Source organism: Oncorhynchus clarkii, chromosome 23 (genome assembly GCF_045791955.1).
Source record: "Oncorhynchus clarkii lewisi isolate Uvic-CL-2024 chromosome 23, UVic_Ocla_1.0, whole genome shotgun sequence".
Classification (NCBI taxonomy): domain Eukaryota; kingdom Metazoa; phylum Chordata; class Actinopteri; order Salmoniformes; family Salmonidae; genus Oncorhynchus; species Oncorhynchus clarkii.
In genome coordinates this window covers 33,302,803-33,446,981 of record NC_092169.1, presented here as the reverse complement: position 1 = coordinate 33,446,981, position 144,179 = coordinate 33,302,803, and the positions used below count along the sequence as shown (strand labels likewise).

Sequence of the window (144,179 nt, the reverse complement as noted above, 5' to 3'; positions counted from 1 at the left end):
TTCAAACCCCGATAATCAATACACAGTCGAAGAGTGCCATCCTTCTTGCTCACAAAAAAAAATCCTGCTCCCAGAGGTCCGAATGAGACCTGCAGCTAGAGACTCCTTGATGTAGGTCTCCAAGGCCTCACGTTCAGGTCGAGAGATACTGTATAACCGTCCCTTGGGAAAGGCAGCTCCAGGAAACAGATTAATCGCACAGTCATAAGGTCGGTGGGGAGGAAGGGACAGAGCCTTCTGTTTACTGAATACTTCACCCAACTCGTGATATGTTTCTGGAACCAGAGACAAATCAGGAGGAGCAGAGTCACTGACCTGACTGGAAACGGCAGGAGAACAGGCAGTCCTAAGGCAGTTAGCATGACAATCAATGCTCCAACTAGTTACCTTACCTGTCACCCAATCAAACGAGGGGTTGTGTTCCTTCAGCCAGGGGTAACCAAGAACCAGAGGAACATGGGGCGAGGACAGAATGAAGAAGGAGATAAACTCTGAATGATTCCCCGACAACAACATCTTAACCGGTTCAGTCCTCATAGTGATCCGTGCCAGACTACTGCCGTTCAGAGTGGTTGCTTCAATGGCTTCTGGCAATTGCTCCTTGGAAAGCCCCAGCTGTTCCACCAAGTCGGCATCAATAAAGCTGCCATCGGCACCTGAATCGATAAAAGCGTTCATCTCTAAGCTCTGATCCTTATTCATAAGGGTCGCAGGAAAACGGGGTCTGACAGGATCTTTGAGAGGTTGAAACTGGCTCGCTAAAATTCCTCCCAAAACTAGCGAGCCGGGCAGTTTAACGGGCGCTGTGGACAAGCGGAGATGTAATGTCCCGAGCTACCACAGTAGAAACAGCTGTTGGTCTCACGTCTACGTTGGCGCTCCTCCTTAGTTAGCCCGTGTCGCCCCACTTGCATTGGTTCAGGATCTGGTGGCAAGACCCCTCCACTAATCCCGTGTGGGAATAACGATCAATACGTTCTGGTTCACTTCCTGAACCGAATGGTCACCGAGTTGCTGATTGATTGGATGGGCCCCACTGCTTCTCCCTCCTTCTCTCTCGGACTCTATTATCTACCCGAATAGATAAAGTGACCAAGCTGCCTAGGTCACTAGGCTCTGGATAGGATATCAGCTCGTCCTTGAGTTGCTCCGACAACCCCTGGTAAAAAAATGCTTGTAGTGACTCTTCATTCCAACCACTCTCCACAGACAATGTCCTGAACTCGATCATAAAGTCTGCCACACTGTGAGCTCCTTGGCGAAGAGTGAACAAACGTTTAGCTGCGTCCTTACCTCGGACTGGATGGTCAAAAAGCTTTCTCATCTCTCCCGTGAACTCCTGGTATGAAGCCATGCAGGTCTCCTGTCGTTCCCAAACGGCTGAAGCCCATTCCAGAGCTCTTCCACGCAGCAGTTCAATAACAAAGGCTATCCTAGCCTTGTCAGTGGCTTAAGAATGGGGCTGCAGATCAAACACTAACCCACACTGCATAAGAAACGAACGGCATCTTCCCAAATCCCCTTCATATTTATCAGGCGTCGGTACCTTGGGTTCACGGAAGGAAACCGCACCAGACACGGCAGGTGAGATGGGTGAAACAGATGGTGAATGAATCGCCGGCAAACTGAGCTGATCCTGGATTTGTGTCAAGCTAGCAGATAAGTTCTGGATTGAACCCGCTATCTCCTGTAGCGTCGTCTTGTGTTGTCCCAATGTCTTCCCCTGCTGGGTAATGGCATGGCAAACGGAGTCCAGGTCCGCTGGGTTCATCCTTGGCCGGATCGTTCTGTCACGTTCTTTCAAAATCGAACCCAGAAGCAGACCAGGACAAGGAGAGTAGGAAGAAGGTGAGTATTTATTTATAAGTGAATGTGAATGGGTAGATATATCCAGGTGGCGTAGCGGGCAGCAGTGGTGAGTTGATGGGAGTAAATAGGTGGATCCAATGGGGTAGCGGAATCCTCCGACGACCAGGTGGGAATGGGGTAAATGATCCGGGTGAGTAACTGAAGACAGAACAAACGGAGGTAAGTTTAAGGCAAGCAATACGTAAAAAAACAACAAAACAAATTCTATCCAACTTGAGGCTGATACTATGGCACAACATACTGTTCATGGCTAACGATCCGGCAGGGAATGGATGTCAGGTCCGGGCTTATGAAGAGGAGAGATGATGATCAGGACCAGGTGTGCAGATAGCTGATGGGATACAGGTGCGGGTAATCAGAACTCCCAACTGGCTACATTGCCCGGCAACCAGACAGGGTGCGTTCCAGGAAGCCGGAAAAAACACTCCAGGACAGAACACAGGCAAAAAACAGACTCAGGAAACGGGATTCGTGACAATTTCACCTTTATCACCTAACAATGCAGATTCCTTGTAAAAAAATAAATAAAAATAAACGCTCAGCCGCACTCACAATGATGCCTATTTTCTCAGGATTTCCTCTTCAGTTGCGTTGTGCAGTTGATAACAAATGCAATAAACGCTACAAAGTCCACCTTCTTAACATGCAACATATCAGGATCCCTTTGGTGACAAGGGAAATTATCTGGTGTCTCTACTCCTACTACCATTATTTCTTCAAGTTCACTCCTTTCTTCCACTCTTCTCACCGCCTCCTGTTAGGAGACATTCAGGACAGCCCTTAATCTGGCCACCTCCGTCTCCTTCACCCTAACAGGACACTTCAGAAATGCAGGTGCATGTTCACCACCACAATTGCAGCATTTAGGCTCAGCTGGCATATGATACCTCTCCCGTCTACATACACTTGATGCATGATTAAATATTTTGGGCACGAAGGCTCTCACAGGGTATCTCATAAAACCCAAATAGGGTTTTGGATGGGGTGGGCTTCCTCACTCCATCCACCATGCGGGTCAGTCGGTGTGCCCCAACCACTTGATCCAATTCTTCACATACTGTATATCCTTTGCTTTTACTTCTAACGCCACCCCAGAGATAACCCCCTTGATAGGCCCCAAAGATCCCCACAAGACACATTCCAATCCGATATCTTCTTGAGGCTCAGAGCTTGTCTTTCTTTTCCAAAGATACACAAAAAAACATAATACACCCACTTCTCATTGCTCTCATCTAACACATCTACAATTTTAATAGGGACTTCAAACAAATCTCCCAGGTAACAACATAGATCCAAAACCCTTACTCCCTCCAAATAAGACTCAGAACTAGGCTTGGATTTAATAGATTCCACTACCACTTTACTTCTCTTATTCCCTTTTGTGTTCTCCACTGGGATGCAATTCTTCTCACACTCATCTTCACTCGACACGCCATCTGATTCAAACATCCACTCCGCCATTTTGTCCAACCTCGCCTGAAGGACACCGTTGTCGCCCCTGCCTCTTCTTCTGTGGGGTTAATCGGTGGTTGGCATCCAACGTTATGGTGCATTACCGCCCCCCTGCAGTTCTGGAGCACTCGTCTCCCACTTGTGTACCAATATGGTGTAATTGCAGACCGCAATTTGGAACGTTTCTTGATGTGTGCATTCCTTGATATCAGGAAAGAGCCATTATTGGTACCTGTCATTGGTCAGTCCATTGATACCTGCCATTGGTCAGTTCCGGTGTTATGAGACTGATGGTTTCTAAACACAGATTATTTGTTTACATAGCAGGTTAGGATAACTATCATGGCAGGTTAGTATAATTAATGTGGCATGTTAAGTGAATTAGTGTGACAGGTTAGGAGAATGAGGTTAAGGTTGGGAAAGGGTTAGGGTTGGTCTTAGCTACAATGCTACAGTTGTCAACAACTGTTGTAGACAACTGTTGTCCCCGACGCCAAAGAAACGACCACGGACCAATGGTGAGCGTCAATGGGTGTAGCTTGACATCAAGAAACGGCCATATCAGAAAACGAATTGTGGTCTGCAAATACACCCTTCTCCTGTGTACTGGAGTCCTAGATAAAAAATGGACTGATAGAAGTATAAAGAGGCATTCCTGCAGATACAAGCATTCCCACTTGCAGGACCACCCCAAATAGAGAGAAATAGTAAAGGCATATTTTGTAGGCACTAACTCTGCCATGGTTCATTGGACACAGCCTATGGGGAAATTCGTTTTTGTAGGGGTTTTGGATAAATGCCGAAAATAAGGTCTGTGGGAAACACAGGCTTAAGAGATCTAATTTGTTATGTTCTATGAGATAATCTTCATCAGCTAACATCACTCTGTGAATTTTTAACCATTATGTAATAAAAAATGCACATAAAGCACATGAAGGCTTCATAATTCAGAAAGGTCATGTTAACTGACTGATGTTACCTCGTAGAACAACAAAATGTATAAAATCTCCTAAGCCTGTGGTATCCCTAAACCCTATTCTTTCCCCATTCATTTCCCCCATAGGTTTTACACATTTCTGATTTAAGACTACAAGCAGGCGAACTCTATAGAGTGACGTTAGCTGATGAAGATTACTGTATCTCATAGAACAAAACTTATAAGATCTCCTAAGCCTATGTTTACCACATACCTTATTTTCAGCATTTATCCAAAATTGTGGAAGGCATTATGGGTCAAATGTATTTAAAACCCTCATTTCCTGGGGTATACTGTAATCATTAGTTCTATCAGTTTTGCAATGAAACCTAAAAGTGTCTTTTGGACATATTCAGGTAGGTCCCTCCCCATTTCATTACCTTTTCTTCCATTTAAGAAACGTTTTGCAACAGCTCTATCAGCGTAATGAATACATCCCTGTTGTGGCCAGACATGGAAGGTTGGGCTATACTTTAATACTGCTCATGTTGCTATATGTTATTTTTTCAGCAGGATTGAATGTTTTGGAACGTTCAAATAGAAATAGGCTAAGTAGATCAAACATGCCTCTCTGACATGTAGAATAAGGAATCACATCGCCTATATTCATGGAATTTCTATCTGCAAGCTTCAAAAACGTTTGTCACCTGAACATGGCCCTGCTTTATGTCAGTGCTCTGACTTATGTTGCTATTAGTCCTGTTAAATATTTTGTAAATATTTTAAGTATGTTTAGTGCCTATTTATTCTCTTCTTACAGTAAATAAGTCACATATATCTAAAATCTCTATTCTAAATCATGTGACAATAATAACAACAGCATTTAATAGTCCAAGAAGGTGAGAAGTCAGGCATTTTCACCCTTTAAACAAGTAATTTAGCTAAAGAGAACAAAGACATTCAACTGTGTGTTTCTCTGTGTAACATGTGAGTGTCCCAGCTATCTAGCTGTTTGTTTCTCAGTTTAACAGGTGAGTGCCCCAGCTATTTAGCTATTAATTTGTGTAGGGCCACCTGCTTTAATTGGTCTTAATCTGTAGTGAACAGCTTTGATCTCGGTGACAGGTTGACTGCATTAGCATGAGTGTGCTAGCTAATCCTTTGCTTAACCAGCGGTCTGTCCAATGATAACATGTCAGCAGAGGGATAAGCCTTGATCACACCAACCAGGTCTCTAAGCTTCTTTCTGAGAGAAGAAGGAAGGAAGGAAGGAAGGAAGGAAGGAAGGAAGGAAGGACGGAAGGAAGGAAGGGATTGATGTGCCTTGATGTTTTGGGGTATGTACGGCTTCAAACACAGATGGAGGTGTAGGAGAGGGTAAGCGCTATTCCTGAGGTTCTGGGCCCATATTCACTAAATGCTGATCTAGGATCAGTTTAGCCTTTTAAATCATAATGGATAATGAAGATGATGGACCTGGTCCTAGATCAGCACTCCTACTCGGGGACACTGTGTGCATATGAGCCCTGATATGCCGTACTAACAACGTAGACCTACAGTAGTTGGGATTGATGGACGTTGGGTGCCATTTGGGATGCAGCCTCAACATGATGGAAATAAAATCTTCATTATCTGGCCATTTGGGATGTGGACACACTTCACCACATGTCTAAACAATGACTTTATCTCTGTAGCGTCATCTGATTAGGAAATGGAGAAGGTTGCCTCCTAAATGGCACCCTGTATACTTTTGACCAGGGCCCACAGTGCACTGTAAGGGGAATAGTGTGCCATTTGGAACATAACCTAAGTGTTTGTTGAAGTTCTGTTATGAACTTTGGTTGAACTGCCATGAATTATGATAACAATCTCTGTGGAGAACAATGTCTGCTTTCAGTGAAAAGAGAGAGAAAATAGCATCTTGTGTGCATCTCAAATGATCATATCTCAACGCTTGTCGATTTACTTTCACAAGGTTGTCATGTTGTCTTATTTTCAAAATGTCTGTGGCTCAGAACTTTTGTTCATAGTGTTTTTGATTAATTTAATTGAATTTATAATAATTGTACACAAGTTAAAAAATAAACATTTATTTTGCTACATTTCTAGGAGTCATTTATCATAAATGTCACTTTGCTTAGCGGCTTTCTAACCTTTATCAGGTTTTGACTTAGCTTTACAATGCTGCACATTGTGTTATGGATGAATTTGGATGAATAAATTCAACCTCTTGATTTTTAGATATAACTCTAGTGGCAGTATTGGCTTGGGGAAAAACTACTAAAGAGTGAAGAAAACCCACAAAAAGGTTAAAGGGCCCAAACAGTCATTTTGATTCCCATGTAAAATAGCCTTTTGAGTGACTAAAACATCACCCTCAATATTTTTCTGGATACAAATGCTCAAAATCTTAGATATTTTTTTCTTCTCTCATATCTAACTACCAGGAAGTCTGAAAAGAGACTGAGTGGTCTGGGAGCTAGTAGGTTGAGATGGCGGGGAGCTCAACTTGACTGACATTCTTTGAAAATGCTTATGCCAAGCAACATGGACACAGTGTTGTAGTGAGATTATCTCAAGTAAATTTCTGATACACACAGCGACTCAAACAACATTGAAATTGCATGCAATGTCCAATCCTGTCATACATCACATCATGGTTTCACAAATTATTTGCTTATCGAACTGTTTGGTTATTGTAACAGCATCAATATATAAATGTTGCCTATACAATTTAGCTAGCTAGCCCAAATGGAATTGTCTGCACTGTTTATCAAGTTAGTTCATCTTAGACAATTTTAGTTGAAACTTTGCAGGGTGAGGTCTAAGTACGTTACATATATGCAGTATATTGACTGTCAGAAAATGTTCACATATCATGACTATCAATAATGTCAAGAAGTTTGTACAAATATCCTGTTTGGCATGTCTCTTGATGTAATAACATGACAACTGCATCAGTGTTTTGGGCAACCCTTCCCCTGCTTTTGTTCCATTCTGACTGAAGACTTAGCTAGCCAGTAACTAGCTAATACCAGACACAGATGAAAGCAGAAACCTATAATTATATTTACCTCAGATGAATGGGGAAACCCATAGAGAATGATAGAGGCCTCTAGCGGCCAAAAGGCTGTATTATCATAGGTAGTGTCATTGAGGGCTTCCACCATTTTAATGTTGTCACCTGGGTGGAACATGCAACTTCATTGGCTCATCCCTCCTGGTGACCATGTTGGAGTCATTTCTGAACAGGTCATCAGGAGGATCAGCCAATCTTGTAGAAGAAAATGTACTACTTCAAAATGTAGAAGTAGTCCATGCTGTCACAGATGCTATAATGGCACAAATACAAAGACGAGTCCTCTAGTCCTCTATCTCTTTGGGGAAAACTCTAATTATGTTTGCAGTCACGCAGTCAAATTTTGGCACCAGTAGAACAGCTACCTATCTATGTAAACCACACACCTCTACGAACACACCTTCTGCGATGTTGGTTACAAGGCGGTACTTTTTAAAATTAGGCAAGAGAATAAGACGTTACCATTGGTGTATTAAAATGAGGCTTTTTGTGATGTCACAAAAATCCCTTAATAATCCTGTCTCCATCCCGCCTCCTGAATCCAAGTGTTTGGCATGGGGGGGGGGACCAGTAATTTTATGATCAAACTTGATTTAGAAGCAAAAGTCAATTTTCATACTTTTGTAGTCCTACTTTGATCTGGTTTCATCCAAATTTCATCACATTTCATGAAAATTATACATGTATAATCTACAATCAGTTCTGATACTTTAGCATGGGCCTCTGTTGTATATGCCTGTACACTGAGTATACAAAACATTAGGAAACTCTTCCTAATAGTGAGTTGCACCCCCCCTTCTGCCCTCAGAACAGCCTCAATTTGTTAGGGCATAGACACTACAAGGTGTCAAAAGCATTCCACAGGGATGCTGGCCCATGTTGACTCCAATGCTTCCCACAGTTGTGTCAAGTTGGCCTTTGGGTGGTGGACCATTCTTGATACACACGAGAAACTGTTGAGCAAGAAAAACCCAGCAGCATTGCAGTTCTTGACACACACAAACCAGTGTGCCTGGCTCTTACTACCATACCCTGTTCAAAGGCACTTAAGTATTTTGTCTTGCCCGTTCACCATCTGAATGGCACACATACACAATCCATGTCTCAATTGTCTCAAGGATTAAAAATACTTCTTTAACCTGTCTCCTCCCCTTTATCTATACTGATTGAAGTGGATTTAACATCAATAAGGGACGATAGCTTTCATCTGGATTCACCTGGTTAGTCTATGTCATGGAAAGTGCAGGTGTTCTTAATGTTTCTATGTCAGTTCATATAATAGTATTATTTGAGTGTGTCGTGGTGACATGAGGGTTAACAGTCCCAGTTATTACAGTAATGTCTATGTTTAGTTGTTACAGAATTCTTTGAGAAATCTAAGCCATTACTTTAGAAGTAACTTTCCACCGCTAATAACATAATTGCATTAAACTGAAACACTGCCCTCAAATCTTCCCTTCACGATAAATTCTCATATCACATGAAGTAATTGAGAAAGAGCTGCATACTGAGTGATACAAATTACCCTAATGATGGTATATTACACCACAGTTGTAAGGTTTGGCCAGTAGAGACATAATCTTCTGCGTGTTAGAAGATAATATATGTCCCAAATGGAACCCTATTCCCTACACAGTGCACTACTTTCAACCAGAGCCCATAGGGTGCTGGTCAAAAGTAGTGCACTATTTAGGGTGCCATTTGGGATGCACACCATATCTAACGTGTCAAAGTGTCTGAGGCCAAGGATGCAGAGAGAGAATTAATAGCCGTCTGCCTCCATCCAAGGTCCTTTAGCAGTAAATTCAAGCAGAATCTACCTCTGATCTCAGCAGCGGTATGCGCCATGCCAAAACAGCCAGGCTTTGACAGATAGTCTTGCTGCTGTAATAACTTAAGCATGTTCCCTTTCTCAAACGAGGCCATGCTTCCCTACCATGCCACACCACAAAATGGGAGCAAGGATTTGTTGAATTCTTTTCATTTCCCTCCATGAATATATCACAGTGTACAGTTTCCTCTTATTTTTGGCAGGTCTCTGTTGAAATAATATGTATAATTTCATAACACCGACTTTCTGGCTGTGGCTGTAGTGCTTTGGTTTAGCCACTACTGTCATACACACGTTGAAGGAAATAAGAAGTGTATGTTTTGGGGATTTTGAATAAGTGGTGCAGTATATTGTTAAGCGTAAATGTATAACACATGGGTTTGACTATGTGCATTAGAAGAGCTAACTTGGGCCTCCCGGGTGGTGCAGTGGTTAAGGGCGCTGTACTGCAGCGCCAGCTGTGCCATCAGAAACTCTGGGTTCGCGCCCAGGCTCTGTCGTAACCGGCCGCGACCGGGAGGTCCGTGGGGTGACGCACAATTGGGTTAGGGAGGGCTTGGCCGGTAGGGATGTCCTTGTCTCATCGTGCACCAGCGACTCCTGTGGCGGGCCGGGCGCAGTGCGCGCTAACCAAGGTTGCCAGGTGCACGGTGTTTTTCCTCCGACACATTGGTGCGGCTGGCTTCCGGGTTGGATGCACGCTGTGTTAAGAAGCAGTGCGGCTTGGTTCGTCTCTCCCGAGCCTGTACAGGAGTTGTAGCGATGAGACAAGATAGTAGCCACTAAAAACAATTGGATACCACGAAATTGGGGAGAAAAAGGGGGTAAAATTCAAAAAAATATATAATAATAATAACAAAATGTAGACTCAAAGCAGTTACGAGCTTGGCTAATCCTTTGGACACACACACACGCACACAGCGCCTCTATCTTTGAACCCAGGCCAGGAAGAGATCTCACTGGCCCTTTCTTATTCTCTCCCAGGTAGAGAGAGATAGAGCTACGTCCTGGTCAAAAGTATGGCACTATACAGGGTGTCATTTGGGACACAGCCTGTGCCCTGCTGTTCCCCTTCCCTAGGACAGAGAGTCCCCTTCTCTGTGGTGGTTTGTGTTCTCTGGACCGTCAAAAGGCCTGGCAACTCAGCTTGTGACTGTCCAATTTTTTTTAAAACTATGTCTCAAATGGCACCCTGTTCCCTATATAGCACACTACTTTTGACCAGAGTCCTACAGGCTCTGTTCAAAAGTAGCGTACTATAAAGGGAAAATGGTGCCATTTGGTACACAACCTTACTCTAGGCTTCCACATCAAACAAACACTAACTCTGCCTCTCCTTTGCCAGCAAACCCCATTGGAAAGTTTAAAACCGCAGAGTGTTGCATGGGCTTATTTATTTATTTTCCACATATACAAATGTGTCAGCCATTTCTTCTGCAGACATTTGCTCATTACTGTAAGTAATTTATGGGCCTAGGTTGTATTTCAAGGGTCGCTTTGACGTTAGACTACACCTGGTTCTACCCAGTGTTTCTGGATCAAGTTGATTCAGGCGGCTTCAGATGAATAACAAGGATAGACAAGTTAATGAAAGATCCTTACAGCGTACTCTTCAGTTCAGGCAGCTAGCACACAGCACACAACGTATGGATGGGCATGTCAGAGAGGCGGGGGAAAGAACTTTCCCTGCTATGTGTGTACTGTGTACTGTGTGTCTCAGAAAGCATGCTACTGCAGCGGCTTCAACACGGTTACTAATTCATTCATCCTGCCTTGAAATAGTGAAACATAGACATTCAAGAGTGGATGCTATGTGAAAATGTTAATAACCTTTTAGAGGAGCTTTGGGTCAGTATAGCATTTTTTGGAATTTACTCTCCGGGCCATCATTCATCCCCCTGTCTGTCTGTCATATACAGAGAGCAGAGCGGGGCCTTGATCAGCAGAGAGAGAGAGCCCCTGTTGGCCCCTAGATGACCTGGACTCACTCAGTCAGACCAGCTGTGGTTCAGATGCCTTTCTCAGCGACTGACCTGGGTTCAAATACAATTTCAAATCATTAAAATACTTTGAACCTGCCTAGATTGCCAAAAATTATGGGGTTACAGTTTTGGAACATTTATATTGGTTCATTTTATGCTAGGCAAGCTCAATCAAGCACAGATAAAAGTATTTGAAATTATTTCTAATAATATTTGAAACCAGGTCTGCTCTGTGACGGGTACATTCACATTACTGTAATAACTGGGACTGTTAACTCTTACAAACTTGATTAATCACTTTTATTTTCTGTTTATTGTCTATTTAAAAGCCTTCTGTTTTTGTCTTGGTGTACTCAATGTACCTTTCAGATTCATATCTAAAAAACAATTGTTGAGTCTTGTAAGGTTCTCTTTAGTTCTTGTCACACAATAGGCCTACATTTGAGCAATTCATCACCAGTTTCCAACCACACAGACACACACACATATACACACAGAAAGAGAGAGAGAAACCGACACACACACTCGGTTTTGTCGCTGCCACCTACACAAACACCTACCCTACAGACAACTTTGATCAAGTGATATAACTGTTTAATGTGGAGATACATTTTATTCCCTCCTAAAGGGTCTCATGGCAGTTGATCCTCCTTTACCTCTCCAATACACTGTAAGGCATGTTTAACTCAAATACTTCTAGTAAGTTGAACTCAAAGTCAATGTAAAGTCATTATTAATTAAAATGTTTGTGGTACTGACTCAAACAGACTTAAACACAACATGTAAAGTGCTGGTCCCATGTTTCATGAGCTGAAATAAAAGATCCCAGAAATGTTCCATAAGGCACAAAAAATCTTATTTCTCTCAAATCTAATGTTAATTTCTGTACCAAAAGCCACCTCCAATGGCGTTTTAGAGAATTTGGCAGTACATCCAACCAGCCTCACAACTACAGACCACATGTCTGCCCAGCCCAGGACCTCTACATCCGGTTTCAACACCTGCGGGGGAGTCAGAGGGGGAGTGGGTAGTGCTGAGGAGTATTTCTGTCTGTAATAAAGGGAAAAACTCATTCTGATTGGCTGGGCCTGGTTCCCCAATGGGGCGGCCTGGCTCCCCAATGGTGGGCCTATGCCTTCCCAGGCCCACCCATGGCTATGCCCCTGCCCAGTCATGTGAAATCCATAGATTAAGGCCTAATTTATTTATTTAAATTGACTAATTTCCTTATATGGACTGTAACTCAGCAAAATCTTTGAAATTGTTGCATGTTGCGTCAACTATTTTATAAAAAAAATTTAAAATCCCAGCATGCTCCACTGCAGATAGATTTAAAAAAAATAGTTTTTAATATCTGTGTTTTTGCATATACATTGATTGATTGATCTTATTCATTTTATGCTACACAACAGTGGAGGCTTCTGAGGGGAGGAATGCTCATAATAATGGCTGGAATGGCGCAAATGGAATGGCATCAAACACATGAAAACATGTTTGATGTATTTGATACCATTCCACCTATTCCGCTGCAGCCATTACCACGAGCCCGTCTTCCCCAATTACGGTCCCACTACTTTTGACCAAGGCCCATATTCCCACTATACAGAGAATACGGTGCCATTTGAGACGTAGCCTATGTGTGTAGATAGCAACTCTGGTGAGTAGAAGATCTCATCTTCTTCTGTAGCATCTGTGTCCTATCTGAATAATTAGCATGACTCCCATGCAGATGGTCACAGGATGCGACCACCAACCGACCACCTTTTATCGACCTGTTCCCATCAATCTACCAGTAAATAGCTCCTTTGACACCCTCCCTGCATTCTCATTTCCAAGGGGCCTCACATGACTGATGCCGCCATCTTGGAAATAACAGGAGGGGAATGGGGGTTTGAGAGGCGAGTACAATACACGGCCAAATGTTTTTCTTTCAACCGTCCCAAACCACTCAATGCCGCAAACAGGCTTCATCACAAATGGCACTATATTTCCTATTTAGTGCACTACTTTTAAACAGGGTTCATAGGTCAAAGGTAGTGCACTATGTTATATTTTAGGAATAAGGTTCCATTTTGGGCTCAACCATAGACATACATCCTTAGATCCTGCTAGAACTTTTTACAAATTTCTGGCAGTACCATCCGTGAGTCATGAGTTACTCCTCTTGATATCATTCCTTTGAAATCTTAATGTCCAAATGCCTGCCCTTCTCCGTGGCCTCCCGTGCTACAGCTAAATCAGATTTATAACTACTGTCAAAGGCAGGCATGACATGTCAATTAATCATCCCTTCATGAGTTTACATAGCCGGCATCTGGACTGCTGATCTGGCCCTAACAAGCATAGAGATCTGCGAGCTGTCTTTTAAAGTCGATGTGTTTCGTGGCTGCAGATGAATTACCTCTGTCATAGATATACACTATATCAAATCAAATCAAATTGTATTTGTCACATTCACATGGTTAGCAGATGTTAATGCGAGTGTAGCGAAATGCTTGTGCTTCTAGTTCCGACAATGCAATAATAACCAACGAGTAATCTAACCTAACAATTCCACAACTACTACCTTACACACACAAGTGTAAAGGGATAAAGAATAGGTATATAAAGATATATGAATGAGTGATGGTACAGAACGGCATAGGCAAGATGCAGTAGATGGTATTGAGCACAGTATATACATATGAGATGAGTAATGTAGGGTATGTAAACATATAGTGGCATAGTTTAAAGTGGCTAGTGATACATGTATTACATAAAGATGGCAAGATGCAGTAGATGATATAGAGTACAGTATATACATATACATATGAGATGAGTAATGTAGGGTATGTAAACATTAAGTGGCATTGTTTAAAGTGGCTAGTGATACATTTTTTTTACATCAATGTACATCAATTTCCATTATTAAAGTGGCTGGAGTTGAGTCAGTATGTTGGCAGCATCCACTATGTTGGTGGTGGCTGTTTAACAGTCTGATGGCCTTGAGATATAAGCTGTTTTTCAGTCTCTCGGTCCCTTCTTTGATGCACCTGTACTGACCTCGCCTTCTGGATGATAGCGGGGTGAACAGGCAGTGGCTCGGGTGGTTGTTACGGTGATACAGCCCGACAGGATGCTATCGATTGTGCATCTGTAGAAGTTTGTGAGTGCTTTTGGTGACAAGCCGAATTTCTTCAGCCTCCTGAGGTTGAAGAGGCGCTGCTGTGCCTTCTTCACAACGCTGTCTGTGTGGGTGGACCATTTCAGTTTGTCAGTGATGTGTACGTAGGAACCCAGGGTCTCGAGCTTGATGACGAGTTTGGAGGGTACTATGGTGTTAAATGCTGAGCTGTAGTTGATGAACAGCATTCTCACATAGGTATTCCTCTTGTCTAGATGGGTTAGGGCAGTGTGCAGTGTGGTTGCGATTGCGTCGTCTGTGGACCTATTGGGGCGGTAAGCAAATTGGAGTGGGTCTAGGGTGTCAGGTAGGGTGGAGGTGATATGGTCCTTGACTAGTCTCTCAAAGCACTTCATGATGACGGAAGTGAGTGCTACGGGGCGGTAGTCGTTTAGCTCAGTTACCTTAGCTTTCTTCAGAACAGGAACAATGGTGACCCTCTTGAAGCATGTGGGAACAGCAGACTGGGATTAGGAATGATTGAATAAACACACCAGCCAGCTGGTCTGTGCATGCTCTGAGGACGGGGTTGGGGATGGGGTTAACCCCCTTGCGAGGGTTAACACGTTTAAATGTTTTACTCACGTCGGCTGCAGTGAAGAAGAGTCCGGTTTTGGTAGCGTTGTGTCAGTGGCACTGTATTGTCCTCAAAGCGAGCAAAAAAGTTATTTAGTCTGTCTGGGAGTAAGACAAAAGTATGTGGACACCCCTTCAAAGTAATGGATTCGGCGGATTCGGATTCTGCTATTTCAGCCACAGGTGTTTAAAATCGAGCACAAACCCATGCAATTTCCACAGCCCAACATTGGCAGTAGAATGGCCTTACTGAAGAGCCCAGTGACTTTCAACGTGGCACCGTCATAGAATGCCACATTTCCAACAAGTCAGTTCATCAAATATCTGCCCTGCTAGAGCTGCCCCGGTCAACTGTAAGTGCTGTTAATGTGAAGTGGAAATGTCTAGGAGCAACAAGACTCATTCATGAAGTGGTATGCCACACAAGCTCACAGAACTGGACCGCTGAGTGCTGAATCAAATCAAATAAAAATCAAATCAAATGTTATTAGTCACACGTGCCAAATACAACAGGTATACCTTACAGTGAAATGCTTACTTACAAGCCCCTAAATGACAATGCAGTTTAAAAAATATGAATAAGAATAAGAAATGAGAGGAACAAGTAATTAAGGAGCAGCAATAAAATAACAATAGCGAGAATAAATACAGGGGGTACCGAGTCAATGTGCGGGGGCACCAGTTAGTCGAGGTAATTGAGGTAATATGTACATGGAGGTAGAGTATTAAAGTGACTATGCATAGATAATAACAGAGAGTAGCAATGGCGTAAAAGAGGGGGTGGGGGGGGTAGTCTGGGCAGTAATTTGATTAAATGTTCAGGAGTCTTATGGCTTGGGGGAAGAATATGTTTAGAAGCCTCTTTGACCTCGACTTCGTGCTCCAGTACCACTTGCTGTGTGGTAGCAGAGAGAACAGTCTATGACTAGGGTGGCTAGAGTCTTTGACCATTTTTAGGTCCTTCCTCTGACACCGCCTGGTACAGAGGTCCTGGATGGCATTAAGCTTGGCCCCAGGAAGATACTGAGTCGTACGCACTGTAGTGCCTTGCAATCGGAGGTCGAGCAGTTTCCATATCCGGCATTGATGAAACCAGTCAGCTGCTCTCGATTGTGCAGCTGTAGAACCTTTTGAGGATCTGAGGACCCATGCCAAATCTTTTCAGTCTCCTGAGGGGGAATATATTTTGTTGTGCCCTCTTCACGACTGTCTTGGTGTGCTTGGACCATGTTAGTTTGTTTGGGATGTGGACACTAAGGAACTTGAAGCTCTCAACCTGCTCCACTACAGCCCCGTCGATGAGAATGGGGCCCTGCTCGGTCCTCCTATTCCTGTCGTCCACAATTGGCTCCTTTGTCTTGATCACGTTGAGGGAGAGGTTGTTGTCCTAGCACCACAAAGCCAGGTCTCTGACCTCCTCCCTATAGACTCTCTTGTCGTTGTTGGTGATAAGGCCTACCACTGTTGTGTCTTCCGCAAACTTATTGATGGTATTGGAGTCGTGTCTGTCCATGCAGTCATGAGTGAACAGGGAGTACAGGAGGAGACTGAGCACGTACCCCTGAGGGGCCCCCGTTGTGAGGATTAGCGTGGCGGATGTGTTGTTACCAACCCTTACCACCTGGGGGCGGCCCGTCAGGAAGTCCAGGATCCAGTTGCAGAGGGAGGTGTTTCGTCCCAGGATCCTTAGCTTATTGATGAGCTTTGAGGGCACTATGGTGTTGAACGCTGAGCTGTAGTCAATGAATAACATTCTCACATAGGTGTTCCTTTTGTCCAGGTGGGAAAGGTGTGGAGTGCAATAGAGATTGCATCATCTGTGCATCTGTTAGGGCGGTATTGGAGTGGGTCTAGGGTTTCTGGGTTAATTGTGTTGATGTGAGCCATGACCAGCCTTTCAAAGCTCTTCATGGCTACAGATGTGAGTGCTACGGGTTGGTAGTCATTTAGGCAGGTTACCTTAATGTTCTTGGGCATAGGGACTATGGTGGTCTGCTAGAAACATGTTGGTATTACAGACTCGGACAGGGAGAGGTTGAAAATGTCAGTGAAGACACTTGCCAGTTGGTCAGCGCATGCTAGGAGTACATGTCCTGGTAATCCGACGGGCCGCGCGACCTTGTGAATGTTGACCTGTTTAAAGGTCTTACTCGCATCGGCCGAGGTGAGCGTGATCACACAGTCGTCCGTAACAGCTGGTGCTCTCATGCATGTTTCAGTGTTATTTGCCTCGAAACGAGCATAGAAGTAGTTTAGCTAGTCTGGTAGGCTCATGTCACTGGGCAGCTCTCGGCTGTGCTTCCCTTGGTAGTCTGTAATGGTTTGCAAGCCCTGCCGCATTCGACGAGCATCGGAGCCGGTGTAGTACGATTTGATCTTAGTCCTGTATTAACGCTTTGCCTTTTTGATGGTTCGTCGGAGGGCAGGGCTATAAGCTTCTGTTTTAGAGTCCCGCTCCTTGAAAGCGCCACCTTTAACTCAGTGCGAATGTTGCCTGTAATCTATGACTTCTGGTTGGGGTATGTACGTAAGGTCACTGTGGGGACAATGTCATCGATGCAGGAATTTTATGAAGCCAATGACTGATGTGGTGTACTCCTCAATGCCATCGGAAGAATCCTGGAACATATTCCAGTCTGTGCTAGCAAAACAATCCTGTAGCTTAGCATCTTTTTCATCTGTGTCAGGACCCGGTTACAAACTCGGGTCTCCGGTGTTAGAAACAGTCACTTAGTAAACTGAGCCACTAATAGTCGGCAGAACCCAGAAGATGAGGCAGACACAGCAGTACTAGAGACGGTGATTTAATAAAGAAAAAAGGAAAAGATCTTCAGGCAAAAATATAAATCCACAACGTCAAAAGTAATTCCAAGAGAAAAAATGTATATCCTCCAAGACAAGGAAAATCCAAAGTGGTAAGAACAGCAGGGAAAAACAAACCTCAAAAGAATACCTCAAATTCACAGCATGGCTGGGGCTGGGTGCTAACATACAAACACAGAGCAAAGAACTGAGGAAAACTAAGGGTTTAAATACAATCAAGGGAAACGAGGCACAGGTGCAAATAATAACTGGGAACAAGGGAAAACAAAAGGGTCAAAAAGCACAATGGGGGCATCTAGTGACCAAAACTGGAACAACCCTGGCCAAATCCTGAGAATCTGATAACTTTTTTATTGACCGACTCACTGGTGCTTCCTGCTTTAATTTTTGCTTGTAATCAGGAATCAGGAGGATAGAATTGTGGTCAGATTTGCCAAATGGATGGCGAGGGAGCGCTTTGTACATGTCTCTGTGTGTGGAGTAAAGGTGGTCTTGAGTTTTTTCCCCTCTGGTTGCACATTTAACATGCTAATAGAAATTTGGTTAAATGGATTTAAGTTTCCCTGCATTAAAGTCCCTGGTCACTATGAGTGCGGCCTCTGGATGAGCGTTTTCCTGTTTGCTTATGGCGGAATACAGCTCATTGAGTGCGGTCTTAGTGCCAGCATCGGCCCGTGGTGGTATGTAGACAGCTACGAAAAATACAGATACACTCTTGGGTAGATAGTGTGATCTACAGCTTATCATGAAATACCTCAAGCGAGCAAAACCTTAAGACTTCCTTAGATATCGTTCACCAGCTGTTGTTTACAAATATACATAGATCGTCACCCCTTGTCTTACCAGATGCTGCTATTCTATCCTGCCGATACAGCGTATAACCAGCCAGCTGTATGTTTATAATGTCATTGTTCATCCACAACTCCGCGAAGCATAAGATATTACAGTTTTGAATGTCCGTTGGTAGTTTAATCTTCCTCGTAGGTCGTCGATTTTATTTTCCAAGATTGCATGTTAGCTAGTAGATTGGAAGGTAGTGGGGGTTTATACGATCGCCTACGAATTATCAGAAGGCAGCCCGACCGCCGTCCTCTTTTTCTCTGTCTTCTCTTCACGCAAATTACGGGGATTTGGGGCTCATTAAAGGGAAAAAAAGCTTCTGCCAGTTCGTGGTGAGTAATCGCTGTTCTAATGTCCAGAAGTTATTTTTGGTCATAAGAGATGGTAGCAACAACATTATGTACAGAATAAAATAAAATAAATGTTACAAACAATGCAACAAAAAAAGTTGGTTAGAAGCATGTAAAACGTCAGCCATCTTCTCCGGCACCAGTATGCGCGTAGTGTGTTAGAATTGCCTGTCCTCGGTTGCTACACTCACTACTGAGTTTCAAACTGTCTCTGAAAGCAACTTCAACACAATAACTGTTTATCGGGAGCTTCATGAAATGGGTTTCTATGGCCAAGCAGCCACACACAAGCCTAAGATCACCATGCACAATGCCAAGCGTTGGCTGGAGTGGTGTAAAACTTGCCTCCATTGGACTCTGGAGCAGTGGAAACTTGTTCTCTGGAGTGATGAATTACGCTTCAACATCTGGTAGTCCGACGGACAAATTTGGTTTTGGAGAACGCTACCTGTCCCAGTGCCAACTGTAAAGTTTGGTGGATGAATAATGGTCTGGGTTGTTTTTCCTGGTTTGGGCTAGGCCCCTTAGTTCCAGTGAAGGGAAATAACGCTACAGCATACAATGACATTACAGATGATTCTGTGCTTCCAACTTTGTGGCAAAAGTTTGGGGAAGGCCCTTTCCTTTTGTATCACGGCATTGCCCCCGTGCACAAAACAAGCTCCATACAGAAATGGTTTGTCAAGATCAGTGTGGAAGAACTTGACTGGCCTGCACAGAACCCTGACATCAACCCCATTGATCACTTTTGAGATGTATTGGAACGCCAACGTCGAGCAAGACCTAATTGGCCAACATCAGTGTCCGACTTCACTAATGCTCTTGTGGCTGAATGGAAACAAGTCACTGCAGCAATGTTCCAACCTCTAGTGGAATACCTTCCCAGAAGAATGGGGGCCGTAACAAAGGGGGGACCAACTCCATATTAATGAAAGTATAACATATACAGTGCCTTGCGAAAGTATTCGGCCCCCTTGAACTTTGCGACCTTTTGCCACATTTCAAGCTTCAAACATAAATATATAAAACTGTATTTTTTTGTGAAGAATCAACAACAAGTGGGACACAAAGTGGAACGACATTTATTGGATATTTCAAACTTTTTTAACAAATCAAAAACTGAAAAATTGGGCGTGCAAAATTATTCAGCCCCTTTACTTTCAGTGCAGCAAACTCTCTCCAGAAGTTCAGTGAGGATCTCTGAATGATCCAATGTTGACCTAAATGACTAATGATGATAAATACAATCCACCTGTGTGTAATCAAGTCTCCGTATAAATGCACCTGCACTGTGATAGTCTCAGAGGTCTGTTAAAAGCGCAGAGAGCATCATGAAGAACAAGGAACACACCAGGCAGGTCCGAGATACTGTTGTGAAGAAGTTTAAAGCCAGATTTGGATACAAAAAGATTTCCCAAGCTTTAAACATCCCAAAGAGCACTGTGCAAGCGATAATATTGAAATGGAAGGAGTATCAGACCACTGCAAATCTACCAAGACCTGGCCGTCCCTCTAAACTTTCAGCTCATACAAGGAGAAGACTGATCAGAGATGCAGCCAAGAGGCCCATGACCACTCTGGATGAACTGCAGAGATCTACAGCTGAGGTGGGAGACTCTGTCCATAGGACAACAATCAGTCGTATATTGCACAAATCTGGCCTTTATGGAAGAGTGGCAAGAAGAAAGCCATTTCTTAAAGATATCCATAAAAAGTGTTGTTTAAAGTTTGCCACAAGCCACCTGGGAGACACACCAAACATGTGGAAGAAGGTGCTCTGGTCAGATGAAACCAAAATTGAACTTTTTGGCAACAATGCAAAACGTTATGTTTGGCGTAAAAGCAACACAGCTCATCACCCTGAACACACCATCCCCACTGTCAAACATGGTGGTGGCAGCATCATGGTTTGGGCCTGCTTTTCTTCAGCAGGGACAGGGAAGATGGTTCAAATTGATGGGAAGATGGATGGAGCCAAATACAGGACCATTCTGGAAGAAAGCCTGATGGAGTCTGCAAAAGACCTGAGACTGGGACGGAGATTTGTCTTCCAACAAGACAATGATCCAAAACATAAAGCAAAATCTACAATGGAATGGTTCAAAAATAAACATATCCAGGTGTTAGAATGGCCAAGTCAAAGTCCAGACCTGAATCCAATCGAGAATCTGTGGAAAGAACTGAAAACTACTGTTCACAAATGCTCTCCATCCAACCTCACTGAGCTCGAGCTGTTTTGCAAGGAGGAATGGGAAAAAATGTCAGTCTCTCGATGTGCAAAACTGATAGAGACATACCCCAAGCGACTTACAGCTGTAATCGCAGCAAAAGGTGGCGCTACAAAGTATTAACTTAAGGGGGCTGAATAATTTTGCACGCCCAATTTTTCAGTTTTTGATTTGTTAAAAAAGTTTGAAATATCCAATAAATGTCGTTCCACTTCATGATTGTGTCCCACTTGTTGTTGATTCTTCACAAAAAAATACAGTTTTATATCTTTATGTTTGAAGCCTGAAATGTGGCAAAAGGTCGCAAAGTTCAAGGGGGCCGAATACTTTCGCAAGGCACTGTATTTTATACTGCATGATGTCCAGTGTTTCCTATTCAATAAAACTGTATGAATGAGGCTTGAAATGACTTAAACTCAGCAAAAAAAGCAACGTCCCTTTTTCAGGACCCTGTCTTTCAAAGATAATTTGTAAAAATCCAAATAACTTCACAGATCTTCATTGTAAAGGGTTTTAACACTGTTTCCCATGCTTGTTCAATGAACCATAAACAATGAATGAACATGCACCTGTGGAACGGTCGTTAAGACACTAACAGCTTACAGTAGGCAATTAAGGTCACAGTTATGAAAACGTAGGACACTAAAAAGGCCTTTCTACTGACTCTGAAAAATACCAAAAGAAAGATGCCCAGGGTCCCTGCTCATCTGCGTGAACGTACCTTAGGCATGCTGCAAGGAGGCATGAGGACTGCAGATGTGACCAGGAAAATAAATTGCAATGGCCATACTGTGAGACAGCGCTACAGGGAGACAGGATGGACAGCTGATCGTCCTCACAGTGGCCGACAACGTGTAACAACACCTGCACAAGATTGGTACATCCGAACATCACGATCTAGAAGAAAAAGAAACGCACACCTATTTAGACGAGGTGCTGGCTAGCAGAGTAGAAAACTTGAAAATAAAAGAGAGCCGCACACTCTAGGAGCTCAGATGCAAAAATCCAACTACCAACGTCTCGACAGCCAAGCTGTCCTCATCAGGGTATAAATCCGAACATCACACCTGCGGGACAGGTACAGGAAGGCAACAACTGCCCGAGTTACACCAGGAATGCACAATCCCTCCATCAGTGCTCAGATTGTCCGCAATAGGCTGAGTGAAGCTGGAATGAGGGCTTGTAGGCCTGTTGTAAGGCAGGCAATAATGTCGCCTATGGGTACAAACCCACCGTCGCTGGACCAGACAGGACGGCAAAAAGTGCTCTTTTCTGACGAGTCGCGGTTTTGTCTCACCAGGGGTGATGGTCAGATTCGCGTTTGGAGGTGGAGGGTCTGTTGTGGTCTGGGGCGGTGTGTGGGGCGGTGTGACCTGGCCAAGATAAAGCGTAGCAATTCGACAATTACAACAACACAGAGTTAATAAACAACACATGGAATAAACAAAACATACAGTCAATAATACAGTAGAACAAAAGAAAACAAGTCTATATACAGTGATGGCAAATGAGGTAAGTTAAGGAAATAAATAGGCCATGGTGGCGAAGTAATTACAATATAGCAATTAAACACTGGAATGGTAGATCGGCAGAAGATGAATGTGCAGGTAGAGATACTGGGGTGCAAAGGAGCAAAATAAATAAATAAATACCAGTATGGGGATGAGGTAGGTAGATAGATGGGCTGTTTACAGATAGGCTAAGTACAGGTGCAGTGATTTGTAAAATGCTCTGACAGCTTAAAGCTAGTGAGGGAGATGTGAGTCTCCAGCTTCAGAGATTTTTGCAATTCGTTCCAGTCATGGGCAGCAGAGAACTGGAAGGAAAGAAGACCAAAGGAGGAATTGGCTTTGGGGGTGACCAGTGAGATATACCTGCTGGAGCGCGTGCTACGAGTGGGTGCTGCTATGGTGACCAGTGAGCTGAGATAAGGCGGGGCTTTACCTAGCAGAAACTTGTAGATAACCTGTAGCCAGTGGGTTTGGCGACGAGTATGAAGCGAAGGCCAACCAACGAGAGCGTACAGGTCGCAATGGTGGGTAGTGTATGGAGCTTTGGTGACAAAACAGATGGCACTGTGATAGACTGCATCCAGTTTGTTGAGTAGAGTGTTGGAGGCTATTTTATAGATGACGAAGTCGAGGATGGTCAGTTTTACGAGGGTATGTTTGGCGGCATGAGTAAAGAATGCTTTGTTGCGATATAGGAAGCTAATTCTAGATTTAATTTTGGATTGGAGATGCTTAATGTGAGTCTGGAAGGAGAGTTTACAGTCTAACCAGACACCCAGGTATTTGTACAAAAAGATTTCCCAAGCTTTAAACATCCCAAGGAGCACTGTGCAAGCAATAATATTGAAATGGAAGGAGTTGTCCACGCATTCTAAGTCAGAGCCGTCCAGAGTAGTGATGCTGGACGGGCGAGCAGGTGCGGCAGCGATCGATTGAAAAGCATGCATTTAGTTTTACTTGCGTTTAAGAGCAGCTGGAGGCCACGGAAGGAGAGTTCTATGGCATTGAAGCTCGTCTGGAGGTTAGTTAACACAGTGTCCAAGGAGGGGCCAGAAGTATACAGAATGGTGTCGTCTGCGTAGAGGTGGATCAGAGAATCACCAGCAGCAAGAGCAACATCATTGATGTATACATAAAAGAGAGTCGGCCCGAGAATTGAACCCTGTGGCACACCCATAGAGACTGTCAGAGGTCTATGGTGTCTCAAAATGGACAAACAGTACTATTGCAGCTTCTTTCTCATTTTTCAAGCAAAGGTATTTTATGGGAATATGCAAAGAGCACAATCATTCGGTTCTTGGCTAGGCACCAGTCAAACTGAAGCATGCTGAGGGATTAAGAGGTTTTTATAGGGCTCTAGTGAAAAGTACTGCACTGCATCGGGAATAGGGTGCCATTTGGGATGTAGAGGAAGTCTTGTACTGTACTAACTGTCAGCCCAAGACCTCCACATCTGGCTTCTTCACCTGCGGGATCATATGAGACCCAGCCATCCGGACAACTGATGAAACTGTGGGTTTGAACAACCAAAGAATTTCTGCACAAACTGTCAGAAACTGTTTCAGGGAAGCTCATCTGGGTGTTCGTAGCCCTCAACAGGATCTTGACCTGACTGCAGTTCGGCGTTGCAACCGACTTCAGTGGGCAAATGCTCACCTTCGATGGCCACTGGCATGCTGGAGAAGTGTGCTCTTCACAGATAAATCCCGGTTTCAACTTTACTGGGCAGATGGCAGACAGCGTCGTGTGGGCGAGCGGTTTGCTGAATGTGAACAGAGTGCCCCATGGTGGCGGTGTGGTTATGGTATGGGCAGGCATAAACTACGGACAACGAGCACAATTGCATTTTATCTTTGGCAAATTGAATACAAAGAGATACCATGACGAGATCCTGAGGCCCATAGTCGTGTCATTCATCCACTGCCATCACCTCATGTTTCATCATGATAAAGCACTGAAAATGTCCCAGTTCTTCCATGGCCTGCATACTCATCAGACATGTCACTCATTGAGCATGTTTGGGATGCTCTGTATAAATGTGTACGACAGAGTGTTCCAGTTCCCGCCAATATCCAGCAACTTCGCACAGCCTTTGAAGAGGAGTGGGATAACATTCCACAGGCTACAATCAACAGCCTGATCAATTATATGCGAAGGAGATGTGTCGCGCCGCATGGGGCAAATCATGGTCACACCAGATACTGACTGGTTTTCTGATCCACCCCCCTACAATTTTTTTAAGGTATCTGTGACCAACAGATTCATATCTGTATTCCCAGTCATGTGAAATCCATAGATTAGGGCCTAATACATTTATTTCAATTAATTTATTTCCTTAAATAAACTGTAAACCTTCAAAATTGTTGCATGTTGTGTTTATATTTTTGTTTAGGGTAGATGACGCATTCTCATTATGGGTGAGACTACTTTGTTAATATTTGTGGCTCACTGCATACACTTCTACTAAATAATATGTTCTAAATAGTATGTAGTATACACATCGTGCAGTTTTGGTAAATAGTAGGCAAGACAGACTTCAGACACGGCCACTGTATAACCTCAAAACATGGTTAAATGTTGAAAGACAAGACCACCAGGACTTCCAGTGCCACAGCCCCACCCCCTCACTAACCTCCTGCCTCATCCCCATCCCATCACATGAATCCCAGCTGTCCAGCCAACCAGGCTGTACTCTCCTCTGCCTTCTGGTTGGAAGTCATGCTCCTGGTTGGAGGTCATGCTCCTTCTCTGTCTCCTGGTTGGAGGTCATGCTCCTCCTCTGCCTCCTGGTTGGAAGTCAGGCTCCTCTGTCTCCTAGTTGGAGGTCACGCTCCTCCTCTGCCGCTAGGTTGGAGGTCATACTCCTCATCTGCCTCCTGGTTGGAGGTCATGCTCCTCCTCTGTCTCCTGGTTGGAGGTCATGCTCCTCTTCTCCCTCCTGGTTGGAAGTCAGGCTCCTCCTCTGTCTCCTGGTTGGAGGTCATGCTCCTCCTCTGCCTCCATATTGGAGGTCATGCTCATGATGTGGCAAGTTACAGTTTGCTTTTTGAAAGTTCTAAATCTTGAAAACTTGATTCATCATTGTGGGACTGAAAAAAAAGATCAAAAGATTGTTTTTGAGTGGATTATTCCTTTAAGGGACTTGCAGATGGGGAACAGTTCCCCCACACTAGATTTATTTTAATCTACTGTCTTGTGTAGTTGACTGTGCTAAATTAGCTAACTAGCTCTCCTGACTAACACAGAGGTCCAATACCAGGCAATGGCATTTTGATTTCTTTCCTTATATTTTTTATTTGAATAATAAAACCACCAACAGTCTTCCTCATTGATGATGTGGGGGCTCAACTTTAAAGGGGCAATCCGTAATTGAAACAATAATAAACACATTTTCCCTGCCCATATTTTAGTAAATAGCTGAGGGATTATTAGGGCTGGAGAAATTGAACCATTCTCAGATTCATAGACAGAGCAATGGATGAAAGGACTGACCATCCATGATATTAAAATAATATGTTTTGAGGATATGCAGTATAGTGTTTGTTTACTTGTACTTTGTTTACAAAAAATGGAGTAAACGTATATTTTGTTTCTGATGTGGTACGACAGTTGAACTAAACTCATGAGGCATTTGTAAGTAATATTAATTAAGAATCAATGGGTATATATAATTAATTTATTAGTCTAAAAATGTATATAGCAACTTGCCAACACCAAATGCCAGAATTGAACTTGTATGTAGCACCACCAGCTCCTCCTCCTAGGGATCACCTACCTAACCTCTGCCAATGGCTCTCACTCTTCACTCTCTCTTTGTGTGTGTGTTTGTGTATGAGAGAGGGAGGCCCCAGAGAAAGGCTAGCTAGGCCCCCAGATAAAGCAACTACTACATTGTACATTTTTGTCATTTAGCAGACACTCTTATCCACTTATAATCCACTTACAATCAGTGACGACGGCACCTTAAAACACTTACTCAATCATTATTTTAGACATAAATGTATGTACAGTAACTTAGAGAATACAACTCCATAGTTTGTGTTCCATTTCCAGAGGCAACCCCAAATGGCCGTGGTAAGCTGTAATTCCATGAGGATCTTCCTTTTGTATAAGCTATTAAAGAGAGGTTAAAGGAACACTCAAAGTGAAGATAACCAATGGAAATATAATGCATTGTACTTTCCTTGCAGACTACCTGGTAATAAGGACACAGAAGTCTGACTGAAGAAAATGTAAAGGTAGTATAGGTGTACATTAGACAAATTATCAGAGTCGTGTGTATTAGACAAATTATCAGAGTCGTGTGTATAGGTGGCAGGGAAGTCAGGTGCAGGAGAATCAAACTTAATGAAATGGAGTCGTTTAATGACTGTAAACAAAACCTAACTCCAAAACTAGGACCCGTCGCGCACCAATACAACAACATGAAATCTGGAAAAATAAACTATCTCTGATAAAGACATGAGGGGAAACAGAGGGTTAAATACACAACAGGTAATGAATGGGATTGAAACCAGGTGTGTAGTAAGACAAGCCAAAACCAATGGAAAATGAAAAATGGATCAATGATGGCTAGAAGACCGGTGACGTCGAGCGCCGAGCACCGCCCGAACAAGGAGAGGCTTCGACTTCGGCAGAAGTCGTGACACAAATGCAGTAGGGTCACTGAGAAGCCAACTGATATAAAAGTCCAGAGGTATCTTGCCTTGTATCCTGATCCTTTTTACGATCCCCTTTAAATTAAACATTCTTTCCCATTTCCGTACACATACTGACACGCAATATGAACATTTGTGTTATTGTAATGTTATTGTTTCAATAAGTTAATCTCACTGTCTCCTGCTGCCATGCTGGGTTGTCTGTCTCTTATCTTCCATTTTGTTTCCATATTGTCCACTTGTTTCAATATTTATAGGGCTTGCTCGTATGAATCTGCTGATTTAATAGATTCTTTGCATTTGTTGTCAATACTGTCCACATAAACCACATTCCACACTCCAGATTGTTGGAAGCATAGTCTACTATTAAATCATGCTAAATATCAGTGACCCAAATTTCCCCATCATTCTGTTCTCACTCTCTCAACACACTTCCAATGACAGAACAGGAGACTGAGGAGGTGGAGAAGGGATTCAATTTTTATCCATCATGTTAAGTATTAAGTAATCTAGAAACCCAGAAACAAATATGGTATGTGTGTGCTGCTCAGCTAACATTTATGTTAAGACAGAAGAGTCATCCAGGTATGACCATGGTTTCTAACCAAATGGCACCCTATTCCCTACATAGTGCATTACTTTTAACCAGAGCCCTAATGGACCTGGTCAAAAGTAGTACATTATATAGGGAAGTGGGTGCCATTTTGGATGTAGACATGTCTCTCACCAGGAACCAGGAGATAGTGCCAGCATCTGAAAGCTGGTCTTAGCGCCATCCTACACTTCACTTCACAGGTCACTAACTGACATCACCCATGTAACCATAAACACATCACCAAATAAATACTGAAAATAAATTCCCATAATGAAAAGTGTTGTGTCTTTGGCTATGCCGGATTAAGTGATATGACATGCTATTCTATAAAATCATTTCTCTGTAATTAATATTACCTGATTAAGCTAATCAGGTAGATAATTAACTAGAAAGTTGGGGCACCATGAAATAATGCTGTTATCTTCCGAATAAACTCTTAAAGACCTAGTAATCTTTTACATCAATAGCAGTCAATATTTAATCGTCACCTTATTTAGTCTCATCTGAAAGTTGTAAATTCTTGGTTATCTTCCCAAACCCTGGCTAACAATTTGAATCAGCAATACAAATTTTGGTTTAATTATTTATTTACCAAATACCTAACTAATCACACAGAATTACATATACACAGAATGGATCATACATTGATTACAAATTATGTCATAAAGAAAACGTCCCTGGTGGACGGAGCCGACATGACAGCTGGCTACACAAAGAGAGGGGGCTTGGGTTTGAGTGAAAGAGCAGGAAGACTGGGGAACAAAGGGAGAAGCTATGCTATCGTAAATACAGTATCTTATGCATTCTAAATTACCATCCATTTGAAAAAGGAGAATGCAATAAATATTTACTCTGAGCTGCGCTTCGGTAGATGGGAGGCCGGGTGGTCCAGCATGGATCTCTGGTCCTCTGAAGAATATCTGGTGGTAGAATGGATACTTGGTAGTACCGTCATCGTGTGGTAGGACAGATACTCTGTCCGTCCTCTCTTAGCCCACGTCTACAGTTGCTGCGCTGACGTGGCGGCTAGGAGGTATCACTTCTTTGGTGAATAAGAGTTCAAAGTTCATACCAAGTTGCCATACTTTAAGCTCATGCTATATTCTGGCTGGTATAGTCGAAATGCATCATTCCGGGGTGTAGGTAGTCACCTTCACATTGAAATTTGATGCTAATTTCGTTCGGTTCTCTAAGGTTGGCTTAGTTCTGTAGGTGGTCTTTGTCCTTTCAACATGGGGACCTCAAGTCCACACGTCCTTGGAACAGCTTATTATCTGAGCCCTTTTAACGTAGGACTGTCGCTCTAACGTCCTCAGAACAGAAAGTTACATTTTCATCAAGGGCTTTATATAGTGGTAGGAGAGAGGGCATGTTTCATAGTTTGCAACCAATGTCTCTTCACATGGGCGGGGCCACTGAGTCAGCAGAGCTTTAACCTTATGAAAACCCAATTCTCTCATTTGGAAGCTAAAATAAAATTTAAGATTTTCACACATTGTTTCATATTTGAATATTTAAATTGCACAACCATTTTTGTGAATCTGATAACTAGAATGTGTAGACTTTCCAATATACAGTTTATGTCATCCTATCATCAGTAATAATGTCTCAGATGCCAACTGATCTGGCATCATATTCATTAACAACCAACACATATTTTCAACTGGTTGGATTACTGAAATATGGTTCCTTTCCCCCCACCTTTTGATGTTCCCAGACTCTCTATGTTTAACAAAGGCTTTTCAAGAGTCCTGCTGTAGTCAAGAGAGAGGAACGGGAGAAAGGTATTTATGGGGGGTCATAAACCTCACCCACAGGCCAACATCATGACAAATGCAACAATTTAACTGGGTGTTTAAGTATTCAATCATGTACGGGCACCATATTCTAGAGAGAATTATAAAGCATTAAGTGTTAAAACATTGCTTTATGAAACCAAACATGAAGTCTTGAGTTTATGGTAAATAAATGGGTTCTCTGTAAAAAGCCCTTGAGAAAACTAACAATGCTTTCTTTCCAATCTTCTGCGTAGGAAATTAGGAACACTAATTGGAAAAGTGTCCATTTTGTCTAGCAAATCTCCATGGGAAAGATGTGATCTTTTCCCAAACGTACTTATAAACCACACACGAAGCAGAATGGATGTCAAAGAACCATGATAATTAACCAAGATAATTAAGCTATTGGTCTGTTCAAACCATGAAACCGTGAAAACAGCATGGCATGGCATTATAACATTTTGGGCCCGATGAGCCATGGTCAAAAGTTAGTGCTTTATATAGGGAATAGGATGCCATTTGGTATGATACCTGTGTGTGGTGGTGAGGGGTTTGGGACAGTTAAAAGAAAAGCATTTGGCCATGTGTTAAGTGAAAGCTATGAAGCAGCCTTTATTGTGATTATTAAAGTGGTCCCATTGAACTGTGCGTTAAACTGACAGACACCCCATTGGATTACAGTGAGCTATTCATCAACTACAGATTTTCTCAGAGAGATGGTTGTCATGTTAAGTCCTGCACTGCTTTAAAATTGCCTAAAATACTGTAGTGCACAACCCAGTCCTAAGCCTACAGTATCTGTCAATGTAGATGTAAAAGTTCTAATATATCACTAGTTACCTTGTTTTTCTACATGGTAAAATGACAGTTGGACAAACACTGTGCAATAATAATTCAGGGTTCAAATATACATGAAAGTTTATACGTTTGGCAATGGCCTGTATCTGAAATGGCACCATATTCCCTATATAGTGCACTACTTTTGACAGAGCCCTAAGCTAGCCCCTGACTGTCTCCAGTCCTCTGTCTGCTGTCACTTCTCATTTCCAGATAGACTGCTCTCTCCTACTGCCTCCTACGCCAATAATAGCTCATCAAAAACAACATTTGGTCAAAAGTGGCACCCTATTCCCTTTATAGTGCAAAAGTAGTACACTAAATAGTGAATAAGGTGCCACTTCAGACGCATGCTACATCTCTACTTGGTACTGGAATAGAGGCAGCAGCATCCCCGATGGCCCATGTCTGTGCCACTCATTTGCCAATTAATTAAAGGGGTCCTCCTCATTCTGACACTTGCGAAAAGAAACGGTCAAAAATGGTGATGAATCTGAGATGACAGATGAGTAAACTAGGCACTGCATTGCAATAAACCATAATGTGCTTTAGATATTAATATCAACTGACACCACTGACAGGTCACACGAGGTTCAATTTCATTTGTCACTCTATCCCAGATGATCTTGCTTTGTGTGAGTCCCAAATAGCTCCCTATTTAGTGCACTATTTTTGACCAGGCCCGATAGGACTGTGGGAAAAGTAGTGCACTATATAGGGAATATGGTTCCATTTGGGACTAAGCCTTATTTAATTTGTCACTCTATCCCAGACGATCTTACTTTGTCTTTTTGTTCTCTTTCCATCAGGGAAGTAACATCTCACATCCCAGAGGGACATTTAAAGCACTTTCATTTAAAATGCAAGATGGCATACGTGATATTTTCATTAAAATGCTAAATGCTTGCCATTACAGATGGATACAGGTAGTATACTATTATCTACTCAATACAGAATGAAATGAGCAGTATGTTGTCAAGTGCATCACTCTCTCACGATGGTAAAATTACTTTAAGAATGTACTGATGAAAGGAATGACGATCCGCTTTATAAACACAGAAATAACCACCAATCAAGGTATCTGACAAGTCAGGTCCCAGTCTGTTTGATCTGTCATTGTCACGCCAAACAATAACCATCAGAGTTAGAAAGACAGCTGTAACAGTGCTGGGTCCAGGCTAGTATTTGTTCCCAAAGGAAAAATCCCAAAACAGCTGCACCTTGCTGCAAGGCAGCGTCCAACCCTGCCTTCCAGTTTTTGCCATCATAAATGCCTTTTATGCCTGGATGCCTGCCTGCCTGCCTGCTATCCTGTCCCCCACCGCGTGACACTAAGTCCTGATTGAAGCGCCCCTCCTGGTTATCCTTAATCCGGTCTGTGAAATGTGACAAGATCATTCTTCAGGACTCCTTTAGGCTGAATAATCTGCCTATCACCGACAGTCATCCCAACCTGCACCACTCCTTCCACTGTCATAACATGCTACCTGCTACCTTTCCAGCCCGGCTCAACTCTCATAAATTAAATCTTAAATGAGTAAATAAATATGGGATCAGCAAACTAACAAACCATGCTTTACTCAATGAATTCAGCATGTGAACTGTACTTGTGAACTGTACGGTAATATTGAATTACATTTGAATTACATTTGAAAATACATGGAATTACACATTTCAAAAGCAAGATGTTATTATTGGTGTCTTTGTGATCATTCCATGTAGTGTTGTTATTAAACTTATTATCAAATAATAGGAAATGCACCTAAAACTTGCCGATAAGGTTCCTTCAGTCCTTCAGAGTGAAGTATCACACGCCATGGTGCCATGCCATCCATGCTTTGATGTCTAGAACTGAAGTCTTGATTCCATTTCATTTATCTTCTGTAAGACTATTAGGAGATCGGTCTTAAATGCGTCTTCCTGAAGTTTCCACAAAGTTCTAAGGGCAGTAATATGGCAGCTGTCAAATTGTGATGCACCAGCCGTACCACACATTCGTTCCAGTCCTAACAAGGAGGGGAGGTGAAGTCAGATCCAGTCAGATCCGTTCTATACCATGACTGCAGCTTGCCAAGTTCTTCCTCGTATACCTGGTGGCAAGAAGTGGACGACCGACAGACCGACACCATAATCTCCCCTCGAGGCTGTACTTCCGTCCAACCCACCCCAAGGCTCTTCCGACCACAGCTTTAGTTAATTGATGAGACACCATGAAAAATACCCTTCACCGAAATGTTCTAGGTTTTCACCTCAACTTTTCTAACTCTGTTTCAGTCATGTCATACTGACTACACCTCATCTCATGTTGTTTCACTTCTGAAAGGCATCATGAGAGACATCATGATATTTCACGTATGTCGGCTCTCTCCGAGTTAAGTTTTTACAAATTATGTCGGTGCTATTTAGAGGGTAAAAATCTTCCATGCACCGTGCAGACAGTTGAAAGGAATGTAATGAAGAGTATTCCTTCTAGGGATCTGAAATGTCCTGTCCTGAATGCATAAGATCTGTAATACTTTCTGACACATCCACCCAACCTTTTCCCTGACAGCTTCTGTGAGGGTTTCTATTTTGTATCTGTGGGTGCAGAACAGAAGAAAGCAGTCTAGTTCCTTGCCATTTAATAACGTTGAAAGGCATCTCTTAACTCGCAGCCTAATTCCCACACTTAAAGACAGGGATGTCTACCACAGGATGCAATAACATGCTATCAAGACCATCAGAGACTGCAATTTAGATCTGTCAGACAGCTAGCCAGGCAGGCAGCCACAGAGAGATTGCAAAGAGTTTCACATCTAGCTCATCAGTCAGAGGCACTTTTACAAGACCAATAGTACTTAGCTCTATGATACAACATGTAGCCCTCATAAATGTTATTGTAGTCAGCATATACCCTCTTATAATGGTTATTGTAGTCAATACATATTATGTTGTTATTGTAGTTAGGCTTTACTGAGTTTATCCTCAGCCTTTTGCCGGTTCATTCAAGACTGTAGTTCCATAAGCAAAGCATTGGCCTTAGACCCTTAAAACATACTGACAAACATCAACCTTTGTTCTTGATGATCAAACAATGCATAATCTGGGAACATTCTACACCAACACATATATATTTAAAAAAAACTTTGACAGTGAATGCGTCGCAAATGGCACCCTATTTTCTATATACAGTACAGTAGTGTACTACTTTGACCGGGCTCTGGTCAAGTAGCGCACTAATAGGGAATAGGGTGAAATGTGGGATGCACACCCTTACAAAAAAAAAACAGGTTTCTGACAAACAGTTGTAGCAAATCTTTGGCCAATTTTCAGCAAATAACCTCTACAGGATTGGTGGGTCCCCCTCGGGACGGTTAAACTAACGTGGTCTAATGCGATTAGCATGAGGTTGTAAGTAACAAGAAAACTTCCCAGGACATAGACATATGTGATATTGGCAGAAAGCTTAAATTCTTGTTAATCTAACTGCGCTGTCCAATTTACAGTAGCTATTATAGTGAAAGAATACCATTGCCATTGTTTAAGGAGAGTACACAGTTGTGAACTTGAAAAGTTATTAATAAACCAATTAGGCACATTTGAGCAGTCTTGATATAACATTTTAAACAGAAATGCAATGGTTCATTGGATCAGTCTAAAACTGTGCACATACACTGCTGCCATCTAGTTGGCAAAATCTAAATTGCGCCAGGTTTGACCTTGTTCTGAACACCTCCAAAACAAAGGTCATGTGGTTTGGTAAGAAGAATGCCTCTCTCCCCACAAGTCTGATTACTACCTCTGAGGGTTTAGAGCTTTAGTTAGTCACCTCATACAAGTACTTGGAAGTATGGCTAGACAGTACACTGTCCTTCTCTCAGCACATATCAAAGCTGTAGGCTAAAGTTAAATCTAGACTTGGTTTCCTCTATCGCAATCACTCCTCTTTCACAACAGCTGCCAAACTAACCCTGATTCAGATGACCATCCTATCCATGCTATATTACGGCGATATAATTTATAGATCGGCAGGTAAGGGTGCTTTCGAGCAACTAGATGTTCTTTACCATTCGGCCATCAGATTTTCCACCAATGCTCCTTATAGGACACATCACTGCACTCTATACTCCTCTGTAAACTGGTCATCTCTGTATATCTGTCGCAAGACCCACTGGTTCATGCTTATTTATAAAACCCTCTTAGGCCTCACTCCCCCGTATGAGATATCTACTACAGCCCTCATTCTCCACATACAACACCTGTTCTGCCAGTCACATTCTGTTAAAGGTCCCCAAAGCACACATGCATCCCTGGGTCACTCCTAGTTTGCAGTTTGCTGCGGCAAGTGACTGGAAAGAGCTGCAACAAACACTCACACTGGACAGTTTTATCTCAATCTATTCATTCAAAGACTTTATCATGGACACTCTTACTGACAGTTGTGGCTGCTTTGTGGGATGTATTGTTGTCTCTATCTTCTTGCCCCTTGTGCTGTTGTCTGTGCCCAATACTGTTTGTACCATGTTTTGTGCTGCTATCATGTTGTGTTGCAACCATTTTGTTGTTATGTTGTGTTGCTACCATGCTGTGCTGTCATGTGCTGCTGCCTTGCTATGTTGTTGTCTTAGGTCTCCCTTTATGTAGTGTTGTGTTGTCTCTCTTGTTGTGATGTGTGTTTTGTCCTATATTTATATTTGATTTATTTACATTTTTAATCTCAGCCCCCGTCCACCGCAGGAGGCCTTTTGCCTTTTGGTAGGCCGTCATTGTAAAAAATAATTTGTTCTTAACTGACTTGCCTAATTAAATAAAGGTTAAATAAAATATATATATATTTATGTATTAATCTTACTCATGTAAGCAAGAAGCCTTGACCTAGTGCACACATATTTCTCTGTCCTCTGTTTTCTAGAAAAAAAACATGGTCAAATTGAGCTAGCTACTAGTTGAAAGATCTAATTTTTTACAAGGAATGAATGTATGGGACATATTCATGAGAATAATACTTGCATTTGCTTACCTTATCAACTGTGAAGACGATAACGTCAAAAAAGTGTTATGAGTGAGTGCACCAAAAACATCTTCCCAGGGTGTCCTCTTCCCAATGCAGCCTCTTCCATCCGTCCCAAATCACACCCAATGCACTAAATAGTACACTACTTTTGAACAGAGCCCTGCACTAAATAGGGAGTATAGTTTCAATGCTGCCATGGCTTCAAAGACACTGCAGTTCAGTTCATTAGCTAGGGCTGTTAATTTCCTGATAAGCACGCCACTCTGTGTGACACAGTAGGGTCACATACTTAACCATTATTAATGTGACAGGCCTCAGTGCAAAGCCAATTAATTAAACAGGAGCAATCTCTATCCATACTCAGTCCCAGGCCCTGGAATGGATAACACTTAAGACCGCTTCCATGTGGCCAAGAGTCAGACCTGGATTCAAATACATTGAGCATTTGCTTTAGCCTGCCTACTGTGCCAGATTGGTAGGGCTTCCAGTTTTGGGAATATTCAATTGGCTCCCTTAATCCAGGCAAGCACAATCAAGCACAGCTAAAACATTTTAAAGGGTGGCAGATAGCTTAGTTAAGAGCGTTGGGCAAGCAACTGAAAGGTTGCTGGTTCAAATCCCAGGGTTGAGTTGGTGAAAAATCTGCCAATCTGCCCTTGAGCAAGGCACTTAACCCTAGTTGCTTTGGGTAACAGCGTCTGTAAAAATATAACTGTATTTGAAGTGTCTCTTAGGACTGCTTCTATGTGACAAAGAGTTAAGGCCTCTGTGTGCTCTACACTCACTGACAAGTCAGGAAAAGAGATATGAAACAATAGCACCTTCCAACCATTATGATTCATCTCCCCTTTTAACCTGTCAGACCAAATAGTCCACCTTTCTCTCCATCTGCTGAGATGGTAACCAGCAAGCCTCTCTACTTTGGTTTTTGCATGATGGTTACAAGCTGATACATTAGGCCTTGCTGCCACTTCCTTGATATTTCGAAGTGCCAGACAAAGACATGTTATTAGATAACATTACAGTTGAAAGATGGTAGAGGCAAAAGCTACTTACATGAATAAAAACAGCAATTCAGAAGTAGATTAGTTTTTATTCATTGTGTAATTATTATGTACATAACGAACAACTGTGTCATTGGGATCGGTTGCATGCGTGTGTTTCGTTGCATGTTTTACGTTAACTGGAGAACAGAGACATGATGAGTTGAGAACAAATGAACCACTACTGTACTCATGAATAGTAATAACTGCGGTAAATTATATTTGCACTTATATGTCTGTAGGGTCATGTACAATACACGACTACAGTCATAGTAACCGCACCTGTCATATAAATTCTTATCTCCAATAAGTTCCCCTGTTAATTAAGAAAATTGTTAAAAATGTATCTTGTCTCTAGCATAGTGGAGGAGACAGTCCAACTCATAATGGAGGTTAAAAGGCTATATAATATAATGTAAGTTTATAATTTATGGCGTCACGTCTTCAAATTGCTCCTATACTGAAGGTCTCTGCGGTTTAGGGAATGTTTCCAAAACTAAATCGGGAAAAATAACTGAGAACCCAAATATTCACTATAACTTATTCTGAGGTCAGTTTTAGCTGTTGAAATAGTGGAACATAAGCTACATCATATCAAAACAACACTATAAAGGCTTAGCAGCAATATACGAGTTTTAGTTTATGAGAATTTAGAAATGAATTGAAATAATCAACATTGGACTTCAAAGCAACGTCAAATATAGCGGTCATGTCAAATGAAATAAAACATTTACTCTAAAACAAATGCACAAAAAAGCTTTCTGTAGACCTATATTGTAGGAGATAATCAGTTACCAATCATGTGTTGGTCTCCAACCACCGTGGCTGTCCTCAGAAAAGGGGTGAAAGATCTCTGATGGACCGTCTGTGCTGTAAATAATTATATTTGCATGTAGGGAGTGATTCATAAACATGTCACTAGTGTGAAATATGGGTAGGATTTCAAACGTTCTATTTTAAATGTCATGAATTATGGCAACAAAAAATGTGTTCCCGTTTAATGCCGAGTACTTGGTGTCTGGTGCAATGGGCTATCCATCACGCGGACAATAAAAGGAGTTTTGCCTGACGGTGGAAATTTATGGTCGCCCTTCTACGCCCTAATAACTCACGCGCTGACAGCCATTGCTGAAAACAGCACCCCTGGTATCAATTTAAAAAAAATCCACTTGCATAATTTAAACTTTTATTCTGATCAGCAGGACGCTTAAATTAGGTGATATAGGCTATGACGTTTTGGAAATATAGGAATAATCCGATCTGAAAAAGGGGAATGAAATTAATGACTAAGTGTTTTTGAGCCGTTTAGCTTGTGGAATTGGTAAAATGTCACAAGCATCTTATCATGTGAGTGACTTATTATGCAAGTTGTCGGGAAAACTATGCTAATAGGGGCGGGTTGCATTCATAATATCTTGTTTAGATGTGACAATTTATGTTCATCATAACTTTGATTGAGCAAATTGCGCACCTCAATCTAAATCGAATGTCAAACTACTGCTGTTAGGGATTCCTTGTATCAAATCTTATCAAATGTATTTATAAAGCCCTTCTTACATCAGCTGATATCTCAAAGTGCTGTACAGAAACCCAGCCTAAAACCCCAAACAGCAAGCAATGCAGGTGTAGAAGCACGTAGGCCTCAGATAAACTGAAAATAAGGAGTTTGATATTTTTGGGACTTTTGCATCAGTTCTTATTTTTTTGAACCTTTTTGCACATAATGAAAAAGACCAGCAAGAGTAGACTACATTTTACACTATTATTTTTAAAAAACTATGTAAATAACAGTCATTTGAACCACAGTCAATATAATCAAACATTGTAAACTTTCCAACTCAAAACCCACCCAAAATATTATATATTTTTTTAATCAACCCTAAATTACTGGCCCTTGGACCTGCGCTGCCTAATCGAATGTGTCAGCCTTGAGTGTTGGTGAAATATGATGACATGAGAGTTGTCTACTTTAGGCTCAGGGATTGGTGTGAGTCCCAAGCAGCGCCCTGTTCTCTACATTTGCCTAGTACACTACTTTTGACCACGACCCATAAGGCGTTGGTCAAAAATAGTGTACTATAAGCAAAAAATAAAAAAAGGTTCTTGAGCGGTTCTTTGTCAGAGGTGAGGGTGATATGTGTAACATTTTTTTTTTTGCATATCAGGAAGGGTTCTTTACTGCTGTGATGGTTGTGAAGGACCATCCTGTTTTTTCCCTCTCCGCCATGTTTTCCTTTTCTGCCATGAAATGCTACACTGTTAAAGGGTTCCTGTAATTTTACAGTATACTACAGGCTACTGGTTGCAGTGCCAACTGTCAATGGAAGTGGTGTACCAAGTGGTTATGTTGTCAAAGGTTAACTGCTATTAACTTACTTGCAACTAGCTGCCCGTAAATCACTGTACTTTCAATTAACTTTTTTGATTACAAGATATAGCCTAACATTAGTTGACAACTACTAAGCATTATTTGTGATGAACACACTTGGGACTCAGCCGCACCTGGCTTCAATCTCTTAGTTTGCAGGAAACTGACCTTCCTGCCACACAATCAGACCAGTGAGCCTGACAGGTATCAGCCACAATAAGTTACTGTAAATTTTACAATAATCACAAGTTGACAGTAAATGACTGGAAAATAAACATGCACTTCCTGGAAAACACACAGTAACCTTTAAAAGTGCAGTTCTTGATTATCACAAGCTCTTACAAAGACTGTAGAACTGGGAGTGGACAAATGCGGTGGTCAGTCTTCATCAATATAACAATAAAACAACTTAAACTGGTACAACACTTCCATTAACGGTTGGCACAAATACAATATATTTTAGACCATGCCCCCAAATATGCTATTGAGCCCCCACCAGCACATTGCCACACCTACATTTCAAAGTGCAGTAATGATTGTACCTTAATATTTAATATATTGGGTAGAAAAAACTTTTGCACACATTTATCCTTAAAGTTACTGACCAGTACCATGTCATTACCTAACAGTGTTTGCTATAAACACATCTGAAGTATCCTATAAGTATAGCTGTAGAACTTATCATTGGTTCTACCTGGAACCAAAGTGTTCTTCATGAGAGGGTTCTATATGGAACTCAAAAGAGTTCCCCTACTGGGACAAATCAAAGGGTTCTATGTGGCATCCAAAAGGGTTCCTCTATAGGGACAGATGACAAAACCCTGGAACCAGTGGGTTCTTCATGAAAGGGTTTTGTGTAGAACCCAATTGGGCTGCCCTACAGGAACAAAACAAAGAACCCCACGAGGATTCCTTGTGAGAGGGTTCTAAAAAAATCAAAGGGTTCTCTCAAAAGGGTTCCCTCATAGGGACAAATGTCTATTGGTTCTAATCTATTAACAATCTCTATCATATTAACAGACTTGGTGGTGTAGTAGGAAAGTCAGGTCTCTGGTTGTGACTTCCAATCCCACGAGAGGTTGACTCCCAAGTAGTGAGAATGCAGCAGCATACTATCCCTTACAGCAATAATACCTTAATCCAGCTCTAAACATATCGTAACTTCTTTATTGTATTTCCCCTGCAACCAGTAGCTGGGAAATGTTTAACAGTGTAATGAAGAACCCTCTGGTTGTAACAGTGTAATGAAGAACCCTCTGGTTCTAACATTCTAATAAAGAGCCATACAGATGGTTATACAAAGGGATATTCAAAGAACCAATATAAAACAGTACTCCACAGATCGAGAAAGGGTTACCTAAAGGTGTATAGGGAATAGGGTTCCAGTTGGAACGTAACCTCAAGAATTGGAAAGAGGATGAGGTGCACATTCTATCTCCTCTCATCCCTCCCTCTATCTCCTCTCTTTCTCGTTCACTGTGACTGCTACTGCTGCAGATTACCTGAATTTAGACAACTGACAAATAACTAGTATAGGGCAAAATGGACAGAAGACAGAGAGTGTGATTGAAAGAGGTGTTGGGAGGGGGTGGGGGGTAGTAAATTATATTGAAAATGTGGGACATGCACATTCCACTGTAGTGCCACAACACACTGATGTCAGCAAGTGTTTGAAAGGAGAATAACTAACCATACTGAAAAGCCCCAAGCATTTATCTTCAACGTTTTATAAGCATAACTATGTGTTGGCAAATCCTATAACCTAGATGGACTATATGTTTTAGGACAATCAAATTACATTAGTGCAAATTCTGCTAGAGTTTTGCCTAAAATAATATGACATATATTAACATTACATCTATTCTACATGCATAACATGTTTACAACACAACTTGCCATAAAGCGTACAGACTCATATGTCCATGGTTAAAGTCATTCCTAGGATATCCTTTGAAAACAGTCTATCCCACACATAATAGTCCTCCCATACCCTCCCTACATGTAAATGTGCGAACGCGCAAATAAACACAACAATAAGACAAGCCCCATCGAGATGGCAAAATAATACAGTAAACCCATTTGAGGTGACGTCACATTCCATTGACCCTCCAATCACTTCAGGGGCTCATTTGATTGGAAGGCGGCAAAGGCTTTAATCTCGAGACTAATTCAGATGCTGATGAAGGGAGGAGAGCATAGGCTACTTCCGACGTAGAGAGAGCAAGCGCACAGATGTGCTACTGCCACTGCCACACTCACACACAGCGACACTGAGGAAGGAAGCATCCGAGCCACACATTCACTCCTGCTGCGATATGAACGGGATATGTTCTGATCTTCTCCGCCTCTTATAAGGATTATAAAAGTGTATCTATTTATTGGTTTTATAACGAACTGTGGTGCTATAGAATGACATTTTACTTTGATTAGATTTGTATTCCTAAAGAACAAATGTAGGCTGTTTTTCTTCCATCTCAATGAGAATTGGGTCATGATCACATCGCCCGCATTTTCTGTCCTGAGAAATAGTATCGCGATTCCGGTGTGGGAGAACAGTTATTCAGGGGAGAAGGGCGCACTGAGAATAAACAATCCATTTCTTCATCTCGTCTCTCCCTCAAACCCTTTACGGCAGGCTAATCGTATACCCATAAAGATTTTGAAAATGCTTACAGCACGGGGAGGACACATTTTGCACCCGGAGTACCTTCAACCTTTGCCATCAACTCCTATCAGTCCCATCGAGGTAAGCACTACGCTGGCCACAGGCTACAAGGGACGGGATAAAATAGGGATTGCAAAAGTGTGATTTTGGTCAGTTATTACTTTTGAGTGAATGTTTTTCTGTCTATGTTTTCAGATTTAAAAATATCGGTACTATTAGGCAATTTGAGTTGTACGTTTATTATCATATAGTTTTTGTAAATTGAAATTCATTCCTAGAAAAAAAGGTTCTGGATAGAATCCAAGAGCGTTATTTTGATTGCTTCATACATGGCACCCCTAAAGATTCTAACCCTTTGATTAGAACCCAAGGGGTTCTTCTTCGCTGAACCAAAATTGGTTCCATATAGAACCCTTGGGTTCCATATAGGGTTCTATATGGAACAAATGTCGGTTCTATATATAACCTTATGGGGTGCCATATATGAAGCAATCATATAACCCTTGCTGGTTCTATCCAGAATCTATTTTTCTAAGACTGTGCAGATATATGGCTATAATAACCTTATACGCAATGCGTTAAACTCGTGCGTAATTAACAGAGTTCTCCAAGGGCACATAATACACTGTATAAACAGGAACATATTGCTTGGTTTTGAAACACCCCATGAAAAAAACATTACAGTGAACTTGAATAATAAATATTATTTTATCTTATTTTGCAGCTGGATGCCAAGAAAAGTCCGTTGGCTCTCTTGGCACAGACCTGCTCACAAATCGGCAAACCAGACCCTCCGTCCTCTTCCAAACTCTCATCTGTAACCTCAAATGGATCTAGTGACAAAGAGACCAAATCCGGACCACTAAAAATGAGTGACATTGGAAATGAAGACAAATCTAGCTTTAAACCCTACTCCAAATCATCGGAGAAGAACAAGGACTCCTCGTCCAGCAGTGGTAGTCTGAGTGGAGATAAAGCTAGTTTCCGAGTGCCTAGCGCCACCTGCCACCCGTTTACCCCCAGGACAGGTAGCCCCAGCTCCTGCCACTCTGTGTCTCCGCTGCCATCTGAGGGTAAGCAGGGAGACAAGGAGGAAAAGAATAAGGAATCTGATAGCAATAAAAACAGCACAATGGAGGGAAGCGGCAGTGGTAGTCACAGCCGGATATCTGGGATTAACGGTGAGGCTAACCAACACCAGGAGACCACCTCTGGATCAAAGGTTATCACATCAGACTCACTCACATCTGTCTCCTCTGCATCATCTGTTCAACTTCTGGGTTCAGGAGGACTCGTAGCGCCAGTCTCCCCCTATAAACCTGGGCACACCGTTTTCCCTCTACCGCCTGCTGGCATGTCCTACCCTGGAAGTTTAGCAGGTGCATATGCAGGCTATCCCCAACACTTTCTCCCTCACGGAATGACTTTAGACCCGACGAAATCTAGCAGTCAACTACTTAGTGCTCAGTTTGCCGCTGCCAGCCAACTTCAGTGTAATAAGGCTGGGAGCCCCTTGTCCAGGGCTTCTCCTCCGTCCCTAATGTCTGCTAGCCTGTGTAGAGACCCGTACTGCCTGAGCTACCACTGCGCAAGCCACTTATCCGGTGCTTCCAGTGCCTCGCAGTGCCATGAGTCCTCGGCTCTGAAGTCAGGATACCCTCTCATGTACCCAACTCACCCTTTGCACAGCGTGCATTCCTCGCCGCCATCCTTTGCTGGACACCCGTTATACCCCTATGGCTTTATGCTCCCAAATGACCCTCTGCCACACGTCTGTAATTGGGTATCGGCTAACGGACCTTGCGACAAACGGTTTTCTTGCTCAGAAGAGCTCCTCAATCACCTAAGGACTCACACTGCTTTTGCGGGGACGGAGAAGTTGATATCAGGATACCCGGGTTCATCATCGCTAGCCAACGCCGCCGCGGCCGCCATGGCTTGCCATATGCACATGCCTCCAAATGCGGCCCCGGGCAGCCCTGGAACGCTCACCCTCAGGAGCCCACATCACCCTCTGGGATTGAGCACGCGCTATCACCCCTATTCAAAGAGCCCCCTGCCCCCCGGCGCGTCGGTTCAGATGCCCGCTGCCACAGGTCCATATTATTCTCCCTATGCCTTGTATGGACAGAGACTCACCACCGCATCGGCGTTAGGATACCAGTAGAAGATACAGACAGACACATAATAACTATACATTTATAAGGAGATTTTAGGCCTAAATGACTTTTATATTGGTTGTATTTCATGCAGGACGGGATCCGTGGGCTCAGTGTATTTATTTGCGATAGCTCCAAGCGTGACAAAAATAAAAATAATTATAATATAATTTGTAAGAGGCTCAAGGTGCATTCTTTTTTACAATTAATATATAGGCTATATTGGATCGTGCCATTTTAGATGTTACATTGAAATTACAAGGCAGTGTGTATGTCGTTTTTAAAATGCTCATTGTGAGAGTTTTATGTTTCCTACATACAAAAGGCCTATTCGTTCTATTTTTCATTGGAAAGCCGTAGCCTATTTTGGAGTCTGGAGGCCTATGTAGGTCTACCGGCTACCGCACATCGCAAATAACTTTTCAACTTTGGCCTAAACCTTAGAATTACATGTTTAGTTAATTTTGATGGCAAATTGGGCTTTCTCATATTTCTTCATACATTTAATTATTAATTCGACAAGCTACATTAAGGTTTATGTATCTGGTAGGTTGTTTATGGAATAAATAATTCGACATACAGTATTACTTTACTTATAATGATAAACACTTGAATATGTGAGACATGAGCATAATTGGTCTGTTAAAGAATCGACGCCATTTAATTTGTGGAATGGCATTTAAGATCTGTGTAGGCTATCTCCATTTGAAGTATGTGCCGTATACGCTTGAGTAACATTTTAATCGCATTTTATTCACATTTCGATACCTTTAAGACTGCAAAATATGTTTGTTAAACTTTTTAAATAGCTAAATCAAATTGCAGCCTACTGTCATCTGACACAGATGTATTTCGCCACCCGATTAGCATTAGAGTAATTTATCGTTGGAGTAATTTAGGCAGTAATAATCCAACTCTGATATTCATTTGAACACGCCACTATCAAATTCAGCACTGTTTTTCACAGATCATATTTTGCCTACCTTCGAACGAATGATGGTGTCAGTCTGATTACATTAGAATAAGGAAGTTATCCCTTTGTGCAGTTATAAAACATGCAATATCAGCAGCACATTGGGAAATAACATTACATCTAAAAAGTGACAACCCAAACAACGTTAATTATTGTTTTGCGTCTTGTTCTCAGATACAATTAGCCCTATTTGTCTGAGCAGAGAGTTTATCATAAAGGAGAAGAGGTTATGGGATACAGCTATACATTTATTATAGGGCTTAATAGCCTACGTCTTGCTCTGCATATAGACTATTTCACTGACAAGATCAACTAATTTCTCGTGGAGTCATAACTATTTTTTATTTACTTTAAATGCTATAGGTTGGCTATATTGTATTGCGTTTAAACGTTAGGTCTATATCTCATCAGCTTGTTCTAAAGAAATCCAAACGCGTTGTAGAAGATATGTTGCTGCATTGCTCCATACCGTATGTCAAGATAGCGCACGTTTATATTTTTAACCTACAGTAATAAAATGTCAATCAAATTATTGAGAATACAACATCTTAAATCAGATGGACCACTCCATAAATACGCAAGTATTTTCGATACAATCCTTGCACAGATTAAATACCTGAGGCACACAAGATTACATAATAATCCAAAATGAGCGGGATTAAATAATGTATAGCTGCCTGATAATTCTCATATCATACACATCAATAAGTAACATCAAGAGTAGGCCTACACTGGGTTGAGAGGATTTTTTGTCTATTACATAACACACTGGGAGGGAAGAGGTTCCACTTGTTTGATGATTCTATAATCTGGAAAACAAAAACCACTCCATCCTGCTCCTGAAGAAACCGACGGCTCGGCTGCTGAAGCCTCTTTATGCACAGTAGGCCTATACACACGCACACATCAGGCAACAAGGCAGTACACCTACTTCCACTTGTATGATGCATCAGGGAACATTACAACTGTTATATATAATTGTGTGAGTGTGTCAATATAAACACATACATTAAATCTCTTGCAACACTGCATTCCTTCATTTAAACATTGCCAAATTATGAGATAATGGATTATACCATATTGTATTATGAAAGAACAAAATGGCAAAGTAAAATAAATGGCAGCTGTGCTAGACAATGATTTATGATGTCACCCAATATGGGACATTTCTACAGTTTTTATGATTGCAGTAATGACGGTGTGTAAAGCAGATAGCATGAAATGAAGCAAGGCCTAACACATTTAATCATCTCCTTAACCACATCTACAGAATCAAGCAAACGATGTCATTACCCATCCCAAAGTAAATCACAACTATTCCCAGGAGATAAAATCAACATCATGGTCACATGTCATATTCATAAAATCGACGGCATCTTCATTCATTCTTTACCATCGCTCTCTCCCATGATGTATGTTAATCACGCTTCTAGCCCACAACTCACCATCCCAACCAGACCGTTCTGACGATATGCGGGGCCTCATACAACTGGCACATCAATGTGATATGGGAAGAAAAAAAATGTTTTCATTATGTCACTCGTGTTGATCACGTATCTTTTCACGTTTTGGGGACTTCCTGGCTTTCGGGACTTCCTGGTTTTGGTGACGTTTTGAGGTTGAACTGTATGATTGGAGAAGCAGTTCCAAGAGCAAAAACATATACAAATACATAAATTAACATATATACATAAACTGTGCAAAAGGAAAACAGATTTATAAATATAAAATGTCTGTCCTGAGCAAAGTAAAAGGTCTGGTCCAGAGACTCAGGGATAACCCTGAACATCTCTGCTCAATATATTGGGGGAATCTCAATTGCATACCCCTCTTGTCGTCTCTCCTTGCCTCATCAAAACCAATTGGATGAGAATGCCAGAGGTCTCTCTCCTCTGACCTTCTCCTCCAATGGGTTTTGAGAAGGAGGCAAGGAGAGAGGACACGAGGAGTTTGCAGTTGAGATTCTCCCATAGTCTTCCCCATAGTGTACTGAATGACCTTTCCTCACCTCCACTCTTTTCTCTCACATCCCATCCTACCTACCATTGGGTCATGGTCTTTTTAATCACACTGAAATGACAGAATCTGGTTTTCCACATGTTCTCAAGTGAAATATAGTCTGTACATGAGAGACTAGATGGTTTCCTGCCTTGCTTAATCACTCTCCAACCTACCACCTGTTTAGCTTTGAACTTCAATGCTAGGAAGATTTCTGGCCCGTTTTGCCTTTTGGCCCAGAGAACATAGCAGTGTAACATGACGGGTCACAGACAAATGCTGACATTAAGAATGGTGTATGTAAGGGCCAGGCCAGGCAGGGCTGTATGCTATGGGCATGCCCATCATTTGTGCTGCACAGCTGCACACCATGTGGTTGTGGGTGTGTAGTGTAGTCAATGTCTGTTAGATGTTATTGTTGAAGGCATTGGGATGTCATAAACACCACTAAGGTAATGCCGTTTGAAAGGCTCTGGTGACACCTTAAACAGTTTGATGAAAATATCTCATTCTTTATGCGTCCCAAATGGCACCCTATTCCTTTTATAGTGCACTATAAAGGGACTAGGGTGCCATTTAGGATGCAGTCCTGATCTTTTATGTTGTTGAGTTTTTTAAACGGGGGGATAGGGTACTTGCTGTGAGATTCATGGGATCATTCATGGGATCATTCATGGGATCATTCATGATATCATTCATGGGATCATTCATGATATCATTCATGGGATCATTCATGATATCATTCATGGGTCATTCATGATATCATTCATGGTATCATTCATGATATCATTCATGGTATCATTCATGGTATCATTCATGGTATCATTAATCGGATCATTCATGTATAAAGCTACATTCTGCTGTTATCCACAAATGCTTTAAGTAACCTGTCTAATAAAAATAATAATTGAAATTTCCAATACAACATTATTGGACTCCGGACACATTTTCTTGGCACATATACTTTAATGCGGTTGGGATTTTGTATTGTGTGCGTCTCAAATGGCACCCTGCTATTTTTTATATAAAGCACTACTTTGACCAGGGCCCATAGGGCTCTGGTCAAAAGTAGTGCACTATATAGTGAATAGGGTGCCATTTGGGACAAATTCTTACAGTCCAATAGTCCTCTGTATAAATTACCTAATCAAGAGAAACCCTGTTTTTACCTAAACTTCAGAGGCGGGTTGGCTGGCCTGCTTTGATAAACCTTACACAATGGTTATGTACACTGATGGTCCTGGAAAGATGGCTGTTCACTGCCTACTACTTCACTGCTTGCTGGGTCACTGTTTACAAAGGCATAGGAAATAGATTACCTTTTGCATGTTCAATCAACTCACTAAGAAGTGTGTATTCAATCATCTTGAGAGAAGTGCTGGTTTATTTTAGCTGGAGAATGACTTTAGCTCTCCAAACAAGAGCCATATTAATCACTCCTTTATCACTTCCTGATTCTGATAGGGCATAGTAAATTAGTTGTATGCCAAATGGTGCCCTATTCCCTATATAGTGCACTTTTGACCAGGGCCCATAGGGCTCTGGTTAAAAGTAGTGCACTACGTAGGGAATAGGTTGGCATTTGGGACTCTAGCCAACCTGAAAACAGCAAAGTTATACCTGTGTTTTACATCAAACAGATCACTCTGAATCAATGGCATGCTGCTGTCCCCTTCATATTCAATTCTATAGAATAAAATGGTTCTATTCTATTCTTTTATTCTATTCTTAGTGAGACATGTACTGTATATTCAGCCAAAATCCAATGCAGTTGATTGATCTGACATGCATAGCATATCATATATTAAAGGTCAGCGATATGACATAGATGCACATAGTAAATAGCATAGTGGTTGGGTCAATTTCCTCAACAACTAAGAGCGTTGGCACACAAGGCTAAACTTCGTTGCTGTTTTTGGTCCTGTTGTAAAAGTGTAAAGTGAACAAGTGCACATGTGCAGATACCATGTGAGAGCGAAGTCCTGTATCTTGCTCATCGCAAAATCTGCTGTGCTACTCATGCAACGTAATTTCGCTGACTACCTTCAAGATAATACTGTACACATAATTCGGTACTGAATAAGGCAGTGTGTGTGTGTGTGTGTGTGTGTGTGTGTGTGTGTGTGTGTGTGTGTGTGTGTATTTTGGCTTAAGTAAAGCACAAAGTAGAATATTTCCCTTGCAGAAGAAAATCTGTCAACACAGAAACCCTAAAAGGAAAGCACAACAGTGAGTGGAACAGTGGACCCTTGTCTGTCAACACTCAACATGGCCCACTAATTTATACTCTAGTCTACTGTCAGCCCAGTCATGCAACCAGGACCCATATCAATTGAAGACCGACAATCATAGCGTATAGAGCAGGGGTATTCAACACTTAGCCTACAAGGTCCGGAGCCTACTGGTTTTCTGTTCTACCTGATAATTAATGCCACCCACCTGGTGTCCTACATTTAAATCAGTCCGTGATTAGTAGGGAACAATTTAAAAAAGCAGTGGAACTTGCTTCCAGCTCAAGATTTCAGTTTTTGGGGTCTAGAGACAGCTAACTTTTTTCTCCCTCCCCATGTCTTGGGCTTGCGTTCCAAATGGCACCCTATTTCGTACATAGTCCACTGCTTTTGACCAGAGCCCTATGAGCCCAAATGTAGTGCACTATATAGGAAATAAGGGGGCCATTTGGGACATCTCCCAGGTCTCAGCGAGCTGACTGGTGCTAGGGCCATGATTAATGACTTATGGCCTTATTGTGTAGAGGCCCACTAATTAACTGCAGACTGAGTGAAGACACGCTATGAAAATCTTTCCTGATAACCTGGACTCTTTCCTCCCTCCCGCCTGCAGAAACTTTGGCATGTGGAAGCTCTTACTGACAAATGTGTAAGAAGCAGACCAACGTTGAGTAAGATGAATGGTCTTTTCAGGAACTGTAAACAGGCTGTAATTTAACAGTATTTAAATATATGACATACTGGCATTGTGCTCCTGCACGGTTCGTGATCTCGGGTTTGGAAACTGCAGCCAAAGTTCCTACCTCGCTGTTGATTTAAAATTAGGCTTGGCATATTCATGTAGGGTGTTTCTGAGATACTGGCCTGGCAGGCATGTGTTCTTCTGCTTTTTTAAAAGAGTTTCCAGTACTTTTAAACATAGTTACAGTGCCTTCGGAAAGTATTCAGACCCCTTGACTTTTTCCACATTTTGTTTTATTACAGCCTTATTCTAAAATGGATAACAAAAAAAAACATCCTCAGCAATCTACACACAATACCCCATAATAACAGCGAAACATGTTTTTAGAAATCTTTGCAAATTTATAAAATATAAAAAACTAAAATACCTTATTTACATAAGTATTCAGCCCCTTTGCTATGAGGTGCAACGTATTGTCATTAGGTCAAAGGAATTGTCCGTAGAGCTCCGAGACAGGATTGTGTCAAGGCACAGATCTGGGGAAGGGTACTAAAACATTTCTGCAGCATTGAAGGTCCACAAGAACACAGTGGCCTCCATCATTCTTAAATGGAAGAAGTTTGGAACCACCAAGACTCTTCCTAGAGCTGTCCGCCCAGCCAAACTGAGAAATTGGGGGAGAAGGGCCTTGGTCAGGGAGGTGACCAAGGACCCGATGGTCACTGACAGAGCTCTAGAGTTCCTCTGTGGATATGGGAGAACCTTCTAGAAGGACAACCATTGCTGAAGCACTTCACCAATCAGGCCTTTATGGTAAAGTTGGCCAGATGGAAGCCACTCCTCAGTAAAAGGCACATGACAGCCCAAATGGAGTTTGAGAAACAAGATTAGCCATGGTGAAACCAAGATTGAACACTTTGGTCTAAATGTCAAGCGTCACGTCTGGAGGAAACCTGGCACCATCCCTAGTGTGAAGCATGTTGGTGGAAGCATCATGCTGTGGGGATGTTTTTCAGTGGCAGGGACTGGGAGACTAGTCAGGATCGAGGCAAAGATGAACGAAGCTAAGTACAGAGAGATCCTTGATGAAAACCTGCTCCAGAGCGCTCAGGGCCTCAGACTGGGGTGAAGGTTCAATCTTCCAATGGGACAACAACCCTAAACACACAGCCAAGAAAACGCAGGAGTGGCTTCAGGACAAGTCTCTGAATGTCCTTGAGTGGCCTAGCCAGAGCCCGGACTTGAACCCAATCTAACATCTCTGAAGAGACCCGAAAATAGCTGTGCAGCAACGCTTCACATCCAACCTGACAGAGCTTGAGAGAATCTGCAGAGAAGAATGGGAGAAATTCCCCAAATACATGTGTGAAAAGCTTGTAGAATCATACCCCAAAATAATAGTCTGTAATTGATGCTTCAACAAAGTACTGAGTAAAGGATTTGAATACTTATGTAAATGTCATATATCTGTTTTTGTTTTTTTATAAATTAGCAAGAATTTATAAAAACCTGTTTCTGCTTTGTCATTATGGGCTATTTTGTGTAGATTGATGAGTAATATATATATTTTTTAATACATTTTAGAAGAAGGCTGTAACCTGACAAAATGTGGAAAAAGTCAAGGGGTCTGAATACTTACCGAAGGCACTGTATATAGGACAAGGCAATTAGTTGAATTCTTTAATTCTCTCTAATTCTCTCTTTCTTTCTCTCTCTCGGAGGACCTGAGCCCTAGGACCATGCCCCAGGAATACCTGACATGATGACTCCTTGCTGTCCCCAGTCCACCTGACCGTGCTGCTGCTCCAGTTTCAACTGTTCTGCCTTATTATTATTCGACCATGCTGGTCATTTATGAACATTTGAACATCTTGGCCATGTTCTGTTATAATCTCCACCCGGCACAGCCAGAAGAGGACTGGCCACCCCACATAGCCTGGTTCCTCTCTAGGTTTCTTCCTAGGTTTTGGCCTTTCTAGGGAGTTTTTCCTAGCCACCGTGCTTCTACACCTGCATTGCTTGCTGTTTGGGGTTTTAGGCTGGGTTTCTGTACAGCACTTTGAGATATCAGCTGATGTACGAAGGGCTATATAAATACATTTGATTTGATTTAACATTTACTGTATGTGTACTGTACAAAACGGTCTCAGGGGGTTTTTCACCTACAAAAGTGCTGACGAGGCTGATACATAAAACTTAATTAAGATCAGCGATACTAGCAAGAGCAGTGTGCCGGTTTCTTATACTATTGTTAACATGGACCAACAACAAAGATAGCTCAGATGTTTGAGTGCCTTTGGAATTTTGAATCACCTAGTTTAATTTCAATCATAACAGACAAATGCCATTCTTCCACACTTTATCACCTACCTCCATCCTATAATTATAACTAACATACATGTTTGCAGTCATGTTGACGGGCTAGCTTATTCAAGTCGCTATCGAACTTGTTGTGCCTAGCCCAAAGTGATGGCTTTAGTGCCTGAAATACAGCCTTGACCTATGGGAAGAAATTAGCTGTGGACGTTTGTGCAAGTTTGTACTTTTTACTTTCCTGCCAGGTGAAAATATTGTTTTGCCATGCATTGACAATGATGGAAACAGTAGGAAACTAAAATGTTCCACATTAATGTAGAGGATGAAAAATGTTGCTAGGTCATTAGAGTGGTACAACATGCATTATGCCAGCTGGAAGACCTATATGGGTGATGGACATCTCACTTACCTAAGTAAAATATGACAGACTGGTATACATTATTATCTGGGGCAGCAGCAGTTAGCGGTTAGAGCATTGGGCCAGTAACGGAAAGGGCGCTAGTTCGAATCCCTGAGCCGACAAGGTGAAACAGCATCTGTCAATGTGCCCTTGAGCAATGTACTTAATACTAATGACCACACTCTCTGAGGGTGTCTCAGGTGGAGTTGGGATATGAAAAAATGGATACAAACTTGTTCATGTGAGAAACAGCAAAAATATAAGCATCCACATGATTATATACAGGAGGAGCTGCAGAATCAAGCCTTACCATCTGGGTCAATGGACAGAATAATCTACAGCTTGTGATTAGGTCTAAGGACCAGTGTTTCACTTTAATCTTTTTCAGCTTTCAGAAATGTCCATCTGCACCACACAGCACATCATTTATCTTCAAGAGGAATTGACTATTTACCCATGTTCCAAAAACAGATCAACAGAAAACAATCAATCTTGTTTTCTCTCTCTCTCTCTCTCTCTCTCTCTCTCTCTCTCTCTCTCTCTCTCTCTCTCTCTCTCTCTCTCTCTCTCTCTCTCTCTCTCTCTCTCTCTCTCTCTCTCTCTCTCTCTCTCTCTCTCTCTCTCTCTCTCTCTCTCTCTCTCACACTTTACTTTACTTTACTTAGGTCTTTGTCGATGAATATGTCATGTACATTTGTCTGAGCATAGTGATCCTTCTTCACCGACAAACATTCCCCTGGCACTTAAGAACAGTTGGTGACCTGTATATGGTTTTGTCACCCTATTCCCTGTAGAGTGCACTACTTTTGACCAAGGCATATAGGGGATAGGGCTATGGGCCCTCGTCAAAACGAATGCACTACAGAGTATAGGGTGCCATTTCGGACACACGTGACACCATAACCAAAGTCTACACTGAGTGTCACAAGGGAGTGAGTAAAAAAAATAAGAACATCTCAAGTCATCCAGTCAGTCTCCAGAAAATTAGTAAGACAACACAACTGTCAGGGGTCAGCCTATTGTGTCAGTTGTCACCCATTACGCCGGGGATGTATCCACAGTGATGTTTTCACCCACCGCACTGCACGACAAAAGGGAAATGACTCCAGTGCTTTTTTTATATAGGAGAACTGTCCTGTCTGTCAGCTGCGGCTCTGGAGTCATAACAAATCACTGGCACTCAGCTGAGACTGAACATTGCAGGCGTCAGGAAGAAGACGGATGACCTGCAGGCCTTTGAAGTGCCGTGGCAGTTCAGATGGGTCCACACGGCGCTGACAGAGAAATATACACAACAGAGCAACCAATAATGAGAACATTAAACATTCCAGCCACCTGACAGGCTGACAAAAACAGCCTGGCCCGATATCAATCATCTTCTCAGACATAACCTTGACAATTAGTCCCCTTGGATACTCCCATTAACGTCTCTCTCTCTATGTATTGTGGAAACTCTGCTGATATATATATGTGTTAAAATAGAAGGCTCGAACACATGCTAATAGAAGTTATAAAGCATTATACATGTCCCTGTAGGCTCCATGTAGTTATAAAGCATTATACATGTCCCTGTAGGCTCTAAGTAGATTTATAAAGCATTATACATGTCCCTGTAGGCTCTAAGTAGATTTATAAAGCATTATACATGTCCCTGCAGGCTCTAAGTAGATTTATAAAGCATTATACATGTCCCTGTAGGCTCTAAGTAGTTAGAAAGCATTATACATGACCCTGCAGGCTCTAAGTAGATTTATAAAGCATTATACATGTCCCTGTAGGCTCTAAGTAGTTATAAAGCATTATACATGTCCCTGTAGGCTCTAAGTAGTTATAAAGCATTATACATGTCCCTGCAGGCTCTAAGTAGATTTATAAAGCATTATACATGTCCCTGCAGGCTCTAAAAGTGGTGGTAGTGGTGTAGTAATGGTCATCTTCAGTCGGCTAACAAACAGAACTTTGTCAACCACAAAATAATGCATTTTCCATCCAGCGTGTGTTTAAAATGCAGCAGCCTGCACACATATGTGCAGTAATGATGCCCTTCAGGCATTTGGAAGCTAGATATTCCAGTGGCGCCAACTTACTGACTCACAGAAGGGCATGGTTCAACATAAAATATGCCATCGGCTTTAATACTATTCTACCAAGGTCTCACAGGGTGTCACAGGGTCTTATGAGTTCTCATAGGGTGCCAAAAGGTCTTACAAGGTCTCACAGGGTGTCACAAGGTCTTACGAGGTCTCACAGGATGTCACAAGGTCTTACGAGGTCTCACAAGGTCTGAGATCTCCAAGTCTTCAGCCTTCTTACTGTGCCATGGTTACCATGTCTGGGGTACTGCAGGGGGTCCGCAAATTATAATATTCATTTTTTTAAATGTGAAAAATTATTATTTGTATTAATATTGCTAGCTACAACAGAATACCACCATGGATACAATTTACATGTCTCTGCGTCCATTGTGAAGGAAGTTAGAGATAGTTTCACGATTCACTGCAAATAGTTTCACGATTCAACGCTAACTAGTGTGAGTGCAATGCCTGGCCGTCTACAGGAACCAATGACTGTATATACTATACTGTATGAATGGACAAAGCCATCGATCACGTGACACCATTCATTCCCATGGGAAGACTTAATAGCGCATTGAAGCCAAATTAAGTTTGTATAGCATCTCATGGAGACATAACATGCACAGTTTGGAGTAATGGGTAACTGCATACACAGAGTGTGTCTGAAAGTGGGTGTTGGCAAATAAGTGGGAGGATCAACATAAGTGGGTGTATGGAAACCTAACAGCTAATTGGGAAGATTGGTTGCCACTCAAGATTGTTTTGCATGGCTGTTTGCTGCTTTCTTGTAGCATTTTAGCTAAGCCTAACCATTTTCCTAACATTAACGTCATTCTCCTAACCTTCTAGGTTAGTTCTCCTAATCTGCCCGGTTAATTATCCTAACCTGCCACGTTAATTCTCCTATCCTCCCACGTTAATTATCCTAACTTGACTAAACAGCTTAGCTAAAATGCTACAAGCAAGCAGCCACACAAAACGGTCTTGAGTGGCAACCAATCTGCCCAATTAACTGTTATGTTCCAATACACCCACTTATGTTGATCTTCCCACTTATGTTGCAACGCCCACTTTCAGACACATTAAACGTACGCAGTTATCCATACTTGTCAGTTTGAGCTACTCCAGGAAGTGACAATGCAGGCTAGTTCAGTGCTGCCCCCTCTCATTGAGTAAGTCAAGTTCAAGGCCGACCGGGGTACTTCAGGCTGCCATTAGCAACTAAATTATCCTTATAACTTCTGTGTGTAATTTTTAAATAATAGTTTCAAGGACATACATCTGGTGTATTAAAAGCCATTATTGGTACCATGATTGTCTCTAAAAAATATATTGATTCTTTACACATACAGTAGATTGCAATTTTTCCATTCACTATAATGGGGGATCCTGTTCTCTGCAAACAATGCTTGCAGTACCGAGGTCAGCTTTGAACCTCCATGGCTTCAATAAGAAGGGGCGGTCCTTCTCCCCTGACAGAAACCGTTAGCATGCTCGCTGTTCCTGTTCATCCGACTCTGAGGAAGTAAAAAAGGGCTTAATTGACAAAATCTCAAACTATCCCTTTAATATGGAGGGAATTGCAGCTATTGGAGCTAATGACATGTTTTTTTCTGTATAGAAAATTAATAGGCGGGATGGAAAAACTGTTTCATTGTCAACTTAAATGACCAAAACCAGATAGAAAGGATGCAGAAAAAATATTGGACTATATATATATTTTTTTTTATAATACCATCTTTGAGAACTAAAAATAAAATAAAATCTAGACAGTCAGGGCTTGTGCCCTGAACCGGGCATTCAGGGCAAATGCTGATTGATTTTGTTCTAATGTTTGAGCAGAGGAACACAGCATTAGTCATGGCAAAATGCAAAGAATTGCAGGAAATTCCAATTCCATCTCTCAGTTCCATATGAAACTAGCTTCAAATTAACACCAAGATACCTTTCTAGCTAATAGGCTGTGTTAGAGTTTACACTTCCTCTTCCAGTGAACTCTGGGGAGCTCAAAATAATGAAACTGTGTGCCAAATATATGAATTTTAAAATGTTGATTACTTCTACAAGCCATCATCATTCACCTGATGTAATTTTGTTTTTCTAAAATAGGATGTAAAATACTCTGGTTCTTGAATGAATTTTTGCTCGTGACCTCAACACTAATAGCTTGTTAATACACAACTTAGCTTGTTTTGTTGTGGCCCGAAATCTGATACAATATGCCTTCCTTAAATACAACAACTGTTTAACTAGATTATCTTGCTTTATTTTGTTTCTCTGCTTTTGTTTTTAGAATCAAGTGCTCTTAATTTCCAGGGCCAGTTGAACCAAACGTACCTGACCTCCCAAACTGCAAGCTGCAATCTGACCTTTTCAACACTACATTCACTCCCAACTCTTTAGTTACACTAATGAGTAATGTGAAATGACATTTCCCTACTTAGCCTAAACACTTGTAAAAAGGTATGTGAAATATGACAAGTGCCGGGGACAAATAGCAGACTCCCAAGCCAAGAACGTATCTCCACTTCAACTCATTGGAAAAGGAAAACACACCAAGCGGCCAGCCATGCAAGTCGACCGAGCCAGTGACTGACTAGACTATTACAACATCTCTACCTGAAACTGAAGCTGAATAATTAGAGGTAGAGAGGATGATGAATGACTTTCCTAACCCTCTGGGACTGCAGACTAAATTAGGACGGAGCTAATTACCGTGCGAAATACTTTGCCATGAAAGTATGCAGCAGACCTGGGTTCACATACTATTTGAAATTTTGTATATACTTTGAGCAATTGTGGGAGCTTGCCCAAAGTGCCAGATGGGCAGGGTTTATCCTCTTGCAATTATTCTTATTGGTTCCATTATGCCAGGTAAGCTCAATCAAATCCAGTTAAAGTATTGGACATTATTTCTAATCGTATTTGAACCCACCAGGTCTGGTCTGCAGCCAGCCAAAACAAAAGAGTCCTGCTGTTGTCCCTGTGACAGTTCTGAACTCTGGGTTTGGCTTTTGCCTGCTAGAGTTCACTGGACGTCCATAAATCATTGGCTGCTTACAGACTGCCTTCCCTGAGTCATTAACATGCAATAATGTGAGTGACAGAGTCTCTACTCACTACATTCACCCTCAAGTTCAAACTATGCTCGTTTTAAAAAACCTCTCTCTCCCTCTTTCTCTCTCTCTCTCACTCCCACCATCTTGTACTTTGCAGGAAATTAAAACCAGATGGCTTTTAAAGACAGATTGCTGGATATTATAAAGACAGATTGCTGCATATTATAACGTAAAGCTGTCTGGGCTCACATGGGAAAGAACGAGACACAAAAGAGAGAAGAAAAATGTAAAGTAAGTCCAGTGGTGGAGCTGAAGGGAGTGGTTGGCTAGCTATGGCTCAGTGTGGAGTATCCCTGAATGTGGCCTGAGTGGGAATACTACTGCCCTGGTTAAACACCCCGAGGCTGATATATATATGTATGTATGTATGTATATGTGTGTGTATGTATGTATGTATGTATGTGTATGTATGTATGTGTGTGTATGTGTGTATGTATGTGTGTATGTATGTATGTATGTATGTATGTATGTATGTATGTATGTATGTATGTGTGTATGTGTGTATGTGTGTATGTGTGTGTGTGTGTGTGTATGTATGTATGTATGTATGTATGTATGTATGTATGTATGTATGTATGTGTGTATGTGTGTATGTGTGTATGTGTGTATGTGTGTATGTGTGTATGTGTGTGTGTGTGTGTGTGTGTGTGTGTGTGTGTGTGTGTGTGTGTGTGTGTGTGTGTGTGTGTGTGTGTGTGTGTGTGTGTGTGTGTGTGTGTGTGTGTGACTTTGTTTTTACCAGCCACATAAGTAAGTTTGAGCTTTTGACTGCTTTTTTGTAGCAGTTTTATAACTCTTCCAATATCCCAATATTCACAAATCCCCCTTGTCCAATATGATTTTTCCCCTCAGGAGACAGAATATATCCTCAAAACATTCAACAGCGACACCATCGAAAGCATCCTGACTTGTTGCATCACTGCCTGGTGGGGCAACTGCTCGGCCTCCAACCGCAAGGAACTACAGAGGGTAGTACGTACGGCCCAGTACATCAACGGGGCCAAGCTTCCTGCCATACAGGAGCTCTATATCAGGCGGTATCAGAGGAAGGCCCTAAACATTGTCAAATACTCCAGAGCCACCCTAGTCATAGACTGTTCTCTCTGCTACCGCACGGCAAGCGGTACCGGATCGCCAAGTCTAGGTCCAAGAGGCTCCTAAATAACTTCTACCTCAAGCCAATAGACTCCTGAACAGCTAATCAAATGGCTACCCAGTCCACTCTTTACGCTGCTGCTACTCTCTGTTTATAATCCATGCATAGTCACTTTAACTCTACCTACATGTGAATATTACCTCAATTACCTCAACTAACCGGTGCCCCCGCACATTGACTCTGTACCAGTACCACCTGTGTATAGCCTTGCTTGTTATTTTACTGCTGCTCTTTAATTATTTGTTACTTTTCTTTTCCATTTTCTATTTTTTACTTAACCCTTTTTTTCTACATGTGACAAGTACAATTTGATTTGATTTGATTTACAAGTGTGTATTCTATCTTCTCTACTGCAGGTTTTTCATCAAGATATTATATGACAAGCTATTTCATTTATTATCTCCCCCATCTGCAATCAATTACATTTCCAGCATGTTTCCAACTACACCACTAAGCAAATGGCACCCTATTCCCTTCAAGCCGATAGGTCTCTGGTCAAAAGAAGTGCACTATGTAGGTAATAGGGTGCCATTTGGGGCACATCATATGATATATCCCTCCCCACCTGCACCTCATGCAGCCAGACCGACAACAGACATTATGTGTGTTTTATTATCAGCGAAAGCTGCTGGTGACTCATACATTTTAATTCAATTGCATGAACTGGAAGGTTTAGAGCCCAATCTGCCTTTGATGTTTCCTGGCTTCAGCTGAAAACACCTGCCCGGCTCTCACAGTGCAAGTCACAGCTAATATATTAACAGAGTATGTTCCTGAACAGATGTTGCGAAACCAGCAGAGATCACAACCCCAACCCAAGGCTGACTGGATGACTTGCTGGTTTTTAGAGCCACCGTATTTGTGAGACTAGATCAGAGGCCATGTTTTGTTTATCTTCTCAGTAAATCTTCACATATTTTATAAAGACATGGTTTTGAGACACAAGAATTCACTTATACCACCGAATTCACTTATATCACTTAATATACTACATTGTAAAAATAGAAAGACACAAAACACCATGACTGTGGAATGAAACCATGAAAAGTAGTGTACCTAAGATGAGATTTGGTGTTTGGATGGTGTTTGAATGTAAACCCAATGTAAGTAATTGGGAGTCCCATAGGGCTGGGCACAATTGGCCCAGTGTCATCCAGGTTTGGCCAGGGTAGGCCGTCAATGTAAATAAGAATTTGTTCTTAACTGGCTTGCCTAGTTAAATAAAGGTTAAATGTTTTAAAAGACCTGTAGGGTCACACCCTGACCATAAAGAGCCCTCGGTTCTCTATGGTGTTTAGGTCAAAGTGTGACTAGGGGGGTGTTCTAGTCATTTATTTTCTATGTGGCTGGTTTGTATGGTTCCCAATTAGAGGCCTCTAATTGGGGATCATATTTAGGAAGCCCTTTCTCCCACCTGCTTTGTGGGATATTGTTTTGAGTATGTGCATGTTGCACCACTGATGTCACGTTTCGTTGTTGGTTTATTGTTTTTTTGGAATTTTCACTGCAAATAAAGATGTGGAACTCAACACACGCTGCGCCTTGGTCCTTCTTTCCACACGACCATGACAGAATATCCCAAGCAAGGACCAAGCAGCGTGCCATGGAGGAGAAGGTGAGTTGGACCTGGGAGATCAGGAGAGGATGCAAGACCCTTCCTTGGCGGGAGTCGTGGAAAGATCAGGAAGGACAGCGACGACGCCGGGGGCCGCGGCCACAGAAAGCCCAATATTTTTTTTTTGGGGGGGGGGGGGGGGGGGGGGGCACATGGGGTGGTCGACTGAGCAGCGGGGAGTGCCAGAGCCCGAATGGCAAACTCTGGAGGAGTTCAACGAGGGGTACCGGAGAGAGATTTTGGTGAGGAGTATGTTGCAGCGCAGGCGCGCTGAAGAGTGCCTTCTCAGCCCGGTACCATCTGTGCCAGCTCCACGCACCAGGCCACCAGTGCGCCTCCCCAGCCCGGTATTGCAGGAGGGGCACATGGAGCTGGTGGCTGAGCAGAGGGAAGAGCCAGAGACCATCAGGGAGGCGATGGAGAAGTTGGGGAGAGAGAGAGGAGAGAGATGTTGGTCAAGTGTGTTCTGCTCAACATTCGACCTGAAGAGCCTGTCAGCTGTTTGGTGAAGTCTGTGCCGGCTTCACGCATCTTGCCTCCAGTGCACCTTCCCAGTCCAGTACGTCCTGTGCCGGCTCCCCGCACTCGCCCTGAAGTGCGTGTCACCAGTCCAGTGCCACCTGTGCCGGCTCCACGCACCAGGCCTCCAGTGCGCCTCCCCAGTCCCGCTCCATGGCAAGAGCCTTCCTCTGCGCCGGTGCCCAGTCCAGGCACGGCGTCCAGTCCCGCTCCATAGCAAGAACCTTCCTCTGCACCGATGCCCGGTCCGGGCGCAGTTTCCAGTCCCCCTCCATGGCAGGAGTCTTCCTCTGCACCGGTGCCCAGTCCAGGCACGGTGTCCAGTCCCGCTCCATAGCAAGAGCCTTCCTCTGCGCCGATGCCCGGTCCGGGCGCGGTTTCCAGTCCCCCTCCATGGCAGGAGTCTTCCTCTGCGCCGGTGCCCAGTCCAGGCACGGTGTCCAGTCCCGCTCCATAGAAAGAGCCTTCCTCTGCGCCGATGCCCGGTCCGGGCGCGGTTTCCAGTCCCCCTCCATGACAGGAGTCTTCCTCTGCGCCGGTGCCCAGTCCAGGCATGGTGTCCAGTCCCGCTCCCTGGCAGGAGCCTTCCTCTGCGCCGGTGCCCAGTCCAGGCATGGTGTCCAGTCCCGCTCCCTGGCTGGAGCCTTCCTCTGCGCCGGTGCCCAGTCCAGGCGCGGCGTCCAGTCCCGCTCCATGGCAGGAGCCTTCCTCTGCGCCGGGCATCGGGATAATATTTTTTGTGGAATTCCACCTTCATTTATTAAATGCTTTATTTAGACATATTAGAAACAGGAGGAGACAGACAAGGACTGAAAGTAGGAAACAGGAATTGTACCCTGACTTCTGGGGGAGTAAGAGCATTTAATTGGAATTTTACACACTCAGCCACACTGTAAAAAATAATTATGTGGTGAATTGAAATTGACTTAAAAAGCAACAACCAATAAATACTTAATACAAATGAATGCAAGTTGTTTCAATGATTTGTTCATTTCATTTGAGCAAAAAAATATATAATAAATCCGACTTAATATGTTGCTCAACATGTAACTAACTATCTTCTATGAGGACAACCAAAGAGAGAAAATGTAGTGATTGAACTCATTGGAAGTCTGGTTTTAATCTCCTTGCACTTCCTATCTGTTTTCAGAGCATTGCGGGTAACATTTTTAGACTTAATGAGTATTTTACACACATGCATATGTGAAAGAAAAATATAATCTATATTAGCATTAAGCTACTTGTTGTGCCATGAGGTGTAATGGATCATGATGAACGGATATCAAAAAGTCAGGAAAATTACATTCAATGATGATACGACCCATTCCCACATTTCCAACTTTTAATCGTAGAGGCAAATAGAATATTCTGCAATGCTTATTGTAAAACCTCTAGTCACTGCTGGTGGTTTGAGTACTATACTCAATGCCTGCCAGAATGGGTTAAACTGGCAAATGATCAGATATATAAACCAATCTTAAACATTAAAATACCCCAGAAGAAGTGATCTTGAAATTGATTACATTTAGAGTTTGTCACTGGCCAACACACAATACCCCATAATGTCAAAGTGGAATTATATATTTTTTAATTTTTACAAATAAATTTTACTAAAGTAATTCTGTAAAAAAAAAGGTGGCAAAGCAATTCACTTTTTGTCCCAAATACAAAGTGTTATGTTTTGGGAAAATCTAGTACACACATGACTGAGTACCACTCTCCATATTTTCAAGCATAGTGGTTTCTGCATCATGTTATGGGTATGCTTGTAATCATTATGGACTGGGGAGCTTTTCAGGATAAAAAAATTAACGGAATGGACCTAAGAGCGGGTAATATTGCAGAGGAAAACCTGACTCAGTGTGCTTTCCAACAGACAATGAGAGATGAATTCACCTTTCAATAAGACAATAACCTAAAACACAAGGCCAAATCTACACTGGAGTTGCTTACCAAGAAGACAGTGAATGTTCCTTTTGAAAAGAATAATGGGCAAATGTTGCATAATCTAGGCATGGAAAGCTCTTAGGGACTTACCCAAAAAGACTCACAGCTGTAATCGCTGCCAAAGGTGATTCTAATAAGTATTGACTCAGGGGGTTGAATCAAGATACATTAGTGTTTTAATTTTCATGATTTCTTTAACAAATTATTCTTACAATTTGATAGAGTATTTTGTGTAGATAATTGACAAAAAAAATGACAATTAAATATATTTTAATCTCACTTTGTAACAACAAAATGGAGAAAAGGTCAAGGGGAGTGAATACTTTCTAAGGCACTGTAATTCCGCACTAGACAGGATTTGAAACACCATAAAAGTGTTTAGAAACATTAGAGATAGAAAACGCCACCAAAAGAGAAGATACAGTTGAAGTCGGAAGTTTACATACACCTTAGACAAATACATTTAAACTCAGTTTTTCACTATTCCTGACATTTAATCCTAGTAAAAATTCCCTGTTTTAGGTCAGTTAGGATCACCACTTTATATAAGAACGTGAAATGTCAGAATAATAGTAGAGAGAATGATTTATTTCAGCTTTTATTTATTTTATCACATTCCCAGTAGGTCAGAAGTTTACATACACTCAATTAGTATTTGGTAGCATTGCCTTTAAATTGTTTAACATGGATCAAACATTTCAAGTAGCGTTCCACAAGCTTCCCACAATAAGTTGGGTGAATTTTGGCCCATTCCTCCTGACAGAGCTGCTGTAACTGAGTCAGGTTTGTAGGCCTCCTTGCTTGCACACGCTTTTTCAGTTCTGCCCACAAATTTTCTATAGGATTGAGGTCAGGGCTTTCTGATGGCCACTCCAATAACTTGACTTTGTTGTCCTTAAGCCATTTTGCCACAACTGTGGAAGTATGCTTTGGGTCATTGTCCATTTGGAAGACCCATTTGCGACCAAGCTTTAACTTCCTGACTGATGTCTTGAGATGTTGCTTCAATATATCCACATACATTTCCTTCCTCATGCAGCCATCTATTTTGTGAAGTGCACCAGTCCCTCCTGCAGCAAAGCACCCCCACAACATGATGCTGCCAACCACGTGCTTCGCGGTTGGGATGGTGTTCTTCGGCTTGCAAGCCTCCCCCTTTTTCCTCCAAACATAATGATGGTCATTATGGTCGAACAGTTCTATTTTTGCTTCATCAGACGAGAGGACATTTCTCCAAAAAGTATGATCTTTGTCCCCATGTGCAGTTGCAAACCGTAGTCTGGCTTTTTATGGCGATTTTGGAGCAGTGGCTTCTTCCTTGCTGAGCGACCTTTCAGGTTATGTCGAAATAGGACTCGTTTTACTGTGGATATAGATACTTTGTACCTGTTTCCTCCAGCATCTTCACAAGGTCCTTTGCTGTTGTTCTGGGATTGATTTGCACTTTTCGCACCAAAGTACGTTCATCTCTAGGAGACAGAACACGTCTCCTTCCTGAGTGGTATGACGGCTGCGTGGTCCCATGGTGTTTATACTTGCGTACTATTGTTTGTACAGATGAACACGGTACCTTCAGGTGTTTGGAAATTGCTCATAAGGATGAAACAGAGGTTTTCTGAGGTCTTGGCTAATTTCTTTTGATTTTCCCATGATGTCAAGCAAAGAGCCATTGAGTTTGAAGGTAGGCCTTGAAATACATCCACAGGTACACCTCCAATTGACTCAGATGATGTCAATTAGCCTATCAGAAGCTTCTAAAGCCATGACACAATTTTCTGGAATTTTCCAAGCTGTTTAGAGGCACAGTCAACTTAGTGTATGTAAACTTCTGACCCACTGGAATTGTGATACAGTGAAATAATCTGTCTGGTAACAATTGTTGGAAAAATTACTTGTGTCATGCACAAAGTAGATGTCCTAACCGACTTGCCAAAACTATAGTTTGTTAACAAGACATTTGTGGAGTGTTTGAAAAACAAGTTTTAATGACTCCAACCTAAGTGTATGTAAATGTCCGACTTCAACTGCATCTAATCCTTCACTAAACAGAACTCGAAACACCCAAATAGTGTTTTCAACCTTTTCCAGTAGGGCTCTTGATTAAGTGGTGTTACAACACATCATGTCATGTTTCACAACATCTTAAGGTTTTGTTTCCTTCATGTTGGTGGCAGCTCAGTTGCCACTAGTTTTGTGTTACAAAGTGTAACTATTCAGTTTTGTTGGCCTATAAGTTAAAAGTGTAGGCCTACCGCACTGTAAAAAAAAAGTTTTAAAAAAGTAAAAAAATGTAAGGCAACCAAGCTGCAATAGGATAGTGAATAGTGAGTTTGCTCAAGTTTTGGGCATATAGCTGAACCAACATACAGTGTTGCCTTCCAAAGCCAGACATTCATTTGTAATCTTACTTAATAAGCTTTATCAAATTCAACTCTCTTCAAGCAGTTTGTTGAGTAAACAAACTTTAACACACTAGCTAAAATTCTTGTCCATTTGAAGTCCAGTCAACTCACATGAAAATGCTGTTTAAGCAATTTGTTAAGTTGGCTTTTTTAGTGTGTATGTATGAAAGTCCACATCAAATATTCTGATCGCTAAGTATCAGCAGGGATATTGTCCCATTATCCAAAATCGAAAGAGATATGACATCAACCAACCTCAAGAAACTAGTCAACAGATGTTTTCTTTTATTTAACTAGGCAAGTCAGTTAAGAATCAATTATTCACAATGATGGCCTACTGGGGAACAGTGGGTTAACTGCCTTGTTCAGGGGTAGAACGACAGATTTTTATCTTGTGCAGCTCGGGATTCAATCCTGCAACCTTTCGGTTACTGGCTCAACGCTCTAACCACTAGGCTACCTACCGCCCCAGGTACATGTGACCACGTGAACATTTTAGTCTACTTGGTAAATATTTTCTTCTTCTTGAACTGTACTGTTGGTTAAGGGCTTATAAGTAAGCATTTCACGGTAAAGTCTACACTTGTTGTATTTGGCGCATGTGGCAATAACGTTTGATTCACTTGTATATGGAAACACCTGTATATGGTAGGCTATAAGTGGTCTATGTAATATGAAAGTATACATGTTTACTTTGCTATTATTTCAGACTGATCAAAGCCTAACAGTAAGGCCTGCCTGGGTGTCATACACCAGATAGCTTTGACACACACACACACACACACACACACACACACACACACACACACACACACACACACACACACACACACCTCCCATTCACGCTGTGTCTTCTCCTCACATCTCACATGCACTCCCTCATCACAAGTCCACAACAGAGAAAGATGCCGAAGTTATCATCCATCAAACCAAGCCTTTTAAGGCTCATCAAAGGACAATGCACTGTCAAAGACAGAGCAGTGTATCAGACATGATATGACAGAAAGTACTCCAGATGAGGAGAATAAACTGTCTGCTGAAATGAAAGGGCTGCATGGTGTTTGGGTAATTTGAAAAAATGAGTCAATATTATCTGTCTTTATGATGAACGGGGGTCTGGGATATGAACACAGCAGGAGTTCCCACCCTTGTTCCTGATCACAGTTTGATCCTTTGGCTTGAAGAATATGCTAAGCTTCTGATCCACCATTTTGATGGATTTAAGAGTTTAATATTTAATTGTTGACAAATGCCAGCAGTGTCCTTCAGTTCTGTGGTGCATGTTGGGAAAAAAGCAGCATTCCGAAATAATATATCATTAAATGACATCCAACTTTACTGTGTTCTAACTGAACATAGTGTAAGACAGGGAACGAGATCAAGAGAACCGTTGTTGGCTACTGGCACTGAAGAATGCTGATCACTGTATAGTGCAGAATGCATGGGCGGAAGACTAGCACACTTAAACAAGCAAGCATGGTTTTGTGTATTTTTCTCCCATGACTTGTCTTTCTCAAATCAACCATCAAACACGACAGCTATTACGGTGCATTGCATGCAGAGCTGGGTTGAGGAGTGTGTCCCATCGCGCAATGGGTTTTACACACCATTATGTGGTGAAGAGAGCGAGAAACAGGATCCCTGTATGATTACACTGTATTCGGCGTGTCACTGATTTATTGTGACAGCAAAAACTCCCTGCAGAACCATGTCATCAGGCGATGCTTTGACTAGCGCCAGACCTGGCTTCAAACAGTATTTGTTTTCTTTCAAACACTTTATCTGCATTTGATTGAGCTTGCCTGGTGCAATGGAAACAATGCAGTTGTCCCAAAACTACAAACCCCACCGATCTGGCACTCCAGGCAGGCAGACTCAATCAAATGCTTGAAGTAGTTGAAAGAAAATGAAAACTATTTGAACCCAGGTCTGACTAGTATTATAGTAGGTGATATGATGCATAGTTTCAGTCCTGACCTTCAGAGCTATCCCTTTAAGACATTAATTCCAGTGAGAAAACATTAGGGCTAGCACGAGTGGAAAGCAGGCCATCCCATCTGTAATCATTATTGTAATAGTGGTCTCGTATTGCCATACCTCCAAAATCACATCGTTGTCATGCCTCCCTTTGAAGTGAAGTGTTTAAACTTGTTTAAATTGTTAAACTATTACTCAAAATGAACTAGTGTCAATGTTAATTAATCATTTATCACAATCCTGCAATAAAGAGGGTAAGGGTTTCTGTCTCTAATGTATCTGTGTTACTGTGTTGTATTCTCAAATTAACATTTCATTTTTGTGACCAGTAGTTGTAATATCCCCAATCTGTTTTATTTGATTGTCACTCTCTCTCAGTATATTTTGCAGCTTATCATATAGCATGCATCTCCCAAGGGAATTCTCGACAGTTATTGTCACAGCTGTGTATATCCCCACTCAAGCAGATACCACGATGGCCCTCAAGGAACTTCCCTGGACTCTATGTAAACAGGAAACCATATATGCATTTATTGTAGCTGGGGATTTTAATAAGGCAAATTTGAGAACAAGGCTATCTAAGTTCTATCAGCGTATTGATTGCAGCACTCACGGGGGCAATACACTGGACCACTGCTACTCTAACTTCCGCGATGCATTACAAGGCCCTCCCCCACCCCCCCCATCGGGAAATCCGACGTCGACTCCATTTTGCTCCTACCGTCCTATAGGCAGAAATTCAAACAGGATGTAGCCGTGATTAGAACCATTTGACACTGGTCTGACCAATCAGAATCCACGCTTCAAGATTGTTTTGATTACGTGGACTGGGAAATGTTCCGGGCAGCCTCAGGGAATAATATAGATTTATACAGTGACTCGGTGAGTGAGTTTATAAGGAAGTGCATTGGAGATGTTGTACCCACTGTGACTATTAAAACCTATCCTAACCAGAAACCGTGGATAGATGGAGGCATTCACTCTAAAATAAAAGTGCGATCCACCGCATTTAACCATGGAAAGATAACTGGGAATATGGCCGAATATAAACAGTGTAGTTATTCTCTCCACAAGGCAATCCAACAAGCGAAATGTCGGTATAGGGACAAAGTGGAGTCGCAATTCAAAGGCTCAGACACGAGACGTACAGTATGTGGCAGGGTCTACAGGCAATTACGGACTACAAAAAGAAAACCAGCCACATCACAGACAGCGACGTCTTGCTTCCAGACAAACTTTGCCCGCTTGAGGATAATACAGTGCCACCGACGTGGCCCGCTACCAAGACTGCGGGCCCTCCCTATCCTTGTCCGTGGCGGACGTGAATACGACATTTAAATGTGTTAACTCTCGCAAGGCTGTTGGCCCAGACAGCATCCCTAGCTGCATCCTCAGAGCATACGCAGACCAGCTGGCTGGTGTGTTTACGGATATATTCAATCGCTCCCTATACCAGTCTGCTGTTCCCACATGCTTCAAGATGGCCACCATTGTTCCTGTACCCAAGAAGGTAAAGATAACTGAACTAAATGACTATCACCCCGTAACACTCACTTCTGTCATCATTAAGTGCTTTGAGAGACTAGACAAGGATCATATCACCTCCACCTTACCTGCCACCCTAGACCCACTTCAGTTTACACACCGTCCGTACAACAGGTCCACAGATGACGCAATCGCCATCACACTGCACATACCCTATCCCATCTGGACAAGAGGAATACCTATGTAAGAATGCTGTTCATTGACAACAGCTCAGCATTAAACACCATAGTACCCTCCAAGCTCATCATTAAGCTTGAGGTCCTGGGTCTCAACCCCGCACCGTGCAATTTGGTCCTGGAATTTCTGACGGGCCGGCCCCAGGTGGTGAAGGTAGGAAACAACATCTCCACTTTGCTGCCCCACAAGGGTGCGTGCTCAGCCCCCTCCTGTACTCCCTGCTCACCCATGACTGCGTGGCCATGCACGCCTCCGACTCAATCATCAAGTTTGCAGACAACACAACAGTAGTGGGCTTGATTTCAAACAATAACAAGACAGCCTACATGGAGGAAGTGAGGGCACTCGGAGTGTGGTGTCAGGAAAACAACCTCTCACTCAATGTCAACAAAACAAAGTAGATGATAGTGGACTTCTGGGAACAGCAGAGGGAACACCCCCCTATCCACATCGACGGGACAGTAGTGGAGAAGGGGGAAAGTTTTAAGTTCCTCAGCGTACAAATCACAGATAAACTGAAATGGTCCACCCACACAGACAGCGTGGTGAAGAAGGCGCAACAGAGCCTCTTCGACCTCAGGAGGCTGAAGAAATTTGGCTTGTCATCTAAAACCCTAACAAATTTTACAGATGCACAATTGAGAGCATCACCTGGTATCACCACCTGGTATGGAAACTGCACCACCCTCAACCGCAAGGCTCTCCAGAGGGTGGTGAGGTCTGCATAATGGATCACCAGGGGAAAATTATCTGCCCTCCCGGACACCTACAGCACCCGATGTCACAGGAAGGCCAAAAAGATCATCAAGGACAACAACCACCCGAGCCACTGCCTGTTCACCCCACTACCATCCAGAAGGTGAGGTCAGTACAGGTGCATCAAAGCTGGGATCAAGAGGCTGAAAAACAGCTTCTATCTCAAGGCCATCAGACTGTTAAATAGCAATCACTAACTCAGAGAGGCTGCTGCCTACATACAGACTCAAATCATTGGCCACTTTAATTAATGGATCACTAGTCACTTTAAATGTATATACTGTATCTTATACCATCTACTGCATCTTGCCTATGCCGCTCGGCCATCGCTCATCCATATATTTATATGTACATATTCTTAGTCCATCCCTTTATATTTGTCTGTATTAGGTAGTTGTGGAATTGTTAGATTACTTGTTAGATGTTACTGCACTGTCGGAACAAGCATTTCACAACACTCACATTATCATTTGCTAGCCATGTGTATGTGACCAATAAAATTTGATTTGATTTGATTTGAGGCCTAGCATGATTTGAGGCCTTAGTATGATGGCATTACATAAGGTCTGTCCACCTGACAACCTGCCAGCTCGACCCCATCCCCTCCTCCCTTCTCCAGACCATCTCTGTAGACCTCCCATTCCTCACTTCTCTCATTAACTCATCCCTGACCACTTGCTGAATCCCCTCTGACTTCAAAATGGCCTGAGTTGCTCTCCTCCTCAAGAAACCATCACCTGACTCATCTGACATCAAAAACTATAGACCAGTATTCCTTCTTTCTTTTCTTTCGAAAACACTGATCAACTCTCTCGTTATCTCCCTCAGAACAATCTTCGTGCCCTAACCAGTCAGGTTTCAAGACAGGTCACTCAACCGAGACTGCTCTTCTCTGTGTCACAGAAGCTCTCCGCACTGCCAAAACTGACTCGCTCTCCTCTGTTCTCATCCTCCTAGATCTATCCACTGCCTTTGACACCGTGACACATCAGATAATCCTCTCCACCCTCTCAGGGCTGGGTGTCTCAGCCTCTGTACATTCCTGAATTGCATCCTACCTGGTAGGATGTGGAGAGGATCTGTGTCTGCACCACGAACTCTCACTACTGGTGTCCCCCAGGGGTCAGTTTTAGGCCCTCTCCTCTTCTCTCTATACACCAAGTCACTCGGCTCCGTCATACTAGCACTGACTTTGCTGATAGCTACTTTATTGAGGAAAAATGTACTTACTATGCCTGTGATATGTGGTTGTCCCATCTAGCTATCTTAAGATGAATGCACTAACTGTAAGTCACTCTGGATAAGAGTGTCTGCTAAAGGACTAAAATGTTACTGCTCGGCCTCTGACCGCAAGGCACTACAGAGGGTAGTAAGTTCGGCCAGGGGCCAAGCTTCCTGCCATCCAGGACCTCTATACCAGGCGGTGTCAGAGGAAGTCCCTAAAAATTGTCAGAGACTCCAGCCACCCTAGTCATAGAGTGTTCTCTCTGCTACCGCACGACAAGCGGTACCGGAGCACCAAGTCTAGGTCCAAGAGGCTCCTAAATAGCTTCTACTCCCAAGCCATAAGACACCTGAACAGCTAATCAAATGGTTAACCCCCTCCCGGAACGCTGCTGCTACTCTCCTTTATTATCTATGCATGGTCACTTTAATAACTCTACCTACATGTACATATTACCTCAATTACCTCAACACAGGTACCCCCTGTATATAGCCCTGTATATTGATATTTACTGCTTTTCTTCAATCATTTGTTATTCTTATCTCTTACTTTTTTTGTGGTATTTTCTTAAAACTGCATTGTTGGTTAAGGGCTTGTAAGTAAGCATTTCACTGCCGGTTGTATTGGGCGCATGTTACAAATAAAAATCTGATCGGATTTATTTGAAATAAGGAGACGACATAACAGAGAATTGCAATGAAAACCAGCATGCTGCTAATGTTCTAAACACACACATCACAACTGCTGCAACCAGACTCTTATTATGATCGCTAAACACTGCATAATTTAAACACTTGCCCATCAATCCCCCCTTCTCAAAACAAGTGTAAATATTGGACTATAAATTGTGCCTTCCTGTATTATATTTATGCTAAAATGTTTATTTGATTCTACTGAGCCATTTACTTTGTGTTCGTATTCTTATCTTGTATTATTTATTTTTGCTGTTGCATTATCGAGAAGGAACCTGCAAGTAAGCATTTCGTTGGACGGTGTATACCATACGTATCCCATACATACGACTTACAAAACTTGAACTTGAACAGTGCTTGTTGGTTGCTCCTATGGCACTAATCTTTTGAGCATCTTTGGTGCTCTGCCTAAGCATTTGATTGGTTTGACGTGTTGCGAGTCATCACTGATTTACACCGGGTTCCGACCCCTCTAACTGATTTCTGCCATGGAACTTCCTGGTTAGCAACGAGGCTATTGTAATATATTCTAATCTAAAGCGGGAAGCCTGGCTAGTAACAAGCTTATTGTAATAGCTACTAATCTTATGTGTTATGTTTTGTGTATTATAACACAGTTGTTAGTATTTTTTCAGAAAACTGGAAGATAAACAACACAGTCCGATGTCAGTAAAGACTTTATGTGTCAATTCGAATGGGGATATCCCTATTCTTTTGTGTGTTTTCTAGTAGAGTACTGTGTCAAACAGGGATATTCCTCTCTGTATGTTTTGGCTTCAGTTCAAGTCCTCCAGTATCACACACTTAATCAGTGAGCTGAGCTCTGAGTGTCAACATCATTTGTCATCAAAGAGTCTCAGCAGTCACTCTTAAAGTGATGCTCGGGAACATTAGTATAATTTCAGCCAGTATAAAAATAAAAGAAACTTGTTCATATGATATGTTACGAATCCAATTTGTACAATATGTAACAAATTTGCTTTGCTTAAGATCCCGCCATTTTCTGGTAGTTCCCCTAATTTCAGTAGATATGACAAAATAAGCAAATCATTGTACCATCTAAACCGCTCTGAAACATATTTTCCATAAACAAAAAAAATGTATTTTCAGCTGTTTGAAGCTGGTGTACAAAACCCAAAGTAAAAGAAGCAAAAACAAAACTTAAGAACGGGAAGCATAGAAATAGTGCACATAGAACAAATCTAGTGCTTCTTAGACTTGCTTTCAATGAGAATGGCAGATCTATAACACACATTTCTATGTGAATTTGGTCTGGTCGTCCAAAACGTTACATATTGCAGCTATAAGTCAGGAGTGCAAGGATGCTGCTGACAGAACTGCCTTAAAAACCTGCCAGAACTTTCATGGCTGCAAATAAATACATTTTGACCTTCCCTATCACTATCAGTGAGCTCAGGACTCAGTCGGGAGCCCTTTCAGATTGACTAGACAGGGGAAGCTAATCCACAAGGCCCTGCCGCTCTGACATTCCTTCCTGGTTCTCAGGACCCTTGTCAACATCCCAGAGGTGCAGATGCTCGGCTATCAGAGCCACTTTAGGAGGACTGGAGAGAAGGCATATGTCCCAGGGCACCCTTGTCCCTATTTAGTGCACTACTTTTGATCAGCGCCCCATAGGCCCCAAAACCCCACTCTGGTCAAAAGTAGTGCACTATACAGGGAATAGGGTGCCATTTGGGACTAGGACGCAGACAAAGCAGATAGTAGGATAGAGGGCTGAGGCTCTACAGCCTCTGCATATGATTTGTGATGTCAACTGTGTGTATTACAATGGAAAACATAGTCACCACTTATCGTTTCATGTCCCACATGCTCATGATCTTATGCACCACTACCACAGCACTTGGCTATTTTAGGGCGATGACGTCACGTGTAGAGGTTGTGGTGTTGTCAAATTAACCACAAATTCTTGTAGGAAACTACTGTTTTAATACAATATAAACTGTACCAATGCACATTGATTTAAATAATAATAATACAATATACAGTTCAAAATGTACATAATTAATTGTCCTACAAAGTCGTTCTTACATCCTTGGATGTGATCCACAGTAGGAGAGGCAAATAAGATGTTGTGTAGAACTTACCATTTGCAGTGTTGACTGTATTATCTCTTGGACTCAGCGTTTTGGCAGCAGGGCATTATTCAGAATAAATGCATTATCAGGGAGTGGACACAAATGACTAAATAAAACCGTTAAGCAGGCAACCCAATGGTCGCCCAACAAGATTAATAGCAGGCATTCCTGCTTCAGGATTGGATTTATTTTAACTTTTATTTCTCCTTTAATGACTAGCCGTGAACACCACTGTTAATATATCGCCCATGCCTCCAGATTGCCAATGAAACCCAATGACTAATGAGAATTCAAAATGGCCATTATCTACATTAATGTCTTTTCATTTGGAAAGTCAATACTGTGTCTGAGTTGGTGTGTGAGAGAAATGTATTCTAAGCTCGAGCAATCTGGAGTTAAGCAGTAATCCGTTATCTACCATCCAATTAAAAGTGTTTTTTTAAAGTGCCCCTGCCGAAAACATAATGAAAAGGTATTTTTGCTTCTATGTAAAAGTACAGTAGGGTATAACCATTACATTTGTATTAATGAATTTCCAGCACTGTTCGTGTTACTCTTTTAGATAAGTGCAAGGTTTTCCAATCGCATTTAACAGCTACTACGCCCACTTAACTTTCATCAGTATATTTATTATCACACCAACTAGATTTAAATTATTAAAAGCTTAATGATGTAGACTCTGAGAATGTGTTGTCCCCTATTTTCACCACAGAGTTATAAATGTTATACATTAGTGGGATAAATGAAGTAATACTTCATCCGGGTGCATTGCTGCCTTTAATGTGTTTCTCTCTGTAGGATGTATATTCTTCCTATACGGCTCCCAGAGGCAGAAGATACAGCTCATTTTAATGAAAGAGTCCAGCTTAGTAATGACTTCTACTGTGATTCATAATGAAATAGTCCAGCTTAGTAATGACTTCTCTTGTGATTTATATATTAGTAATGGAAATCGACTTCACATAAGCTAACAGGGGAGAAGGCATCTTTTGTAGGCCTTTAAATCCAAGCATTAGGAAAGACACATTGCCACATGCAGTTACATTAAAACCTGCTATTTTTCATTGATGTAAAGAACAAAGTCTGATGGATTTCATTCTGGAAGCAAAAACAGTGTACACAGATAAAATATGGCCCACAATAACTTGTTTTTAGCATGTTGCGCAACTCATGCCTCATGCAATGCTTAGGCCATGGCTTAGGCATTGTTTTACCATCTCATTCAATCTTGAATATTGTTATTTTCATCTGTGATTTAGCATAGGGAACCATGAGATAGATGACACCCTTGAGAGGCCTTGATTTTCATGTCTGCCAGTCCTCTTTTATACGTATCCACAATGGTCATAAATACACTTTAATATCTCCCAGAGAAATTATTAAAGAAACTGTTTACCCACATCCTGCATGCAACACCACGGCACAATTGTTGATTAATGGCAAATGCAAAGCTTTGAAAAGACGCTCCTGAGAATTTCGCAATAATATAATCTGCTTTGTTATTCTACATCTGAAAATAATCTCTTCTTTCCTGTCTCTATTTGAACCTGGACATTGGGTTCTTCTGTTGAGACCACACATTGATAAGAGCTGGTTCAGAGAGCTGACCTAACGATACACTGTAATCTAGCCAGGATCACTGTGAAATTCACATTGCTACCACCACGTGAGATGAAGAAGCTAAGAATTACATGGAATGAAGTATGCACACTGTCCACATGTGTAAAATAGAGTAACAGAGTCATTCAGGAGATAAAGTGAGGAAGAGTTGTAGGGGAGAGTGGGGTAAATTAAAATGAATGTATTGGGTTAGAGGTTTCATAATGCTTGTATTTAAAATAAAGTAGATCATTTTACGATTGTTCCTAACATCAGTTGGGGTCTCTATAAGCTTCCATATGAGGTCCTAAACCTAGTATTAAAGTACATCCTTGTGGGCTAATATAGTCAAAAGGTTTGCCTTGGGGTAAGTTGAGCAAATTGAAGTGTTTTCTTCCCAGGCGTAATGCAAGCCATTATCGCTTGGATATGAGGTAACAACAGGACTGGCCTACGTTAAATGTGTTTTAAAAAGTACAAAGTGTTTGTTAGGTGTTAAGGCCGTGTTAAACTATGCTTAAAATGATAAAAATACAAAAAGTGATTATGATTATGTTGAATTGTGTTTGGGAAATAATGATAGACGTGGTTTAAAAATGTTATTGATAATATATATTTCAGTACCGACATTCGTAGGCGATAAATGGTGTCAAGAGACCACTTGTTTTTGGACAACCTATGTTTTCAAAACTGTTGTTTACATTAATTGTGATTATGTCCAGGGATACACCACATCCTGAAATATATGTAGATATCTTTGTTAGAAAGGATACTATATTTCCCTTGACGGAGTGATGCTGAATGTTAAAAAAAAAATCGCAATTTACCCCACTTTCCCCTATACAGTGATAGGTATTAATAACAACAACATACCACCTGCTTAAGCCACTCTAGGTACATTATACCATATCTGTCTGCAAGATGGATACCCAAAATAAATCCCAAGTATAGGTCCCAAATGGAACTCTATTGCCTATATATTGCAGTACTATATAGGGAATAGGGTGCCATTTGGGACATAGGCCATCAGAGTTAAACATAGAGCAAGAAGTGAGTGGTATGCGGCCTCTTCCTGTTTGGTTGTTGTGTGACAGGAGAGGGGGCACCAGTTAAGCTCCTAAACTGGAAAATCCCCTAAACTACCAGCCCGGCCCGCCATAACCTCTTCTCATAAGAGATGCAGTGTTGTGCTATGAAGGAGGACCATGTCGATACAGTAGTAGGCTACGCATAATTATTTTTTACCATAGACTGGTATTTCATAAACGGCATTTGATAATAATAATTTAAATTCACACCTTTATCAAAGCCATTTTTCAAAGTAGTGTGCAGTCAGTGCACCGACCACACACATTTTTCTTAGCGCCCGTTGTCAACGTGATCTGTGTCGCTAGTTTACTCATTGTAATCATGTGAGTATTAATGATGAGTTGATATGGTTTCTGACAGAAGTTCCTGGATGTATATTTTTGTACACAGCATCAAATTTACAAGAGCTGTCATCACAACAATCTAGCTAGTATATACTGACTATAGTATTTTCTTCTCAAAAGGGACAAAATGAACGTCTTCCAGGCAGCAATATTTCAATCAATATGAGTTATTACTTTGGGGGGCCATATGCTTTGTCAGTCAGCAACGAGACGATGGGTAGGTTGGCAGCGGCATGTCTTATTAACAGGACAATGTTGTGGTTGACATTTATCATATAGCTGCGGGGTCGTGATCTTCAAGCAAAATGCCACTGTGTCATACATACATATACGCATGCGCACACACATACGCATACGCACACACATACACATACGCATGCGCACACACATACGCATACGCACACACATACACATACACATACGCATGCGCAAGCACAAACAACCACACTGATCTTCAAGCAAAATGCAACTGTGTCACACATACACATACGCATACGCACACACATACACATACACACACTGATCTTCAAGCAAACGTCACGGAGTCATTAAATGTGATGTGGGGCTTCTGCTTTGTTCTCTCTCATGCGTCAACACTAGTGATTTCACGCTGAAGTGAGTGACTAACTTACGCTAAGCCACACACATCTTTGCCTAAACTGGGACATGCTATGTGTAGAAAGGAATATTCCTGAGGGTGTAGGCACAAAGCAATGAGTGCTTTAACAAGCCGATTAGGGGCTCTATTCAATCCGTATCTCGGAAGTTCAGCGTTACAGAATGATTGAAATTTAAAGGAAATGTTCCCTCGATTGGCGGAGACTGCATCACAGTAAATGCTGAGTATGTCAGCTCAATCAAAAATGACCTTTTCATTTTGAACGCTTCGATGATACAGATTGAATAGAGTCATAGGCCTATTAGTTGGTACATTTAATATAGATGTCACTGACTATTTTAGAGAGATATGTTTCAATAATGTTTTACTTTTATCATGGGAGGTTAAATCCACAGGACGGACTGTTTCCTTTAGGAATATGATGAATCCAAGACAGCCATATCTACAGTGCATTTGGAAAGTATTCGGACCCCTTGTATTTTTCCACATTTTGTTACGTTACAGCCTCATTTTAAAATGGATAAAATGTATTGTTTTACTCATCAAGCTACACACAATACCCCATAAGGACAAAGCGAAAACAGGTTTTTAGACTTGAGAAATTATACTTTTTTAAAATCCATTTTAGAATAAGTCTGTAACGTAACAAAATGTGGAAAAAGTTGAGGGGTCTGAATACTTTCCGAATGTGCTGTACTATCCAGCTATCTAAAGTAAGCCTACTGTAATGTTATTAGCATCCAGCATTTGTGGTAATGATGAGTGGTGACTTGGAAACAATAGCTGATACTAACGCCTTGACTTGAAATGTGCATATTCAGAATGTTTTAGCAAACATTTTTTTATTGGGTTTATTGGGTTTACTGCGTATTTGTGCACATACCATTTTTGTGTCTACTCTGAATCAAAGAGCAAGCAGTGTACCAATTTCACTTCAGGTAAACTGAAAGCAAATGGGGTGCTCAATAAAAACATTGCTGCCTGTGGGCCTCTGTTAGAAAAATCAATAGCCAGAGGACAAAGAACCTATAGTCATCACTTAATTCTCTTATCGCTGTGATTTAGGGGACAAGGGGGATGTTAAATAACTGTAAATCCTTATCTTTGACTTTGTGGGTGGTTTATGGCAGTTTCAACAGCAGCTCAGAGACAAAAAGTCTATATCTGCAGCAGGATATACGATTTATAGCTTTATTACTCTTTGTCTAAAAGAGCAGAGAAACATATAATTGAAAGGAAGAGATAGTGGCTAGCTGGCGGCTCAGGGAGCTAGTGGGGGCTGGAGGGGGAGAGGGGGATTAAGTATAATCATTGCGAGAGGCATATCTCAGTGACAGGTTTATGGGCGTACGGAGCTAGCCCTCTATTTTTGGAACTGACCCTCTTTATAAAAATCTAATTTTTTGATTAATCTGCAAACTGTCCAGATTGAGTTTTAGCATTTCTTTGCTAGACACACACACACACACACACACACACACACACACGAGCCTAGAGGTCACCAGGAGGACTAGGCAGGGGGAACCACATCCTCCCCACCAACCCTCCACTAGACTCTCCTCACCCACCATCTTCTCCCTCCTCATATTTTCACCCTCAGTGACACAAGGCTTATTGTTCCCACTGATGAGACCACATTGTAATGGGAATTAGGGGAGGTGTAATTCACAGAGAAATTGGGTGACACCGGATCAATAGATAGTCACAGCTTTCTCATGAACCCTGAGGGGCCATTAGTGGAGAGGACTCCTTTGTTTGTCTAATGGTGAAAGGCTTGGCCTGCATCCCAAATGGCTCCCTATTCCCTATATAGTGCACTACTTTTGACCAGGACTTTGGTCAAAAGTAGTATACACTATATATGAAATAGGAACCAGAGAGGGAAAAAATGAGCAAAGACAAATAAAGGTGATTGAGATTGTTAAAGCAGTAATTCCTGTTTTCCTAAAGATGCACCCTATTTCCTGTATAGTACACTACTTTTGGCTAGAAATGTGCACTATAAAGGGAATAGGGTACCATAAGGTATAAACCTTTGGGCAATGACATTTCTACATTAGAAGTCGAGCAGTTTCAGAAATCCAAGCCAATGCAAAATTCTGAATAATCATAAGATCTAATGTTGTGAATTACTCTGAAAATTACATTATAGAAACCATTTTTTGCTGCCACTGTGTATCCTTGTTAATCAAAGACCATACACGTTCCGTACAGGAAGTAGATTCCTCATGTGTTCAGTGGACTATGGGAAAGGTCTTCGTCCCCATCATCAGAGCAGCCCTCTGGCTCTAGCTCTGCGCTGTAGCCTAGCCAGAGAATGGAAATGCATTAGCCCTAATCTTATACAGTGTTCAAGCTGATGACCCCTAGCATGTGACAAGTTCAATTCACAATTAAGTTCTTAAGGCAAATGCAAATTGCAGCCATCACTGTGATGCAAGCTTCTCTGCCCCACCTCCCACCTAAATGCACAGATCATTATAGCATTTCTCCTACTCAGGGAACAGCTCCAACTACAGCCCATGAAAACCATGTGCCAATGAAAACCAAAGATATTCATTTGTGTATTATGATGGCGGCACATGCATTTTCAGAATTAATCAATTCCACCCCATCGAGTTGTGATTTAATTATGAATTATGTAAATGGTATGCCATGCATCATTTATGGATTTTATTTGCTAAATGGGGGAATGGGGATGTAGGCGTATCACAATGATTTAAATGAACACTCTCCAAGTGTAGACAGCAGAAGTAAGAGAATACTTAGCGACCGATCAAAACTGCACACAGGGCGCGTTGCTAATGGCAAAACACATTTCAGATTACAGATGAATAATTGACAAATAAGGCTTGAATGGCTTTTAAAAGGGCTGGATTTACTTCATATTTATCTGGTCTTCAACCCGGTTAAACAGTACTATTACATTTACACATTATTTTGTAGAATAGATAATATGTATGGATTTGCCCCTGTAGAAAGAATGGACCAGTTAGAGTGATATACTATCAACCTCCTCAACACAAGGTTTTTTTTCTCTCTCACTTCACTCTCTTGTCAAGATGATGCATTGCCTAGAACAAGGACTATATTTAGTTTCAAGAGGGCTGTCAAATCGAACTGTCAGACTGCACATTTTGATGAAGCCTTATCACTCGTTCATCTGTCAATCAAGGAGAAAGTGCTCCCAAAGTCAAATTCAAGAGTTGAGAGAAACAGAGTTGTCTGACAAGCTAACATTTCACAGTCAGGGCCAGGTGATAGAGAGGTATTTGAAGGGTATTGTTATTTTCTTAATGGGCCCTCAGGAACAGACTGCATCTCAAATAGCACCCTATTCCATTGGAATACTTTTTACCAGGTCCCACTATGTAGGGAACAGGGTGCCATTTGGGACACATCCAGGATGTTCAGGTAGCAGATGATAGGGTATAGCCTCTCTGGTATGAATTAGGAGTATTATCACACCACACACATAGATGCAGAGAATTTCAACAAATAACACTTGATTTGCCACTGGAAAAAAAAGAAAAACAAATGTTCAACTTACAATTGTAAGGCAACCAGCTGCACTAGGATTGTGAGTTTGCTCAACATTTCGGCATAAAGCGGAACCAACATACATTCTCAAGTTGAATTGTATGTTCACTCAACTTTGAATTTTAGGTTGAGGGAACATACAATTCAACATATTTCCCAGTGTGCCTTGCCTTTCGAGTGAATTGTAGTTACCACCTATGACTGTATTTTTTAGCGACAGAGACATGCTTGTTGTATTCAATGGATTTCAGTCCTGTAGCCTTCACCAAGTGAGTGACTAATTGAATATGTTATCTTTATAATTAGGATCTTTATACATTACATACAGTGGGGAGAACAAGTATTTGATACACTGCGAATTTTGCAGGTTTTCCAACTTACAAAGCATGTAGAGTTCTGTCATTTTTATCATATGTACCCTTCAAATGTGAGAGACGGAATCTAAAACAAAAATCCAGAAATACATTGTATGATTTTTAAGTAATTCATTTGCATTTTATTGCATGACATAAGTATTTGATACATCAGAAAAGCAGAACTTAATATTTGGTACAGAAACCTGTTTGCAATTACAGAGATCATACATTTCCTGTAGTTCTTGACCAGGTTTGCACACACTGCAGCAGGGATTTTGGCTCACTCCTCCATACAGACCTTCTCCAGATCCTTCAGGTTTCGGGGCTGTCGCTGGGCAATACAGACTTTCAGCTCCCTCCAAAGATGTTCTATTGGGTTCAGGTCTGGAGACTGGCTAGGCCACTCCAGGACCTTGAGATGCTTCTTACGGAGCCACTCCTTAGTTGCCCTGGCTGTGTGTTTCGGGTCGTTGTTATGCTGGAAGACCCAGCCACGACCCATCTTCAATGCTCTTACTGAGGGAAGGGGGTTGTTGGCCAAGATCTCGCGATACATGGCCCCATCCATCCTCCCCTCAATACGGTGCAGTCGTCCTGTCCCCTTTACAGAAAAGCATCCCCAAAGAATGATGTTTCCACCTCCATGCTTCACGGTTGGGATGGTGTTCTTGGGGTTGTACTCATCCTTCTTCTTCCTCCAAACACGGCGAGTGGAGTTTAGACCAAAAAGGTCTATTTTTGTCTCATCAGACCACATGACCTTCTCCCATTCCTCCTCTGGATCATCCAGATGGTCATTGGCAAACTTCAGATGGGCCTGGACATGCGCTGGCTTGAGCAGGGGGACCTTGCGTGCGCTGCAGGATTTTAATCCATGACGGCGTAGTGTGTTACTGATCCCAGCCTTGTGCAGGTCTACAATTTTATCCCTGATGTCCTTACACAGCTCCCTGGTCTTGGCCATTGTGGAGAGGTTGGAGTCTGTTTGATTGAGTGGGTGGACAGGTGTCTTTTGTACAGGTAACGAGTTCAAACAGGTGTAGTTAATACAGGTAATGAGTGGAGAACAGGAGGGCTTCTTAAAGAAAAACTAACAGGTCTGTGAGAGCCGGAATTCTTACTGGTTGGTAGGGGATCAAATATTTATGTTATGCAAATTAATAAAACGCAAATTAATTACTTAAAATTCATACAATGTGATTTTCTGGATTTTTGTTTTAGATTCCGTCTCTCACAGTTGAAGTGTACCAATGATAAAAATTACAGACCTCTACATGCTTTATAAGTAGGAAAACCTGCAAAATCATCAGTGTATCAAATACTTGTTCTCCCCACTGTACATCATAAGGCCTTTCTTTGAGGGCTTAGTTACACCCTAACACAGTCGTCGGAAACTCCTGATTTACAGGCCACATGAAGCCTGCAAGTCACATTACGCTGGCTTGCAAAGTGATGTGTAATTCCTATTGGAATCTAGCCAGAGTGAGGATATCCAACAATTATACATTTTTATCACCCACAACATGCATTGAGAATGACTGCCGGAGTACGGAAGATTGTTTATTGAGACTACCTAAATCATCTAAACTGAAACAACCCTCTCACCAACAGATTGCTTTAGTTTAAAAAAAGTATGTTATTTATAATTGTGTAGCATAAGATTCATCAACCAATCAATGCACATGCAAAAACACAGGTATTAAAACAAGCAATTCGGAAAATCAACCTGCAGTAGAGCATTCTGAGAAATATGATAATGATGAACGTGGTTTTGAGCAAACATGAATTAGTAATTTTACAAAACAAGCTTGTTCAAATTCAGCTCACTTTTTGCAGAGTTTGTTGAGTAAATAGATTAACACATTAGCTCAAATTCTTGTCCTGTTGAAGTCCTCAACTCGCAGAATAATGCTGATTAAGCCATTGGTGAAGTTGGCTTTTCCTACAGGTAATGACTTAGGCATGTTGCAGAATACAACATAGCTACAGTAAATAGCCAGTCAGTATGGCCTTCCTGAATTTACTTGTCATAACATATCACAGTAAGTTCGCTGGAGATGCACCATTGAGGCCCTTTGTTCTGCTAGGAGCTGAAATGACTAAATCCAAGTCAAGTAAGTCATAACAGCAGCAAGCAGAAGCTTAGGAGCTCACAGAAATAGAATGACATTCATAAAGATATCCTTCACATCACTGAAAGTCCCCAGACATGTGAAGGAGTAATGCATCCCTTGTGGATGTTGTGTTATGGTGGGATATTGTCTTTAGCCACTTAAGAGAGTTCCCCCATGGCAGACTCCCTCAGATTCCTCCTCACCTCAGTGGGCTAGCTCTGGCTGTGAACTCCCCTGTCTGCTCCCCTGGAGAAACTCTCTCTCTATCCTTCCCTGCTGTTCGGAGTCTTTCTGTGTTCCAAATAGCACCCTATTCCCTAATAATGCACTACAACACCATATGGGCCCTGGTCAAAATGGACCAGGTTTGGGCCAAGGTTAGTCTCTGCCTGTGGGGACTGCTCAACTCAACAGAATGGAAACAACAGACATTCACATTGTGTGACTTAAATTTTATATTGGTCTTTGGGAAAATACCCTGCTATTCACAATGCACGCCACTGAGGTCCCAAAATCGTATACTCTAGTATATTTACACTCTCTCTAAATTAACTGGTGCTCTTTTGCCACCTTTTGTGGTAACACCTGGTGGCTGCTTGCCCTATCCTTTCTCCTGAGGACGAGAAATAATAACATTGGTTAGTCACTGTGTTATCCTGAGTTTATTCTGACCTGTGCTTGTCAAAACTGAGGCATATCATTAACTAAAGCCCCTAAAACAGATACATATCATCAACTATAGCAGTGAATAATGATTTTACACTTTGACTTCCTGATGGGCTGACCCCAAGTGATGATGATGGGCAACAACACCTCCGCCACGCTGATTCTCAACACTGGGGCCCCACAGGGGTGCGTGCTCAGCCTCCTCCTGTACTCCCTGTTTACCTATGACTGCATGGCCACGTGTCTCCAACTCAATCATCAAGTTCTCTGACAACACAACAGTGGTAAGCCTGATTATTAACAACAATGAGACAGCCTACAGGGAGGAGGTAAGAGTCCTGGCGGAGTGGTGCCAGGAAAATAACCTCTCCCTCAACGCTAACAAAATGAAGGAGCTGATCGTGGACTACAGGAGACAGCAGAGAGAGCACATCCCCATGCACATCGATGGGGCGCAGTGGAGAGTGTCAAAAGCTTCAAATTCCTTGGCATGCTGTGACATCTTTCCCACTCTCTATGTCTGCTGACATCTCCTGTTTGGTAGTCTGCTTGTTGCAGGAGGCCAATTGGCAGCTGATGTGGCGCACCTGGGCAGGCTTGGCCTGCAGGCTATAAAGGGTGGCCACATCAGCCAACACTCGCTCGCTTCCCTGACTGGCAGGCTGGCTTCTACGACTTTTAGTTTTGTTGGTCTGTTTTCACCAGACAACACCCTCTCCACTCAGCCACGCACTGCATACACTACTGATTCTACAGACGTCCACAGCTTATGTTACATTTTTGTATTTATTATTATTATTTAGTTTAATACATTTATTTATTTTTAAATTGAAGTAATGCGTGGTCTACCTTTGTTGTTACGAACTATGAGCCAGGTCATAACACAGTGGGGGCTCATCCAATTGGATTGTTTTGGTAATATGTTATTTGTACATTTGGCTAACTTGTTTGGTTGGATTTTGGTTTGGACTCCATTGTTTGTGCATGGTCAGGCTGGAGCACCGTGTAGGGGTAGTAATTGGGTTCCGCTGTGTTGCCATTTTGTTTTGGTTGTCCTTCACATTATCAATGTACACTAGGTACCAACACTATTTGTGTAAGCATTTGTTTTTTTGTTTGTCTAAATTGGTCATTTAGTTGAGTTTATCATGGGTAGTAATGTAGAGAAGTTGGAGTGCCCGAATGAAGAACTTCTGGAGTAGTGCACTAAAGAACAGATACCACAGATTGGTGAGCACTAAAATTTCGAATTGGATCCTAAGCAATTTAAAGATCTTATGAAGGTTAGTGTAAAAGCGGAACTAGTTGAGGAATAATTCCTAACTGTTTGAGAGCCACAGTTTGTTACTACAGTTCAGTCACCAAGTGTCGCTAGGTTCAAGTTTTGAGCAAGAAAGAAATTTGCACATCACTGACATACTGAAATGGTCTCTTCACACAGACAGTGTGGTTAAGAAGGCGCAAAACAGCACCTCTTCAACCTCAGGAGGATGAACAAATTTGTCTTGGCCCCTAAGACCCACTCAAACTTCTACAGATGTACCATTGAGAGCACCCTGTCGGGCTGTATCGTCTGCAACTGCAGAGATCTCAAAGCCATTCTCCCCTCATAAGCCTCCACTGATGGACGTGACCCAGTCGTTCGTTCTAAATGTTCCTTTGACATACTGGCTGGCAATGTTCTTAACCCTTGCTTGCTAGCTAGCCATCTACGGCTAACTTACAGTCATGTCAAAAAGTGCAGCCAGAATAATAGCAAAGTAACTGCACTTGTTTAAACTGTTTTATAGTGACATTTATTTGGATACATCCTTATTAATGAGGCATGATTTCACCCGGTATGAAAATGTGCTCAATCGTCAGGACACTTGTTCAGAGGAGCTAGCCAACAACACAGCTAACACAATCACTTCAAACTGAAGCCGGAAAGACCGCAAACTACAGTAGCTGCACTTCGTTTCATTTGACCTTTTTTCAATTGACATTTCTTTGTATATATATCCATAAAAATGATTCCAGCTGATTCATGATTTCGACTGGCTGAGAAACGCTGCCTGTCTGTCTCCTCCCGACTCGTTCATTGCTATGGGACAAGTAAGATCGAATTTGAATATTGAAACAATGTTGGAAATGTCGGAGAGACAGATAGCAATGTTAATACAAATCTCCTCTGTTGAAAACTAAAGGTTAATCTAAAATAAATGTGAGATAATGTCTAGATGCTTTTTATAGTGGAGATCAAGTTTATAAATTACCTGGCTGGACTGATGAGACAGTGGATTGCTCAGTCAAATGGAACAGAGTAAATAGGCGTTTTAACGTCATAGATTTAGCCGGTGGTAACTTGTGGAATAGACACCGGCTGGAAAGCGATTTTAGCACATCAGCATTCAGGACTTGACCCACCCGTTGAATAATAACGTTTACTGTTTCACCAACTTTATATGTCGTATGCTAGTCATGGCTCCTCCTATGTAATTTATTATTGCATTTTTCTGGATTATGTGTATTGCTAGGTATTGCTGCACTGTTAGAGCTAGAAACATAAGCATTTCACTGCACCTGTGATAACATCTGCAAACCTGTGTACGCGACTAATAAACTTTGATTTGATTTGACATAGTCATAGACGTTTTAGACCTTTTCAGAGTGATAGGCATACTACTCATTTAGAAAAGACATTTGACAATGATCATCTGGTTGTCTGACTGGCTATATACCTCCCTATCTACTCTCTTCCTTCCTCTCTTATTCCCTCTCTCATCCTTTCATCCCCTCTCCCTTGAAGTCAATTACACCACTTGTCTCTGACATTACGGCTAATAACGTGAGCTGCTCTTGACCTTATGCTCATGTGTCTCAGAGCAGCAGATGAAAGGGAGACGTCCCCTCGTGAATGGATTAACCTCTGATATGGGATGAGTCCCACATAGTACCCTATTCCCTACATACTGATCTACTTTTGGGCTCTGGTCAAAAGTAGTACATTAAATAGGGAATAGGATGTCATTTAGGACCCAGAAATGGTGTGTGTCTGGGAGTATTAGGCTCCTGCACCGAGCACTGTGATGGAGCCCCCATTCCCCACCCATCTCCGCACCTTCTTGCTATCACACGGCATGGTTGTGGTACTAAACAGGCCTTTGGAGAAGACTGCTTTTTCACTTTAGTTACAAATCAGAGATCAGCTCCCATGGGCCTTCTGACCAAGACACTAACACATATAGAACAGGGTCAAAATGCCATGGGGCAGAGCGTTGATCTAAGTTACATTCTTGTCAGAGCTTGAATTGTTTAGGCTAGTGCAAATCATCCTGCTTTTTAATATGATAAAATGAAATCAGTCGACATGTAAGAATATATTGTAGATACCATTATGAGGGGAAAGTTGGGGACCAATAGTAGGTCTATCCATCTCCAATATTACTGTATATTGAGCATTGCCATGACAATACTGCCCCTCTCTGCACAAAAGTATACATCACATGTTGGTCATCCCCACCTATGAATGACAATATTACACGCATTTTGAATGTTCCTAAAAGGTATTTCAGACAGTCACAAACTGCCCAGATCCATGACAGTAGAATCAACTGGATGATTAGCGTACTATATCATTACCATCACAAAGTATCTAAAATGACATCAAAAATGTAAATAACATCAGTCCATGATTTCTGACAAGGTACATACTTAATATCAAAGCATGATTTCTCCATCAAATACACTGTAGCCTACTTACAGAAATGGCAATATAAAAGTCATCTAGAATTTCATGATTTTTAGGTATATCATTGCAAATATGCTATAGGCTAATGTTCTGGATCTGGCCTAGTAAAATATTCCCACAAACTATTTTCAGACAAATTTTCACATTAAGTTAAAAATAACACTGTTCAAACAGACTGTCCTGTTGGCCTCTGTGTGTGATGACTGACAAACAATGATCCACATTATGTAACTGTTCACCTGGGATCTTGTGCGAAAACTAACCACCAGTCCTGGGATTCATCATTACACACACCTGGCATCAATCATTCCACACACCTGTAAGTCAACATGATACTCACCTGGACTCCATCAACTTCCTGATTACCTCCCCTATATCTGCCACTCCCTTTGGTTTTTTCCTCAGTATTGTTCCTGTGCAGACACTACTGTTATGTTGTCTCGGTTCATGGTTGTTTGTTTTAGTAAATGTTTCACCTGCTTCTCTACTCTCAGAGTCTCTGTTACAGACTACTGACTCCAACAATGGAATTAGCAAGAAAACAGTATCTCCCAGAAGGTTGACCTTCTAAGTCAACACCATGACCAGCTGGCACAACTGGGGACGGCTATGGAAGAGGTTTTTCGCCATGTGCAAAGTCACGAACACACCCGGGAGGCGTTGTCTTCAACTAGCAGAGGATACTCTACAACCAGTCGACCCAGTGAGTCAGCCCATTCAACAACCTGCTCAGGTCAGCGATGCCCGTTTGTCCCTCCTGGATAAATATGATGACACTCCATCTAAATGCCCTGGCTTCCTACTTCAGTGCTCCTTCGACTTTACACACCAGATGGGAACTCCCACGGTCCAAGGTTGCCACAGTTATTTCTCTGCTGACTGGGAGGGTGTTGGAATGGGCCACGGCCAACTGGGAGAGGAGCTAGAATCTTATGAGTGGTTCATGGCTCTGTTTAAATGTGTCTTCGATCCTCCCCCGGAGGGCGGGGGGGGGGGGGGTGAGCACCTACTCCAATTATGGCAGGGGGACTAGACGGCTGCCGAGTATGCGCTCACCTTCCGGACGGTACCAACATCCAGCAGATGGAACTAGCCGGCACTTCGTACGCTATTTAGGTCTGCGCGAAATGGTCCAGATGGAACTGGCCTGTCGAGACAAGCTTTCCTTGGACACACTCATTGCGATGGCCATCCGTCTGGATAACCTACTTCAGGAGTGCAGGTACTCTCATTGCGTGTCTCTCCCTCCCTCAGTGAACACTCGATTAGAGCCTGAACCCATGGAGGTAGGGGTCACACGCCTCCCTACGGTGGAGTGATGGAGACAGTTGGGGCTCTGTCTGTATTGTGGTCAAGGAGTCCTCCAGCGGTGTCCGGCACTTCCTAATCTGGGATACACAAGAGTAGATGAACAATCACGTGATCTTCCACCTCCTGGGGCAGGAGTGAGTATTCCATCTTTATCACTCTTTGGTGTAGTTGACTGACCCTCATGTACTGTGTCCATGCCTCTCAATATCTCATACCCGCTCTCTTTTCTCGATTCAAGCCCTTGATAGTCGGCCACTAGGATCTAGAACCATTACACACCACCCATCCTCACAGTGGAGTCCATTCATCAGGAGAACAACCCCTTCATTACCAGTTCACAAGATCATCCTCGACCTCAACGCCATAACCCCAACATCTCATGGTCGAGAATAAGCATCAGACTGGTCACCCGAATGCCGGACGACCTGCTTCCCCATTCTCTGTGGTTCCACGTCAGTTGAGTCCTGTGGTTGCCCTTCAGTCCAACATCCCGGAAGTATACCAGGACCTGCGGGAGGTATTCTCCAAGACCTGCGCCACCGGTCTTTCTCCTCATCACCCCTTGGACTGTGCCATCGACCTGCTTGCCGGTTCCACACAGACGCATCTACCCTGTGTTGGTGGCTGAGACCCAGGCCGTGGAGGATTACATCCAAGAGGCGTTCCATCAAGGTTTCATCCGCACGTCCACTTCTCCTGCATCGGCTGGTTTGTTCTTCATGGCCAAGAAGGATGGCGGGTTACGTCCATGTATTGATTGACTGGAGTCCGGCCTATGCCGGCAGATCCCTATTGGACTCCTGCCGTTGTGGGGGTCGCCTCCAGTATCTGGTGGACTGGGAGGTGTATGGCCCAGAGGAGCGGTGTTGGGTTCCGGTGGACATTCTGGTGGGGGGGTGGTACTGTCACGTCTTCTCTCGCTCCTTCCCTCCGGCATTCGACATCTAACAGCCGATCCTGGGATTCAACATTACGCACCTGCATATCAACATGATACCCACCTGGACTCCATCACCTTCCTGATTACCTCACCTATATCGGTCACTCCCTTTGGTTCTTTCCTCAGTCAGTATTGTTCCTGTGTTTATGCATAGACGTTACTGTTATGTTGTCTCGCTTCGTTTCTTTTGAACGTTTCACCTGCTTCTCGACTCTCAGCGTCTCTGTTACGTTAGGATTTGTGTTGCTTCTATAAGTGCAGGGGGCCATGTACAGTATGCTGTACAAACCAGAATAGTATAGGATGGGGGAAATGTATAAATAGACTCAAGTTTCAGAGACAAAAAAATGCAGATAGAAACTACTATGGTCTGATTTCACAAAATTGAACCAAGTGTAGGAATTGGATGGGGATGTGAATGAGCACAAGCCACACTCTGCATTGCAGGTCTTCATGTAAAACTACAATGGATCATAATTACATGATAGGAAATGCCATTATCTAGATTTGGTGAACCAAGTGTTAAATTGATTAGTCACAAATCAGACCTCTATCCCTCCTCCTGTCCTCAGAGATAATGTTATGCAGTGCACCACAGACATAGCACCGTGCAGATTCATCTTATGCGGTAAGTAGGTTATTCTGCATGACCTTTGGTGCTGTAAGTGCCAAATATATTTTTGCAAATCTTCATTCCATTTATTTAATGCAGTGTTCCCCAATTATTATTATTTTTAACAGCTTGTCAGGGGACCCGGAACATAACTATAAATAGTACACTGCAAATTGACCACAAGAATCCAAAACAGTATGACCAAACCTTAATTACAATCACATACAGTAGGCCTATGCCTCTTAACCAATTACAGTCTGGAGTGGATGAATGCAACAACCATGTCTCTAACAAATAGTTATTGGTGGTACCTCTACAATTCACTTGAAAGGCACTCTGGTAAATAAGGCTTTACAATAAGCAGTGTTAATTTAACACTGAAAAGTGTGGACCTCCACACACAGGACCCACGGTCAGTGTTGATTTGACACATTTGCTATGCATTGTAACAAAAAATGAGAAGATTTTGACGCATGCCCTCAAATAATGAAGCATCCAGCCCCAAAGAAGGTCCTGATTTATAGAGGTCTTCAAAACATTTGCTCAGATTTGCATTCCTGCACTACAAATTGTCCAGTCTGTCATAGCTGTCATATACAGTAGTAGTGCCACAAGAGGGCACCATTTACAATGTTTCACAAGTATGACTAGATATTTACACATACTCATAGCCCACATATAATCATATCAACTCCTCTCGTCTGGGAAAAAATAAGTAATAAATAAGAAATTAACATTTTGGCTTTGAGGACCATGGCTGATTCCTGGAACTCAAGGGTTGCCGCTGAGTAGTCACATCTCATTGCTAACTTGGCCATGAAAGCTATAGAAATCGGTAAGCATTATTCATCACATAGTCTAGATCACATTAAATAATCTCACTCGTTGCCTACCATTTAAATTTGTTTCCACCACCAATAACAGTGTAATGCTATTCCATATACTGTAGGTTTGCACAAATAAACTGTCAAATCAAAGTTTGTCACATGCAGAATAAATGTAAATTATCAATATACAAAGTAGATGATTTAGCCCACAAATCAAGAACATTCAAATGCATATTCCCATGAAACTGATTGAGATCAAATGATTGGTATGCAGATGCAGTTTGGACGTTTCACTGGTAAAATGTGAAGAATTATCATTCACAATTGACAGTGATGGCCTATTATGAAATTAGGTATGCCTAAGGCTGTGTTTACACAGGCAAACCATTTTTTTTTTTAATTTTTTTTTTACAAATCGGTGTTTTGACCATCAGATCAGCTCAAAAATATCAGAGACCAATTAGTGTAAGAAAATAATCAGAAACGCAGCCTGTGGGCAGATGTAGGATTTGGAGGATGCATGTTATGCATATTCTAAAATTATTATTCAATAGGTTACATCTGTCAGCAAAACTTTGAAAATTATTATTACATTTTTATTTTATTTTAAATGTAAAAAATAATAATAAAACACTCCAGCACCCCCCCCCCCAACCAAAAAAAAAAGAAACCACCAAACCCCTGCACCTTGATTCAATGTGCAGTCTTATCATGGGTACAGCATTGTTGATAAAGATACCATCTATGGAATGAAAACATAGCTCAAATCACATTTCATTGGTCACTTGAGCCGAATATAACAGGTGTAGACTTCACAGTGAAATGCTTTCGTATGAGCCCAAACCTAACAGCGCAGAGTAAAATAATTATAACAATAACACTAATATTTGCTAAAGGAAATTGTTACTATATACAAGGAGTACCAAGTGTGTCTGTGGCGTCATGTTGCATGTGTTTTGTGAGCATATGTAGTGGACATGTTTAAATATTCTTGTGGGGACCAGAAGTCTCAAGGGCAAATGCTATTTCTAGGGGGTTTAGGATTAAGGTTAGAATTAGGATTTTGGGTTAAGGTAAGGGAAAAAATGGATTTTGAATGGGATGGAATTGTCCCCCCCACAAGGTTAGCTGTATAAGACTCTCTCTCTGTGTGTGTGTATATAGAGCCAGTGCAAAACCATTAAGATAGATAAATACATAATAAAGGGGGTCAATGTAAATGATCCAGGTAGCCATTTGATGAACTGTTCAGCAGTCTTATGGGTTGGGGGTAGAAGCTGGTTATCATTTTGTGAACCTGCACACCCAATTTTTCAGTTTTTGATTTGTTAAAAAAGTTTAAAATATCCAATAAATGTCGTTCCACTTCATGATTGTGTCCCACTTGTTGTTGATTCTTCACAAAAAAAAATACAGTTTTATATCTTTATGTTTGAAGCCTGAAATGTGGCAAAAGGTCGCAAAGTTCAAGGGGGCCAAATACTTTCGCAAGGCACTGTATACACTGCTCAAAAAAATAAAGGGAACACTTAAACAACACAATGTAACTCCAAGTCAATCACACTTCTGTGAAATCAAACTGTCCACTTAGGAAACAACACTGATTGACAATAAATGTAACATGCTGTTGTGCAAATGGAATAGACAACAGGTGGAAATTATAGGCAATTAGCAAGACACCCCCAATAAAGGAGTGGTTCTGCAGGTGATGACCACAGACCACTTCTCAGTTCCTATGCTTCCTGGCTGATGTTTTGGTCACTTTTGAATGCTGGCGGTGCTTTCACTCTAGTGGTAGCATGAGACGGAGTTTACAACCCACACAAGTGGCTCAGGTAGTGCAGCTCATCCAGGATGGCACATCAATGCGAGCTGTGGCAAGAAGGTTTGCTGTGTCTGTCAGCGTAGTGTCCAGAGCATGGAGGCGCTACCAGGAGACAGGCCAGTACATCAGGAGACGTGGAGGAGGCCGTAGGAGGGCAAAAACCCAGCAGCAGGACCGCTACCGCCGCCTTTGTGCAAGGAGGAGCACTGCCAGAGCCCTGCAAAATGACCTCCAGCAGGCCACAAATGTGCATGCGTCTGCTCAAACTTTCAGAAACAGACTCCATGAGGGTGGTATGAGGGCCTGACGTCCACAGGTGGGGGTTGTACTTACAGCCCAACACCGTGCATGACGTTTGGCATTTACCAGAGAACACCAAGATTGGCAAATTTGCCACTGGCGCCCTGTGCTCTTCACAGATGAAAGCAAGTTCACACTGAGCACGTGCCAGACGTGACAGAGTCTGGAGACGCCGTGGAGAACGTTCTGCTGCCTGCAACATCCTCCAGCATGACCGGTTTGGCGGTGGGTCAGTCATGGTGTGGGGTGGCATTTCTTTGAGGGGCCGCACAGCCCTCCATGAGGTAGCCTGACTGCCATTAGGTACCGAGATGAGATCCTCAGACCCCTTGTGAGACCATATGCTGGTGCGGTTGGCCCTGGGTTCCTCCTAATGCAAGACAATGCTAGAACTCACGTGGCTGGAGTGTGTCAGCAGTTCCTGCAAGAGGAAGGCATTGATGCTATGGACTGGCCCACCCGTTCCTCAGACCTGAATCCAATTGAGCACATCTGGGACATCATGTCTTGCTCCATCCACCAACGCCACGTTGCACCACAGACTGTCCAGGAGTTGGCGGATGCTTTAGTCCAGGTCTGGGAGGAGATCCCTCAGGAGATCCCTCCGCCACCACATCAGGAGCATGCCCAGGCATTGTAGGGAGGTCATACAGGCACGTGGAGGCCACACACACTACTGAACCTCATTTTGACTTGTTTTAAGGGCATTACATCAACGTTGGATCAGCCTGTAGTGTGGTTTTCTACTTTAATTTTGAGTGACTCCAAATCCAGACCTCCATGGGTTGATAAATTTGATTTCCATTGATCATTTGTGTGATTTTGTTGTCAGCACATTCAACTATGTAAAGAAAAAAGTATTTAATAAGAATATTTCATTCAGATCTAGGATGTGTTCCCTTTATTTTTTTTGAGCAGTGTATATATTATATATATATACACACACACACACACACACACATATATATATATATACACACACACATATATATATATATATATACACACACATATACACACACACATTTGTTTTTTTTCACAGAGTAGACCATAAAATAGATATATGCATTCAGCAGGCATTGAAATTTCAATGTACACTAATAAGTTATAACAGAGATCCATTAAATCAGCATGGATACAGAAAAGACAATGAACAAATGTATTTCCCTCTCCTCCTCCGATGACCTCACTACTGTGAAAAATCCTTCCAGCTATTGAGGAAAGGAGGCATTTTTGCCATTGATAATGTGAGTATTTCAATATAGCTCAGTCACGTAGGATGTTGGCCATAATTCAACAAAGTATCTATTCAATTTTGTCATTCAGAACCAAATTAACGTTCGTCAAAGACTACCACAACAGTTAATCTCAAATCACATGAAGGGCATGCGTAAGCAACTAAGAAAAAAATAATTACAGTGCTCAGTGCTTTAGTTCTGTGGAAGGTAGTGAACCCTGCAGCTGATGTGGACACCCAGGCCATGTGGCAGATGGGCTAACACTGGCCTTCAAACTGTAACTATGTAGGAGACCGGTGTTTAAACTGTAAAGTGTGAGACACTGGCCTATGCTGTAATAAACTGCGGTACCGTGGCTTGGATTCAATCTGTAGTGCTTAAGACCCGCGCTATTGGGCAATTGCCTTTAAATTTCAATGTTCCTGTGTTCAAGGAGACTGCATTCAAGGTAAATGCTGCATATGAGCGCTCAACCTTCACATTTCAAATCGCGCTATAACGCATCGTCTCGTGTCAGATGGCGTCACTCCTCCGTGACGTGCTAATGTAAGACAATGGATATAACGCAGATCTTCCTCGCTATGGATTGAATCTAGCCTTTAGGGAATTTTTTGTTATGATAATCAGCTGGTACTTGCCATCTTTTTAGTACAAGCACTGACTTTTCAATTATCATGTCATTAATTCAATTAGTGTTATGCTGACTTGAATAACTGTCATGAAATGGTTTAAATGAAAGGACCAAAGTAACAAAGGTAATGTTTACAGTTCTACACATTTTGTACACAGGTGAGTCATACTTTCACTATATACTTGTTTGTTTCAAATGTTCATTATGGTTGAGCTGTACAATCAATTGTAAAACTAGTGACTTGTTGGCTTGTATATTTTCATTTTGTCCAACTGTATGAAGAGGTGCCATGATATATGAAGGAAGAAAGGATTGACTTGTTTAAAGACTTTATTGTAAAGGTAGACACACGAGTGGACTTGGTTTCTGATCAATGTCCCAGTCATATCATTTATACACAGCTATGGGAAGGGGAGGTGAAGGATACACTCAATGGTTTCGCTTTTACTTTTCAAATCCCATTTGGCATTGTCGTGCAAATTTACCATGTTCAACTAGGAAGCAGGTTAGTTAATCAAGATAGTACCAGTCTGCGAATGACCGCAGAGTGGGTAAGCAATAAGCATCGTTAACAAATCCTCAAGAATATTAGCTAAATAGATCAACGTTTAAGGTCTCTGTAAATTGATAAGCATAGTAGGAGCCGTCCCAAAAACAGGCAAAGCGTTGCTAACCGAATGCTACTATATGTGCAACTGAAACAGGGAAAGATGGGACATAAATATAGTTGGGAAAATAAAGTATAATATAAATTTGACTGTGTGCAAAACAGTTCAGGATTATCGTCATATGATATAATAATAACATTATTATACATATTTAAATCAAAGCATACATCTTCATACAACCCCCCTCGGACTGTACAATCCAATGAGCCAAACCAATAAAGCAAAACGCTTTAGGATGTATTTCACTAGTGGTACAGCACAGTATAGAAACAAACACATGACTTGATAAATAGCAGACCTAGTAGTACTAGCCTACAAACCATATGAAAGGAAATAAGTGGCTGATAGGGTTGGGGATCCATCTAACTGACAGTACTGAGGGCTGTTGGGCAGGGGTTTTTGTTGCTTTAGATTAGATGAATCCCTTTGAGACATCACTTAATGGTGGTTGGGCTAGAAATACATAAGGCCAATTTATTCTGCGATTCCCTAAATTAAATACAACAACTTCACTACACAGGATGGCTAGATACTTATGCTTCCAGCTCCAGTCCCAGTCCCAGTTTGTGGCCACCGGAGTTGATGCTTTTTCCATCAACCAGTGCAGACAGGACGAGTTTCATACCTGCAGAAAAATAAATAACAACTTGGCTACAACAGCCCACTTTGGAGATGGTTGGCAACGCTTTTGTAAAGTAGTGAGAGCCAGTTCTTACCTGGCCGCAGTGTCTGGGTATAGCCAACTCCCACCAAGCTGGCATTGTTAACTTTAGCCTGGAAAATATAGCAACAAAATACACAATTAAAGGTATCCTCCGGAACTTTGGCGACTACTATGCATTTTTTTTTATCTCCCGCTTTGGGCTGGATGTGTCAATGTGTAGTTCATACATGCATAATCTATGAGCAGAATTACTGTCTTACCTCAATTAGCCATGAAATCCCTAGCTTAAAAGCAAAAGGAAAATTCTGGAACCTGTGCTACGATATTTTCCCAGACCTGCCAACCCTGTCCAACTTTTTAGAGTAACAGACGCACGCAGCAAATAGGAGATTCAACTAAATGTAGTCTCTATAGTAGAGGAACGCTTGTCACCTCTCAAACAGGGCCAATCACTAGGCCAGCTCACAAGCAAAATCATTTTAAAAACATAGAAACAAAAACAAATGAGCACATCGACACAGACTGCAAACTGGTTACGTGAAGCTTAAGTAGGCTACCGCAAAGAGAATCTGAACGCTGTTCGCTAGAAGAGTCCGCTGTTTCAGCCTATATAAAAAAGGTGCCTATTCTATTTCTTTGCGGCGCATTCAGATTTTCGAAATGGATAGAATTTCCAATCTAGTGCAAAGGCACTCATTCATTCTTCATCACGCAGTCTTCTAAACTCCCGACTCGATTTAATGCCAAGATGTTTATATAGATTTTTTATTATAGGTGCTTCTACACCTGCATTGCTTGCTGTTTGGGGTTTTAGGCTGGGTTTCTGTACAGCACTTTGAGATATCAGCTGATGTACAAAGGGCTATATAAAATAAATTTGATTTGATTTGATTATACTTTTGTAATGCTTTTTTTTTGACATGGATCATAATTACAGTCTCAGGTTGAGTGATCCTCGTAATGTTACGTGGAAAGTACAACTAATGGGATGCAGAATTAAATGTATATCACACTCGCACAAATGCGACCAGTTATTTTTCGTATTTGCATTTAATTTCTTTCACTAGCAAATATGAGTGAACTGCTGGCACTTTAGAGCCCACTGAATGTCCATCTTATGCTCGCTAACATTAGCTTGAAACAATTAGTGTTTACTTTTCCACAACACACGGAGTCGAAAAGTGATTTGTCCATGTGTTTACGTACAGCTGGCAGTCGGAAAACTCAGCATCACAACAAAAAGGAGGGCAGACAGGGGGTAGCTAAGTCGAATAATGATGTATTAAGTATCCATGTCCGTTGACACAAATGCCGTTCATGTCTGTGTGCTGCAGCTCGATTTCCCCCCCTCCCCCACCAGGCCCTATTCATTTCTGTGTAACAGTATAACTTTAGAACGTCCCCTCGCCCATACCCGGGCGCGAACCAGGGACCCTCTGCACACATCAACAACAGTCACCCACAAAGCATCGTTACTCATCGCTCCACAAAAGCCGCGGCCCTTGCAGAGCAAGGGGAACTACTACTTCAAGGTCTCAGAGCAAGTGACGTCACCGATTGAAACTCTATTTAGCGCGAACCGCTAACTAAGCTAGCCGTTTCACATCCGTTACATCTGCATACCTTTAACTCGGATCTCGTACATGGACAGAGAATTGCGTAGTTGGTATGCAAAATGCGTGCATGTTGGCAGGTCTGTTTTCCTTACATTTTGCCTTGTGGGCCAGCCCTCTGGCAATTCTAGTTCAACCAGTAAGCTTCAGCCCCTCGCCATATGAGTGACAGCTAGCAAGAAGCACCCACAGCAGAGAGAGAGCAATGATGTGGTGCACATATGTGATGTAGTACACCATTTTCTGGGACCACTTTTGGCTTGTGAGCGCTACTTTCAGAACTACTGATTAAAAACTATACAAAAGTACCGGATAATTCCTTTAAACACTGGAATACAAAGGGTTATATGATAATTATTATTGTCACGGTATAAAACATCATTTAAAAAAAATGTAAACTCCAGTTACTTCCTAAAATAGCCATTCGCATTTAACAAAATACTAAATCTCACAGAACCAGAGTCTCTGAATATTGAACACAGCTGTAAAGTCTGGCATACAAAACGTATAAACAAGACAAGCAAAAGAGCAGCACTCACAGATATGGAGGTACTGGAGTCCAGCTGGTACTTGGCAGCGATGCCAAAGCGGGTGCTGTTGCTGCCTGCTGTCCAGGCCAGGTTCACAGCAGTCTCCAGCTGGTCATTCACCTTCTGGTAGATGGACCCTCCAAACTCTGTGCCATCATTACTGGGATATATGAAATAAGCAGACATACATTATGTTATCCTTGTCTGATTAACTGCTCTTTTTGTTTGATAGCTCAATTAAAAGATAAATTGTAGGTGGATTTGAGCATTTCAGTTAATCAAAATCAATTGCTAAAACATTTCAGTTCAACTTTAAGCACAAGGGAGACTCCTCTTTCTAACCATGGTAGAAAAATTCACCCTTGTCACTTTAGTGCCGAGACATACAGTAAGTTCTCCAAAGTACAATCGATATGAAGCTTACACATTGGTGTGCAGCTGGAAATCTCCCGTCTTATAACCAACAGCGAAGTTGCTCTGGTTCATTTTGGACTTGGCCGTGTCGAAGGTCATCTGATAGCCAGCCAGCCATCCCTCGTATCCGGCCACCGCTGCCCCATGGATGGCCGGGCCGGCAAAGTCAAAGTCTACGTCCACACCCAGGTTGACGTATTCACGCTTATAGGCAGTCTTCACCTTCCCACTCTTCTTGCTGTTAGAAAAAAAAAAAGTATAGAGATGGGGGTAAAAAGAGGATTAATAAACATCTGATATCTCGGTTGTTCTTGTTCAGTCTTCCCTGATTATTTTCAATAAAGAAAGTCTGGTGGATTATGCAGCGCCGAACATACACAATAAATGTTATCGATTCCAGGGTCTCAAAAGACTGGTGAGAAACATTCATTTATGCTTGAAACTAAAAAAAAAAGGCACAAACTTTACCCAGAATTTGGTGAGAATTGGGTGTCGAATGTAAGTTTCAGTCCTTTGGTGATCTATGGAAGAAGAAAAAACTAAGCACAACCAAATAGAAAGCTCACAAATCACTTGAGTTAGACTGGTTTCTCCTCTACCTGGTCTTCAACAGTGATCTCAGTCCCCAGAGTATTGTCTGTGGTCCACTTCTCTGTAAAAGTCAGGCCGTATTCACCCCATTTGTACTTGGTCTCCAAGTTCCCGTTGACTTTGCTGGTGTCAGTGTTGGAGGAGCCGGAGGTTTTGAATTCCTAAAGGACAATTACAACAGAGTTAGGAGTTGTAGGCTATCCTATCCTTTGTTATACAAGCGCATAATGCACAGTAATTCCCTGGCAGGATGGAATAGCCAAACTCACCACTCCACTTGAAGACTTGGTCTTGACATCAAGTTTCACCAATCCAAAACCTTATGAAGAACAAATCATAACATTCAGACCACCACATGTTCCTTTGTATGGTAAGGTTCCTTTGCATTTCAATATTTGACATACGGACCACTACATGGAGAATACTGATCCATACGGTTCAACTGTGACATGGCTTGAACAAATTGAATGTCTGGTTGTCATCATGTTTCCTTCCTGTGAAATGCCTTGTCAGTGTGAAATATGTTCTGTGGATTGATGTAAACATTCCCTTTTAGGCTACTGACAAGTCCTTCAAATTATTTTTTAGATATACCTTCTGTAGGGGTAACAAAACACAACCATGTTTTTCCACATCTCTAAAGGACTCCCATATATGAAATGGACGGTTGTGTAAAAATACTTTACTGCAAAAGTGGTTTATTTGATAGATATTGTGACACACCCACTTAACTCAAACAGTGCCTTGCTGGAGGGGGAAGAGAGGGTGGCACATAAGCTCATGCAACCCAGTATTGCAAGCGCTGATATTGCGAAAATGTGGAATACAAGTAGTAAAGTGTCTGCCTTTTATACAATTTGGGATATCTTAAAGCATTTTGGAAATATATACCTGTAAACACAGATATAATTGGCGGAAATATCAACTGTGAATATTTATAATGAATGTTAACTTCAAATCTGACTTTGAAAGTTATTTTGAACAGCTACAAAGAAGTGATTTTCAAAGTCAGATTTGCTCACATTCAGTGCCTGACCCCGCACCCCCCCCCCCCAAACAAAATACAAAAATACTAGTTGTGTTAGAATACCCATACTAACAATAAAAACATTATTTAAACTTTATCTAGGCAAGTGAGTTAAGAACATTCTTATTTACAATAACGGCCTAGTGGGTTAACTGCCTTGTTCAGGGGGCAGAACAACCTATATTTACCTTGGCAGCTCGGGGTCTCAATCTAGCAACCTTTCAGTTACTGCCCCCACGCTCTAACCACCTTCCGCCCCATACATACTTAAAATGAGTACACACACACTACTATTCGTTTATTTTAGTATACTATAAACGACCGGTATGCTTTCAGTTGAGTGTACTAGCGCGTCGCCTGTCTACTGGAAGTTGATGATGTTGCTGTGCAACCTCTTGCTAGCTTGTCAGCATAAATTACTAGCTAGACATTTTACGGCTTCGGTTGCGTTCTTAAATTCAGAAGGTTGCCAGATTGTCCGTTTGTAAATTCAGAGCGTTACGCTCTCGGAGCGCACACTGGACGCTCTGGTCGAGGAGTAGGGTTGATTCTGACCTTACAACGGCAGTCAAGTGCCCAAGTTAACGTTGGATAGCTACTTCCAGACAAGTGAGAGAACCTCACTGACCATTTTACTCGCCCTAGCAGAGCTGGTTAGGCTGTATTTATGTTATCCAGAGCGTTGGTAACTAACTGTGCTGCTGGCACCTCTTTAATTACGTTTTTTTGCCGACGTTTACGGACACCGGCCATATTCAACGGGTGTTGAGCGTTCATAAATTAAATACGTTTTTCTGCGCTCTGAGTCTGGTACATTCAGACGAGAGTACTCTGAAATCGTAGTAGATAGCCAGAGCAAATTTACGGAAGCACACAAATGTCCATTGAGAACTCAACTATAGCACTTAGCTAAGCGAAGAATGACAGGAATAATCAAGTCAATAAACGCTGGATTGTTAGACAGCATATCGTTAATATACTGACAAGTTTGATGTATTATTAGCAAACTAACGTTAGGTAGCTAGCTAACATTGTGGTAATGTTACTGCTGTAATGATATGTAATGATATCCTACAAGCATTTCGCTACACTCGCATTAACATCTGCTAACCATGTGTATGTGACAAATAAAATTTGATTTGATGCTGTGTGGTTCATAAGGACAGCGTAGCCAACAAATTGTCTGCCAACATAACGTAACTTACTTTATTACATTGCTCAACATTAGTTAAAGCAATGAATTTGTTGCTGCTCTCGTTGGACTTCGGCTGCATATTTTCCGCCACTTTCTTCAAATCTGAAAACGATGTGAAGCCACGCTAATTTTCTGAAGAATTCCATTACGGGCCCCAAAAGCACTGAAATAGTGTTCACTGCTTGTATAATTCATATTTTGGCGAAAGTAGTACGACATCCGGGAAATTCTGGCATAATAACTATATCCATACTATGACCTAAATTACTATATACTAAATTAACATCACAAATAGTACCATTAGTATGAGTATTCAAACAGCTACAGTAACACATTTCTTTAGCTTGTGGCTATTGTAATCTGCTCAAAGGAAAACACACGCTACCCTCAGAAAGTGTTTCCCATTAGCCCCGGCTGTCGGCTAATAAACCAAATCAAATTTTATTTGTCACATACACATGGTTAGCAGATGTTAATGCGAGTGTAGCGAAATGCTTGTGATAACACGTAAAAAAACAAAAAACTGCATAGTTTCCTAGGAACGCGAAGCGAGGCGGCCATCTCTGTCGGCGCCGGAAGTTACAGCCGGTTACAGACTAGTGATGGGTCGTTCGCGAACGAGCCGGGTCTTGTAGGTGAACGTTGGGAGCCGGCTCGCATATCAGAAGAGCCAAATTGATTTATAAAAATAAAAAATTGATATGAATAATCAAAAGATTTAAATGAATAGAACTCAAAAAAATAAAGAAATTAAATATAGGCCTAAATGCACAACACACACACACATTTGTTCTGACTGTCTGCTCAGACTAACAGCCTCACCTGTTGTTCCTGTCAGACAAGCAGTGTCAACCAATGAACCAAAGACGCGTGAGGGAAGGCCGAGCCAACTCACTCAGTCGCACACTTAGCAGCCGTGGGGAGAGGGGAAGGACAGCTGTGAAAAACAGCTGGAAAATGAGTCGGAAGCACAGTAGCATTTGGATGCATTTTAACAATGCATGCAATGTTAGAGCAGTGTAGAATTTGCCAAATCAAAAATCTCAAAGCCGGTTTCAATGCACAACCTACACGGCATATGCGAACTGTGCACCCAACTGTAAAGCTAGCTGTAGCGGAGCTTCGAGAAACTAGTGATAGAGTCAGCATCTCCACTGTAGCAAAACAAGGCCAAATTGATATTGCATTGGCTAAAATGATTGCCACCGATTTCCAGCCATTTTAATTTCCATTTCCATTTTTCGTGGAGGACAGAGGTTTTAGATATCATAGCAATAGTCTAAATCCAATGTAGACCATTCCAAGCAGGAAAACTCTTTAAAAAAAATCACTTATTCCACAACTGTATGAGAGCACACTGGCTTCAGTGCGGGAAAGAGTCCAAAAAGCTACTGCAGTTTGCCTTACCACTGACTGCTGGACATCAATGGTAACCACTTCTTACATGTCGGTTACATGTCACTTCATTGAAGATTTTTCAATGTCTAGCGATCTTCTGGACTGCTTTGAGTTCAGCGACAGACACACCACAAAGAACTTGGTAGAGGAACTGTTGAGTGGCCAGAGAATGGCAAGTAGATGGAAAAGTGGTCTGTTGTGTTCATGATAATGCAGCTAACATAACCAAAGCCATGAAAATGTTAAAATGGAACCATCATCCATGTCTTGCCCACACAATCAACCTGATTGTAAGAGATGCTCTGAAGGTGATGAAGCTCACTGAGGACAAAGTGAAAGCAGCTGTGGAATACTTTCACAGGAGCGCAGTAGGTCCTGAAAAACTGAGGTGGGGATGCCTGAGCTGAGGCCTAAACAAGACTGCACTACAAGGTGGAATTCAACATTTATATGTTGAAGCGGTTTCTTGAGTCAAATGATGCCATCCTCTCTACCCTGGCCATTGTCAATGCACCTGTTGAGGCTCTGACCCAGGAGGAATGGGAGGTGGTGTGCAGAGTCCTGGAACCCTTTGAGCAGGTCACTGTGGAGATCAGTGGAGAGGGGTACAGTAATCAGTTATTACTACATCATTATTTAATCCAGTATTATATATGTATATGAGCATGTAGTTTCACTAGACAAAACATGAACTAATAAGTAATTGTTCTCTTTTTTCAGCTATGTGACAGCCTCAAAAATGATACTCCTGTGTAAGGGTCTGCAGCGAATCACAGCCAACCGCCAGAGAGAAGCAAATGCAACCACAGGACGTGACAGAGTTGATGGACACCCTATGTTCAGCAATGTACAGAAAGTTCCACAGAATGGAATATAATCACGTGCTATCAGAAACCGCTGAACTTGACTCCAGGTTTAAGGAGTTATCCTTCAGTGATGCCAGAGCGATTGATGAGGCACCTCAGCAGCAGGGAGGGACAGCCCCAGCATTCAGCTGGCTCAGGCACCAGGGCAACAGGAAGAAGAGGGATGCGATGGGGGTAGAAGCACCAGCAGTAGTGCCACAAACATCTGCTGTTTGGATAATGTTTGACGAGAGAGCAACTGGGGATGCAGCACGAAGGAATCCCTCAGCAGATGCCATAATGAAGGTCCGATCCTATTAGAAGGAGCCCCTCCTCCAAAGATCTGCAGATCCTCGGAGCTGGTGGAAGAACAAGGCCTCAGTCTACCCACGGCTTACTAAAGTCATGACAGGGAGACTCTGCATAGTGGCCACATTCGTTCCCTCAGAGGATCTTCTCGAAAACGGGACAAATAATTACTGAGAAAAGAAACTGCATCAGCCCCTCGAAAGTGAGGCAGCTTGCATTTCTGAATGCAAATCTCACAAAGGCAAAATATGGTCAACATTGTTGTGTGCAAGAAAAGAGTGACCAGTTTAATGATTTAAGTAGGATGCTGCAGATTTGCACATTGTTATTCATTTTCTTTGATATGGTGCAATATTCTATTATGCTGTTCAGATTGTATTCATTTTGAATGGTTAGATTTATATGCACTTTGTTAATATACATTAAAAAGTTTTACTTAAATGCAAATGTTTAATAGCATTATTTTTCATAACAAACCAATGCATTTTTAAATACATTGCGGTTATGGTAGAGTATGAACTCATTGAATAATTTACCTAAAATTATTTTAACACCAATCATAAACTATAGCAAACTGTTTGACTTGAAAAAAATACAAAACATTTTTTTAAAGAGCCGTTTGGGAGACAAAAGAGCCGACTGATGAGCTGAGCCGAACGAGCCAGCCCATCACTACTAACTTGTTATGCTAACTAGCTAGCAAGAGGTTGCATAGCAACAGATTCAACATCCAGTGGACCGGCGAAGAGCTAGTACGCTCATCTGAAAGGATACTGTTCGTTTACAGAATACTAAAATTAACTAATAGTATATACACTCATTAAATATGTAGTATACATTATGTCAGTATGGGTATTCGAACACAGCTCATGTCTCAATTGGCTAAAAAAAAATAATTATTTAACCTTTCTCCTCCACTTCATCTACACTGATTGAAGAGGACTTAACAAGTGACATCGATAAGGGATCACAGCTTTCACCTGGTCAGTCGGTAATGGAAAAATCAGGTGTTCCTAACGTTACATTTTCTCTTTCAATAAATAAGACCACATCATCCTCAAAAGTCTTGTGAATTAACTATTGCATTTGCCTGAGCCTAGTATGGAAGTTAATTTATAATAAGCTCTACAGGTCACAAAATATTTTCACCTCAATAATTGTTGTATCTGTTAAATAAATTGGAAAGTGAGGTAGTTAATATAGTAAAAAAAAAAATCAATTTATGATTTGTGAGCGGTTGGGTTCTTGAGGTTCCAGAGCTTGACGACGGTCCAGAATGAGTATATAGCAAAATTGACTGATTATATTGTTGATTGTATTAACACTAACAGTTAATGATAACTACCGATAGAGAAACCCTTGAATTAACTATAGCAGTAAAATGGCGCCGGAACAAATGGCAGCAGTTTTAAAGGCGTCTAACCAATTCTGCTATTATGTGTTTTTCCCCCGCATTATTTGTAACTTTTTTGTACATAATGTTTCTGCCACCATATCTTACGGCAAAAAAAAAAAAAAAAAAAAAAAAAAGAGCTTCTGGATATCAGAACAGCGATCACTCACCTCGGATTAGACAAATATGTTTTATTCAACAAGCAGGAAGCACAGGATGTACTGCGAACACCCGACAAGGCCGACATCCCCGTTATTGGCAGGAGAAAGAGACGCAGGTGCAGAGGACACAGGGCGAGGTGCCTCGTAAGGATCCGGAGAAGGCAAGTGGGAAAGCTACCGTCAGTATTACTCGCCAACGTACAATCATTGGACAATAAATTAGACGAGGCACAATCACGAATATCCTACCAACGGGACATCAAACTGTACATCTTATGTTTCACGGAATCGTGGCTGAATGATGACATGGACATTCAGCTAGCGGGATATACGCTGCCCTGGCAAGATAGAACAGCACACTCTGGTAAGACGAGGGGGGGGGGGTCTGTGCATATTTGTAAACAGCTGTTGCACGAAATCTAAGGAAGTCTCTGGATTTTGCTTGCCTGAAGTGTAGTATCTTATGATAAGATGTAGACCACACTATTTCCCAAGAGAGTTTATCTGTACTTCTCGTGGCTGTTTATTTACCACCACAGATCGGACACTGGCACTAAGACCACACTCAGTCAGCTGTATAAGGAAATAAGTAAACAGGAAACAGCTCACCCAGAGGCTGTGGCCGGGGACTTTAATGCAGGGAAACTCAAATCAGTTTAACCTAATTTCTATCAACATGTTAAATGCGCGACCAGAGGGAAATAAATTCTAGATGAACTGTACTCCACACACAGACACGTACAAAGCTCTCCCTCGCCCTCCATTTGGTAAATCCGACCACAACTCTATCCTCCTGACTCCTGCTTACAAGCAAAAATTAAAGCAGGAAGCACCAGTGACTCGGTCTATTAAAAAAGTGGTCAGATGAAGCAGATGTTAAAATACAGGACTGTTTTGCTAGCACATTCTGGAATATATTCCAGGATTCTTCCGATTGCATTGAGGAGTACACCACAACTGGCTTTATCAATAAGAGCATCGGGGACGTACCCCCCACAGTGACTGTACGTACAAAAAGGGTAGAACTGTCGCTTAAGGTGCACGACTCTAACCCGGAAGCTTATAAAATAAATCCTGCTATGTCCTCTGACGAACCATCAAACGGGCAAAGCGCCAATACAGGGCTAAGATTGCACCGTACTACACCGGCTCAGACGCTCGTCTTATGTGGCAGGGCTTGCAAACTAGTACAGACTACAAGGGGAAGCACAGCCGTGAGCTGCCCAGTGGCAGCCGTGAGCTGCCGAGCCTACCAGACAAGCTAAATCACTTACATACTCGCGTCGAGGCAACCAACACTGACGCATGCATGAGAGCATCAGCTGTTCCAGCCGACTGTGTGATCAAGATCTCCGCAGCCGATGTGAGTAAGACCTTTAAACAGGTCAACATTCACAAGGCCGCAGGGCCAGACGGATTACCAGGATGTGTGCTCCGGGCATGTGCTGACCAACGTCTTCACTGACATTTTCAACATGTCCCTGATTGAGTCTGTAATACCAACATGTTTCAAGCAGACCACAATAGTCCCTGTACCCAAGAACACAAAGGCAACCTGCCTAAATGACTACAGACCCATAGCACTCACATCCGTTGGCATGAAGTGCTTTGAAAGGTTGGTAATGGCTCACACCTTTATCCCAGAAACCCTAAACCCACTTCAAATTTGCATACCCCCCAAACATATAATGTAATCTCTATTGCACTCCACACTGCCCTTTTACACCTGGACAAAAGGAACACCTACGTGAGAAGCTCAGCGTTCAACACCATAGTGCCCTCAAAGCTCATCACTAAGATAAGGACCCTGGGACTAAACACCTCCCACTGCAACTGGATCATGGACTTCCCGACGGGCCGCCCCCGGGTGGTGAGGATAGGTAGCAACACATCTGCCACGCTGAACACTGGAGCCCCTTAGGGGTGAGTGATCAGTCCCCTCATGTTCCTCCTGTTCACCCATGACTGGGTGGCCAGGTATGACTACAACACCATCATTAAGTTTGCAGACGTCACAACAGTGGTAGGCCTGATCATAGACAATGACGAGACAGCCTATAGGGAGGAGGTTTGAGACCTGGCCGGGTGGTGCCAGAATAACAACCCATCCCTCAACGTAACCAAGGCTAACACGGAACTGAAACCAGCTGCGCGCGTGCGCCATCATGCAAAATGTATTTTGCCCCCTCACACCAAACGTGATTACGACACACAGGTTAAAATATCAAAACAAACTGAACCAATTACATTAAATTTGGTGACAGGTCAAAAAGCATTAAACATTTATGGCAATTTAGCTAGCTTGCTGTTGCTAGCTAATTTGTCCTGGGATATAAACATTGAGTTGTTATTTTACCCGAAATGCACAAGGTCCTCTACTCCGACAATTAAGCCACACATAAAACGGTCAACCTAATTGTTTCTAGTCATCTCTCCTCCTTCCAGGCCTTTTCTTCTCTGGACTTTAAATTGCGATTGTCAACTTTCATAAATTAGGTGCATTACCGCCACTGACCTTGTTTCTCTTTCAGTCACCCACGTAGGTATAACCAATGAGGAGATGGCACGTGGGTACCTGCTTCTATAAACCAATGAGGAGATGGGAGAGGCAGGACTTGCAGCACACGATCTGCGTCACAAATAGAACGGACTTCTATTTTAGCCCTTGCCAACGCAGACGATCGTTGGCGCGCATGAGTAGTGTGGGTGCAATAATTGAATATAGACTTAGACTTTATTTTGTGTAGTCAGCCTGTAAGGAGATGATCGTAGACTACAGGAAAAGGAGGACCAAGCACGCCCCCATTCTCGTCGACAGGGCTGTAGTTGAGCAAGTGTCCACATCACCAACAAACTAGAATGGTCCAAACACACCAAGACACGAAGAGGGCACAACAAAGCCTATTCCCCCTCAGGAAACTAAAAGGATTTGGCAAGGGTACTCAGATCCTCAAATTCTACAGCTGCAACATCGAGAGCATGAACTGGTTGCATCACTGCCTGGTACGGCAACTGCCCGGGCTCCGACAGCAAGGCACGACAGAGGGTAGTGCGTACCACCCAGTACATCACTGGGGCTAAGCTGCCTGCCATCCAGGACCTCTACACCAGGCGGTGTCAGAGGAAGGCCTTAAAAATTGTCAAAGACCCCACCCACCACAGTCATAGACTGTTCCCTCTACTACCGCATGGCAAGCGGTACTGGAGTGCCAAGTCTAGGACCAAAAGGCTTCTCAACAGCTTTTACCCCCCAAGCCATAAGACTCCTGAACAGGTAATCAATTGGCTACCCGGACTATTTGCATTGTGTGTGTGTCCCCCCCCAATCCCTCTTTACACTGCTGCTACTCTCTGTTTACCAAATATGCATAGTCACTTAAACTATACCTACATGTAAACTCAGTCCTTTTTCAGGACCCTGTCTTTCAAAGAATTTGTAAAATAATTACACAGGTCTTCATTGTAAAGGGTTTAAACACTGTTTCCCATGCTTGTTCAATGAACCATAAAACAATTAATGAACATGCACCTGTGGAACGGTCGTTAAGACACTAACAGCTTAAACGGTAGGCAATTAAGGTCACCGTTATGAAAACTTAGGACACTAAAGAGGCCCTTCTACTGACTCTGAAAAACACCAAAAGAAAGATGCCCAGGGTCCCTGTTCATCTGTGTGAACGTGCCTTTGGCATGCTGCAAGGAGGAATGAGGACTGCAGATGTGGCCAGGATAATAAATTGCAATGTCCATACTGTGAGACACCTAAGACAGCGCTACAGGGAGACAGGATGGACAGTTGATCGTCCTCGCAGTGGCAGACCACGTGTAACAACACCTGCCCTGGATCCGAACATCACACCTGCGGGACAGGTAGAGGATGGCAACAACAGCTGCCCGAGTCCCACCAGGAACAGACAATCCCTCCATCAGTGCTCAGACTGTCTGCAATAGGCTGAGAGCGGCTGGACTGAGGGCTTGTAGACCTGTGGTAAGGCAGGTCTTCACCAGACGTCACTGGCAACAACGCCGCCTATGGGCACAAACCCACTGTCGCTGGACAAGACAGGACTGGCAAAAAGTGCTCTTCACTGACGAGTCATGGTTGTGTCTCACCAGGAGTGATGATAGGATTCGTGTTCATTGTCGAAGGAATGAGCGTTACACCGAGGCCTGTAATCTGGAGCGGGATCGATTTGGAGGTGGGAGGGTCCGTCATGGTCTGGGGCGGTGTGTCACAGCATCATCGAACTGAGCTTGTTGTCATTGCAGGCAATCTCAACACTGTGCATTACAGGGAAGACATCCACCTCCCTCATATGGTACCCTTCCTGCAGGCTCATCCTGACATGACCCTGCAGCATGACAATGCCACCAGCCATACTGCTCATTCTGTGTGATTTCCTGCAAGACAGGAATGTCAGTGTTCTGCCATGACCAGGAAAAAGCCCGGATCTCAATCCCATTGAGCACGTCTGGGACGTGTTGGATCGGAGGGTGAGGGCTAGGGCCATTCCCCCCAGAAATGTCCGGGAACTTGCAGGTGTCTTGGTGGAAGTGGGAACAGCAAGAACAGGCAAATCTGGTGCAGTCTATGAGGAGGAGATGCACTGCAGTAGTAAATGCAGCTGGTGGTCACACCAGATAATGACTGTTACTTTTGACCCCCCCCTTTTGACCCCCTTTGTTCAGGGACACATTATTCCATTTCTGTGGAACTTGTTCAGTTTGTGTCTCAGTTGTTGAATCTTGTTATGTTCATACAACTATTTACACATGTTAAGTTTGCTGAAAATAAATGCAGTTGACAGTGAGAGGATGTTGTTATTATTATTTTTTTGTTGTTTTGAATTTTACCCCTTTTTCTCCCCAATTTCGTAGTATCCAATTGTTGTAGTAGCTACTATCTTGTCTCATCGCTACAACTCCCGTACGGGCTCGGGAGAGACGAAGGTTGAAAGTCATGCGTCCTCCGATACACAACCAACCAAGCCGCTGCTTCTTTAACACAGCGCACATCCAACCCAGCCGCACCAATGCGCCGGAGGAAACACTGTGCACCTGGCCACCACTGCGCCCAGCCCGCCACAGGAGTCGCTGGTGCGCGATGAGACAAGGACACCCCTACCGACCAAGCCCTCCCTAACCCGGGCAACGCTAGGCCAATTGTGCGTCGCCCCACGGACCTCCCGGTCGCGGCCGGTTACGACAGAGCGCGAACCCAGGACTCTGATGGCACAGCTGGCGCTGCAGTACAGCGCCCTTAACCACTGCGCCACCCGGGAGGCCCTAGGATGTTGTTTTTTTGCTGAGTTTACATACTACCTCAATTAGCCCGACCAACCGGTGCCTGCCTGCATGCATGCATGCATGCATGCATGCATGCATGTATGTATGTATATATATATATATATATATATATATATATATAGCCTCGCTACTCTTTTTACAGTTTTTAAAAAAATTGTATTTCCTTGTTTATCTATTGTTCACCTAATACCTCATTTTTACTTAAAAATTGCACTGTTGGTTAGGGCCTTTCACTGTAAGGTTTACACCAGTTGTATTTGGCACACATGACAAAAACTTTTACTTGATATCCAACCCTTGAAGATGCCCCTCAGGATAAATAAATGTATCAAAAAATCTGATTAACTGCTGGAATAATTAATCAGTAAATTATCTAGAATATTAATTAGCCAAAAGTCACAACAGCTTGGAGGGCACTAGGCTGAGCTGTAGTCGACGAACAGCATTCTGACAGATATTCCTCTTGTCAATATGGGCTAGGACAGTGTGCAGTGCCATGTTGATTGCGCCATAAATAAATCTGTTGGGGCGGTATTCAAAATGTAGCGGGACAAAGGTGTCGGCTGTTCAGATATGTTAACTTTCTTAGGTACACGAACACTGGTAGACATCTTTTGAAGCAAGTGAGAGACTTGGATAGGGAGAGATTGAATATGTCCGTAAACACTCCAGCCAGCTGGTTTGCACATGCTCGGAGGACACGGCTTTGGATGCCATCTAGGCCGAAAGTCTTCAGGGTTAACATGCTTAAATATCTTACTCACGTCGGCCACGGAGAACGAGAGCTTACAGTCCTCGTGAGCAGTGGTGTCCCTGCGTCGGTAGCTCAGTGTTTTCCTCAAAGCGGGCAAAGGTGTTTAGCTAGTCCGGGAGAAAGCTGTCGGTGTCCGCAACGTGGCTGGCTTTCCCTTTTTAATCCGTGATTGTCTTAAGTCTCTGCCACATACTTCTTGTGTCTGGCCCATTGAATTGGTTTTTGGTTTGGATAAATTCTAAATCGTCATAGAGGAAACAACATCCTCAATGCACTTCCTGATGAACCCAGTCCGAGTGAGTGTATACTTCAATACGAGAGGCAACCCGGAACACCTCCCAGTCCGCATGGTCAAACCAATCTTCAAGCGTAGATTCTGATTGGTCAAACCAACGTTAAAACAGTCCTTAACACAGGTACTTCCTGTTTAAGGTTTTGCATATAGGATGGGAGGACAATTCTTGGAGAGGTGCAATTCCTATGACATGTGATGGCCCACTAAGTTGATGGCGTTTCATGACAATGAGTCACAACCTGACAATGAGTGTCAGGTTGTTGGTTCATTGTAGTGAACACCTGCCTTAGTCACTTAGGATAGGAGAAAATTGTCTTAAGACAGTACACACACATTACTGCTGTATACAAAATAAACACTGTACATTACACACAATATAAATTGCACATTTCCCTTATCATACACTTCTCATATAGCCACATACATAATACTTCGCACATTCCCTTATTCTGTCAGTATTGTACTAAGCAAGCTCATAATTTTACCTATTACCGTTTAGGTATTTGATGGACATGGGAATGAGGGAGTGCTTATACCTGTTCAGCTTACATGTAGGGACCCTATTGTGTCTGCTTGATACTCAGAGTGAAGTACATGGGAGGGATCTGAAATAATTTTCTGCGCTGGTCTGGTAACGGTCAGTTCAGAAATAGTCTGCAGGGAAGGATGTTGCCTCACGCCCATTACATTCGTGGCAGTTTGTATCAGGTGGGATTTCAGTTGGACTGATAAATTGCCAAACCAGACTGACGCCATATATCAGGATACTCTATGACTGCATGGTAGAACAGGAGCATTCTTTTCTGATCAACTCCAAAAACCCTGAGTCACTGTAGGAAATAGAGGCATTGTTGTACTCTGCAGCAGACACTACTTGAACATTCCAGCTCAGCACATTGTCCATGTGTACACCCAGGTACTTGTACGAACTAACCTGTGCTATGTTGGCTTTGTAGACAACCACAGGCACGTGGTCACAGACAAGATTTGGGGTAAAACACCAGCTCCTCTGTTTTCTTTACATTGAGGATGAGGTGGTGCTCATCACACCACAAAACTTTGAAACTCAGGCCTGTAAACATGGTTGTAGCTTGTCATGTCTGGTTGCATCCAGGGTGGGAAATTAACTTTGCCCAATAGTTAGGAGTCTTCCTTTTGTTTTATATCTAGACAGTGTGAGTGTGTATTGGATACCTAACATAGATCTGAATGAATGAAATATTCTTATTAAATACTTTTTTCTTTACACAGTTGAATGTGTTGACAACAAAAATCACAAAAATTATCAATGGAAATCAAATGTATCAACCCATGGAGGTCTGGATTTGGAGTCACACTCAAAATTAAAGTGGAAAACCACACTACAGGCTGATCCAACTTTGATGTAATGTCCTTAAAACAAGTCTAAATGAGGCTCAGTAGTGTGTGTGGCCTCCACGTGCCTGTATGACCTCCCTACAACGCCTGGGCATGCTCCTGATGAGGTGGCGGATCTCCTCCCAGACCTGGACTAAAGCATCCGCCAACTCCTGGACAGTCTGTGGTGCATGTTGGTGGATGGAGTGAGACATGATGTCCCAGATGTGCTCAATTGGATTCAGGTCTGGGGAACGGGCGGGCCAGTCCATAGAATCAATGCCTTCCTCTTGCAGGAACTGCTGACACACTCCAGCCACATGAGGTCTAGCATTGTCTTGCATTAGGAGGAACCCAGGGCCAACCGCACCAGCATATGGTCTCACAAGGGGTCTGAGGATCTCATCTCGGTACCTAATGGCAGTCAGGCTACCTCTGGCGAGCACATGGAGGGCTGTGCGGCCCCTCAAAGAAATGCCACCCCACAACATGACTGACCCACCGCCAAACCGGTCATGCTCCACGGCGTCCCCAGACTGTCACGTCTGTCGCATGTGCTCAGTGTGAACCTGCTTTCATCTGTGAAGAGCACAGGGCGCCAGTGGCAAATTTGCCAATCTTGGTGTTCTCTGGCAAATGCCAAACGTCCTGCACAGTGTTGGGCTGTAAGCACAACCCCCACCTGTGGACGTCGGGCCCTCATACCACCCGCATGGAGTCTGTTTCTGAAAGTTTGAGCAGACACATGCACATTTGTGGCCTGCTGGAGGTCGTTTTGCAGGGCTCTGGCAGTGCTCCTCCTGCTCCTCCTTGCACAAAGGCAGAGGTAGCGGTCCAGCTGCTGGGTTGTTGCCCTCCTACGGCCTCCTCCACGTATCCTGATGTACTGGCCTGTCTCCTGGTAGCGCCTCAATGCTCTGGACACTACGCTGAGAGACACAGCAAACCTTCTTGCCACAGCTCGCATTGATGTGCCATCCTGGATGAGCTGCACTACCTGAGCCACTTGTGTGGGTTGTAGACTCCGTCTCATGCTACCACTAGAGTGAAAGCACTGCCAGCATTCAAAAGTGACCAAAACATCAGCCAGGAAGCATAGGAACTGAGAAGTGGTCTGTGGTCATCACCTGCAGAACCACTCCTTTATTGGGGGTGTCTTGCTAATTGCCTATAATTTCCACCTGTGGTGTATTCCATTTGCACAACAGCATGTGAAATTTATTGTCAATCAGTGTTGCTTCCTAAGTGGACAGTTTGATTTCACAGAAGTGTGATTGACTTGGAGTTACATTGTATTGTTTGAGTGTTCCCTTTATTTTTTTGAGCAGTGTATATATTGTGTCTGACCCCTCTTGCCTTAGAGCCGATTACAATAACTACAATATAAAAATACATGTGTAACTGTATGCATGTTTGTCACGCAGTACCTTACAGCACTGAATGAGAACAACTTTGGAAAGTCCTCTATTGAACAGCTACCAAAAAGCGAAGTTTACATTCATCATAAATATTCATAGTTGATATTTCTGCTTATTGCATCTGTGGGTTTATATTTCCAAAATGCTTTAACATATCCTAATGCTGTTTGTAGGTGTACTGTATAAAGGGCAGATCATTTACTATTTGTATCCCCCCTGCACTGTTTGTGTTAAGGGGGTGTCACAATATCTATACATTTAACCACTTTTGCAGTAAAATATTTTTACACAACCACCCATGAAATGGGAGACCTTAGAGATATGCTTTGTTATACCTCGGTTAGGTATGTCAAAAACTAAAGCCCTTTTTAAGGAACGGCCACTAGCCTATTAGGGCGTAAGAGAGGCCAAAGTGATGCTTCATGTTCAAGCCGTCACAAGAGGTCCCTGTTACATACATGTTTGTCACTCTCGTCATTTCTACAGGGGTAAACCAACCAGTTAAGACATTTACCATATCCTTTGTTGAAGATGTCCTTTGCAGATTTGCCAAGGTCACCATATGATGGAGGCACTGCCATTACACCTGTGACAAGAAAAATGGAAGATGAGAAATCTAGCTATTGTAGTACTACTGATTGAGTTCAGCATGTAGCCTATAGAGTGAAATAGTAATGGCGCCTTTTTGTAGGCATCAACTCCGCCATGGTTCTTTGGACAAAGCCTATGGGGAAATGAAAGCCATTTTTGTAGGTTTTTTGTATAAACACCAAAAATAAGGTCTGTGGTAAACAGACTTAGGAGATCTTATATGTTTTGTTCTATGAGATAGCTGATGAAGATTAACGTCACTTTGTACATTTTAAAGCATTTATGTAAAGTACAAATAAGTACAAAAGTCATGTTAACTTACTAACAGTAGCCCATCTACTAGAAAAAAAACAAAAGCTCCGGTCTGTAAAGTACAGACCTTGTCTGGAAACCTTGACGTTGAATTGCATTGAATTCTATGTCTGGCAGAAATTAACGTTTGAATCAGGAAAGTTTCCTCGCGTGACCTCTACATACTACAATGCTGAATAAAATTATATTTTAAAGTACTTTACCGGTTGTCTGCGCAGTTGGTCCTTTTGGGGGTAATAATGTGGGGTCGATATATCCACAGGAAAGTATAATTACATCAACTTTTCAAAGCGCTGGTAGTGCTTGATAATTTGTATCACCTGAAGCATGTGCAGAACCATGTAAAACACATGCAAGAGCTTGGCAAGTATGCATGTATTTGTATGTAGTGTGCATGCTTCAGGTAATAGAAATCTGAACACACTACCAGCGCTTTGAAAAGTTGATGTAATCCTACTTTCCTGTGGATATATTGGCTCACATTCCTACCACCAAAATACACAGACAACCGGTAAAGTACATTAAAATGTAATTTTATTCAACATTCTGGCTTGTAGAGCTAAATTCTGCCCAACATATAATTCAATGTTGGGTTTCCAGGCAACAGCAGGCATTATTTCAGCATTTATCCCAAAACCCTATTCTTTCCCCATAGGGATTGCTGAACCAACCAGATAACTACTTTCTGGGTTTTAGGACAACAAGCTGGCGAGCTCTATTGCAGCAAGTATATGACAAAGATGGTATTGCCACAACATGCATGTTGCGGTTTGCTTGTCATCACTGATTGACTAGTGGCAGTATAATCCACCACCCAGTAAATGATTAGATAGGGAATTTATGATCATCTCAGCATAGGACCTTGCAAACAATTGAAGGGATATTGCCGGGCCTACAACCAAATAACCTCCAGACGAGCTTCAATGCCATACAACTCTCCTTCCGTGGCCTGCAACTGCTCTTAAATGCAAGTAAAACTAAGTGCATGCTCTTCAACTGATCACTGCCCGCCCGTCCAGCATCATCACTCTGGACAGCTCTGACTTAGAATATTTTGACAACTACCTAGGTGTCTGGTTAGACTGTAAACTTTCCTTCCAGACTCACATTAAGCATCTCCAATCCAAAATTAAATCTAGAATCGGCTTCCTATTTCACAACAAAGCCTCCTTCACTCATGCAGCCAAACACACCCTCGTAAAACTGCCCATCCTACCAATCCTCGACTTCGGCGATGTCATCTATAAAATAGCCTCCAACACTCTACTCAACAAATTGGAGCAGTTTTTCACAGTGCCATCCGTTTTGTCACCAAAAGCACATATTACCCACCACTGCGACCTGTACGCTCTCGTTGGCTGGCCCTCGCTTCATACTCGTTGCCAAACCCACTGGCTCCAGGTCATCTACAAGTCTCTGCTAGGTAAAGCCCAGCCTTATCTCAGCTCACTGGTCACCATAGCAGCACGCGCTCCAGCAGGTATATGTCACTGGTCACCCCCAAAGCCAATTCCTCGTTTGGCCGCCTCTCCTTCCAGTTCTCTGCTGCCAATGACTGGAACGAACTGCAAAAATCTCTGAAGCTGGAGACTCTTACCTCCCCCACTAGCTTTAAGCCCAGCTGTCAGAGCAGCTCATCCAATCTACCTCATCCCCATACTGTATTTATCTTGCTCCTTCGCACCCCAGTATCTCTACTTGCACATCCTACCATTCCAGTGTTTAATTGCTATATTGAAATTACTTCGCCACTATGGCCTTTATTGCAGTACCTCTCTTATCCTACCTCATTTGCACATGCTGTATATAGATGTATCTACTGTAATTTTGATTGTATGTTTGTTTATTCCATGTGTAACTCTGCGTTGTTGTATGTGTCGAACTGCTTTGCTTTATCTTGGCCAGGTCGCAGTTGCAAATGAGAACTTGTTCTCAACTAGCCTACCTGGTTAAATAAAGGTGAGAAGAAAAAGCTTTGAAGAACATGGTTATCCGCAAGCAGCAGCCATCTTGACATCGATGTTAGCACTCCTACGCCTCTGCATTGTCTTGCCTAGATCATTCCAATGACTGACAGTGGCGGCTTGTTCAAATGAAAGTCAAGCTAACGTTAGCTAACTAACAAATTATCACATCACAGACAGGGTTAAAAAATGTTGGGGAAAAAAGCACATTTACAATGTCGTCAACGACCATGACTTGCCTTTATCCTTGACAAGGGAAAAAACTTTAGCTAGCTGGCTACACGTTTCTCTTCGCTGGATCCTGGCTGGCCATGTCCCCGTCTTGACTTTAGCTAATGGCTCTTTAGCTAGCTCGCTAACGTTAGCCCAAAAAGACACCGTACGTTAGCTACTGTAACTAGAAAAAAAAGGCTGACATTTAGGCCTAACGTTACTTAGCTACTGTAGCTAAATTTTGCAGGAATATTATAAATTCACCTCGGTTGCTTGGAGCTTTGCGTTGGTGCAGATAGTTGGTTTGACTTGTTTTCAAGCTGTTTCTGACACCGCGTCGCGATACAGTCCTGTCCAGCTGGAGGGCGATGAAGGAGAAACCCATAGAGCTATATAGAGGTCTCTAGAAGAGGCAGGGGGACATCCCACTCCTTCAATTTCTGTTTCAATGGAAGTCAATGAACTAAGTAGACCAGACCCAGCTGTTATCGTATTGGTGTCTTTGGGAGAGCCTTAAGTAGACAGGATCTGACCATTTTTTCCGGTGCTAAACAGCCTGAGTGAACTGTCTTCATTCATCCACCATCTTTGACTCTAGTGCCCAAAAACCCATTTTAGCATGGGCAGCACTATTGAGGACTTTCACCATTTTGAAGTAGTCAACTTGGTGGAACGTCATATAGGTTATGGAAGGTTCACATAATTACTTCCATGTCAACAGGAGGGATCAGCCAATGAATTATACTCGTGGCAGTAAATCGCCAACATTGACTTTTATACCTTTTCAAACACACTCCAGGTGGCAGTATGCACCCTTTCAGTTTGTTTGCCAACTCAGAAGTAGTAGAAGAAAATGGGACTACTTCAAAATGGAGTCTAATCGAGTCTAACGACGCAGAACTGTACATAAGCAGGCCGTCAAATCAAAGGCACTCTTTCGATATAAAGTTGTCTTTGACTTAAATGAAAATGTGTTAGTTTGTCACTTTCACAAGGTTGGAGTAATAACATGTTGAACTACTTAAGAAATTGGCTCAAATCTAGGTTGCCTTTAGATTTCGAGAAAATTAACAACGAAGGAAGAATTTCTCACTTCTCTCATTGACTTTTCAAACCCCAGCCTGGTCTGTTTCGCAAGTCTCACGATGTTGCGCCTCTGGATTTAGAAACTCTGTGGCACTGCTCATGCTCTCACAGAGGCAACAATGAGACAGATACAATGTTGCGTCCTCTAACTATCTTTATGGAGAAACCGCAACAACAAAACAACCCTCAGGACCCTGTAAATGTAGCTGCTCGTTTTTTTGCCTGTCTAGAACAAAGTAGGATGACCTGAGTTATGCGTTAATTTGATTATTTTTAAGTCCATATTTGAGCATTAAGTTAATACAAGACCAAAACACTGGCAAATGAATGTATTTATTAACTTAATGCAATTGTCTTCGCGAATAATTTATCTGGCAACTGGAAGCAGTCTTTATCCTCACCATAGCAACCATGGCGCTTGGCTTAATATGTAGCGCCAGAACCGTATTGTAATGAAACAGCAGGCGCTATCGACTGTGCCGCAAAAGCATGGTCGTGCGGCAGAGTCGATTTCCGCGCTTATAAACCCAGGGTCGTTACAATATATTTAAGCCATGTTTCCATTGCCAGTGTAACGGATGTGAAATGGCTAGCTATTTAGCGGTGGTGCCAAACATACCCTTGTAAAACTGACCATTCTACCAATCCTCGACTTCGGCGATGTCATTTACAAAATAGCCTCCAATACCCTACTCAACAAATTGGATGCAGTCTATCACAGTGACATCCGTTTTGTCACCAAAGCCCCATATACTACCCCCCATTGCGACCTGTACGCTCTCGTTGGCTGGTCCTCGCTTCGTACTCATCGCCAAACCCACTGGCTCCATGTCATCTACAAGACCCTGCTAGGTAAAGTCCCCCATTATCTCAGCTCGCTGGTCACCATAGCATCACCCACCTGTAACACGCGCTCCAGCAGGTATATCTCTCTGGTCACCCCCAAAACCAATTCTTTCTTTGGCCGCCTCTCCTTCCAGTTCTCTGCTGCCAGTGACTGGAACGAACTACAAAAATCTCTGAAACTGGAAACACTTATCTCCTCACTAGCTTTAAGCACCAGCTGTCAGAGCAGCTCACAGATTACTGCACCTGTACATAGCCGAGCTATAATTTAGCCCAAACGACTACCTCTTTCCCTACTGTATTTATTTTATTTATTTAGCTCCTTTGCACCCCATTGTTTTTATTTCTACTTTACACATTCTTCCACTGCAAATCTACCATTCCAGTGTTTTACTTGCTATATCGTATTTACTTTGCCACCATGGCCTTTTTTTTTGCCTTTACCTCCCTTATCTCACCTCATTTGCTCACATCGTATATAGACTTGTTTCTACTGTATTATTGACTGTATGTTTGTTTTACTCCATGTGTAACTCTGTGTCGTTGTATGTGTCGAACTGCTTTGCTTTATCTTGGCCAGGTCGCAATTGTAAATTAGAACTTGTTCTCAACTTGCCTACCTGGTTAAATAAAGGTGAAATAAATAAAAAAATAAACACTTCAAGAAACCTGAACTAACGTTAGATATCTAGCTAAACTACCAGCATTCTGCAAGGCAAGGAATTAGAGTAGATGTGAGATCACAAATTAAACATTTTTTTGAGAATGACAACTGTGCTAGTGTGGCCGATGTGAAATGGCTAGCTAGTTAGCGGTGGTGCACGCTAATAGTGTTTCAGTCGGTTACGTCACTTGCTCAGAGACCTAGAAGTAGTTGCTCTGCAAGGGCCGCGGCTTTTGTGGCGCGATGGGTAAGATGCTTCGTGAGTGACTGTGGTTTATGTGTGCAGAGGGTTGGGGCGAGGAGAGGGACGGAAGCTATACTGTTACAGTAGCAAACTATCTTGATGAGTGTTGTTGGAAAACTCTTCTAGTGGTCACAACAGAAACAGGTGTTGTAGCTAACTAAACACTGCACAGTGTTACACTGAATCAGCACTTTGACCTTCAGAGAAGTAAGATAACTTGACCTGAAGTGACATTAACTAAGCTAATGAGATCAGGATGAACACATGCTTTTTTCCTAGCAGAGACCTGACATGTAAACTCAGTCATGTTAGTATGTTAAATCCATGCTTAGACTCTGGACCCCAGTCACAATAGGAACCGTGACCATCAACTGGGAGGGATTTCCAAAATGTAAACTGCTCAGAATAGCTCTGAGCAAATTCCCAGAATCCGCTTTAATCCACTGCACTCTGACTATCTCCTGCAGATAATGTGTCACCATGTCTTCTAATTGTGTAGCTAACTGAGTTACTGCCTTGCACACACACATAGAGGGCCCCGGGGTGACTTTTCACTAAGTACAGTTCTTGGATCAGCTTCCCCTTCCCAATACTAACCTTAATCATTAGTGGGGGAAATGAGAAACTTATCCAAGATCAGTATCTAGGGGCAATTTCACCCTACTCTCACTCACAAACCCATCTCGATTGAAGAATCACATCCAAGACGACAGACCCTTGATTTCTACTGTTTAATGATGGTAAAGACACTTGTCATTTGCAGGACATTATTGATTAACCCAATACAACCACACTGGCTGTTATTGCTACATTTTCATTACATTGGTAGTCAATTACTGTATCTTGAAGATAAGTAACATACCGCTATAACCACACCGGTGATAAGGATTAGTAACATTTTATTAGAGGGGTTAAAAGTGACAACTAAGAACAAATTCAAGAGAGAAAAGCCATCATTCATAATTATGTATCTAACATCTTAGCAGAAAACTATGAATTTGCAGCTAGCTACCTAGCTAGCATGCACATGAGCTGGCATTACTCAAACCAAAATATTTATGCATTAGGAACTAGTTGGAATTATAAGAAAGGTGGGGGGGGAAGGGAAAGACTCAACTAGTAACGGGTTACGATCTAGGCCTAGTAGTACAAGTAACTATTCCACAGCTGAAATTCAAAATAAAACATGATGGGATGGATATAGGACAAAACCCACTGGACTCAAACTGATTGATACAACATTGTTTCTATGCCATTTCAATAAAAACATTCAAATGTGATGACGTTGAATCACCGTGGAAAACTGATTGGATTTGCAAAATGTTATCAAACGTGAAGGAATTTCAGGAATTGTATAATTTCATGTTAGTTGACGACACAATCAAATGTAAATCATAACTAGATGTTGAACTCACATTTGTGCCCAGTGGGAAGTAATACTTCATTGTTTTACAACTATGTACTAAGTGGGTTGTAACCAATACCATCAATGGCAGTTTCAGACCTGATTTGAGTTACTGTGGGGGACTTTGTGATGGTTTGCATTTGTTTTCAATGATTTGGGTGAAAGGGTGATTCTGAAATAAATCCTATACATAAAAGCACATCGTGTTTCAAACAAATATAGTTCCGCACAACTGTAAACATATTCCTGCTTAAGTGCATGTTGCAATAACCTTTTAGTACATCAAATAGCTATTAAAAAAAATGGTATTTACATATACCAAATGAAATAAATAAGATGCAGTCAAAAGTAAGTCCAAGGGATCTATGGAAGAAGTAAAAATACATTTTTTTCCAATTACTTTGTAGATATCCTTGTATGTTATTCTTATCGTGAATCTTGGTCAATTACTAAATTACAAGCTAGTACAAAACTCAACAAAATTCTATATTTGAGATATGCATTACCTACACAGACAATGTTACTATAACAACTAAAGCTATTGGCAAATGGAATGGTATTTAAAACAATTGTTCACCATTTTCCATTCCATAGTTTTGGCTGCTTTTTGCGATCTCCTAAGTAACGACCCTGGTTACGGTAAGGTCTAGTTAGGACAAGGCAGGATAATAACTGAACAATACAAATATTATAAAGGAAACCAAAACAGTTCATTTCAAAATGAGCCATGAATTACTCAATCAGCATTCTAGTAATACTGTCAAAACCACAGTAGTGTCTTAAGGAATGCAGAAGCTTTACACACTACCTAAAGAAACAATGGCAAACAAGTAACAAGACCAGTCACAACATCTTGAACTATGATATTGCTATACATAAATTCAGCAACAGTATCATCTGTGATGTTTTGATATTGCCTTTAAGGTGGTCCATACTTGTATTAGAACTAGAGTCCAGATAAAACATTGAAAGAAACATGTCAATAATATTATGAAAAGTGCCCTAACCTCTCAGGATATCTAGTGAACACACAATAGCCTATTTCACTAACGCTGTTAAATTTTAGATTTCAACAAACTTTACTGACTTAAAATAATGTGTTTGGTTACAATAGGCTGCCTGAGAATTCTGCTTTTATGTTTCCCCAAACCTATAGCTTGCTGTTCCCCCCATTATCTAACAGGTTGCAAGAGCTTTTAAGGCTCACACACATTGCAACACATGTGCATCTAGCGTTAGTCTGCAGATCATTCACATTTTTCAAGCAATTCTACATGTAAAATGAGTGTGCACTTGGTTTGCAAATTATGTTCAGAGGTGCTAACTACTCCCGACCAGCAAACCCTATTGGTGTGTCTGAGCCCTTAAGCATTGAAATGGTAGCCTGGTAGTAGCAGATCAGTTTGTGCTTTAGTAAACTCCTCTGTCAAGTTTGTCGTCATGCCATAATCAGACTGTATACCATAACAACAGAAGAGGAATTGACTAACTCCTCTGTCGAGTTTGTCGTCATGCCATAAACAGAATGTATACCATAACAACAGAAGAGGCACTGACTAAAGCACATACATATCTGTAACCAGATTATTGATCTTGTGGCAAAAGTTGTGGGACATTAATAAAAACATTTTTTTTTAATCCCTTTTCAAATGAAGAGAGAAAATTGATGAAAGTATGAGTCCCAAATGGCACCCTATTCCCTATGTAGTGCACCACTTTTGATCAGAGCCTTATGTGCCCTGGTCAAAAGTAGTGGATTACATGAGGAATAGGTTGTCAATTTAGACACAAGCCTTACTTTAATCCCTTTTAACAGGCTGACATGGGACAGAATATGAGGAGTCACATCTCTGTCTGTACCCGGTCACACCATGGCACCAATAGGATCCCACAAGCCATCTCAGTTAGCAATCTCTTGTAGATATTGGAATATAAAGTTGATATCACATAATCACAGTTAGCAACTTCTTTCAGAGGGCAGTAGCAAAAATAGCACAACAGGGCTCAAAGTCACCAGTAGTGTCTATTAGATGAGATCAATGTCCTTCTGGCTGCGTCGCAGACGGGTGTCCTCTACCACCTAGTACCCAATCATCCTCCTGATCATGGCGGGTTTAGAGAAGGGCCAGCCGTACTCGTTGGGCACAGGGCCGTTGACGTTGCATTCGAAGAAGGAGAACATGGGGAACCAGATGCGGGCCCTGCGACTCTGCTGGTAGGCCCTGGTGTTAGCCAGCGTGTGGTAGTACAGGAAAAGCCTGGTTGTGATGTAGAAAGCTATGAAGACGTCGATGGAGTAGTGTTCATGGGCCGCCAGGATAAAGAAGATCCCAAACAAGTTTAGGACCCACGATAAGGTGTGGATGAAGTTCCAACCCCTTGGTGTGTCTGTTGATGTACACATAAAAGCAGCAAATTGATGAGTTAGAAAGTTGAATTTCAGTCATGTTAAAACTCAGGTTGTGCCCCAAATGACACCCTATTCCCTTACATAGTGCACTACTTTGGACCAGATTCCTATTGCCTCAAGAGTGCATTGAATGACATCTTTATTGATTCTGGTCTCAGTGTAGACCCATTATCTGTATGCGATTTTCAATTCAGTCAAACTTAATTTATATCAAATCAAATTTATTTATATAGCCCTTCATACATCAGCTGATATCTCAAAGTGCTGTACAGAAACCCAACCTAAAACCCCAAACAGCAAGCAATGCAGGTGTTGAAGCACCTATAGAGAACATTTCTCACAGAGGATGCATTTCAAAGTGCTTAACAAATAAAACAAAAAAAGGTGAGAACATTAAAAACCTAATACATTTTCTAAAATGAGAAATTCAAACGAATAGTAAAACAATAATAAATTAACAGTGGACATGAGACGAATGAATTAAAATAAATTGAAATAAATAAGATGTATAGAATGTGATCAAATAGTATGGCTAAAAGCACACAAAGTAAAAGCACGGCTAAAAATATTATAAAGTAAAAAAGTTACAGTTTCTGAGGGAACCAAGCCTTCGGTAGGCTGTTCTAAAGGCCAGGACCATAATGGCTAATGGCAGCCTGAACTTTGGAACAACTAAAAAGGCCAGACCGACTGGACACATATCTTAAAAGGATATCATACACGTATTTCGGGTGCAAGGCCAAGTAGTGCTTTGAAAAGCTTTAAAAACATTTTAAAATTAACTCTAAAACTAGCAGGCAACAAATTCAGGGACTTTAAAATAGGTGGTATTGTGCTCTCCTTCTGGTCTTCGTTAGCACACATGCTGCTATAAAACAGTTTAAAATCTGTCAGTGGCTCAGTTGGTAGAGCATGGTGCTTGCAACGACAGGATCGTGGATCTGATTCCCACTGGGGTCACCCATACGGAAAATGTATGCATGCATGACTAAGTCGCTTTGGACGAAAGCATCAGGTAAATTGGCATATATTACTATATAAATGGTCTGGTCTTGATGCCCTTCATGCAGTTACAGCTAATGGACACATGATGGCAGCAAAGGGACAACACATGATGTACATAAGTTCTTCCCACTTACAGTCAATTACAATTATTGTCTGCAACAGGTGACAGTGAAAGTAACAGTAAAATGATATGGAACACTTACATTCTGTCACAAAGAAGTTGAGCATGGTGATGACCACTGTGTGACCGCTGAACATGTAGTCACCACATGTGTGGACACCTGTGAGAGACATTCCAAATCCACTCCAGATGGCCAGAGCTCGATGCAGTTTTGCCCACATGTCACCATAAATCTCGGGGAAAGAGAAGTTAAGTGTCACTATTGAGATTTTACCCTCGTGAGAAGAAAGAAAATTGCTACCCATAGTGTTTGTACAGTGCGGCCAGATTGTATCTATAAAAAGCTACACGTGTGTGTGTTATGATGAGATCATCCTCAACCTGGAGGAAATGCTGAGGTGTGTGTGTTATGATGAGATCATCCTCAACCTGGAGGAAATGCTGATGTCTGTGTGTGCGCGCATGTGCATGGAGCTGTAGTACCTTTCCTGAGCACTGCAGGTGCTGTCCTGGCACTGACAGAGAGGTGACGAACATGGTGATGCAACGCAGCATGAACACTGTCCCCATGAGGCTGCACAGGCGCCGCAGCAGAACTGACCTTCAGCAGAGCAGACGTTACACATGAACTAGACCAGTGGTTTTCAAACCTCTCCTCTGGGACCCCCGCAAGTTTCACAACTTTGTTGTAACCCTGAACTAACTCACTGATTCAAGTAGTCAAAAGGCATAATAATTAGTTGATCATTTTAATGTGGTGTGCTAGCTCTGGAATAGTTCAAATAAATGGAACGGGTGGGTGTCCCTAAGGAGAAGTAAAAACATTTTTTTTTTTTTTACCCTGGACGAGTTAAACATTTTACAATTCTATTCATTTCATGGTGAAATTTGAGATACTAGTTTAAATAATGTCTAGGCTATAGGTGTGACGAACATATTTTCCTATGGACCAGTCAGTAGCCAGTACTCTACCTGTGCTTGTGCAGCAGCAGAACTAGCAGCCAGATATTACACAGGATCACTCCACATGCCTCTGCCATGGCAAAGGCCCATGGTATTCTAGGTACACTGTTAAGAGAAAGAAATGTTTATTGGCTAATCTACTTAAATGCAAGCTGCCTGGTATTGAGCATTTTTATTCTTTTCCCAGGCTTGGCTAATGTTTATGAAGTATCACAACCATTAACAGATAATAGCCAATAATAATAATAATAATAATAATAATATGATGAATAATATTATGCTATCAACATTCAATATGACTTCTTTGGATAAAACGAAACAGCCTAGTAGATGCAAACTGCAAGCCTAATCCAGTGCAACTGGAAAAACACACCTGACAAACCTGCATGAGGTTAAGGCAAACAGCAAGCCACCTCTCGATTGCATTAAGATAAGCCTCTATGTCAGGTATGACAACCTGCCAGTCAGATGATAAACACAGGGAGCCTAGGGCTACATTTAGCCTAGTTGCTGCTTTCTCATTTAATTGTTTATTTTATTTAACCTTTATTAACTAGGCAAGCCAGTTAAGAATACATTCTTATTTACAATGACAGCCTACCCCGGCCAAACCCTAACCCGGACAACGCTGGGCCAATTGTGTGCCGCCCTATGTGACTCCCAATCACGGCCGGTTGTGATACAGCCTGGAATCAAACCAGGGTATGTGGTGATGCCTCTAGCACTGAGAACATTTTACATTTGGCTCAAAATTTTAAAAATAAATGATCTTAACAGAGAAAAATGTCCTCCTGTGTGCTACATATATTCCCAGCCCACTGACACTCCTATCAGATCACAGCAAAATCACAGTCTACTTGAACAGAGCAATACTCAATCATGAGGCATCAAAGCCAAAGGAACTGAATAATATTAAGAAATGCTATAGCTGGAAGGAATGTAGTGTGGAAACCTACCAAAAAACAAGCCCACTCATCTTGCCAACAATAATCTGAAACATTATCACACCATGAGCAAGTCCAACTACACTCTCAGTTAGAACAAGCTGGACATTCAAGTCCTGTGTGGCTCAGTTGGTTGAGCATGATGCTTGCAAAGCTAGGGTTGTGGGTTCGATTCCTACGAGGGACCAGTATGAAAATGTATGTACTCAGTACTATCGGTTGCTCTGGTTAAGAGCGTCTGCTAAATTACTAAAATTGTCAAGAGCAATGAAAGTCAACATGAACAAAAGGTCAAGCAAGCAATCTACTCAAAGTAGGAGAAGTCAAGAAAACTGTTAATGGCAGGGCATGCTATTTAGTTTCAGAATAGGCTATGGTTGTGTCCCAAATGGCACCCTATGCCTGTATAGGTGAAACACTGGACACCGTTGCAAAAACAAGCAAGAGTTCAAATTCAAAAAATTCAAGTAGCGTAAGTTCAGTTTGGTTCCTAGTAAAATGTTATCACCACAGCATCAGTTATGTTGACATTCGAAACAGAGGTGTTTGCTGAACAGTTACAAGCAGGTCTACATGTACATTACTTAGGATGTGGGGAACAGCAACCCACCTGTCTAAGAAAATGTCTGGCAAGGGCGGGTAGGTGCGCATGTCCGGCACCCTCTCGTGCACAATCACCATGACGAAGGAGGTAAATCCAAAAACGAACACAACATAGATGGCACTAAGCGCCGTCTTCCAGTACTCAGGGTCCAGCCTCCTGCTCCCTCCATGCTTGTACTTCCCATTTGTATACTGAAGATACTGCTCCCCAACCGGTGCAGTGTCTGTGTTAGAGTTATCACACTCTCTACTGGAGTCTCCATTGCAGTGCCAGTCCCCACCGCCACCCTGAGGGGAGTGTCCGTCAAACGGGACCCCCAGCTCCTCCAGGATGTCCAGGTTTTGTTTCTGCAGCTTGCGGAGGGACACCATCAGCCTCTTGATGTCCCCCAGCACCTTGAGCTCAAGCGGGGGAGAGCGTAGGTCGTACTCGCTGAGGGTGAGTAAGGACATGCCATCCAGACGGTGCTTGTTGCACAGCAGGTCTACATAGTGGCAGAAGCCCTCGTCCTTCAGCCACTTGGCTACATGCTTGGTGGTCCACTGTCGGATGTTCAACTGGGTGCTGCTAGACATCTCTAGTTCACTCTGAAAACTGTAAAAAACAAACAAAAGATTAACCTCGACTCCAAGAACCAAATCTCGCATGTGCCCTTATGTATTTATCCCATGACAGATTTAATATCACGTGAAAAGATATGAGGAATAAAAAAGGAAGTCCCCAAATCTATTGTAGCAGTCAGTACCCGGTACTTTTATGTAAGAGAAAACACTGCAACACTGTGTCATTATATAGAGAACTAGTCATCCACCATTTCCACTGAATCAGCATTTCAGAAATACTGTTGGTTCCCTATTAAGCCAAGCAAGACTTCAACATGAGTCAAATCAAATTTTGTCACATGCGGTGAATACAACAGGTGTGGACCTTACCGTGAAATGCTTACTTACAAGCCCTTAACCAACAATACAGTTTCAAAAATAATTAAGAAAATATTTACTAAATAAAAAGTTAAACGGACACAATAAAATAACAATAACGAGGCTATATACAGGGGGTACCGGTACCGAGTCAATGTGCGGGGGTACAGGTTAGTCGAGGTAATAAAGTGACTATCCCAAGATAAACAGTGAGTAGCAGCAATATCACTGACAAAAGAGGCACATACTATCCACTGCTTCAAGACAAACTTCACCTTCTCCTCCCATCTGGTTGTTAAATTGTGGTCACTAAAAACAGTTTTCCACTGAAACATATGTGCTCCTAAGAAAGGACTTAGCCTAGCCTACAGTACACATTGTCAGACTTCAACTTATGTACTTATCTACCTATATCCCTCAAGTACAGAAACTGTGTGCCAAGCTGATATTGACGACAGACAAAGGAACAGAAACAGTTGCTTAATCTTGAGAGCCACACCCTCCATTATTCCATTGTGGAATTCGAGAGTAGTTACATATAGGGTAAAGAGCAACTTGAACTAGACTGCTTGCCTCTGTTTATAGAACAGAGCAACCATCCATTACATTCTTTCAGGTGGGGCTGTGTGTCACAAGGACACATTTTTAAAAACTTCATAAAAAGACAGCCCAACAATGCAGCAGCCCATCGATGCTGAACAAAAAAATCAAAGCAACATGCAACAATTTCAAAGATTTTGCTGAGTTACAGTTCATATAAGGAAATCAGTCAATTGAAATGAATTCATTTGGACCTAATCTATGGATTTCACATGACTGGGCAAAGGCTCAGCCATGGGTGGGCATAGGCCCACCCACTGGGGAGCCAGGCCCAGCCAATCAGAATGAGTTCTTCCCCTACAAAAGGCCTTGGCGCACTTACTATGTGTAAATGCTAAAAGACAGGAATGAGGTTGGTAGATAACTAAGTGCATCATTGTAGCAAAGTATTTATAAACAAAAAAACTTCTCTCTTAAATGTTTCGTTCATTTTTTGTTTTATTATCTATACAATACAGGCATAAATGATTTTGGCCCAATAGGCCTGGCATATTCCCATGTTCAATGAGCTTTCTGTTTTGATTGGGTTATTTTGCCTAAAAACCTTTAGGCCTACCTGTAGTTGTTGTTGTTTTAGTACAGTTGTGAGCATTTAGAGGTTTTTAGCGGAACAGTTGGTAAGAGACTGGAGCGCCTGAATGGGGCTCAATCACCACTCCATGAGCGGGATTTCCAACTGCTCAACTCCATCATAAATCATGGAGTTGAACTTAATCGGCTAACTTGGCAGAGGACAGTGTTCTAGTGACAGGAAGTACGATTATTTTTACTAACTCAGATTTTTTCGACTCCTTAATTTAAAATAACTAATCTTTCGACTCAGTTCGTTCATTTGGGTCAGAAGAACGGAAAAGTATAAATAGTAATGATTCCACAATTCTCTCGTTCACAATAAGGGGATTTTTGGAGCTGTTATTTGTGACAGACTTGTAAAACCGTGTTTTAAACAATGTACCGGTACATTTGTTGATTGCTAGGCATACAAATAAGATCATTTCTTGGAACATTTGAAACGAGGTCTAGTTGTGCCTGCAACCGGACTAAATCGTGAACGATTTGACAGAACGCATTACCTCTCTACAGTGAGGGTGATACGAACACAGTATCGTTCGCGGGCTGCAGCAGCACCCCAAACGATTTGAGTTCGTTGAACAGAGGATGTGTATGTTTTAGTTCTACAAAGCTGTGTCCATCATAACAATCAATAATCAATTCATTGCATTAATTTTTGCACCATGTGATCAATGATCAGTTCTAAACATGTATTTTTATTCTCTGCCTGCACATCTCTACTGTGTACAGTGTCCCTGGCAATACAAACTGTCCCCATGTGATGGTATTTCCACACTTAAGTATTGCACCCATTGAACGCAATACAGATCACTTGTGGGCTTTTAACTAATATCAAATACACAATACACAGAGAATGGTGGTGACATCTCTGGCAACAGCCTAGTCTTTAGCAGGCCAGGCAGGGATGACGGTGGCTACAGTAGTTAGCTGATACAGCTGAGGACTTTAGTTAACTGACATTAGCTAACTAGATAGTTAACTAACTACACGACTGACTGATATACCGCCAAGCCCAGTAAGCGTGCTGTGTAGCTTCCTAAAAATATGCAGAACACATTTAATTTCCATGCTCAGAATACATTAGCTAGCAACAAAGCGTACATTCAGGCATAGTGTCCCAGTTGGCTAGCATGCTAACGTTAGGCTGATAGGTTAGCTAGTAATCTAGCAGTAAATACTCACCAGAATTCAGATTAAACTTTTAGCTGCCGCGGCGAGTAATATGACTAGCTATATGGCATCTCACTTGAATCTGACGAAGCTATAGTTACGTTTAGTGCAATAAGAGGATTGAGGCAAATCATTTCGCCCGGCTGCTGATTATAGTATCTGCCTTGCTGTTGACATTACCAAAAAGGAGCAACGACCGTAAATACTAGAAGAGCCGCGCACAGGCGGGCTAGTCAGTTTTCTTGTACTATGACCTCTACTGGTGAAATTACAGTATCGGTATGCAAAGCACAGTAAGTAGTTCAATGCATTGTTCATGACCCATAAAATAACCTAAAACAACATATACAAATGTGGTGAGTCACTCACTGTAGCCGACCTTAGATCTATGTAAAGTTGCAAGACATATGTAAGATTTAAGACATAGGTCTAAGTTTAACTACACAAACAGACATAAATCAGGCCATTTTAATTTTAGACTGAGGGGAAGGAAGGACACCTGTTCCTGTCACTATAAACAGGCCTATCTAAAGCCTCAACTAGGCTAATTACCACCCTACAACATCAGAAAATGAAGAGGAAAGATAGCTAATATCTCATAGGAGCCCATTCTACCACAGTGTTGTAATTGTGTCTTTTAAAATATTTTCTATTGAATCTTATTTAAAGCTCTCACGATGTCTGAAAGGGGCATTTCATTGCACTGTTTACACTACACTGTGTCCTGTGCATATGACAAATAAACATTGATTTGTATGTTGATTGTGTGGTACCAGTATCGCACATTGACTCGGTACTGGTACCCCCGGTATATAGCCTCGTTATTGTTATTTTATTGTTGCTCTTTTATTTTTTACTTTAGTTTATTTAGTAAATACTTTTCTTAATTAAGGGCTTGACAGTAAGGTCTACACCTGTTGTATTCGGTGCATGTGACAAATACAATTTGATTGGAAGTAGTCCAATTGACGAGAAAATAAAAATGTCCCCATGTACACTAACATAATCTATCGGGCACACCTGCAGCAGGTCATTTACATCTGCAACATCACCCTGCAAGAACAGAGATCACAGAATGACAGCCAGATGATGGATGACTACGATCATTTTAGATAATGGCATTGGCAGGGACACACATTGCTGCCAACATCTTTGTGTGTTGTTTTCTCCACATTGTTTTATGTCAGGAGAAACAGTAATCAACATTTGTTTACTTATAAAATGTCATTACAAACTTCAGCCAACTTTAACTAAAACTCAACAGCAGTGATGGGGCAACAGTGCAATTAATAAAACAACATGGTCAAATCAACTCAAATATTTTGTTTGATGTTACTTGAAGATGACTGGGCCCTATACACTTCCATTGGTTGTGAGCTAGCTGTGGCAAAAACTAGCTGTGGTGGATGTTAATTTTTTTAATAATCTTTTAAAAACCGAAACATGGAATACAGGTTCTCCTTGCATGTAAGCCACTTTCAGGCTGAGGAACCATCTAACATTAGGTTGTAAAATATTCACTGTTGTGAAGGGTCATGCAACTCCTACAGTCTTCTAATTGTCTCCAAATATCCTAGGCTACACCCCTTTCCTTCACACCTGTTTCCATTCCCAAATCACCTCTCCTCTGCCTTTTTCACCCCTTTCTGTTTCCTCCTTCCACACTAGAATAGTTTGCATGGTGATGTCACGGGGTGGCCCCATCCGTCCTCCCATTGCGCATAATATGATTAAGTAAGTGCCTTATTATAGAAGAAATGTAAGTTAACCATGTATATTATGCTGCCTGAACTTTTGATGTATATTTTATATCCATGCTATACTAATGTCCCTTTAGGTTTAGTCCTGGCATTCTCCTTAGTTTGTAGTTACAGTATATGTTAAGCCCATTCCCTGTAAGTCACATTTTTCCAAACTCTACCTTGGTTCCAAACCCTCCCCATGTGCCTCTGTTCTTTCCTGTGTTCATTCCTGTGTAATAAATACCCCTAAACCTGGATTCCTGCTCCATCTCTTGATTAACACTCTGGCCATGGTAGCAGAATCAGTCCTGAACCTAGCTTACACTCTATCCTAGTCCTTTTCTTCACTGACATTCCCCTATAACTATGACTCCCAGCCAACAATTACAACCCCAGCTTGATTGAAATGCTGTGTTCATAACCAAGTGGGAAGGTGATATTTACCACATATGACCGTGGGAAGATGTTTAGAGTAGGGGGTGCTGACTGCAGGGTTGGAAGAAAAAAATCACCTTTATAATAAAGCATTTTCAGGCTAACCAAATACAATTCCTAATGTGATGGTTAGCCTAAGCAAAGGTTAAAATTGGGTAACAGTCACTGCAGCTTAATTTAATTTAACTCATGACTGTTTGCAAAACAAAATAGACTGTTGTGACACATTTCTTTGTAGGCCCACTGCAATTATGTGTGTGAGAGAAAGAACGCAGGGGTGTTGTAACTAAATTTAGTAAACACAAGATTGTGCCTATTAAAACTGATCACAAATGGACAGCTATGCGATCCATTGCGGCATGGGCAAATTTGGCATCTGGCAGGTGACAGAATTGCCAGACCATCTTTTATTGGGGTGGGCTGGTTGATATTGACTTTTTTATATATATATAGTGCTTTCAGAAATTATTCACACTCCTTGACTTATTCCACATTTTGTGTTACAGCCTGAATTTAAAATGGATTAAATTTTTTTTAAAATTGTCACTGACTTCCACACAATACCCCACGCCAAAGTGGAATTATGATTTTTGAAATGTATACAAATTAATTTAAAAAAAGCTGAAATGTCTTGAGTCAATAAGTATTCAACCCCTTTGTTATCCCAAGCCTAAATAAGTTCAAGAGTAAAATGTGCTTAAGTCACATACGTGTTCAACATGATTTTTGAATGACTTCCTCATCTCTGTACCCCACACATATGTAAGGTCCCTCAGTCAAGTAGTGAATTTCAAACACTGATTCAACCACAAATACCAAGGAGGTTTTCCAATGCATCGCAAAGAAGGGCACCTATTGGTAGATGGGTGAAAAAGAAGGCATTGAATATCCATTTGAGCATGGTGAAGATATTAATTACACTTTGGATGGTGTATCAATACATCCAGTCACTACAAATATACAGGCGTCCTTCCTAACTCAGTTGCCGGAGAGGAAGGAAACCGCTCAGGGATTTCACCATGAGGCCAATGGTGACTTTAAAACAGTTAGTTTAATGGCTGTGATAGAACTGAGGATGGATCAACATTCTAGTTACTCCACAATACTAACCTAAATGACAGGGTGAAAAGAAGGAAGCCTGTACAGAATAAAACATATTCCAAAACATGCTTCCTGTTTGCAACAAGGCACTAAAGTAATACTGCAAAAAGTTGGCAAAGCAATTAACTTTTTGTCCTGAATACAAAGTGTTACATTTGTGGCAAATCCATTACTGAGTACCAATCTCCATATTTTCAAGCGGTGGCTGCATCATGTTATGGGTATCGTTGTGATCGTTTGTCTGGGGAGTTTTTCAGGATAGAAAATAAACAGCAAAATCCAAACACAGGGAGATTTTTTAACCTTTATTTAACTAGGCAAGTCAGTTAAGAACACATTCTTATTTTCAATGATGGCCTAGGAGTTAACTGCCTGTTCAGGGGCAGAACGACAGATTTGTATCTTGGCAGCTTGGGGATTTGAACTTGCAACCTTCCAGTTAGTAGTCCAATGCTCTAACCACAAGGCTACCCTGCCACCTCAATGAATTCATCTTTAGCAAGACAACCTAAAACCCAAGGCGAAATCTACATTGGAGTTGCTTACCAAGAAGAGTGTCTGAGTCTGAGTTACAGTTTAGACTTAAAACTACTTGAAAATCTATGGCAAGTCCTAAAAATGGTTGCCTAGCAACGATCAACAAACAATTTGACAAAGCTTGAAGAATTTTGAAAATAATAAATGGGCAAATGTTGCACAGGTGTTCTTAGATTTACCCAGAAAGACTTACAGCCTGTAATCGTTGCCAAACGTCCTTCTACAAAGTATTGACTCAGGGGTGTGAATACTTAAGGAAATTAGCTAATTCCGTATTTAATGTTCAATAAATTTGCACATAAAAAAAGCACTGTCACTAAGGGTTATTGTGTGTAGATGTGAGTTTTTTTTTTTAAATCCATTGTGAATTCAGGCTGTAACACAGCAAACTGTGGAATAAGTCAAGGGGTTTAAATACTTTTTGTGTAATTTCTCTGTTGTCGTAATAATTGACAGTATATTGAGCATTTGGCTGATCAGTGGCAATGTCCAGCCCCCTTCCAAGATGGGCCGGCCCAGCTCAAAGAGAGTGAGATCCACTGACTCTCTGTCAGTCACTCAGTCAGACAGAAACAACATGGTCAAATCAGTCAGAACAGAAACGGAAAGCTGGTGCCGAAAAAGTTATAGACCAAAAAAAGGTCTCTTGAGACCGAGACTGCTAAATATCTAAAGTTAACCAACTTATTTGCTAAAAGTTCTGCTTGTCCAAGTGCTGTGTCTGTGAGAAATGACAGACCAGCTGCGGCTGCCGCTACAGCAGAGTGGTGCAGTCCAGATAGGAAGAAAACAGAGAAAGATGCACACTGACACTGATATAGCCTACTGCTGCCAGTTAGGCCTAATATTTTGCCTGTACATTGTTTATGAAATAGTAGGGAAGGAGGGATTCGGAGAAACAATTATACACTAGGCTACTTGCAATATAGCCTAACAAGTTGTTATATTTAAGCAATAAAGCATGAGGAGTTTTGGTACAATTTATGGCCAATATACCATGGCAAAGCGTTCTTACGCATGATGCAATGTGGAGTGCCTGGATACAGCCCTTAGTGTTGGTATATTGGCAATATACCACAAAACACCTGAGGTGCCTTATTGCTATTATAAACTGGTAACAAATTCAACTAGAGTAGTAAAAGCAATGTTTTGTCATACCCGTGGTATACGGTCTGATATACTACGCCTGTCAGCCAATCAGCATTCAGGGCTTGAACCATCCAGTTTATAATGACTTTTATAAACTGGGTGGTTAATATATATTTTTTTTAATCTTGGAATTTGGGGAAAGTTACCAGCATTTTGCAACCCTACGTGCAGGTTTGATGTGGATTGTAAAAGCTAGGCCTCAAAAGAAGGACTTATGAGATATGTAACGTATTGTCATAATATATTTATATTTTTTATTTAACCTTTATTTAACCAGGTAAGCTAGTTGAGAACAAGTTCTCATTTACAACTGCGACCTGGCCAAGATAAAGCAAAGCAGTGCGACACAAATAACACAGAGTTACACATGGAATAAACAAGCTTACAGTCAATAACACAATAGAAAAAAGAAAGTCTATATACAGTGTGTGCAAATGGCGTGAGGAGGTAGACAATAAATAGGCCATAGCAGTGAAGTAATTACAATTTAGCAGATTAACACTCTAGTGATAATGAGCAGATGATGATGTGCAAGTAGAGATACTGGAGTGTAAAAGAGCAGAAAAGTAAATAAAAACAATATGGGGATGAGGTAGTAGATTCGGTGGGCTATTTACAGATGGACTATGTAAAGCTGCAGCGATCATTTAGCTGCTCAGATATGATGTTTAAGATATGATGTTTAAAGTTAGCAAGGGAAATATAAATCTCCAGCTTCAGCAATTCATGCAATTTGTTCCAGTCACTGGCAGCATAGAACTGGAAGGAAAGGCGACCAAAAGAGGTGTTGGCTTTGGGGATGACCAGTGAGATATACCTGCTGGAGCGCGTGCTACGGGTGGGTGTTGTTATCGTGACCAGTGAGCTGAGATAAGGCGGAGCTTAACCTAGCATAGACTTATAGATGACCTGGAGCCAGTGGGTCTGGCGACGAATATGTAGCGAGGGCGAGCCAACTAGAGCATACAGGTTACAGTGGTGGGTGGTATAAGGGGCTTTGGTAACAAAACAGATGGCATTGTGATAGACTGCATCCAGTTTGCTGAGTAGAGTATTGGAAGCTATTTTGTAGATGACATCGCCAAAGTCGAGGATCGGTAGAATAGTCAGTTTTACTAGGGTAAGTTTGGCGGCATAAGTGAAGGAGGCTTTGTTGCAAAATAGAAAGACGATTCTAGATTTGATTTTGGATTGGAGATGTTTAATATGAGTCTGGAAGGAGAGTTTACAGTCTAGCCAGACACCTAGGTATTTGTAGTTGTCCACATATTCTAGGTCAGAACCGTCCAGGGTAGTGATGCTAGTTGGGCCGGCGGGTGCGTGCAGCAAACGGTTGAAAAGCATGCATTTGGTTTTACTAGCGTTTAAGAGCAGTTGGAGGCCACGGAAGGAGTGTTTTAATGGCATTGAAGCTCGTTTGGAGGATAGTTAACACAGTGTCCAAATAAGGGCCAGATGTGTACAGAATTGTGTCATCTGTGTAGGTGGATCAGAGAATCACCCGCAGCAAGAGCAACATCATTGATATATACAGAGAAAAGAGTCTGCCCGAGAATTGAACCCTGTGGTACCCCCATAGAGACTGCCAGAGGTCCGGACAGCAGGCCCTCCGATTTGACACACTGAACTCTATCTGCGAAGTAGTTGGAGAACCAGGCGAGGCAGTCATTTGAGAAACCAAGGCCATTGAGTCTGCCGATAAGAATACGGTGATTGACAGAGTCGAAAGCCTTGGCCAGGTTGATGAAGACAGCTGCACAGTACTGTCTTTTATCGATGGCGGTTATGATATTGTTTAGGACCTTGAGCGTGGCTGAGGTACACCCGTTACCAGCTCGGGAACCGGATTGCACAGCGGAGAAGGTACGGTGGGATTCGAAATGGTCAGTGACCTGTTTATTAACTTGGCTTTCGAAGACTTTAGAGAGGCAGGGCAGGATGGATATAGGTCTATAACAGTTTAGGTCTAGAGTTAAATTACAATGATAATTCACTTAGAAACTTACTTGGTGAAGGCCACAGGACTGAAAAGAAACAAATTCAACAAGCATGTTTCTGTCACTAACAAGTGCAGTCATGGGTGGTTATTCTACAACTCACTCAAATACCTTTTTTTTCTGATACAACTCAAATCTGGACCCCCATAGGGTGACAGTGACTCTATCGGTTTGAGTAATGACTACAAAATCACTTTAATTAACTGTACTCCAAAAATGGTTCTACCTTCACAAGAGGGTTCTACATAGCACAAAAAAGGGTTGCATGCTTAATTTATCCCTGTAGGAACCATAAGTGGGTTCTTTGATTTGTTCCTGTAGGGAACCCTTTTTGGTGCCACGTAGAACTCTCATTAAGCACTCGCTACACTGGGTTCCAGGTAGAACCAATAATGGGTTATATCTAAAAACTGTACTAGTATTGCATTTTAATGCGTCTGATTACACTTTACATTCAGCAATGAGGCTCATCCACACTTTATCAAAGTGAGACAAGCCACCAAGAAAAGTGATTCAGTGTTGGAATGTTGATGGGGTCTGGAGGCCCGGAGTCAAATACATGGAGACATTTTATATTCATGGTTCCAGACCAACTGCCATAGAATAACCCAGAAACATAAACACAAAAGAGTTAGAATAAAATCACAACCCTATAGGAAGAAGGTTCTTTTCATCCAGACAGCAAAGAGCCTAGCGAAGAACCTCTTACAAGAACGTGTTTCTTGACTACAAATAATGCTACGTAGAACCATTGCTCACCTCAAAGAACCTTTCAAGAACCCATTTTTCAAGATTGTAGTTCAATTTTAAATGTTATAGACTCTTTGGAGAACATATAGAAAGGTGGGTCTAGGCAAAAACAAGTATTAACATTAACAAAATAAAACAAACATTATGGGATTGAATCCAAAACCCAAGTACTCTTGCAAAATCAGAGGAAGAGCCAGTCCACTTTCCCTTGTTTACCCAGGTAGAAAATAGGCATGACTGCACTCCCTGACTTAGAACTGATTAGAACTGGTAAAGCCCCGGTGCATAAGTACACTAGATCATTCATGGTTATAAACCATCAAAAAGAGTGGACTAACATTTGGGGCATGTAAGCAAAGAAAGTCATGACCTGGCTGTTAACAATGATCTGGAAAGCCTCCTTCTGGGGATTGAGGTCTCCCCATTCAGGATCAGATCTCTTCAGAGCCCTGAGGATGAGGACGTCACAGACCCCGATGGGTCAGGATGGATATTATGTATGGCACGATGATGACGGGACTGGAGAATAAACTGGGATCAAGTAACAATGCAGTCCCATTGGCTACTGTGATAGCCCAAACACCAACAGACATCAGAACTCTGTAAGTCAGGCCCTTCCTCAAATGATAGGTGATTGGATGTACCACAGCCTGGAAGCAGTCCAGACACATACAGGTCATGAAGAGAGGTCGTCCAGTTGAGCTCAAAGCATTGATGAAATTGAAAGTGCATTCGAACTCCCAGTTGTGCCCAATTAAATAGTTTCACACACCTGGGGGGATGAAAACCAAGTCCATGACTGTGAGGTTTAGCATGAAGGCGTTGTGGTGGGGGTGCTTTTCCTGTTTCTCTGCAACAGCTCCGAAAGGATGACAACACATGCAGCGGACCCAAACAGGAAAGCGACCACACCGAAACAAGCCCAGACTATTATACCGACCATCATGTCATTGCTCCAATTAAAGTAAGCTATGCACATCAATGCTAGTTCTGTATACAACAGCTGTATTTAAATAGGTAAGTGGAACCATATTATTGCTAAACATTGTTAGGTTTATGCTTCTCTCTATATTTTACATTTGAGTCAATTAGCAGGCGCTCTTATCCAGAGCGACGTACACTAGTAAAGAGACGTACAGTAGTGAGTGCATACATTTTCATACTGGTCCCAAGCAACATGCTCTACCTATTGACCCACTGGGACCACTGTCCTGATTTACAGTGAGATATGTTCATTTACAGTACAGTAAAGTGATAGATGAGTAAATGCAGAAAATGTACCTTTCAGCCAGAGGGTTTGTGATGAGGTGTGATGAGGGAACAGTGGGTTAACTGCCTTGCTCAGGGGCAGAACGACAGATTGTTACCTTGTCTGCTCTGAGATTTGATCCAGCAACCTTTTGGTTACTGGCACAACGCTTTAAAAACTCGCTAGCTTTGCATATACAAGTTTTATTGTTATGTTTTATTTATTTTTCTTTGCAAATGCAAGTGTCACTTGTATAGAGTGAACCTACAGAGTAAAACTCCACTAGGGTGGCTTGTCAACATGGATTGATTTTGCAAACCAAATAGGCACAACCACGTGCAGAGTCATAAGGTAGAGCAATGGAAAACATTTGTTTTAGCAGTACTGGAAACATTTACATTTGGTCCTCCAGCTTTCTGTTCCATGATCTAACTATTACACAATGCACCAAAAGCTGTGTTAAAAACAAACCATTTAATGTCTGGCATTTTTTATTTGTCTAAGGGTAACAGACAGGGATGCCCAATTCTTCTCTTATATTCACCATAACCTTCAAGCGTCTTGTTGGATTATTTAGAGTGTAATCTCTCATGGACTGACTATGTAACATAAATGGTATCGTAACATATGTCAAAAGACTGTGGGATGCGAAGGCTACTGGGCAACAGTTGTTCCAGTTCACAGATTTTTGGTCACTGGTAACTTGAACAAATTGTGATTTAGATGGTGTTCACTTCTTTCGAAATTCGGAAGTGGACATTTGGCCCATAGACTTGCCCGAAACTTGTAGAGAGAGGAGGTTGGAGCTACTGCCCTGATTCCGCTGCTCGTTCTAGTACCGTTTCTCATGCATCTCCCCTCAGAACAAAATCGAGCATCTGACGCAATTAGGCAACATTAACATTTTGGATTTCAGAGATAATATGTTGAGAGCACGACTGAGTTCCTAAAAAAAAGCTTATGTCGCTGATTGGCTGGGCCGGAACTGCATGCGTGTCACACGTGCTGCTAGTGAAACCAGATTAGTCAAACAGGGTTTAAGGCAATTACATGGCTTTAATGAGAACTTCAATGCGAAGTAACTTAACTGGCGCAAAGATACACTACATCACCAAAAGTATGTGGACACCTGCTTGTTGAACATCTCATTCCAAACTTATGGGCATTAATATAGATTTGGTCCCCACCTTTGATGCTATAACAGCTTCCACTCTTCTGGGAAGGCTTTCCACATAATGTTGGAACATTGCTGCGGGCACTTGCTTTGATTTAGCCACAAGATGATGTTGGGTTTTAGGCGATTAGGTAAGTCGGTGTTCTAATTCATCCCAAAGGTGTTCGATGGGGTTGAGGTCAGGGCTCTGTGCAGTCCAGTGAAGTTCTCGACTAAACATTTCCGTATGGACCTCGCTTTGTCCACGGGGGCATTGTCATGATGAAACAGGAAAGGGCCTTCCCCAAACTGTTGCTTCAAAGTTGGAAGCACAGAATCATCTAGAATGTCACTGTATGCTGTAGCGTTAAGGTTTCCCTTCACTGGAAATAAGGGACCTAGCCCATGAAAAACAGCCCCAGACCATTATTCCTCCACCAATCTTTTTTTAATTTTTTTAAAAAAATGTATTATTTTACCCCTTTTTTCTCCCCAATTTCGTGGTATCTTTTATTTATAAAACAAAAATTGTATTATTTCACCCCTTTTTTCTCCCCAATTTTGTGGTAGGAGGATGCATGGCTCTCGACTTTCGCCTCTCCTGAGTCCGTACGGGAGTTGCAGCGAATAGGTAGTAGTTACAGTCTTGTCTCATCGCTGCAACTCCCGTACGGACTCAGGAGAGGCGAAAGTCGAGAGCCATGCATCCATGCATAACCAATCCAACCCGCACTGCTTCTTGACACAATGCACATCCAACCCGGAAGCCAGCCACCAGAGATTCTGGGGTTCGAGCCCAGGTTCTGTCGCAGCCGGGCCGCCACCGGGAGGCCCATGTGGCAGCGCACAGAGCCTGGGCTCGAACCCAGAATCTCTGGTGGCACAGCTAGTACTGCGATGCAGTGCCTCAGACCACTGCGCCACCCGGGAGGTGACCCTCCTCCACCAATCTTTACAGTTGGCACTATGCACTATGCATTGGGGCAGGTAGCGTTCTCCTGGCATCCGTCAACCTCAGAATCGTCCAGATGGTGAAGACTGCTCCACTGCTCCAGAGTCCTATGGCGGCGAGCTTTACGCCCCTCCAGCCGACGCTTGGCATTACGTATGGTGATCTTAGGCTCCCGATGAACAGTTCTTGTGATGACATTGCTTCCAGAGTCAGTTTGAAACGTGGTAGTGAGGGTTGCCACCGAGGACAGATGATTTTTAAGTGCTAAGCGCTTCATCTCTCAGCACTTACAGAGCACTTACAGTTGACCGCGGTGGCTCTAGCAGGGCAGAAATTTTATGAACTCACTTGTTGGAAAGGTGGCATCCTATAACGATGCTACTGTACATTAAAAGTCCCTGAGCTCTTCAGTAAGGCCATTATACTGCTAATGTTTGTCTATGGAGATTGTATGGCAGTGTGCTCGATTTTATACACGTGTCAGCAACGGGTGTGGCTGAAATAGACTAATTCACTAACCCTGAAGGGATATCCACATACGTTTTTATATATATTGTGTATCAACCAACAACTGAAATAAAACAAGGGCCTATAACTCAATTGCAAACTATGTATAGCTTCAAATCATGTTTTGAAAAGCAATGCTGCTCTCATGGAAGGACATTCCTTGAACACTACAGCTAAATCATAGAAATTAATTGCTATTTGCATGTGAAAATGATCCATAACTCAAGCACTCGTGTGAAGCCAGAGTCTGAGCCCGTCCAGTTTCCTTTGATTGCTCCCGAGCACTGCATCTCAGTGCAAGAGGCGTCACTATAGTCCCTGATTCGTATCCAGGCTGAATTACATCCGGCCGTGATTGGGAGTCTCATAGGGCGGCACACAATTGGCCCAGCGTCGTCCGGGTTTGGCTAGGATAGGCCATCATTGTAAATAAAAATGTGTTCTTAATGGACTTGCCTAGTTAAATAAAAGAAAAGAAAAGAAATTGCTCAGGTCATGACCGGGATGTTAACAATGATCTGGAAAGGCTTCTTCGGGGGATGGAGGTCTCCCCCTCCAGGATCAGATCTATTCAGAGCCCTGAGGATGAGGAGGTCACAGAACCCAGACTAAAACTCCCACTTTGGCTGGAGAAGGTGCCCATGTATTCGTGGACCGAGCATGCTCCGTTGA

At 42.1% G+C, this 144,179-nt stretch overlaps 3 protein-coding genes across 5 annotated transcripts; 1 reads left to right on the top strand and 2 right to left on the bottom strand.

Moving 5' to 3' along the window:
* Nucleotides 1-41,190: 41,190 nt before the first annotated feature.
* Nucleotides 41,191-47,548, top strand: LOC139381562 (zinc finger protein 503-like). Its single transcript, XM_071125197.1, has 2 exons — nucleotides 41,191-41,638; nucleotides 42,282-47,548. Exons 1-2 carry the CDS (start codon nucleotides 41,384-41,386, stop codon nucleotides 43,722-43,724), a joined length of 1,698 nt encoding a protein of 565 aa, XP_070981298.1. The 5' UTR covers nucleotides 41,191-41,383; the 3' UTR covers nucleotides 43,725-47,548.
* A 48,126-nt stretch (nucleotides 47,549-95,674) lies between these two features.
* On the bottom strand, nucleotides 95,675-120,499 carry LOC139381075 (voltage-dependent anion-selective channel protein 2-like). Of its 3 annotated transcripts, none has more exons than XM_071124304.1 (9): nucleotides 120,368-120,499; nucleotides 115,815-115,886; nucleotides 100,112-100,161; nucleotides 99,851-100,003; nucleotides 99,720-99,772; nucleotides 99,262-99,489; nucleotides 98,847-98,997; nucleotides 96,747-96,804; nucleotides 95,675-96,655 (listed from the first exon to the last, which is right to left on the bottom strand). In XM_071124304.1, exons 2-9 carry the CDS (start codon nucleotides 115,879-115,881, stop codon nucleotides 96,564-96,566), a joined length of 852 nt encoding a protein of 283 aa, XP_070980405.1. In that variant the 5' UTR covers nucleotides 115,882-115,886; nucleotides 120,368-120,499; the 3' UTR covers nucleotides 95,675-96,563. The 3 variants fall into 3 exon arrangements, with proteins under 3 accessions (XP_070980405.1, XP_070980403.1, XP_070980404.1); XM_071124302.1 differs by lacking the exon at nucleotides 120,368-120,499 and adding an exon at nucleotides 118,645-118,830; XM_071124303.1 differs by lacking the exon at nucleotides 120,368-120,499 and adding an exon at nucleotides 118,407-118,763.
* A 1,438-nt stretch (nucleotides 120,500-121,937) lies between these two features.
* On the bottom strand, nucleotides 121,938-132,150 carry LOC139381585 (sphingomyelin synthase-related protein 1-like). Its single transcript, XM_071125232.1, has 6 exons — nucleotides 131,948-132,150; nucleotides 128,679-129,266; nucleotides 127,134-127,229; nucleotides 126,645-126,762; nucleotides 126,244-126,394; nucleotides 121,938-125,013 (listed from the first exon to the last, which is right to left on the bottom strand). Exons 2-6 carry the CDS (start codon nucleotides 129,245-129,247, stop codon nucleotides 124,706-124,708), a joined length of 1,242 nt encoding a protein of 413 aa, XP_070981333.1. The 5' UTR covers nucleotides 129,248-129,266; nucleotides 131,948-132,150; the 3' UTR covers nucleotides 121,938-124,705.
* Between the last annotated feature and the right edge of the window lie 12,029 nt (nucleotides 132,151-144,179).

Coding starts and splice junctions, on each gene's coding strand:
- LOC139381075 (XM_071124302.1), bottom strand. CDS start 118,765: ATGGGTTTCTCCTTCATCGCCCTCCAGCTGGACAGGACTGTATCGCGA. Junction 99,773..99,850: donor AGATCACTGTTGAAGACCAG/GTAGAGGAGAAA, acceptor CTTCTTCCATAG/ATCACCAAAGGACTGAAACT. Junction 96,656..96,746: donor TACCCAGACACTGCGGCCAG/GTAAGAACTGGC, acceptor ATTTTTCTGCAG/GTATGAAACTCGTCCTGTCT.
- LOC139381585 (XM_071125232.1), bottom strand. CDS start 129,247: ATGTCTAGCAGCACCCAGTTGAACATCCGACAGTGGACCACCAAGCAT. Junction 126,763..127,133: donor CTGCTGCTGCACAAGCACAG/GTAGAGTACTGG, acceptor GCTCTGCTGAAG/GTCAGTTCTGCTGCGGCGCC. Junction 125,014..126,243: donor CAACTTCTTTGTGACAGAAT/GTAAGTGTTCCA, acceptor GTACATCAACAG/ACACACCAAGGGGTTGGAAC.
- LOC139381562 (XM_071125197.1), top strand. CDS start 41,384: ATGATCACATCGCCCGCATTTTCTGTCCTGAGAAATAGTATCGCGATT. Junction 41,639..42,281: donor CTCCTATCAGTCCCATCGAG/GTAAGCACTACG, acceptor CTTATTTTGCAG/CTGGATGCCAAGAAAAGTCC.